Source organism: Toxotes jaculatrix, chromosome 16, assembly GCF_017976425.1.
Source record: "Toxotes jaculatrix isolate fToxJac2 chromosome 16, fToxJac2.pri, whole genome shotgun sequence".
Lineage (NCBI taxonomy): Eukaryota > Metazoa > Chordata > Actinopteri > Toxotidae > Toxotes > Toxotes jaculatrix.
In genome coordinates this window covers 23,065,373-23,195,574 of record NC_054409.1, presented here as the reverse complement: position 1 = coordinate 23,195,574, position 130,202 = coordinate 23,065,373, and the positions used below count along the sequence as shown (strand labels likewise).

General features: G+C 43.0%; 9 protein-coding genes and 1 non-coding gene across 14 annotated transcripts; 7 read left to right on the top strand and 3 right to left on the bottom strand.

Annotated features, from left to right (window-relative positions):
* The first annotated feature begins 14,458 nt into the window (after positions 1 to 14,458).
* On the top strand, positions 14,459 to 43,769 carry LOC121195644 (synaptic vesicle glycoprotein 2C-like). Its single transcript, XM_041059243.1, is given in 14 exon segments — positions 14,459 to 14,629; positions 21,124 to 22,042; positions 28,570 to 28,750; positions 30,777 to 30,789; positions 30,791 to 30,929; positions 34,221 to 34,354; positions 34,925 to 35,014; positions 35,101 to 35,211; positions 35,314 to 35,402; positions 36,789 to 36,953; positions 38,004 to 38,137; positions 39,279 to 39,482; positions 39,685 to 39,844; positions 40,169 to 43,769. Coding segments are annotated over 13 exon segments (2,211 nt in total). The 5' UTR covers positions 14,459 to 14,629; positions 21,124 to 21,435; the 3' UTR covers positions 40,353 to 43,769.
* Positions 43,770 to 44,132: 363 nt separating this feature from the next.
* Positions 44,133 to 46,397, bottom strand: LOC121195643 (proteinase-activated receptor 3). The gene is made up of 2 exons (XM_041059242.1): positions 46,224 to 46,397; positions 44,133 to 45,725 (listed from the first exon to the last, which is right to left on the bottom strand). Exons 1-2 carry the CDS (start codon positions 46,285 to 46,287, stop codon positions 44,653 to 44,655), a joined length of 1,137 nt encoding a protein of 378 aa, XP_040915176.1. The 5' UTR covers positions 46,288 to 46,397; the 3' UTR covers positions 44,133 to 44,652.
* Positions 46,398 to 51,125: 4,728 nt separating this feature from the next.
* LOC121195187 (proteinase-activated receptor 1-like) lies at positions 51,126 to 54,303 on the top strand. Of its 2 annotated transcripts, none has more exons than XM_041058481.1 (3): positions 51,126 to 51,414; positions 51,775 to 52,159; positions 52,722 to 54,303. In XM_041058481.1, exons 2-3 carry the CDS (start codon positions 52,084 to 52,086, stop codon positions 53,978 to 53,980), a joined length of 1,335 nt encoding a protein of 444 aa, XP_040914415.1. In that variant the 5' UTR covers positions 51,126 to 51,414; positions 51,775 to 52,083; the 3' UTR covers positions 53,981 to 54,303. The 2 variants fall into 2 exon arrangements, with proteins under 2 accessions (XP_040914415.1, XP_040914414.1); XM_041058480.1 differs by having other exon boundaries at positions 51,753 to 52,159.
* Positions 54,304 to 55,330: 1,027 nt separating this feature from the next.
* Positions 55,331 to 57,610, top strand: f2rl1.1 (coagulation factor II (thrombin) receptor-like 1, tandem duplicate 1). The gene is made up of 2 exons (XM_041058484.1): positions 55,331 to 55,679; positions 56,047 to 57,610. The coding sequence occupies exons 1-2, from the start codon at positions 55,607 to 55,609 to the stop codon at positions 57,105 to 57,107; spliced, it is 1,134 nt and encodes a 377-aa protein (XP_040914418.1). The 5' UTR covers positions 55,331 to 55,606; the 3' UTR covers positions 57,108 to 57,610.
* Positions 57,611 to 58,734: 1,124 nt separating this feature from the next.
* f2rl1.2 (coagulation factor II (thrombin) receptor-like 1, tandem duplicate 2) lies at positions 58,735 to 61,140 on the top strand. 2 transcript variants are annotated; one of them, XM_041058482.1, is made up of 2 exons: positions 58,735 to 58,890; positions 59,406 to 61,140. In XM_041058482.1, exons 1-2 carry the CDS (start codon positions 58,821 to 58,823, stop codon positions 60,494 to 60,496), a joined length of 1,161 nt encoding a protein of 386 aa, XP_040914416.1. In that variant the 5' UTR covers positions 58,735 to 58,820; the 3' UTR covers positions 60,497 to 61,140. The 2 variants fall into 2 exon arrangements, with proteins under 2 accessions (XP_040914416.1, XP_040914417.1); XM_041058483.1 differs by lacking the exon at positions 58,735 to 58,890 and adding an exon at positions 58,938 to 59,247.
* A 3,567-nt stretch (positions 61,141 to 64,707) lies between these two features.
* On the bottom strand, positions 64,708 to 65,607 carry ch25hl2 (cholesterol 25-hydroxylase like 2). Its single transcript, XM_041059329.1, has one exon. The coding sequence runs from the start codon at positions 65,605 to 65,607 to the stop codon at positions 64,708 to 64,710; it is 900 nt and encodes a 299-aa protein (XP_040915263.1).
* A 7,077-nt stretch (positions 65,608 to 72,684) lies between these two features.
* Positions 72,685 to 74,990, top strand: s100z (S100 calcium binding protein Z). Its single transcript, XM_041059054.1, has 3 exons — positions 72,685 to 72,786; positions 72,901 to 73,073; positions 74,835 to 74,990. The coding sequence occupies exons 2-3, from the start codon at positions 72,933 to 72,935 to the stop codon at positions 74,988 to 74,990; spliced, it is 297 nt and encodes a 98-aa protein (XP_040914988.1). The 5' UTR covers positions 72,685 to 72,786; positions 72,901 to 72,932.
* A 6,403-nt stretch (positions 74,991 to 81,393) lies between these two features.
* On the bottom strand, positions 81,394 to 84,392 carry LOC121195609 (corticotropin releasing hormone binding protein). Its single transcript, XM_041059184.1, has 7 exons — positions 84,301 to 84,392; positions 84,129 to 84,222; positions 83,550 to 83,707; positions 83,068 to 83,278; positions 82,376 to 82,521; positions 81,938 to 82,055; positions 81,394 to 81,829 (listed from the first exon to the last, which is right to left on the bottom strand). Exons 1-7 carry the CDS (start codon positions 84,388 to 84,390, stop codon positions 81,675 to 81,677), a joined length of 972 nt encoding a protein of 323 aa, XP_040915118.1. The 5' UTR covers positions 84,391 to 84,392; the 3' UTR covers positions 81,394 to 81,674.
* Positions 84,393 to 90,248: 5,856 nt separating this feature from the next.
* pde8b (phosphodiesterase 8B) lies at positions 90,249 to 128,717 on the top strand. Of its 3 annotated transcripts, none has more exons than XM_041059200.1 (22): positions 90,249 to 90,394; positions 102,650 to 102,706; positions 107,785 to 107,975; positions 109,880 to 109,939; positions 110,050 to 110,107; positions 110,413 to 110,501; positions 110,631 to 110,709; positions 111,132 to 111,272; positions 111,373 to 111,461; positions 111,554 to 111,608; positions 114,658 to 114,709; positions 115,308 to 115,385; positions 116,003 to 116,079; positions 117,722 to 117,886; positions 118,778 to 118,823; positions 119,565 to 119,694; positions 120,180 to 120,378; positions 121,892 to 122,109; positions 122,207 to 122,345; positions 123,448 to 123,615; positions 123,816 to 123,945; positions 126,123 to 128,717. In XM_041059200.1, exons 1-22 carry the CDS (start codon positions 90,341 to 90,343, stop codon positions 126,230 to 126,232), a joined length of 2,385 nt encoding a protein of 794 aa, XP_040915134.1. In that variant the 5' UTR covers positions 90,249 to 90,340; the 3' UTR covers positions 126,233 to 128,717. The 3 variants fall into 3 exon arrangements, with proteins under 3 accessions (XP_040915134.1, XP_040915133.1, XP_040915135.1); XM_041059199.1 differs by lacking the exon at positions 90,249 to 90,394 and adding an exon at positions 93,556 to 93,903; XM_041059201.1 differs by lacking the exon at positions 90,249 to 90,394 and adding an exon at positions 102,488 to 102,555.
* Positions 104,760 to 104,832, top strand: trnal-uaa. The gene has a single exon. It is a non-coding gene; the product is annotated as a tRNA-Leu (tRNA).
* Positions 128,718 to 130,202: the final 1,485 nt, after the last annotated feature.

Below are 130,202 nucleotides of genomic sequence, written 5' to 3'. Positions count from 1 at the left end.
TGTTAGCCCAATTTAGCTTTGAAACACTGACAGGAAATCCCTGAACTCGAAATGATTGTCATTAGAATTACTTTCTCAGTGAAACACACAGTTATTTATATTTTCAGATTAGTATTGATTTCTATTTTATTTCATGGCCAAAGTAACCATTCAGTGGGCCCAGGGGCTAAAATTAGCTGTGGGGCCCCCACTGATGCCCTTTTTCGTAATAGATTAACAAACATTACAGAAACATGTAAAAACTATTCATATTGAAAAAGTGCTAGACTGTAGTAATTCTAATTGCTTAGAATAAACACCAAGACTAAAAGGGCAGAGACAGAGATATTATTCAATCTGGGGCCAAATCCATTATTTCACAGATATTTAAGATTCCATGAACCAGAAATCACAATGAAAAGCCACATCATGGAGTTACAGTAGGTGACTTAACTGTAGGTTTAGTCAGGGGTTAAAATAATGAAGTATAATTTTAAGTTTCCATTATTTGGTGAAATAAACAACCGAATAAAGAACCATGGTAAAATAAATAAAATCAATGAAGGACATGGAAAAAAAACACATAAGGCATAACTCCAGTTTTACAATAAAACATTTTACCTCGTAATATGAAGTGACATAACACATTCATTCATGAAATATGTTCCCTGTCTCTGTCTCCTTCCTTGACATAATCCTGTACCAGGCGTGTACTTATGTTAACCATGAGTCATGTGATAATCCTTATGCGATTTAGCACATACACAAAGACACACACACACACACACACACCTAATCTTGCTAAACTCAAACAAACTCAGAGTGTGTCAGAGTGTTTCAGTGAGAACTACGGTAACAGGAGAGGAGAGCTTTCAGCCATGTCATGGGTTTTGTGAGACTGATGCAGTTCCATGAAATCATGAGACCTAGAGACGAAGAGACCACAAGACTTCTATTAGCTGCACAATCCAACTCTTCTCCTCCATTAAAAGGAAAAGTCTGAGTGGCAGGAAGCAGAGATTTCACTTATAGATCTTTTAACAAGTTTTTTTTTGAAAGCTGTAGCTGCCACAATGCAATGAACTCACTAATCCAAATGATGCTCAATAGAAAATGTACACAATAGTTTTATCAGTGGTTTCTTGAAACATTGTCAGCTTAATTGTTTCCCTCTTTCATAGCACTTACTTTCAGGCTTTCAGGTGTGACAGTTTAACGGTAATCTGCACACTGGTTTTGATAACCACACTGTACAGGATAAGAAAGTACAATGTAGTAAAAGCGGGTGAGAAAATAAGACAAGGCTCTTATCTCTCAGACTTTACCAGTGGGCCTCACAGCCAAGCCTTTCATTTCACACTAAGTCCCTGAAAACACTGACAGTCACTCAGCAATGTGGTATTAACGCCTGGAGAAGGTCTTGTAGATAACCTGTTGTCTGATTGGATGGGATTTCAGCAGGTGATTTAATCACAGTGCCATATAAATTGCCCTTGACTTAGTGGCGCTGTGATTCATTTAGGGGCGAGGAGTCAAGGACCATGACTCAGGCAGGGCTGATCAAGCAGTAACGTGATTAAATCACATCCTCTTCAGAGCTGCGGATTCCTCATGGGTCAGCAGCTCCAAGTAGGCAAAAGGGAAGGAAGCAGCTGGTTCACTAGGATGGTTAATTTTACTTTATTTTACTTAGTGTCACACACTTCCTTATGGGAGGAATATAACAGCACAATAGTGTAAGTATTACTTTTTCAATTTATGACATTTGCAGTTAAAAAAAAACTGGCAGCCACTCTTTGAAGATGGCAGCAGTTTTCTCAGATAACAGCAGTTAATTCAAGTCTCAGAATAGCAACTTTTTCAAAGATATTTCTTTAGCAACAGGCCATTTTACACCAGCTGCATGTGGACGTGACCGCCTCGCAGCAGAGTCAGGGAGGACCGCCTCAAGGAAAGTCTTGCGTAAGAGACCTCAGTCCAGGTTGGAGCAGAGAGTGGCCTGCTTCAGAAGCTTGCTGTGCCCTCTGCTGGTGGGTTCATTTTACTTCATTTCATTTTTAGTGTCATTATATTTATCTTCCTTGTGAATGTTTTTGTTGTGAATCTGGTTTTGAATTTTACTACAAAAATTAAGGAGCAACACATGAAAAACTTTGTCAGTCTAACCCTGAGTAATTTATTTCACAACAAAGATTGCAGAAGATTGAGGAAACAGCTCGCTCTGTTGGCTGATTCCAGTATTTACAGTTTAAACCTTTGTCCTGCGACAATAACAAACAAAATCCCAACATTTCAAATGTCACTCGTACATTCATGTACTTTATACAAGATACATCTTAAACCCCCCCAAAAGCTTGAGGTTTGGCACATTTAAACAGTCTGATGTTTGATGTCTGTGGAGCACAGACAGGTGAGAAAGGAGAAATAAACTGCTTCAGGAAATGGGGAGTTTGGCTGAGAAGCAACTGGTACATTAAAAAAATGTGTTTCCAGTCCCATAGATCAGTGAGGACTCATGCATTATGGATAATATCTAGATAATATCTTTTTTTGTCCTTTTTGCTCTCCTGTCTAGACAGATGAGACATATTTACCCAGTGTGGCTCCAGTTTTCCTCCTCAGCAACTGAAGCAACAGGAGCACTACTGAATATGATATCGGTTGTTGCAGCATATCTTGTTACTTCACACATACACACCTGCTCAGCAACTGCATCATGCATCATATTCTTTTATCACATATTTATAATCAATATTTAATGATCATTATATTCCATCAGTCTGTCAGTCATTGAATTATGATGTTCAAGCCTCAGGACAGATGTGCTGATCTTACACTGTGTGTTGCTGAACTACACTTTTTTTCAGAGCAATCTTTGAGACTGTCTTCCTGTCTTTTGTTCTTTTGACAGACTATTTTCACGTCATTGCAAGACTGTACGTGTCCTGTGTCTTGTATTGTCTCTATTATATATTTTGGGCCTGAGACCCAGGGTCATTTCCCCTCAGAGTATAATTTTAGTGTCATTGTTCAAGCTTTGCAAAGATAAACAGAACAGACGGGCCTCCAAGTGCATAATGTGTGTAAAGGGCAAATTGAAAAATAAAACCTTGGAGTCATTCAGTCATGTGAAATCTCACCTCCAGAGAGTCACAGTGAAAAAAACGGTCAACCTGCAAATTGTATTTTTATAAACTTCAGCAGAAATAGTGGTTGATTGAGTTCATTCTCCACCAGAACAAGACCAAATAACACAGGGAGGAAAACTATTGGACCCCTCTGTTTGTCCAGTAGGAGGCAGTGTGGTATTTTTGTTGAGTGGCTCAACAAGTAAATTAATTTTTTTCACTCTTAAAGAAGCAAGATTTAAACATTCCCATGCTTTTCACCAGTTTGATATGTTGAAGAAACCATAAGGAAAGCTTACTCGTTAGTAGTGGAAAGAGCAGTTAAGACTTGTTTTGAGTCGACTGCAGCCATCGATTTGATCCTGACGCTGTATTTTTTTAAATAAACATACAACAGACAGACTATCTCTGCCTTTGGGGTGAACAGAAAAAGAATCATACTCTATGTTTTAGATTAAATTTTTCTAAAGCCCCTGAAAATGTTATTTCAACTCTTTTCTGTATAACATTAACTATTCACGACCAAATAAACGATTGAGTTTAAAGTTTCGGGGGAAAACACCCTCAGGTATTATTTCATAAAGAGTTTCACACTTCATCAGGACTGCATGCGTGTGTTTTGATTAGATTTGACTGACAATGACCTGGAGATGTGAACAAACGGCCCACACACTGTCATCACAGTTTGATTCAGATGTTGTAATCGGTGCACAAAATAACCAAATAACCAAAACATGTTCATGTCAGACCCATCGCTCACACCAAGAGGGTAAATGAGAAAATAGGTTTTTGGAGCGTTTAATGTCAGATGGCATCAGATGCCTATTCATGTAGTTTAGTACCCGCAGCACTGTCAGAAGTAACTGTTATTAATGGGGCTGTTATTAATGGTGATGATTGCACCGCAGAGTGAGACACGCACAACACACACACACACACACACACACACACACACACACACACACACACACACACACACACACACACACACTCATTCACACCTGCAGTCCCCCATTAAAGCACTTTGTCATGCTACACTTGCTAAGCTATTTCCATAATTGATTTACAGAATCAAACTTGTCTCCTGAAGGAGGATACACTGAGCCGCTGAACTGTGCGAAGCTTCATTATGGACAAACCCTTTCATGGCTGCCATGATGAACCTCGCAGAGTCCCAGTCTAAAAACTGTCTCACCTGAGGAGCGTGACGACTCAACGCGAGACTGAGACTCTTTATTTACCTGCTGTCGTTTCCCACTGCCACACGCTGCCTGCTGTTTCAGAGTAATTCACAGTTCAGTGGAGCCAAAACTGAGAGAGTGTGTGAAAGTGCTAAACTCAAAGACTGAGTCTGTCCTCCTGTAAAAAAACAAAAAAACGACCCCATAGGTTGTCTGTGCAAGAAGCTTATTACAACCTACAGTCCTTAATTGTGTTTATTATTGTAACCATGACAACAAAGGTCCAGGCTGGCACACTCCCATGGGTCATATCAAAGGCTAGGGACACATGATCTACATGATCTTAGAACAGTGGCAATTTCTGCACATTACAATTTAACTTTCAAGGATATTTTTTGGGGGGTCTCTGCGTGCTGTATTCCCAGAATACAGTGTGCCTGCGTGAAACAGTGGGCACTGTGAGGGAGGAAAAAATAGAGTGGTGCATGTGTGCGTCCTCTCCTCCCTCCATCCCCCTTTTAAAGACAACAGAGCAGAACAGGCAGCGAGCGGCAGCCTGAAATACAGCTCATTTGTCAGTGACACGGGAATGCTTTGACCTTCCTGAGACAGGCAGGCTTTGCCAACTCAGCGGTTTCTCTTTCTAGTCGAATTACAGTCGTCATCCACATGAGTGGAAATGGCTCCCCTCATATATGCAGCTGAGAAGCACAGCGCATAGCATGCAGTTTAACAATGAAGAGCTGAGGCAAAGCAGGAGGTCTACTGACACACACGACGCCTACTTTATGTCTGAAGAGGAATCCCTGTTGCTCTTCCTGTGGTCTCCCCACCGCCACCACCACCCCACCCCCCATTAAAAGTTTTTTTTTAAAAATATGTGTGAGTGTGGATTTTTCCTTTTCTGAGTTGAGGATTTAAAAAAACACATATAGTTGCATAAGTGCAGGCAGAATTGGTGCAAACATGCAAAGTATAGACAGGTTGACTGAAAGCTAATAACAAATGACATGAACTTTCAGTCTCTATTTAAAAAAAATGTGTGATTATACAAGACTGAGGAAACAGCCAGCAGGCTACACTGGTGCACTGTCCTCAGATATGATGTTCCTCCCTTTACCTCTCTGTTTCTGTGGTGTGTTCATTCTTTACCCTGTATCACCAACAGCACTCAGGTGCTGTGGTTTCACCTGATGACTCTCTAATCACTACTGGTGATCTGGAAACACATTAGCAGTAAGTGGACAAAAATCATTTTTATTGCCATATTATTGCTATTATTCAGCCCCGGCTGCTTCTGCACTGCGTCACTATCAGCACCGATAAAACAAATGAACAAAAAAAACTATACAATGCAAAATACGCACAAACCAATAAGAAATTTACAACCAGACATTTACACTGATCAATTTTGACTCTTCTCATTAATACTTGTCTCGGGATGCTCTTGCCGTCGTCATTCACTGAATCAGTCACAGGAGTGTGTGCTGAAGATGCTTCTTAACCTTCAGACGATTGCTGACAGTTTCTAAGAGGAGAGGAGGACTTCTGATATGGAGCTGCTGAAAATAAAGTCTGCATTTACAGATCCACTGTTCATATGCAGTCGTTTAGGAAAAAAAAGCTGCTCTGACTGTGTGCTGTGTTCACTCAGTATAGTGAAGAGGTACTATAAGATGTGCTGTGAAGGCTCTTTTTCAGTCTGCAATCTTAATTAAATTACACGGAGGACCAAGACAAATACCTTGGGGACAGAAGCTGACACTTCTGTTTATCCCTCTCAGCGACCGTTTTGGATATAGTTCGATCAAGTGTTACTAAAAAAACAACAAACAAACAACTGATTAGCCAATGAAATTTGTGCAGCATTTCTGTCTTCCTATTTACAAAATACTTGTTCCCTCAAAAGTGGAGATAAAATGTTTATGTTGTGTGTGGGACTGAAATGTGAAACAGATAAGCGGATAATGACTTAAAAAACTGAGACATTTCTAGCACCTTCTGGATATAATTGAAAGGATCAAAAATACTAAGTACAGAGCTGCACAGGATGCCTCTATTAGTGTATTTTCTCCTGTACTCTGCAGTAAAGAGTTTGCTCAGCTGGGTGAGTGGGAAACTGGAGGTTTGGGTGATTATGCGGGGCCAGTAATGGCTGCAGTGGGCCCGGAAGCACGTATTATTACAGTAAGTACAGCAAAAGCAGCGCTGATGGATATGACAAAACAGTGTCCTCTCCTTCTCTTGCACATACTAATGGCTGCTTGTTATGGAAGTAATTAAGAGAGGGATTCACTTATGGCTTTAACCTGTCAAGTCAATCCAGATGAAAGTGCTGAGCCGAGGATATACTGTAGCAGCCAGATTCACCGCCCGAGGAATCCCCAGCTGTGAGTCATCTGACGGTTTATTGTTGTGTGAGACGTGTGGAAGTGGGAGGGAAAGCCGCCTTGCAGAAATCTCTGATTCCCTTCACTGCTCGTCTGCCTCATCTTTTGAAGGAGGGATCCTCAGCGTAAAGCAAATCAGCTCTGATCAGTGTCAGCAAAGAGATGATGCCACAAAACAAAGACAGTTCACAAAATGTTCCATCTCACACATCTTTCTACCAATTTCCAGCTCCTTTTTTTTTTTTAAAACCATGTGCCCTGATCTTGTTTCTTCCTGTGCCTCGGTTTGGAGAAACCTGGCTCCCTCTGCTATTCTCCACAGCACTTTGAAATCTCTGAAAGGTTCATGCTGACACTGGTGCTGAATAAGTGAACAGCCAGCATTTCCAAGTATTCTGTCCCACATTTATTAGACATCAGTGCAACACAACTGCACAACAGAATTCAGATTTTAATAAATGCCGTTGTAAATATGATGCATACAATACATTCAAGGCTGCATTTTCAAACCATTTTTCAGTAAACGATGGCCCCTCTTTGAAAACATGTGTTAGTTATAAAACAATATTTTCATTTCAAAGACAATTTCAAAAGGTTCAAAGCCTGCCAGCTGTAGAAGGACATTGTAAATACAGCCTTCTTGAGGTATTGTGCATTGACTACTGGACCATGTAGAAATGCACTTCTGGTCTGAATAGCCCAGCTGCTACTTGTGCACATAGATCACAGATCCATTCCGTTTCTGGCTTCAACACACCCTTCAGTACTTCAGCACACCCCCCAGCTCATCGCCTCTGGGGGAAGTTTTGGTAACTTCCCAGCGCACCTCGGTGACCTCGGTAAATGCACCTGGCTTTGTTTCAGTAAAAATGGCATTGTGAGTGAGGGCAGGAGGAAATACAGCAATGAACAGAGGGCAGTGAACAACGAGAGGTACGGCCAACTTTCTGCTGCCAAGACTGCCGCTGCCATATGGTCTGCAATAAAGCAGGCAGGTTTAGTTTCACTCTTCTCGTACAATATCTGGCATGTTGCCTTTAAATTATGACACCCTTGTTTTAAACGCCAGCTTCCTGGAAACATTAACAAGTCAGCCAGAGACAGCGTTTGAAACGAACTTAATAATTCACCTTTTAAACAGACAGGGCAGTATGAGGTGCACTGTAAACCCCAGCAGTGCTTCTGACTCATAAAGACTGAGGGCGCTGTAATTCAAAACTTTCATAAGGTTCATGCAGCTCATCACTATTCATGTCTCTGAACGAGTGATCTAGTTCTCATTCCGTATGCCTCTGTCCTTAGGCGCAAACGTCCCCGCGCACGGTTATACCTTCGGAGCGTACACCTGTTTCACGTACACTGACGTCATCTACGTCACAGCCCGAGTCGATTTGAAAAATCTCGTCCAACATGGCCGCCCTCGCTTTGGACACAAGACAGGAAACATGGAGCGACGTGCGGGCGCAGGAAAACAGCTTTCTAAGCCTGTATGTGTCCATCCACATCTCATCGACTCATCACAGAGCAGCTTCACTGGTAAGGAACGTTAGCACAGTTTCATACTGCTTATTTTATCTGTCCCCACAGGATCAGCACGGTGGGTTCAGGTGATGCAGTGGAAGTTTGCCCATTACCTGTAGTGCAGTGTTTACCTGTAATATGTGTGACCTCAGATTCTTGATCTTCAGATTATTTGGATGTAATCAGTTTCCACACACTGAACATGCTCGGGGGTTTACCGTGTGGACTGGGCTTTGATAAGGGTCAGTTTCACCTGTGATCCAGTAACTGTGCCATGAGTTGTGTCTCACTTCACCTTCACGATGCCCAGATTCTCCAGTGACAGTGAGGGTTAATGTTTGCTAAGGATCCTTGTGAACATACTGACTTTATCCCTCAACCTTCACTGTCTTCTTCAAAGATGACTCTGCTGTTTTTACATCTACCTCTTGCTGAGTCACAATGGCAGCGTAAGTGCTGTGTCTTTGACACTCAGCAGGAGACTGGTCAGTGACTCTCGGAAAATATGAGTGCAGATTGCCTGTCGCCTGTTGTTCCTCTAAGCTGGTGCCATATGACATCAGTAGACCGTGAGGTTGTTGGAACTGGGCTTAAATAGCATCGTAATAGGATTACGCCTGTCATATGCAGTTATTTCTGAAAGAGCTCTGCACTGTAACACTGGCCTCTGTGCATTGATTCAATTACATGTATGCATAAAAACTCACACACCACACAGGCACACACACACACACACACTTGCTTGCAACCAAACGTGTCCATTCATGATGTTCACAGACCACTGCTGTAACCTCTTTAAAAGGTAGTGGCTGACAGGAAAGTGGGAGTAATGGACTGAGATGTGCCCTCCTTCTCCACTGGTTTCTACCCCTGATGTTATATATCGTTCTGTTTTCTGCCCCCACTTTGTTTACTACTCTGCCACTGATCAATATTTGTAGTCTCTTCTTTAACCCTCACCCTGTTCTCTTGTATCACCTCTCGTCTCCCTCGGACAATAAATCAAACAGGGATCCCTGTGAGGAGCGGTCAATACTTCATAGTGCTGCTGTCACTCTGCGCTTCATATTTCACCCTGAGGTGTGCAGCCTTCTTGACAAAGCTTTCCTGAATAACATCGGGCCAAAGAATTGATTCTTTTCAGTTGTTAAACAGGCTTTTCAATTGGCACCGACGTTCAGTAATCATAATAACTGAAGCTCTTGTGTTTGTGCAGTGAGAAAAGATCAGTGTATATATGTTTTTAGAGAGACTCATGAATGAAACCCCATAAACTCCATCTGGTAACATCCAGTGATCAAAGAGGAGGCAAACCCCCAGCTTTTATTTTTAACAGACAGACAGAGCTGCTGAGAAGCTGCTGCAGTGCTCCGGAAAATTCAGAAACACATAACCCATAAAAGAAAACGAACAAATTCTAGCTGGTACTGATGCAAACAAACAAACAAACAAACAAAAAGAACAACTGGGTCACTGCAAAACAAAAGTGGCTCAGTGCTGGATTCATAGTTTCTTATAGTAATACAGAAACACTCATTAATGCTCTGTAAGTGGCTAAAAGCTTATTATTCATTATCATCCTTTTTCTGGTGATAGGTTTAGATATGTCAGTGTTGTGTTTATAGCTTTTACAGCTTCCCCCGAATTTCCACAAAAAAAAAATCAATTAATGCAGGTTTGAAAAATGAACTCAATGAGCTTTTGTAATAGCTGCGCTTCCTTGTTTACTCCAAGTTTATGCGAAAAACGTTTCAAGGTTCGTTCTTCACTTGTAACGCACTGTATTTTCCGAGTGAGGCGACACGTACCTTGGCTTTAATGTTACGCAGTTCGTATGACAGTGCGATCGGATGTTTCTGGAAACGGAACGAGATGTTCTCCAGAAATGCAGAGGAGTCGAGCACAGAATCAGTAATGAGACAATGTGATTAAAAACAAAGGAGCAACACAGATGTGGGATGGATTTAAGTGGCCGGACACAACTGAAAGGAATGAGTGGGAAAGAAGGAGAAGAGAAAAGCAGAGCGTATAACGGAGTGGTGTCACTTCTGTACCTGTGGTAAATGTTATGTACAGTGAGACTCTTTCTTTCTTTCATCCCTCCTGTCTCTTCGCCCACCTCTGGCTGACAATGAGGGGGGAAAGCAATTAACATCACTGTCACTATCCATTTATTATCTTCCATCCTAATGTAAGATGACAAATTACGGAGTGTGATATAGGACGCCGCGGCCCCCCTCCCAAACTGTCCTGTGTGTGTGTGTGTGTTAGGTGTGTGTTAGCAGGTACAGAGAGATGGAGTGAATGGGGCACAGAAGTTTCCATCGTTCCCCCTGAAAGTGTTTGTGTAACTCAGAAATTAATGCTGACTTAGTGTTTCTGAGGCGTCAGAGGGGAATCACGGGGATAGGGGGCGACGTGAGCTTTCACTTCAGTGGTCATGTGACATACAATGTCATCAGTGCGTCCTGTACAGTGACTTGCTTGACGGGGAATAAACGTCATAAATGACAGGTGGAGTGAGGTCTTAGTGAGAGGTGCAGCACATACATGCTGAACTGAACAACAGGCGCTGTTATATTTAAAACCATCTGAGCCATAAGCGCTTCGATTTTAAACTATAACCATTTAAATGAAATACAATTTAAAGGTTTCTCCAGTCACTTCCTGGAGACTGGATGCACTGAGTCTGTGTACATTTCCCTTCTGATAGAAAGTCTGCCTCTGCTTTACCTGGGGTTCTCTGTGCGGATCACAAATGTTGTTTCTCATCCACCTCCAGGCCCCCACCCCCTCTTCCCTCCTAGGTTTTCCCCTGACTGCTCGACTCTCTTCATCTCTTTTTCTACGCACGTATAGCACCTCCGGAGGATGTTACATGAGCAGTCCTCCCCTCAAGTCTTATGAATTACCATTTGCGTGTCCATTCAGCTTTTGTCTGTGCTCACAGAAGACTCCCACTAGTCCACAGGTCAACTCAGTAACCTGAGTGTGATTACATGTTGTGTTGACTGATGTACCCTGGCTATACTGCCGCCCACACGTGCCTCATTGCATTAAGTTTCACGTGACACTTACTCACGCACGCACTTGACAGCATCTATACACCCACATACACACAGATGTCATTTGCAGCGCTTGTAATTAGTACACAAGCAGTTTGTTGAGGGTAGAGACGGCAGAGATGGTATTTTTCTCTTCACTAATCTTCCGTTTGTTCAAGTGACGGGAAAGGAAAGTGAAAGAGGAGAGAAAGGTTACAGCCCCGCAGCATTTTCCAGCATCGTCAGGTTCATGTCATGCAGGGTTGTTTGGTTCTTTTAATGCTCAGAAAATAGGCTGTTTCTTTGTGTGATGCTGTATTTATACCTGAGCAGAGAGGAACAGCTGTAACAGAGGAGAGTGATAAGATGGTGGCGAGCGGTACAAATGTTTATCTGATTGCTTTGATTTGATCTTCACTTCCTCTGTGCAAAAAAAACCACAACATAAAGCGACTTAAACAGCAATGAGTCATAAACATGGTGATGTAGCTTAAAACCAAAACCAAAAGGTAGTGAACAGATGCAAAGAGCAACATGGCCGCGTTAGTTTATCCCAAATCATTCATGTTACGTAAGGAACAAACAATCCCTCTCATGCCTTTAAATAAGCTTCTGCGTCATTTTTTTTTTCTGCAAGGAGCAAAATGACTTGACACGTTGGCATTTACCGAAGGTTTGTGGACAAAAGTATCTGCTCTCTGTGGGATTTGGAGACGTGACACATGAAAGATCACAGGGCAAAGGCAAATCAGGCTGTTGTCATGGAACTTTCCAGGTTACAGAAAATGAATGGATACCAAAAATATCATTTCCACCGGCTCATTGACTGCATTCCTTTAATCCTCCGTTATGGTCGGTGCGGCTCAGGTGTGACCACCGTTCGAAGGCACTCATTATGGTATTGCTCTGTTTTATCCTCACAGAAATAAACGGTGTCATATTAAAGTGTAATAATGAGGAATGGCACTGAGTTTGATACTAGTGGGATCACTGTGACATGACTGAAGCCTCAAGCCGCACATTTCGAGTGGAGCCTCAGACGAGAATAAATCCTGGTCGCATCTAACAGCATCACAAATAATAGTTTTGCCTCTGAACTCCTCGTCTCTGCCGCCGCCTCTGAACCCATTCCCCTCCTCTCATCCTCCAGCAGCCTCCTCCTCCTCTGCAACCCTTCACCCCTGTGTGTTAAGAAATGTAATTAACCTTGCTTTAACCTGCCAGGCTATTCCAGAGGCCATTTGTCTTGTTACTTAACACAGTATCTCAACCCTCACCAGCTCTTTTATGTGGCTTTGTTAGAGGCCAGAGATGAGTCCACTGTCGTGCGTTTGGCTGAATGAGCAGCTCTGTTCAGTATCATCTAAGAGCTAAATTGAAGTTTGCTGTTTTGAGAATAAAATCTGAGTCATTGTTCACCTCGTCAAAGCAAAAAACAATTTTTAGTAAAGTTTAATAATGTTAATTTCTACCTGGAACAGAGTTTGTCCGTCACTTTGTATGAATCAGTCTTGTCCTTACTCACTACTCTCAAAATACATTTTTCAAAGCAGTGTCTCCTTGTGTGTGTGTGTGTGTGTGTGTGTGTGTGTGTGTGTGTGTGTGTGTGTAAAGTATGAGCAGTAAGATGAGTGGAGTGTGTAATTACAGGGAAAACAAAGCAGTGCATCCTGATGCATTCTAAAGCAGACCTTGCTAACAACCCCCTTTGTTTTTTATGCATGAAATTATAGGCCCACCAGGGCATATAATTAGAAATCAATTAAACTCCATATCACACATCCAACTAAACTGCTCAAAACAATTCTGCAGTGTATTATCTGAGTGTACTTCCCAAGGGCTGTAATATTGAGAGGTTTGGAAACGAGTGCAAAAGTGTCAAGTTTACTCATAAGTGCTGAACAGGATACGAGGACTGTTGTGTGCGAATGTTAGCGCTTATATAAACGAGAGTTTAAAGGTGTGGACTCGCCCCTTACTGTTTCTCTCAGTCTTATTCTCTGTGTCCACCCACTCACCTGCTTGCATCTCGTATGTATGAGCATATTTTTGATCAAAGACCGAGAGTGAAGGTTCACGAAAAGGAAAAGGAAGAACAGGAGAAGGTAACAGACAAAGACAGATCATAATTATGTCACGGTTTCTTAGTTTGCGTGCCCAGATCATAAATCGAGAACAGAGCTCATGTTATGTTCATGCAGGGACAGATTAGTGCCAGTTGAGCATGTTTGTGTTGTGCATATGTGTGTGTGCGTGCAGGCATGTGCTAATATGAGTGATGTGTGTGTGTGTTTGGTTTTTTTCTATTCATTTCAACCCTCAAATTAAACAACAGCTGCTGGATAGAAATGCAAATGTGTCTGCATTTTTATTGAAGGACTGAGAGGGACGTCCTTCCAGGCTTCCTTCCTCGCTCCTTGAGATCTCTCCCGTAATGGTTATTACTGAGAGCAGAGCAGAGGAGTGCTCATTCACCGGAGTTCATAATGGCTCTTCTCTAGCCATGCAGAGTAGGATGGCTTTTTGGGGACTGCTTGCACTCTCTGCCCAGACGTCCGCGCTGAACTCTTTTAGCCTCAGACGTGTTTTTTTGGGAGTCGTTTGGCGCCGACTGGCACCAGTCATCAAGTCCAAACCTCAACAGATACAAAGATTAATTGCTAATGAATATGATTGGTAATTGAACCCCTCTCAGTGCCTGCAGTAAAGTGCTTTGTAAGATGTATGTCAAACTTATTTTAAGCAGTAAAATCTTGATTATGATCCATTAATGTGATGGACTGAGATTATAAAGTGTAATGGATCCACTGATAAGAGCCTCGATGATTTGATTTGATTAAACTGAACTCTGGGTGTTGGCAGTGAGTTCGGACTCCAGTGGTTTTGAATCGGTGTTGCAGATCCAGCAACAGTCCGTCGCCCCTCAGTAAACTTCTTCCCCAGGAGCCACATCTCAGCCCTCACTCCTTCTCTGCTTTGTTCTCATCCCGCATTCAGACTCGTCCGTGTGTGATGCTGCCAACCATCCTGCATCACCGAGCCTTCGCCGGATCCTGTTGCACCATACGGAAATGCTCACTATTGTCCGTAGGATTCAGGCCTACTGTTTGATTTCAGTCTGCCCATTACTCCAGCTACCCCCCCACCCCTCCGCGTCCTCCTCCTCCCCCCAACACACTCACGCTTCCCACCTCCCCTCAGCCTCTCAGCCTCTCTCGCCTTCCTTGGACTGCAGCAGAGAAACCGCTGCATCGAAGAAGACAAGGAACAAGAAATCTCGGCGCGATGCCTTCCACCTCTGCTGCCGTGTAGAGAAGGAAACCGGAGGACGGACACCTCAGAGTCACCGAGCTCAGTATGACGGATCTGGTCCTTTCTGCTGGATTGTAAGTATTTCTTTTTTTTTTTTTCTTATTACATGTGCCAAACTGTAACTTCCATCTTCCTCCGCACTCTGCTTCAGTGTAACATAGATCTTATTGTTATCTGCCGGTTTGGATCATTGAATACGCAAAACTGAAGCAGGAGATGTCGGATGCACCTGCTGATCAAAGATGCTCTTTTTTTTCTTCTAGTGGCAATAAAATGGTGAATAAACCCTCTGTGCGCACGATTGACGGAAAAGTTGGGCAACTTTCTAAGTTGTCCAGCATGAGCATCACTGAGTGTGCACAGAATTTAAAATCCACAGCGCATAAACTGCATTTGATCAGAACATGTCCTCGTGCGTTTTAATCTGAGAATATTCTCACGCACCTGCATAATTCGCCTTTGTTCTTTTGGCAAAGTTTGCATGAAATGGAACCAAAAAAGGGACCGTGTGCGCAGTTTAACCTGCTGCGCTGTGACTTTTCGGGTCTTACGTGTGTGCGGTGGTAGTGGTGATGCTGGTGAGGCGGGGGTGTTACCGTCCTGACGTGATCGATGGTCGTGGAGAGATGAGTTGGTACACACTCGCGGCACCGCGGAGGCAACCCCGAGCTTTCCCCGTCCGCCGGGCGCGCACATGCAGTCACAGTGAATCTGCAGTGAGCTGCGCAGAGAGAAAGAGAGAGGGAGAGAGAGAGGGAACGGGATCCATCCATTACTCGGGAGTCAATCCTCGATGCAGCGTGAGGAGAGTCATCTCACTGTGCAGCGCGCCGTGCCGCCGCCGCCTCGCAGGGAGGATTGATTCCCAGGCAGCCGGACAGGACGAAATCTAATTATGGGACGCGACTTGCGTCAAAAGACTCCGCGTGATTGATGTTCCTTCCTGTACGTGGTCTGTGGGCTGTGCTCAGCCTGTGGAGCCGCTGTGCTGGCTGCAGTAGTAAACGGTGCAAGTGGAACAAAGAGGAAGGAAAGTGACAGATGAGTTGTGCATAAAGGTGTCCCAGGAGGCTGAACGGGGAGTTTGATTGGATCAAACACGTAGAAATTCTGACCAGACAGGTGTTTGCTCCGGGGCAGTCCTCTGACCGGATAAAGGTTCACTTTGAATAGATATTTGTCAGTAGATTAATGTTTGCCTTCTGCCTGTATACCTCTGTGTTTGCTTTAGCTCAGCCGATGACAATCCAGGCATCTATTCAGTCTATAGAACCATTTTCCGTTGCATGTTATCTCAGCTCCATCCAAACACAAAAGAGGGCTCGGCCTGAATGGGTCTGCACCACATGTCGTGATGAGGGTCAGGGCAGAAAGTCAGGATGCACTCTGACAACCAATCACAGGCCTGGAAAGAACAGAGAGTTTCACATTATCAGGCAGTTCAAAGCCGCTGAACCAGTGGAAGTGTGGGTTTTTGCATCTTTGGATAGTGCCAGGCTAACTGTTTCCCTTTGTTTCCAGTCTTTATGCTAAGCTAAGCTAACCACCAGTGACAAGAAAAGGATTAAATACATTTCCTCAAATGTAAAACTTTTCCTTTTATCCTGAAACAAAAACCAAACAAAGATGCAGGTGTAATTTTATCTGTAAAATAAATAAACACTTTTCTGCTGAACAACACACAAACTAGCAAACAAAAAAAGGGACTACTGACAAAATTTAAAAACACACAAGATGCCATTTTTACATTTAACATAGAACACAGACACACACACACTCACAGTTTCCATCAAATCACAATCTGGGCATCCACACACAGGGGGGGGGTTTCTGTGTGGATGCAGCAGCTGGCCGAGCTCCAGCAGTTAGTAAACCCTCACAGCCCTCGTTATATACAAGCAATCAGGCAGCCGTGTGTGTGTCTGCGTGTGTGTGTGTGCATGTGTGTGCACATCAGGGGGAGAACCCAAGTTAAGTGCTGTGTTGTGTGGTAGTTCCCTTTGCAGCAGTGAGTTTTTGTGTTTGCGCTCTTCACTTGCGTTCAGCGGATCTCGGAGCTGTGAGGCACGGTGCTGCTGTATAATGTAGTGTGTGTTCATTACTTTTAATCTAAGCCTGCTCTCCACTGCTCCCCCAGCAGTCGTGCAACTCCAACAGCCCCTTGAGGCTGCGTGTTTAAAGTGCTTGTTCATCAGCCTGCTTCTCCCTTTGGGAAACCAGGGCACATGTTTCCGCTACCTTTAAAAAGTTCATCTTTACGCATCTGAGAATCTGATCAAGCTTTTCATCAAAGAAATCAAATTCAGTTTTCTTTAGTTATTTGGAAAAACCCTTTACTCTGTGTGATTTGCCCCAGAATCCCCCTCTGTGACCTGTGGGCTTTGTACTGATTTGGTCTCATTGTGTCACCTGTGTCAGCTTCAGGGGAAAAATTCAAGCAGTGTTTTTTTTTTCACCTTTTTTCCAGCAGTGGTCTTATTTTTCTTCAGAGTCACGTTCCTCATCTCACAGATGTCTGCAGTTAGCATGGGATGAAAACTGCACCAGGGACATGCACCTCGCTGTGTTTGGATGGTGAACACGTTGTGATCTGATAAAAGTTTATCCAGGTTCAGTTTTGTTTTTTACAGACGACCAAGTGGCCTAATTTAAATGAACCTGACCTTACAGTTACAGTTGTACTGTAGTTGTGAGATTTTCTTATTGTCTTTTAAATGGGGATTTTCTCGTGCGGCATCTGCAGATCTTGGTGCGTAGTTTTATTCACACGATGTGCGTTAGCAAACGCTCACTGCAGCCATCTGTGGGCACTGCAGAAAGCCTGTAGGGCTCTGAACACACTACTTGCATTTACACACTGTCAACCAGTACGTCGCATGCGGATGCAGGATCTTATCTGTCTGACTTGCATGTTCTGCGTCGTTCATCTCGTTCCCAACTTCAAACTCACAGTTAGTTTCGGTTTTGTTCTTAGAAAGTTTGTTGGAATAGAACGATGTCCTGCAGAAAACATTTTCTCCATTTTCCCCCGGCACAGTATGAGAATATCTACCAAGGTCCCACAGTATGCACCTACAGAGTGTATGCATGTGTGCGTGCATGCATCTGCTGTATGCGCGTGTGTGTGTGTGTGTGTGTTTCCGTGAGTGATTAATGAACGTAGCTGGATGGCGTCAGCGGGCCATGACAGCACGGCTGCGAGGAAATCATTTCTCTCTCTCTCTCCGTGGACTGCTGATTCAGAGCTCGCAGGAATTTTGCTGATTGCTAGAATCACATCATAAGGGTGCTGTTATAATAACCCCAATCACAGCATCGCAGCAGAAGGCGAAGGGAGTCACCATCAAAAAGAAATAAAAGCGGCCATAAATGATATTAGCTTCCCTGTTTATGGGGGGGGGGAGGGGAGGCCAAGGTTGTGGGTTAAAATGTAGGGACTTCTTGTGTCACCGTATGTGGTTCCTCACATCAGCAGTATGCGGTGTGTGGAAACACCATGTAGGTTGCGTCAGAAATAGGCTGGACGTTTGGACTAGACTGTTAAAAATTATCTCTGCAGCTCAAACTGCATTGAAAGACTTTTAAATGTCAGTATTAATGACCGTTTGCATAGGGAGGAGAACGGTTAGCCTATCGTGAATAACGAAATGTCAACAGAGGAGGGATATCTTTCATATTTGGCGTCGCCATCAAGATGGTGTCTTTGAAATTCTTGCCGCACTCGGATGAGAGAGACGAGAGGATGGAGAACGAAGAATGACGGGAGGGAGAAGTGAAGAGAGATTGACAGGAAACCACAGATCAGCACGGGGGAGGTGAACTGAGACCAGGGATTATACACAGACCCGGCTGCCCGTTATGCATCATTATTCATTTTCCCTCCATTATCAAACGTTCTCCCAGCATTGCACTGCAGTCAGTTGATTGGTCTATTTTCTTCGTGGCCATTTGGTGCAGGAACTCTCAGAGCACATCATGAGGTCTATCACAGAGTTCGACCTTTAGTCTCAGACGTCAGGCACTCAGCTGGAGGAGCTGCGCTGCTGGAAATGAGTTTGGGGAAGTTTGCAAAGAGGAGCGAGCTCACATTCTGAGGAAACGTCTGTTCCTCTAAAATGATTTTTGAGATTATTTGCCTCAATACGAAAAGTGTCACTTTATGCTGGAAGCTGCAGCTTCAAGTCTTCATACCAAAATAAAAATGAGACCTATGATCTTCAGAAACAGCTGATGTGATTGTTAGTATATTAAGCAAATTAGCCTGACGATGCCGGGGTAGTAACGGTCTTCTCATAAGAAAGATGTGTCATTTTGCATACAGTCTCATATATCAAGTGTTTCAGTACAACTGTTACAGCTACAGCCGTTCAGGTTCAGCCCATCAGAACTCTCAAGCGGCATCCATTTTATTAATATACTGACTTTTATAACTGCTCACAAAGTCTTATTGTAGAACATGTCGTGGCCTAAACTCCAGCAGCTACAGGAATTTGAGTTGTTGCTCTGAAGCTCGTCAGCCCGGTGCTCAGACGCATCCATGGCCAGAGGGAGTTTGTGTCTCTTCATCTGGCCGTGCACAAAGTTAGTTAGAGCACATTTCCTGCTTCATTTCGTTGGTGCATTGCACCAAAATCTCTTGGGCTGCTTTATGTCGCTGTGGAGCCCCGGGCTCTTGTGCTCAAATGACAGATCTAAACTCATGTTTTATCTAATCCCGCAGAGCAAAGGTGAGCAGAAACACCATACATCAACCTGCCACGGCCTATTTGGGCACTAACCCAGTCTCAGCCCCTCAGCATACGCTCCACACTCCAGGGACTGCAGACACAAATAGAGCATGTTAACATGTTAAGACTAATGTAGAGATGATGGACTTTTTTATTTGCTGGTAGACAAACAGGACTGAAAGGTTCCATTTTATCACACTGACATCAAGACACTATAATATGGAGTGCTACTAGAGTACTTCTATTTCAAGGCCCGTTCATAGGCATTTTTCTGTGAAATCATGGAGAACTGTGCAAAGGATGTCAGTCTTCTGTATATGAATCATCTCACAGATGATATCGTTGCAGTTTCAGGTTGTCTGGCAGTGGTGTTAGTGTGTTTCATCAGCAGGAGCTGAGGTCAGCATCAAAGCTAACAAAATTTAAGCTAAATTTAATTAATGCCAGATTTTAAGCAAAGAAGATGCAGAGTATTCCAGTTTTCACATGTGGTTTGCATGTGTGGTATATTTGTGTTTGTGCAGTTTGTGCTCTGTAATTGCCCTGTCAACATCAGCGTTGCTAAAGGGCTTTGGAGTGGAATGTGTCGGCCCAGAGCTTGCTGCTGTTTCTCCTGCGGCGCTCTTTGGGTCTGGTGGCTGCCGGCCGCAGTGTGGCAGACAGGCGGCCCGGGCCTGATTTGTTGACGGGTCTTCTGAGAGGCCGTGCCATTGTCACGGCCGAGAGAGCCCCGAGGGAGTCAGTCACACAGGCTGACATGTAGTCTGTGCCTGGAAACATGAAGCAGAGATGAATAAGCTCTGACAGAAAACATGGCCGGCCAAATTTCCAAGAATGTCATTTTTCTGAATGCAAAAATACTAATGAATAAATGATGACGGTTATGTGATATAATATTTATTCAATTCAGCAGAGTTCAGTTCCATCTGACTTGACACAAATGTGCACTGAGTCTAAAACACAGTCTCTGTGTCTTCCTTAAAAACCTTAGCCCGTAGGGTGCAACCACCCATACGTCTTCAGTGAAGCCGCCGACACTCCTCTGTGGCCCGGTACAGAGATGACGACAAACACGTCTTTTATATAACCGACCCATGTCTACACACCATGCTCCAAGACGTTTCATTCTCAAGGGTCGGTTCATCACAGTCCATGATCAGACCTACTGTTGTTCTGTCGTCAGCAAATTAATGGGCGAGTGCAGCACATCAGTGGGCTGAGTACAAATCACTGGAGGATCCCAAACCACAGTTCTGAGTGCCACGGTCCTGGAAGTACTCCAGAAATACTTCAAGGACATCAGTTGTAATTAAATGGAGCTCTGTTAGTTTACAAGCTTGGCTGGCAGCTAACAGACTTATCACCATTACACTACACAGCTTTTTTTTTTTTTTTTTTTTGCAGTCAGTTACATTTGTTTGGACTTTTTCTTATTTTCGTTCCAGTTGGGTTGTTGATGGGCTCGTTAAAAGTTTTTTCTCAAAAACATTCAAAACAAGACGAGGCACAAGTAGTTCAGCCAAACCGCACGTTTTTGCCGTTGTGTCCACCAATGGTGTTTTGTTGTGTTGCTACAAAATAGAGATCGGGTGCAGATGCGTAGTAATTATAGGGTAGAGATGATTTTTTTTTTCATATTGCAATAAAAATATCAAAGACGGAAACCATCAGATAATTTTCAGTCAGAACATTTTAATGACATTGCACAATTTGTCCTCAGTTAATCATTTTCTCTTGTTATTGCCCTGTTAGTAATGCATTTCATGTCATACGTCAGTGGTATTTCTGACAGGCGTCTTTTAATCAAGCTAAATGTGCTTTTCTCTTTCTGTCCCCCACAGGCTGGTGGTCTCTTCTACTGAGCTCTGACTGTGGATCTCTCACCGATTTGAGATCAACTGTCTCCATTTCAACAACTGCCCGGCTACTCCCATCCAATGGAATCAGACATCATTACTTAATCATTAGTGTCCTGGCAGCTGAGTGGCTTCTCAGCACTAATAAACTGCCTTAAGCCTCACTCTGTGTGGGGAGAGAAGACCAGAAAGGAAGAAAGAAAGAAACAGGTAGCTTACACTTGTTGCACCTGGTGGAGTCAAAGCTCTATAGAGTTGAATTTAAAGACTTGTAGTGACAGCTATCCCTGTGCCAAGATGGATGAAACACATAACAACAGGAATTCCTTGGTCAAAGGTGCCAAGGACATTGCCAAAGGAGCCAAGAGGCAAGCTGCCAAAAATCTCAGCAAAGCTGTCGATCGTGTCTCAGATGAATACTCGACTCATCGTAGCTACAACCGTTTCCAGAACGAGGACGAAGATGAGAAAAACTACAATACCTACACTCAGCAGGACGGTCACTATGCCGACAACGCAGCCAACGACGAGGACGGTGCCTCCAGTGACGCCACGGAAGGCCACGATGATGAAGACGAGATCTACGAGGGGGAGTACCAGGGCGTGCCTGCCTACAATGATGGGAAGCCTCGGGATGGTCAGGTGGCTCTGGGCCAGCCGGTCTCTGACAGCCTGAAGAGCCGCAAGGAGCTGGAAAATGAAAGACAGGCAGATGAGGAGGAGCTGGCCCAGCAGTACGAGCTCATCATGCAGGAGTGCGGCCATGGGAGATTCCAGTGGCAGCTGTTCTTTGTACTCGGGCTGGCGCTCATGTCGGACGGAGTCGAGGTGTTCGTAGTGGGCTTCGTCCTGCCCAGCGCTGAGACGGACATGTGTGTCCCCAACTCTGGTGCCGGATGGCTAGGTAAGGATCTGAAGATACAGTGGGTTAAGTTGCTAAGTATCCACACTTTGCCGAGTTTGTGTTCTAACACAGACAAATTATAAACACTACTGTGTCTCACCTGTAGGGTTTTATATCCAGGGAATGACATATGAGGAGACAGGCTAAAATACAGAAGCGTAAAGAGCGAAGGAACACCCCTGAAAATCTTATATTTGCTGACCTCCAGTGTTTGGACTTCTTCTGAACTCTGACTTTGATTGGTGCTTATTTAGTCCAAAACATTTAATGTGAAAGAAAAATTCAGATGATTTGAAACCACGTTTTTAGGGACTTTAAAGCGAAGGTGTCTGTTTATGTCAGTTCCACGTCAGTTGGGTCTGAAGACGATGGGGAAAAAACATCTTTGCTTGAGGCTACATTAGCACTAGCATAGCACAGCCGTATTTCCAAATGAACTATTGGTAGTCGGGTTGCATTGTGGGTAATGTAAGCGCCAGGCTTCGACGTGGAAGGAAAACGAGTTGAATAAAAAGATGATATCTCTGGTTCTTCTGTCCGACAGTGGTATAGAAGTTCAGTGCTGCTGTATTCTTTCGAGAAAGCATCTGACCTGAAAGCCTCAAACTTACAGGAAAACACTCAGCTTAATTGGATTACAGGAAACTTAAAGTGGCAACCAAACAGAACATGATGGAAAACAGTGTTGCCTGTGTGCAGTGATGGAGAGAGGAAGCAGGTCTGAGCCTGTGTATTGATTTACTGAGTGGAAATTTCTCAGAGCACTTCACTTCATCAGACATGTTCTGCCTGTGGATGTGAACTATCTGAGTGTTAGATTCATTGCCAAGAATAGTGTGACTGTCACACACAGTCAAGATCCGGGCTGCCTAATGGAGGAGTGACAGCGAGAAATCCCGACTGTGGAGAGGTACAATGTGAAATTCATCTGGCACTGCTTTCACAGCCCATGAATTCTTTGTGGGCACAGCAGTGGATTCTGGCTCATGCACAAAAAAAAATGGAAGTAAAATATATGACATGTACAGACCGGTAGAGATATTTCTTGGCGATGGCGTTGATGAATAAGCGTCCCTGCTAACGATCTGCTAATGAGCTGTGTTGTTTCTAACATGCAGAGCTGTGCGTGGAGAGAGCAGCGGTGGGTGACACGTTTCAGCTGTAACCTCGTTGCTTTAGGAGCTGCGAGCAGGTTGTCATGGCACCAGGTATTTGGATACATCAGTAGGAGGTGTGTTAGAGATGGATCTCTCCCACACTCGGGAAAAGTTGTGTTGTTGTCTGCCGTTAATGCGTCTGTGTGCTTGAATGTGTGCGATTTGTCTTCACTATTTCTCTCTCCAACGTCAAAAAATAGCTGCACAGCCAACCGGCCATTTTGTCAATACACCGTGCTGATGTTCAGCGTTAAATGAAAACATTAGTCACCTCTCATTCCCGTGCAGAGATTACAGACAAGGGAAAGACGCTCACCTTTTCCTTTGTCGTGGTAGGATCGTGTGGTTGTATAACCAAAAAGTGAACGCTAACCTTATTTGGTTTTTTTTTTGGGGGGGGGGGGGGGGGGGCGGGGGGCAGGTTTATTATTCACACAGACTTCACCCGTATTCTGACTCATCTCTCTGTGGGAGACGGGAGGGAGAGAATAGAAAGAATGAGTCATTTTACCAACTCACTCACACACACTGCATAAATAAAAGATGTGTGTATATGCTCACTTGTGGATGTACTTAGAAGAATAAACCTCACGCAGCAGAAGTGATTGGTGTTTTACCACAGTTTCTCCACGAAGGTCGCTGACTCTTTAAGTGGTCAATCAGAGCCTCTCCGGTCGACATGTGTCTGGAAGGACAGTCCTTAGCTCGAAGTGCACTGCATGAAGCATTAAGGCTTTATTAGCATCATTTCAATAAGTGCATAATTCGTTCACATTACACCGTTCTTTATTGCACATAAATGTAGAACAGTATGTGTGCACCGGTTAAATTAAGTCACGTCATAAAGAAACACCATAACAGCCGTGCTGACAGAGTGGAGTGGAAGTGGAAGGATTTCAGGACCAGTACAGACGAAAGCCTCTCGCTGAATTTATGCTCCAAACAGACTCGTTCATAAGAAGTGTTTATAGCCAACCCTGCCTCCTGGAAGTTACACTCATATACTGCTAAACAGTTTCCCAATTACACTGTGGTGGCACTGTAATCACTGCCTGGATTATGTTCAGAAGCAACATTATTATTAGTAGTATTTCTCTTTTTTTTTTTTTATGGATGCAGCACTGTATTTATTAACAGCAGTGGAGGCGCCTAGGAAATGGATGGCAGGTGTACAAAGCACAAGACTGTTACACCAGAGACTGGAGTTTCCATCCGCAGTCCCATCTGTGGTTAGGCCAGGAATTAAACCAGACCACAAACTTTCCCTGAATTTAACCAAATCCCAGATCAAGGTTGGAACAAGTAAGATGAAGTGTTTTATTTTAACACAGGCAGTGATGAGGAGATGATCTCTAGTTGCGGTTGGGGCTGAGGGTTAGTAATCCGGGGATCCACAAAAAAGTGAGCTAGGTGGCTGGTTAATTACCTGCTGTTACCTGCACAACTGCACATACATGGCACAAAATAAAAGAGACCCAAATCTTCAGAGGGGCCTTACTGCAACTAAAATGCTGCAATATGCTACTTTTACATTTCCATTTTTACTGTTTATTAATCTTTTCCTCCAAAACAACTTATTCATGCATTCATTCAGTAACATTTCACTCTCTAAACTACTTAAATGTACAAGGTCTTTTACCCAGAATGGCTTTCCCTTTAATATAATAGAAAAGGTGAGATGCTGTAAAGATATGGGATGTTCCAGTTCTTTTTTCAGCCTGCTCTTGTCTGTCCTCTGTGTTACCCTCCTGCTGTAATCCCTCTCTTACACTCTCTCTGCGTCTCATAGCCATGCAGGCGATCTGAAGATATGGGCTGGAGTTAATCTCTGCAGCATTGTGCTTCACTGCAGTTTAGCCATGGTAGACTGGCTCACGTACCTCCCCAGAGAAAGAGAGGGAGAGGGAGAGCGCGGCTCTCACACACTTCCTATCGATGCCCTCCCCTCCCTTTTCTCTTCCACCACATATGGCTTTAATTTGTCTGCGGGTGTTTTCCTGCATTTTCCTGAGCATGTTCGGTAAAATGTGTTCTTGCTGCCTTGAAGCCCTGTCGCAGGACTCGAGGAGCACATCTGCATCCGGGTCAGTTTGGAGGCGCTCTGTGTAACTGATGCCACTCGTCTTTGCTTTGACTGGTGTGGTTACCTTGTGTGTGTGCATTCGCAAAGTAAATCAACACAATGCGGTGATAAATAGGCTCCGCTGCAGCCTGAGGCTAGTTAATTAAAAAATCCAGGGACGACAACATGAGCTACTATCTCTTCACTCCCTCTCTTTCCCACTTTCTTCTTCACAACAAAGCACCACCTCAGGATCTATTCGCCTATTCACTGTCCAGGCACAGGTCGCAATTCAATGTGGCTTTACCCTAAAACCTGAATGATTGAGCTGTTGTGCGTTTCTTATAGTGTGGAGCATCGATTTGAGCGGGCAGCATGAACAAAGAGCCAGATCCATGTGCATCAACATGTAGAATGAAACTCTCACACTAACCCATACTCACGAAATCTAATCCAATTTGTGTACATGGACACGATAATGTGCACAACTTTCAGATTCAAGACACTGTGAACTTTTTCTGTGTGACACCAGACCACGCCTAAATGTGAGCTCCTAAAGTTTGTGTGTTTCATTCATAGGTTGCAGATTGAAATACGTTGATTTGACAGTTGACACATTGACATCAATCATTTCTGCCTCTGTGAAAGTGGAAAGTTTTAATCTCTGTGACTGTGGTGTGACTGACGGTGTGTGTGGATCAGGTCACTGTTGTGTTAGTGCCGAGGACATGTTCCACAGATGAATGTAAATGAGACAGAAATGCTGAGTATTTTGAGTGAACTCCTCCACTGCAAAAACAAATCAGCAGGTGTTGATGTAATTAATATCTGAGCACTGTGCTTCGTTTCCGGGGGTCTCCTCCCCCCTCCCTCCCTCCCTCCTCCGTTCTCATTCCCTGCTGTAACCCACCTGTCAATCACGCGTGGTCCTCTGGGAATCCCCTCATCTGTTAAAATCCTGACGCTCTCACTTAATGTCCTGAATGTTCCCACTGAGGAAATTAGCGCTTGATTCTACTGACTGCTGCCCATCTGCCTGCGCTCTCCTCTCATCCATGCCAGGACGCTTCACGGTGGCGAGGAGAGGAAGAGAGAGAGAAAAAAAACAAAACAGAGCAGAAAAGTGTCAAGAGAGAATTCCACTTACACATAAGAGCTAATTACTTCTGGAGACAACTTCAGAGTTAGCTGAAATAATCCCTCTAGATGCAGAGGAAAGCTGCACAGTGTACCGTTAAAAGGCAGCATATGTCTGCGGGGAGCTTTTGCTAAAGGAAAAGATTAGCACAACAGTTCAGGTGGGCTCAGCACAACTTTACTGAGACTGACTGTGCTGTGGCATCGAGCCACGGTGTTTATGCTGGATGTGTTTAAAGGACTTATTCACCCAAATTAAATATCTATACTAAAAAAAAATAGGCGTAGCATTTTGGTTTTCACCTGATGTTACTCAGGCTATTTAAGGACTAATCATTTGGAGGTTCATAGCAGGTTTAAGAGCTTTTCCCTGCTGTTGGACTCTGGATGTTCAGTTGGTTCCCTTCATGAGGCCAAACCCTTAAACCCAGCCACTGTGTCCCTGTGCTCCACTGCTTTTAACTGACCCCTGCTAATTTACATAAAAGCCCTTCAATCCTCAGGCAAGTGGAGGTTACAACATCTGACCCGAGTTTGAACCCTGCAGAAAAGCGTAAATCCAGACTCCAGGTTCATCCTGCGCCTCAGATGCCCCATCACCACCACCCCCCGCCCCCTTTATTACAGATACAACCCCAGCGTGAGGGGAGCCGTAAAACAAATGAGCTGATGTTCCCAGATAGCATCTCCTTCAGTACATGCGTTCAGATGCATCGTTTGTGTGTAGCTACACCAATCAAAAGGCGTCACCAGTTTGTGCAGAATGCGGCGGTTCTGATATTCAGCTTGATATTCGTAAGCTAGCGGCAGTGAAGCTCTCTCTTTACGTCCTGCTGCCTATAGGAGAGCCTTCTCTGCAGCAGCGGTGCATAGATAGATCCAGTGGCTGTCACCTGTAATGAATCACTTGCTCTCAGCATTATGTCTGCGCAGCTTGATAAGAGCCTCTACTTTCAGTGTATCTGTCCCCATCACCTCAAACAGAGCGAGGGAGAGAAAAAAAAAGAGAGAAGGCTTCCTCTCCTCTGCCAGCGTTCTTTCTGGCCGCTGCCTCGTCAAACAATCGCATCGCCCCTTCCACACTCATTAGCATTTTTATTAGCACGTACAGAGTAAAGTGGATTATTTACTGGCCTGACAACCCCCCCCCCCCCAGACCTCTCCACCACCCCCTTCCTTTATGCCGCATGTTCCTGGGGACAGGAAGAGAGATGACCCTGACTTCCTGCGGACAAGCGGCAGCAAGAGACGAATGCCCGGGCTTTAAAAGCAGGGCTGCGTAGTCAGTTGCTGCCCTGCCCCCCCGCCCCCCAAGTAAAGTTAAAGACAACCACATCATCAGTTGCAAAATAAACCCTTCACTGCAGCACATTGTGCACACAAACCACTCCAACAGCAGCTGTTTTATCATGTAACATCACCCTGAAATGTTTATCAGACACCGATGCTGCCCAACACTAACGCCGACACACTGACTTTCATAATTTGAGATAGGAAGTGGAAAACTATACCTTCACTCCAGTCAAAACACGGTCCAGTTGGTCTACAGTGTTGCGGCCTCATGGACTTGTGCTGCGGCGCTCCGAGCCAAACTCAACTAATCGATCGAAAACTCTGCTATTTATAGAGACGTACGTTTTACGTGACCTCTCAGTGCTCTGTCGATAGCTGGGAAATAACAGAACCAATTTCAGACTGATGCACTTGGAAAGCACCACTTAATGCTTCAGCTGATGTTTAGCCGATGTGTGTGTGTGTGTGTGTGTTTTTGTGTGCAACTCTGTATGTGTACACAACATCCAGCCACAACATTAAAACCGGTAAGTGGTGGCGATGCAGTGGTTGAACGCTGCAGTGCGCAGTGTGTGTCAGAGTCTAACAGAGCAACAGAGAGTTCATGCTTAATATGGTGTGATGTCTTTTGTGAATGGACGTTCTGCTTTTCTGTATTGTCTCAGCCGTGCTGATACATGCAGCCCGGCTGTCTGCTCCTCTGACATTTGTTTGAAATTAAATGGGAAATGCAAACTGTCTCTTTCTTTCCAAAGTTTAATGTTTTTTTTTTATTCAGTCAGCAGTTTCACTAACACCCGTTTAACTCCAGCTGGTTGTGATCATTCACATCTTTTTCTACCCCTCTGTCTCTCCTCCCTGTCTCTCCCTGTCTCCAGGTAGCATTGTGTATCTGGGGATGATGTTTGGAGCCTTTTTTTGGGGCGGCCTGTCAGACAAGGTGGGCCGTAAACAGTGCCTGCTGATATCCATGTCTGTCAACGGCTTCTTCGCCTTCCTCTCCTCCTTTGTTCAAGGCTACAGCATGTTCCTCTTCTGCCGCATGGTGTCTGGCTTTGGGTGAGTCCAGTTAACTCTTCGCTTTTGTTCTCTTCTCTCGTCTGCCCTGGAATATTTTCCCACTTTGCATCCCGTCCTCCTCCGTGTGTTTGAGAGACTGTAGCCTCCCTGAGGACTTTCCCCCTCTTCAGCCTGATCTGTCCTCCCACCGGTTCCTCTGTCGTCTTTCCTCCTCCAAAGTCAACGCACATGACAAGAGGTTATTCTAACTGCCTGGCACCAACCCATCCTCATCCCCTGAGTTTGGGGGGGCAGGGGGGGGGGGACAAAGCAAAAAAGGAACGCTTGCAGAAATGAGCCCTAGCACAGTAAATGAACATCTGGTGGCGAACGCTGCTTGGCTGCCCGCGTGCTTGATAAATGACACGCCCTCCCATCTCAGTGATCTCACATCCCTGTTCCTGCAGTGTATGACTTACAAAGGTCACCTGTAGTTCAGAGGTCAGGGTACTGGGGTTAATATAAAGTCAATTATGTTTGTGCCACAGGTTTTTAATAAGACCGGTGGTGATTACTTAAGCTGATGCAGGTCTATAATGAGCCTCGGATTACAGTAATAAGATGGAAATGTGAAAACTGAACACAGGGGGAGCTGTTGTGGGCCTGAGGGCATTTGTTCAAAACCATTACCTCCACAGGAGAGAGCTGTCAAAACCACGAAGACGTAAGAAAATGTTATTTTCAGGCGGCTGTACTGGAGACACATAAAATTATTAGTGTGTGTAAAGTGTCCAGATCTCCACGTCATCCGTTACAGACCACCATCATCCGTATTCTGGCAGCAGAGTTGCCTGATTTGCACTTTGCAGCTTACTTGTGTTTAATTATAGTTGTACAAGCAACCAGTAAAACTCACATTTTACCTTACTTTAAAAACCCACCCCCACCTTAATGGCTTTGCTTTAATTTTTAATTAGCAGCTCTAGGTTTTATTTCATCACCTAATTCTCAATCTGTATGCAGATGCAGCTTTATGGTGGGGGCAGAGGAGATTTATGATTGTACAAATACCTTTGAGAACGTATAATATTTTGGTGGAAATGTTCCTGAACAAACAGATCTGTACTGTTTGGAGCTGTGATGGTGCCTGTGATAGTGTAACACACTGCTAAGTGAAAGCTGACTCTTCCATTTAAAAAATTTTTTTTTCCCAGCCTCAGTCTGGGAGAAATACGGTCCAGCATTGAACGTTGGTGCTTAGATTCTGCTTATTTCATTGGGATTTTTCTTACCTCATTAACTTTGCTACCATTAACTTTCTCAACAAATAGGAAAGGCACGAATTCAAAGTGCCACTCTGTCGAATCACACGTTCAGTTTCAGCAGCCTTTTTCACACCTAAAGATAAATATATGGAATAAATTGTAATTAAGTACAAGACATAATAAATCAATTTGTAGAATACATGTGTTTATCTATTTTACATATAATATATATAAATAACTAATTTGAAATACAGTCGAGTAGATTTACTAAGTAAAAAATCAAAAATTCAAATTCAAGGAAAATTCTGATTAATCTTTTATATTTTTGATAAGAAATAGGAAGAATGTGCTGGGTACAGTAGAAATCAAAAAGGCTATGTTTAGCTGCTCGTGGATATTTTATTTTGTGAGTGAACAACAAAATAAAACTAGACACGGCCTGCAGATATATGATTATTACAGTGTTATCTGTTGGAGCCATGGACTGTATGATGCTCAGTGCTCAAACTGAAAAGCTGGCATTAACCATAACCATAACAACAGGTTGTTGTGTGTCCCGGTGCAGCCACCAAATCATAACAACCAGACAACATCTAGTTTCCGCAAACAACTTTGAAGTCGCAGTGTTGCTGCTTTATGATGGAACAGGTTAGAAAACATTTCATTTAGGGATCTTTCTTGTGACATGGTTGAGATGCATCTCCAATCTCCTTTACTTTTTCCCAAATGATTTTTTTTTTGTTTTGCATATTTAAAATGAACCTTTGGTGACTGAAGTAGTAAATATGAACATAGTGAATTACAACAAACTGTATTTGCAGGATTGGTGGAGCGGGTACCAATCGTATTCTCGTACTTTGCGGAGGTGTTGGCTCGGGAGAAGAGAGGAGAGCATCTGAGCTGGCTCTGCATGTTCTGGATGATCGGAGGAATTTACGCCTCAGCCATGGCCTGGGCCATCATCCCACACTATGGTGAGTGTCAGCTCTGACCTGATGTACCAGTCATAGCGACGCTACACGGATGTGAGGGCCACATTATGGAGACAGGATCACAGACTAGGAGTCTGGCCGTGCAGGGTTTTAAAAAAACAGCAATAAAATCTTCAGATCAATCCAAAAAACAGGCAGCTGACCAGTGAAGGGCGGCAAAGACGGAAGTGATGCGCTCACTCCTCTTGGAGCACAAGTTCTAGATGAAGTTTACTTGTCACGGTGTGTTCTACCGAGTGAAAACAGATGTTCGGTGACTGTGGCTCTGGAGGAGGTTTTATCAAGTCTGAGAAAATGACCCTGATGATGAAGGGCTGTTATAAACTACACATTTATAATGCAAAGCCGTTAGAAAACCGGGGGCAAGGAGTCTGAAAGACGTGGGTGTTCACAGTGCAGGGGGGGGGGGGGGGGGGGCAATAACATGGACGACATTCTCTAGATAAGTGAATGACTGGAAAGACCTGATGCTGGTTGCGTGACTGTACTCCTGAATTCAACTGAGCATCAAATGGCAGCTCAGAGTTAAAGATTATAGTTTAATATTTTTGGACAAGGGACTTTAATATCTGATTCTCAGATTTTGACTGTAATACCAGACTTTATTGGGCAGTACACTACGTGTGTGTGACTGTATAAAGCTGAAATTGCATTTTGTAAAGTAAGGTCGAAGTGATTTAATGTCCAAGGTTCCAACCTGGAGGTTTCACACTGTCAGGAATCGTTCGCTTCACTAGTTTAAATGTTGCTATGAATAGAGATGTCGATAAAGTTTGACTTTGCGGTGTGGTTCTACTCTCGATGGTGTTCTGTGCAAGAAAATCCCAACAATCCTGGGGCTTAATTTAGAAATCAAGACCCTCCGGCGGAGCGCACAAACACAAAGCAGGTGGCAGTGTAGGTGGAGGCTCCGACAATAGCTGCAGCAAGAAAAAAAAAAAAGCAACAAAGCATATGTCGGCCTACACGGTGAATGTGCGCATGAAAGCCTTCTACCAGCAAACTGCTCTCAAAATCAGTAAAAGGAGGAACACGTTTGTGGTGTGTGGTGGCAGGGAAGCTGTCAGCTGACACGGCAGAGAAGGATGAGACGAAATTCAGCTCCAACTGTGCTGATTTTAATTTCCAGAAACTTTTCATCGTCACTAAAACCTCACGGGAGCAGTGTCCTGTAATGTGACAGTGTTTGAGGCAGTGAAGAGGTAAAAAGTGGGCTGATATAAAAAAATCTCATAAACTACACCGGGGGTGGGGGGGTTCAGGATAACAGAGAAGGGGGAGGGGGCGTGTGTGTCGGAGGGTAAGAACAAAATGAGCGAAATGAAATCAATCTGGTGTGGAGGGGTGTGGACGAGGAAAGAAGAGCAGAGAAAGAGATTAGGAGGACACGGGGGAAGGAGAGGTGGAGAGTGCACTTGATTTATGTGGCCTGTGTCAGAGATAATCGAAAGGTGAAGGGATACAGCAGAGGGCTGAAGGGAGGCGGAGACGGAGGACAAAGAGGAAGGGACAGAGTGAAACAGTATTAAAGGGAAAAAGAGCGAAGGGATGAGCAAAGAGAAATGTTTTTTTTTCTTGTTGTTGTTATTTTCGGGGCCATGTTGATCAGATATAATGAAGTTTGCTCTTGGACCCTGCGACTTGGACGGTGTCTGTGCCAGCAGCGATTCTCTGAGTGGTGTGACTCTATAATGCGAAGGCAACCAGGTTGATTAAGTACCTCGAGCAGGTGGTGTCGTTATCCAGAATAAAGTCACCAAGACCAATTCAGACTTCACTACAACATGTAAAGAAAACTCTCTGACGGGTCCGGCCATGAATAACAATGAAAGTAACAATGAAATCTACTACACAGAGAGGAAACTGCAGAATCGAGATACATCGAATGGTCATTAGCATCAGAAAAACCTGAAGGAGAAAACAAAACATACATGTATCATGAAAACATGTATTCTCATGTCATACTGATAAACCCGCTTGGCCCTTTAATCACCGTCCAATCATGTTCTCACTGACTTGAGTTATTGATCCTTTGCTGTTGTCTTTGGGACAGTACCAGTCCCCCACAGCAGTGTTTGTTCACGTTAAACACAACATGTTTTCCTTTCTCGGCGTTTGTGATGAGCAGCCACACTGATAGTTTTGGTTTCTGGATAATCCACAGACTGACAGTGTCACAGGCTGACACCGTTGACGGTTTCTCAGGGTCCGTCGCGAACACACGGAGACGTTTGTTCATATTTCTGTTGCACAAAAGATATAAGTTTCCGTCTTCGGGCTCTGTGTCCGTCCTCACAAACTTTATTTGTGCGACCGAGTGTGAGTGTCGACAGAGGCTCATAATTGAGGTCAATTGATTAGATGCCACCGTTTTAACACATTTTTTCTCCAAGATGCAGTGGTGTGTGGGTAATAGGTTCCGCCGCAGTGCTCTTTGCATTGACTGGTGGACAAAGGCCAGATAACTCTGTGTGTGTGTGTGTGTGTGTGTGTGTGTGTGTGTGTGTGTGTGTGTGTGTGTGTGTGTGTGTGTGTGTGTGTGTGTGTGTGTGTGTGTGTGTGTGTGTGTGTGTCATGTCTTTTTTTAGGGTGTTAAGAATGTGATAAAGTAAAAGAACTGGGAAACGCAGCCTTCTGTGCTGTAACTATACCCTATATGTTGTGTGTGTGTCTCAGTGTGAAGTGTTTGTCTCTTAACACTGTGTGTGTCCATGCACACATAGTGCTTTAAAATTTGTGTCACAGCATTGAACGATGGCCAAGGACAGTGTGTTTGTGTGTTTGTATATATATATGTGTGTGTGTGTGTGTGTGTGTCTCAGCCGTGCTCACTTACTGTAGAGTAGGGACATAAATCTTGCTGAGTATCTCAATCAGTCAGCCATCCCCTCCAGTCCATTATAGCTATAATCCCCCTAATGAGGTTTGTACTGGTACAGGATGGAGCAGCCCCACAGGCCACACACACACACACACACACACACACACAGACACACACAGACACACACACACACACATACACACACACACACACACAAACACACACACACACACATACATTCCTACCCTACCAACATTTGATTGTTGGTCTATGCCAACTAAGTGTCGACCGCTTTTCCTGGTTATTGTGAGAAAAGAAAAAAGAGATACAAAACTGCTTTTGTAATTTTCTGTCGAGGGGACATCTACATCCTGTGGTGCCCCCTATGGTTTACATGCCATAGTATTTCTGACTATATGTGTGTCCTTCTATGCGACTGCTTCTTTGTGCAGGCTGGAGTTTCAGCATGGGTTCAGCCTACCAGTTCCACAGCTGGAGAGTGTTTGTGGTGGTGTGTGCGCTGCCGTGTGTCTCTGCAGTGGTCGCTCTTACGTTTATGCCTGAGAGCCCCCGCTTCTACCTGGAGGTAAGAGACAGAGACACCATCGTTTCTCTTATCGACAGTTTTAATGATTCCTGCGGATGGCGGAGAGTATCGGAAACTTTGTGGTAGAGTTGATGCCTGTGGAGTTACTGTTGTGCCATTTGTTGTAAGACAATGTGTTTTCCTCATAATGTTTTTTGGGGTTTTCTTTAGAATCAAAGCCAGTGATGCATCCATAGGCACACTGCAGATTTCACATGTGTTTTAATGGTTCCAACAAGTTGTACAGCTAACGCATTCACTCACAGAGCCACCAAATTATGGGAGCAGATGGACGGGGGTGTTGTGTTTGGGGAGCGCCGCTGTTTCACTTTTGTCTGAGGGAGGAAAAACTCTCATGAGCTCACATGATTTGTGCAGTTACTATAAATATGCATCACAACTTGCTCAGAAAAATAGAAGCTTAACTTGTGTAATGATATAATGAGAGTAGAAACAGAATCCAAATCCAAGGGACTCCGGAAAAAAGCCAGATCACGTCCAGACCACTTGAGGATGAAAGGGGAGATGCTCATGTGTGTGCATATGTACACATACTTATCTGTCTCCTAGATGGGTAAACATGACGAGGCCTGGATGGTGCTCAAACACATCCATGACACCAACATGCGTGCCCGTGGTGAGCCGGAGAGAGTCTTCACCGTGAGTACACACTGGCCTCTACGCTTGCAAACGTCCCACTGCCGCAGTGCCATCAGCAGGTGACAGATCGGTGTCTCCCCCTGCAGGTGAACAGGATAAAAATCCCCAAACAGCTGGACGAGCTGGTGGAGATGCAGAATGAGTCAGCCAACCCTGTGTTCAAGGTCCTCTTCAAGATCAAGGCTGAGCTCAGAGGAGTATGATGCTGTTTTGTCTTTGCCCTAGTTTGTTTTATGCTTATTTTTTTTACTGGCTGTAAAAATTGAAATGATCTAAAAATCCTTTCCCTCCTGTCACAGATCTGGTTGACTTTTATGAAATGCTTCAACTACCCAGTGAAAGACAACACTATGAAACTGGCTGCAGTCTGGTTTACTCTGTCTTTTGGGTAAGAGATTTTCTGCCGAGTCACCTCCAGCTCCACTTCTGCTCTTCTCTGTGTTATTATTGTATGTCTCTGTCATGTTAAATGACACTATATATTGCTTTGGGTGATACTTAGCTGAGTCACCACTACTTACTGCTGCCTAATGACAGATTTTCAGTGAAGTTCTCAGCACTGAGGCAGATGTTCTCTCACTTCCTCTGGATCAGTGTTGACAGGTTATATTAGAAAGTGAGAACCTATTGAGAACACGCACACGTTGGACGTTTTCAGCTGGAAGGAAAATCTTTTAAAATTACAATGAGACAAAAGTAGGTCGAGTTATACAACTAAAAAATAACCCAGTCTGTTCTATGTGTGAATTTCCCCTAGGGCATGAATAATCTATTTCAGATTCAGATTCAGAGAACTTTATTGTCATTCCCTTTACGTTCAGGTATCTATCTATCTATCTATCTATCTATCTATCTATCTATCTATCTATCTATCTATCTATCTATCTATCTATCTATCTATCTATCTATCTATCTATCTATCTATCTGCCTGTCTATCTGTCTATCTATTCTGGTTTCATTTTCTGGTTAGCTATGTCCTTATGTCTGTCTTCCTGGCTCAAAAATACATTTAACAAGCAGCACCTCTGACACCACCTTTCCCCTTTTCTCCTCTGAAGAGCTACACCACAGCCAATTACACCATGAGCAGATGTGTCATTTCTCTCACCCATTTGTTCCCCTTTATACACACAGATATTTAAAGACACAAATTCACACGCACACATTTAACTGTGTCGTTATCAGAATTAAGATGAATCAAAATACAGCCACAAAGTCACAAAACCTTTTCAGACTCTGTGAATGATTGATTTCTGTTTTGTGAATATGTTGCACAAATCCACCTTCGGCACGTGAGATACTGCAGCTCTCGCACTTCATGAGAAGAGTCAAATCTGCAGGAATAAAAAAAGCAACAAACACCACAGACTTTTAGACTTTCTCAGACATTTTCCCACCACAAACTTTAAAATTCTTCAATTTTAAACTCCCCAGTTCTCAGTTTTCTCAAAGATCAGCTGTGTTGAAGACGTCTTCCTGTTGGTCACAAGCATGTTCAACAAAATTAGTGCAGATTTTCTTTGCCTCTAATCGCAGTGGTTCCTTTTTAATGAACTGAAATTACTTGAATGTGTTTCCTCATTAAATGCTGGGGCGAGCGGGCTTTAAACACCAAACGCCACGGGGGGCAATTCTGCTGATATTTGCATTTTACACCTGGGTCACCTCATGAATTGCCTGTCCTTGAGGAAAATATGATTGGCTGAACTAGAATGGCCTGTGTCAGTGACCACATGTAACACACTTTACCACAGAAGCCGTTGTTGTGTCCAGGTACTACGGACTGTCTGTGTGGTTCCCGGACGTCATCAAGCACCTTCAGGCCGATGAGTACGCCTCCAGAGTGAAGATTCACAACAACGAACACATTGAAGACTTCACCTTCAACTTCACCCTGGAAAACCAGATCCACAGGAACTCTGTTTTTCTAAATGACAGGTAAAAAGCTTTCTCAGACAAGGCTTCGTGATCACGATTAAGAAACTGCTGCAGTGAAACACCTTTCGGTCCAAACCTGTTAGCCTTCCTCGGCGCAGTGCTGTGGTTAAAGCTAGCCGCCTGTCCCGTTGGGGGATAGCAGCACTATTCGTCATTCCCACAAACAACACACCGCTGCTGGTAATATTAATCCTGCCTCCTTTATCTGCCTCACCACCAGGAAATTAAAAGGCTTATCTCTCCCTCTCCCTCTCTCTTTCCTTCTTTCTCACCCTCTCTCAGCCGTACACACACCTCTGTTCCCTCTCCTCCTGGTTATGATTCTCACTTACACAAAGGCCACGGAGGAGATGCATCAATATGCCGTTTTTGTTCTTTTCCATCGTCACTGGAGCCAGAATGCACGTTTATTAAGAGATTAAATCGAGACCAATATCGTGATACCGTGTACAGCAGCATGCAACAGATACACAGATCAATAACAGACTGGTAAGCTGAATCACATTAGACATGCTGAGGGAAGGACATGATGGTCTTTCCTTAAGCAGTGGTACTTTTACTTTGTTTGCATCTAAAATTTTACTAAAGTAAAAGTACAGCAAGTATTAGCAGCGATATTCCCGTTCTTCTCTCAGGTTTCATTGTTTATCTGTCCAGCTGTCAAATTGCTCTCACCCTCACCGGTCCCATAACGTCGTTTTCGGCCGCAGCAGGCAGCGAAACCCACTGTGAGCTGCCTGCTCAGCACCGAATGCACCAAAAGAAATCTGTTATTATAGGTCAAAGTCAAAACTTTATCGCCACAATTCAGCAGGATGTAGTAGAGTCTATGTTTAGCAGAGGAGATCTAAATTTATTTTGGATAGTGATCGTGTGGCTGTGCATGCAGCAAACTGCAGTGACTCTGCACAAACATTTTTTTCAAAGGAAGATAGTTCAGTATCAGCACCTTCGCTGTTAGAAACGTGTTTCCAGTCCTGCTTTACGGGTTGATACTCTTGATCTTTCTAACATTCATTTCCTCCCCTGTCTGCTTCCACCTCTCCCCAGGTTTATCAGAATGAAGTTCAAGGCGGTCACATTCATCGACTCATCTTTCCTCAACTGCTATTTCGAAGATGTGTCCTCAGTAGGCTCCGTCTTCAAAAACTGCACCTTTGTAGACTCCTTCTTCTACAACACGGGCGAGTATATACCAGCGAAATTCACTCGCAGGCAGAGCGTTCCTCTCCTGCACACAGCTCCCTGTTCTCAGGTGTTTTCCTTCCACCCCAGAAAATCCTATTATGCTGTAGATGCCTTTCACATAAGTCTCCATCAGTCTCTCTGTCTCTTTCAGACAGTTCATTTTAGGTCTAATGTCCAAGCTTCGGGCTTAGAGAAGAAAGAATGGGTTTGAGCATTTATGGCTTTGCTTTATGTCACTAAAATACTGCTTAACCTCTGTGCCCCTGCACAGATTGCCTCTCTGAACTCGGGTGACTGTAGTTAACAAAGAAACTGAGCCCGACTGAGCTGCAGAGCACTAAAGATGACAATTTCTAAAACCACAAAGTGATGCTTTTTTTGTTTCAGACGCTTGCATAAAATTCAGGATAGTAAGGAATTTTAACTTCCTAAAGGGAGCTTTCCCAGTGCACTTGCTGAATAATTCATCACAGCGTGTTTTGTTTTGAGAAAGACGTTGGAAGCAATGCATCTGCAGCAGCATCTGAAACATCAGGCCGTACCTTTTCTAAATCCAGGCTGTGATATAAAAGTGCAGCCCAATCATTTCGGGGCTGACAACAACACAAGCAGGAAGAGAAGGAAAGGCAGGAGAGGCATTTTAAATGTTCTGAGAGAACTGGAGCTGAATCAGACCTTGTGGGAGCACTGGGTGGAAAAACAGTTCCCTCCAGCGCTCGGGAAAGCGCTGAACATGGAAACAGTAAGGGCACGTCAGGTTGCTGGTAATGCCCCGTGGGAAATGAAGTCTCTTTGCCCCCAGCAATGTGTCTCTAGAGAGCAGAGGATAAAGAGAAACGAGGAGAGACGGAATGAGAGAGGGAGGGAGGGAGGGAGGAGTGTGTCATTAGAGCAGAGGTGAGAGCAGGCAATGTTTTCTCATTGCTGCAGCTGCTGAGGTTTATTAATACACCATTTCTATTTATGGAGAGAGCCCACACACTTTTGAACTACAAGGAGTATTAGTATACACACATATATATATATACATAAATGTATTTTGGGTCCCCTGGGAGTCGGGGGTGGCATTAGAATAAGATGATGATGATAAATTTCAGCACAGTGTGAAAACTGTACTCTTGTCTCTCACATTTACAGATATCAATGACGCCAAACTAACAAATTCCAGGGTGATCAACAGCTCCTTCCACCACAACAAGACAGGCTGTCAGATGACGTTTGAAGATGATTACAGTGCCTACTGGGTCTACTTCGTCAACTTCCTGGGAACGCTGGCGGTGCTGCCCGGAAACATCGTCTCTGCGCTTCTCATGGACAAAATAGGACGCCTTAGCATGTTGGGTACATAACATTCTCTCTGGTCTTTGAGGACCTGCTCTGACTTTTTGTTTGGGCTATAGATAGCAGCCTTTTCTCTTGCAAAATGTCTCGATGCCTTGCGATGTTGGCCTTTGCATCCTCAGTGACCTCTGGTGACGTGAATGAGGCTATTTTGTGTGTGGGGTGTAAAAGATGTTGTGTGTTGTGATGCTGTGTCCTGCAGGAGGCTCCATGGTGCTGTCAGGCATCAGCTGCTTCTTCCTCTGGTTCGGCACCAGTGAGTCGATGATGATCTTCATGCTCTGCCTCTACAACGGCCTCAGTATCTCGGCCTGGAACTCCCTGGATGTGGTCACCACTGAGCTGTACCCGACAGACAGGAGGTGAGAGCTGCACCCAGAAATCGGTTAGACCAAAACAGTATTAGGGAGAGGTTGGTTAACCCTTTTCTGATGCCATGAACTTCTTTGTTTGGAAGACAGGAAGTCCTCACTATTCTTCAGCCACTGCTTCAGAGCACATCTGGTTATTATTATCTGGTTATTTTCAGTTATAGAACAGTTCCACATTCATACATGAGAAATTTACTGTAGTTTTTCTGAAAAAAAAAAGCAGCATAGTAGCTACTTCAAATTAATGAAATGAAATGACACAAACATACATAACTGACACTCTCCTCTATATCTCCCTTGTCCCCTTGTTTTCAGGGGCACAGGCTTTGGCTTCTGTAATGCCATGTGTAAGCTGGCAGCGGTGCTGGGCAACCTGATCTTTGGCTCGCTGGTTGGCATCACCAAGGCTATCCCCATTCTGCTGGCATCGTCCGTGTTGGTTGGCGGCGGCCTGGTGGGGCTCCGACTGCCAGACACGCGTGCCAATGTCCTCATGTAAACCTCAACGTAGAACAGTATGTTGTTTACCAGGTATTTGCTCCGTTTACCGAATAATCCATTTATGGACTACAGTATGGTTTATTTGAATATCACTAAAACAAGCATTGCTGTAATCATCCCAGTATTTATTATTTGACAAACAATGTTATCATGTCCACAAACACTCAAATACAGGACAGTAATTGTTATTCTGTTATTTCTGAGTAAAATACCTGGTAAATTAGGACGAAATGCAGTTAAACCTAACAGAGAGCTGTAGATATAAAGAGTCTGAAGACAACAATCAAAAGCTGCAAATCTGCACGGTGTCAGTGGCTTTTTACCAAAGCCCTGGGCACTGTCACAGGAATTCGAGATGAAAAGGTTATTCTCATGAAACAAGCTGGAATTATTAGTGGTTTTAACACTCTGTATATCAGCAGCTCATTATCTACCATGAGCTGTTTCACACGTGCAACCCACAAACGCATGTGTCAAAGCTGCAAAAGGCTTGGGCTTCTAAAAGAAAACATCCCCGTTCCAAATCCTGATCATGTGTGCTCAGATTAAAGGACTAGTTTGACATTTTTGGAAAATAGGATGGTGAGAATCTACCAGCAGAAGTTGGTTAGCTTAGCATATAAAGACTGGATCTTTGGACAGAGCCAGGCTAGCTGTTTCCCTCTGCTTCCAGTTTTGTTGAACTATGCCTTTAAGCACAAATCATTTTGTAACAGCTGAGTATTTGTGATTGTTTCTGTTTGTTTAGTATCTTATGTGTGTTATTTATTACCCGTGATCAGTATTTCATTAATGTTTGACGATGTTCAAGCCTTTTGCTGCCATTTGCAAGAATGACAAGGCCATAGAAAAAAAAAACAACAACGATACAGTAGTTTAGTCGAAACTGGCAACTTCAGCAGCTACATTTCTAAAGTGACAAGAAGTTTACATTTTCTGCTTTTTACAGTCAGAGACTTTTGAGATTGGAAACCTTTTGTCTGAATGCTTCCTCTCTCCCTCTCTTGTGTCTGTGTTGTGTTCGTCTCGTGGCGCTGAGCTCACCATGAAGGGCTTTGCTCTCCGTCGTAATCTGATCTGTCAAGAAGAATTTATACCGTAGGAAACCTCTGCTGTTATAGAAATCTGCTCTCCTCCTTGTGTTCGTTTTTTTTTCTCTCTCTCTCTGTCATGGTTTCCTCATAGTGTCTCTCGACCTGTCTTGTCCTCTTGCTCTGTTTATCTCCTGCTGCCTTGCTGCTGATCCCTCCAGAACTCAGAGGCCTTTCTCAAATGTCGTGCCTCTCTCTCCATTGAGCTTGTCTCTCCTTCCAAACCTCCCTGGAAGCTTTGCTGCTCTGTCCTGCTTTTTTGGTCTCTCATCTCTTGATACTGCAGTGTGTATGTGTGTGTGTGTGTGTGTGTGTGTGTGTGTGTGTGTGTGTGAGTGTGTAGTGTGTGTGTGTCCAGACAAACACAGTGAGCATCTCATATGTTAAAAGCCAAGTTTTTGGTCATGTTTGTTTCTAATACCAAGAAACAGAGAATCTGATCCACATGATAAAGTGAAATTAAAAGCCATGCAAAAAAGGGTCACTTCACCCAAATTTAAAAAAAAAAACAAAACAAACATTTTTACTAGTCATGCAGAAAGCTTCAGAATTCCTAAGCGGAGATTTCAGCCATCAGTGTAATGGAGTTGAGTAAAAATGTGTTTGTACTGCTCTAAGGCTGCGTTCAGACCAGCTTCAGCCCCTAAAACACAGGCCTGTCTGTCATCTGAAGGGAACCAGCCCATCAGCGTAGCAGTGTTTTGAGATAAATGCTAACACCAGCATGCTAACACTCTCACAGTGTCTGTGCCAACATGCTGATGGGATGTCATTAGTTTTGCAGGTGTTTTGTCGTAAACCTATGAACTGGACATATTAAACGTTTGACCTGATGATGGTGTTATATGAAAACTTAAAGGATTACGGTTCATCTTTTGGAGACCAGGAATGTCATTTCAAAAATCTGATGGCAAACCGTCCAATAGTTGTTTAGATGTTTCAGCCGGGACTGAAGTGGTGGACTGACCGTCCATAGTGTGACTAAAAGTTCAACAGGGACGTTTCTTTTCTGGAAACTATGTGCTCGTTTACTCTGGATAAACAACAGAACACTGTCAACAGTTGTCATGGGGACTGTTTCCCTGGTAAAACATGGATCCAGTGGAAACCGTTTAGAGCTCTGTGGATTACCCAGACTGATTGGGACATTTGTCTCTGGAAAGACATGTTACTGCTGAGTTTTTCAAATTAGGCCACATTGTCCAGTGCTGTGAGCAACACACACAAAAGTCCTCTCATTCATCTCCACTTTACTGAGGTTCAGGCAGAAATCCTGGACGGGGATGCTGGAGCAGCATAAAACTAATACCGTCTGCATGTCCAGGTAGCACTACAGTAAATAAAAAATATGTTTTTTTTGTGATTTGGATGAACAGACCCTTTAAAACCTCTTCTGAATGGTACTCTTGCTGCTACAGTGTCAGTGCATTGATGTTAAAATGATTTAGGTAATTTGTAGAATAAAATCCTGTGGTATGTTCTGGGTTTGTTCAGTCGCACGAAAAGCTCAGTTAAGACAAAAGTAGAGCACACGTTTGATTCAGTTCTTTTCCGATCAGTTTGAAGATGATGATGATTAGTGTCAACACGCTGTGTGTGGTGGTGTTCTGTTGATAATATCATGTTTCTGAGTGCAGAGCACGACCTCCTACATTTAGCTTGCTTCTCATCAGGTTTACATTTTCTTCTGAGTGAAATGCAGCTCTGTGGAGCTACGAGTCTGATGCTGTGTCTGTCTGCTCGTCTGCACCGTCCCCTCCTCCAAACACCGCCACCTGCGCTGAACAAACTCACTTTACATCACTGTTTCCAAAAAAAGAAATCCTGCATGTTTGTTACTGAAGTCCCTCTGTTGTGTGTGTGATTTTTTTTTTCTGTTTTGGTGTCTTATGCTGTTCCTCTGCAGGAGGACGCAAACATGTGATCCCCGGGTCAAAGGTGAATGTATCATTCTCGTGTGTTGTCAGATTTGTTGTGGACAGGTGTTCATTATACTGAGTTGTCATTGTGAAAGATCAGGGCGGTGGTTCAACAGGATGTTATCTAGCAGGGCTGGTCAAATCTGCTTTAATAGAAGGTTTCCACTGAGATTAATCGTTATCCTAAAGTCACTGAAGCACGAATGGAAGTGCCAAAATTGTGACTTTCAGATTTGAAAACCTCTGCTGTCGAACGATATGTGGAGGCGTGTGTAAAAAAAAAAATAACAGTAATAATAACCTGTCCTTGATATGATTTATTTTGATAAGAAAAGGCTCAAGTGAATGCGGTGTAAAGGTGGATTCCTCCGGTGTCTACATGTTGAATAAAGAGTTTCATTTGAACAGCTGTGTTCAGCGTTTTGTTTAGTGCGTTCAGTGTCCGTCCACTGACACCAGCAGATGGCGCCATTTATTCACCCGGTCAGGCTGTGGGAGTTGTTCAGAGACTGTTGAGGAGCCTTGTTTTTATGACTCACTTCTTAATAACAGTGTTTTTGATTGTTTTGATGCAGATGATGCGATCACGTCGACACAGAGCAGAGTTTGTGTGTCTGTGTGCAAGTCTGTGGATGTGTGTGTGTGGTTTGTTGACATAAATCCTGTCACACACTCGTGTTGTCTATGAATTGACGATGAGATAAACCTCTACATTCAGAAGTGCTTATTACTAAAACCGCTCTATGTGGCGAAGCAATGAAGAAATAGTCCAATGTATGTTTTAATGAACAGACGTGTCAGCGTCATGTATGAGAACAGGAATAAACAATTTCTTATTGTTCATGTTCAACTAAACACAGATCAGTAAACACACATACATATATATGTGTGTGTTTATACACAAAAAAGTTTCATTTTGTGTTATTTTCCCTCTTATTTCTACAGTATGAAAACACTGAAAACAGGCTTTTGTTGTTAAACCGTAAACCACAACCATATAAACTGAATTATTTTAAAATTAATCATATATAAAAACATATATTAACATATTTACCATTTGTCCACACATTCCTTCTCCTATATCTGTCTCAGACTCACACACTCACACACACAAAAACACTGCGCTGCTGTATTAAAAGCAATAATTCTACCCATAGGAACAAAGCATGTTTACTACAGTATAAATGCAGAGGTCCTCTTTTTGGATTCCTGCCACAGAGAACATTTCCCTCCCCAACAAAATATAGATCAAAACCAGTTTTTTGGTAACGTGTCCGGTAGGACTCTCTTAGACAGATAAGCTCATGGTCTTGCCTTTAGAGGCCCTGAAGTATTTCGTGGCGCCCACAGACCTGGACATGAGGAGAAAGAGGAAAGGGTCCAGCGTGGCATGGAGGCAGCACAAACACACCGCCACGTTAAAATACGTGTACAGATCCTCTGTTCCGTTCACAAACAGTTGCACATAATGGACAAAGTGCAGGACTCCGGCTGGTGTGAAACACACCAGGAAGATGACAAACACCAGTGAGCTGGCCTGGATGTACATTTTCCAGTCGTGGTGTGATTGGTTGAGCTCACACATGACTCGGGTGTAGCACACAACAGTGATCACCAGTGGCACCAGGAGGCCCAGGATGGTCAGGATCAGGTTGTAGTAGAGCAGGAAGATGAAGGAGTCTTCTAACAGGGGCAGTACGTCGTGGCAGGTGATGCGTCCCAGCTGAGGGAGCCGATAGGTCTGCTGGATGAGGAGCTCGGGGACGATGGCGGCTCCAAACACCAGCCATATGGCCATGGTGACCCAGGCGGTGCACATCCTCTTGGGGAGAGCTTTGTACCTGAACGGGTGCACTACAGCCAGGTAGCGCTTGATGCTGATGCAGGCCAGCGCCTGGGCCGAGCAGTAGAGGTTGCCATAGAAACAGGCCGTGACCACTCGACAGGCTGCCTCTCCGAAAGCCCAGTCGTTTCCATGGAGATGGTAGTGAGCCTTGAAGAAGAGGGAGAGGAGGAGGAAGAGGTCGGAGACGGCCAGGCTGCAGTACAGGATGGCAGAGGACACCTTCCTAATTTTAGAGGCCAGCACGCACAAGATGGTAACGTTGGCTGGGATCCCAACAGTAACCACCAAAATATAAATAAGGGGGATGATCCGGGTGCTGAGAGGGCCGCCGAGGTACCCTGCTGTGCTGTTGCTTAGGAACAACAGTTCTGGAGGGTACCGAGATGAGATGGTTTTGTTTGTAGTTTGAGTCCCATTTAGATCAGAGGCGCTCTTTGGAAAGAGTTTTGCAACAAACGTTCTGGGGTTGGGAAAGGGAACATAGGAGCTGTTCGTCTTTTTACTGTTCCTTTTCCCTGCAACAAAAACAAGAAAACACGAAAGTTAATGGTAATTTTAATATTCATTTTACTTTAATGTATTTTGTCGAAATAAAATTCGACTGTGTCATCATCACTAAACATTACGACGTGATCCTGATCAGGTCTGAAACTAACTCTGCTTTTTACAGTAGATAAATCTGTTGTTTATTTTCTACATTTATCGATTCATCTTTTTGGAAAATGTAGTAGAAATGTCAGAAAGCAGGGGAAAAAAAATGATCGTTGCCAAATCCTGATAATGAACCACCTTGTGTTGTACTGCTGTTTGAGTTAGAGAGAAACCTACTCGACAAGTTGGAGCTTGCTTTTATTCAGATTCCACAGATTAGAAGTCAACTCAACCAGAGATTTGCTTTCACTAAAAAATAAACCTGATATGTGTAGGATTAAAAGGATATAGAAATGTTATAAAAGAAACTTAATCACATAAGAAGGTTATTCTTAAACTAAACTTTGATAAGAAAATCTTACCTTGTTTTTGAAGTGTATCACTTATACAGAGAACAAAAAGGAGAAAAAAGAGAACTTTTCCCATCTTTTCCTTTCGTTATCTAACAGCACTCGGCTCAAGTGTCTCACTGCAAGGCGTGCTTCTCTCTGGTAATGTATTCTCCACTTCACACTCTGCTGTTCAGTGGCCCCTCAGTCTGCCACTCTGTGGGTGTATTCAAGTCGGAAAAACCTCCCCCAGCCTGTCAAATAAGGACAGAAAGAAAATATCGTCACTGGCCGCCTTTAGGTTCTTCTTTGAAATGCAAAGGGGGAAGCTTTACCTTCATGCCAGATCTTTATCACGCTCTTGTACTCTTTTCTGATCAGAGTTGACAATAGTAAACCACAATCTTCTGTTTAAGTATCTACCACAACCTGTTGGCTTTATTCTTTGTTTTCCTTTCTACGTTTCTTCTTAAATTCTTCCTTAAAGGTGCACTGAGAATATTAATTTCTATCAAATGGAAATATTTACACTGTCATAAATGTCAGCCTCACATTCGGTGTACGGTGCATTTACAGACATCAGGCACTTTTTTGTCCCAGTGTTATGATCCGTCTGAGGACATGGAGTGAGGTAAAGAGGCCACTGAATAAACGAGGAAACGTCTGCGTGAACATGATAAAGCTTGTCCAAACACGAAGAGAAGTGTTCAGTTTTCACTTCCTGTCTTTTAAAAAAAAAAATCTTTTATACGTGGAGACATTTTACTAATGACTTGTCATGTTTTGGTTCATAAAAACCCGTTAGAAAGCTGCGTGCTGATGTTTATCTCTAACTTCAATTCAAGTTTTCTGCTTTTTTAAAAATCACTTTAACTGAGTTGTGTCACAGTCTTCAGGACACACACAGGTTAAAGCAATATTTGTGTATTTTTATTTGCGAATTCCAGTGGATGTTTTATTATTTGGGTCCTAACGTCCAGCTGATCACAGATGTGACTCGTGTCTTGTTTTTATTCTGATCTGTTTCTGAGAAATGTGTGAAGAGATTCAGTTCCAGAATCTGTTTGAACTCAGGTTAACCACATGCTGGCCCATGCAGATGTGTGACATCTATATCCTGCTCATGACGTTATCCCTGACATGCAACTAAAAAAAAACTAATGACTCAAAAGGAAAAGCAAAGAAGCGCATCAACTTCACGCTGCAGTTAAATTTAACATCGAACCGAAAAACAAACACCGAGTGTTTTTTGAACTTGTTTTAATATTTGACAAGGCGTAGAAAAAAGTCAGAGGATGTTACCAATCTAATTTTTCCAAGGCATTTTTATTTAAGTATTTTTAACAGATTCAATAATGTAAGGAGGCAAATGATGGATACAGAAGCTGAGCTCTAACAGTTTTACCTTCTGCGTACATTACAAACTAATCTAAAAAAGAAGTTCAGTTCACACTCAGACGCTCAGGCTTTCACCCATTAGTGAAGCTGAGAAGTGAAAGTGTCAGAGAGGAAATCAGCTTTTTCCCACAAGAGGGCGATGTGTATCTTTCATCACAGGATCATTTTATATTCCTTTGCTTTTTGCACATTTTCTGAATTTAGAAGCCGTTTAATGTCGTCATCCTTTTTCTTCTTGAAGTTGTTAAGTGCTGGCAAAAATACACCCCTGGTTTCTGTAGTACGTAGCCTTGTATGGAGGCAGAAACTATGATGGTATCTCTAAAATACCTCATTGCTGGAAGTCAGAGATAAGTGGTCATTTGGACAGTTTCCTGTGTTGTTCTTTTCTGTTCTTTTTTTCATGCTGTCTGCTGTGTAGTTACATAAACACCATTAAACCAGTCGGTGGCTCTGGGACAGAATTGAATGTCTTCTTATAATTCTTGCTTCTGTGCAAAGCCACTGTAACAGGTGCCATATAAATGGTCCAACCATAGTACTGTAGTACCATGTAAGTCTGACTCATTGTGTAATTGTACTGTCACTGTAGTGAGGAGGACCGGAAGAAACAGTGATCTCAGTTGCAGAGCATGTCCTGTCACTGTGGGTTTCTGGCTCTTTGAGGTTTGTGTGCCAACGTTATCCTTAACTGGTTTGGAGATACATGGAATTCCAACTAGCGTGTGTGAGGTGTGTAAAAAAAAAAAAACTTCCCTCTCCAACAAATGTTTTCATTGAAGGCAGCTCTCCTTGGTTTTCCTTAGACTTCAACAGATCTGGGTTACGGTTAAATTACCGTAACCCAGATGTATTGTGTAATGTATTAAATTATTACACAATACATTGCTTTAAAGCCGAACAAGTGACGCAACTTTACAGTGACTCTACAAAAAAAGAATGTTACTGTGTTTTCGCCAATGTCGCCCAACCAATTTACCTGAGGGAAATTTTAATGGTCCCTTACTAGAGGATTTCAGATTAATGCTAGTGACGTCTACATTTTTATTTTCGAGGGACATTTCGTGCTTTTGACCACATTCATGTCACAGTATCCTGACTTGGTTCAAGGTTTAGTGGTTCTTTACCTCGGACCACATACACGATTTCCCTTCTTTTGTCTAAGCTTCAAACGCTGCCAACCCAACAGCCCCCAGTGCACGATGAACTTGCCATTCGTGACCATCACTTTGCCACTTCCTGAAAAGGGAAGAGCCCCGGAGAACAAAGAAAGGACAACTCAAAACTGGGCCAAACACAGTGGAAGGAAGTGGTGCGGCAGTAGATACTAGATGTTTGCTATAGCCTGTTTTGACTGACCTACAGTTTATTTGGAAGGAATTTGTTCAGGGCACAAAGGATGTGGGCATGATGTTGTACCTTTTTGGTGTGAGACTTTTAGTTCCCTTTCTCTAAACTGACCAAAGAGCTAAAGTGAATGCCAATTTTGGGACTTCAGTATATACAAGATAAGAGAAGAGAAGGTAAATCCTCCAGCAAATCAGTCGTTTGCCTCTATTTAACGCATGCATTCATCTTCCAGATGCCACTTCCATAAGCAGCTGATATGACCGGCCAAAAAAAAAACCAAAAACCCTGATAATCCCGTCAGAATCCATCATATCTCACTCTTTCACTTTCTAACAGTCTTTTCAGGATACTTTAATCAAAAGACAAACAGCTTGAGTTCACTTCCTGGTGACAGATGTCGTTCCGCCTCACGAACATAATCACTTTATATACTGCGAGGTTTACACAGGTGATTTTGAAAGTTATTATTTTGAGCTCTTTAAAATCACAGGCCTTCTTCTGTCTGATGGACCAAAATACATCAGGTTCCTCTTTCAGTATTATTTTTTCTTTTGTCTGATACACAGTCTGATGCATCCTGTATCTAACTGCTGGATCTGGTTTTCAGACATGTACGTCTGAATCATACCAGATGGTCAAAATTGAGACCCTGTGTGTGGGTGGCAGGTTAGTCTACCTCTCTCTTTCTCTTCATCTTTTCGTGCCAAAGCTGGTGCATTCCTGCGACCCTTTTCCCAAGGCCTGTTCTGACAGGCTGAAGGCCAGAGACTGATAAATGTCTGTACAGAAACCAACAGGAATTAAACTTGTTAAACACTGGCCTGGAATCACTCTGGACTTATCCTCCCACAATCTGTATCCTGTCGCCTTTTTAGGTAGGAATGAGTTGGTGTTAGTTCAGGAACGCCCAATCACAGCAGGCAGCCAGAGCCACATGACCTCAACACAACCTCGCAAAATTTAAAGCAGTATTTAATAATAATAATAATAATAATAATAATAATAATAATAATAATAATAATAATAATAATAATAATAATATATTAGCACGACAGGATCCCATATCCCAAAGTTGGTGTTAATAATGAGAGACAGGTCACTGTGACAAACATTTTTGTGAGGAAGTGGGTTTGGTGCGGCTGTCTGTGAGCTCAGATACTGAGTCCCAGTGGACTTCAGCTCAGGATGAATGAGTCAGGCTGCTCTCACCCCATCCTGGCCCCAGGATCTGCCTCCCACAACGTCAGAAACTAGAAAAGTAACCAGCACATTTCTCTTTCTTTCTCATAAAAACACTTTCTCTCTGTCCTACCTAATTTTTGTTTTTCAGGTACTGTTCTCTGTCCTCATTTCTGAGCTCTTTGACTACAGACCTCCCAGAGACAGCAGACACATGAAGGCAAACACTCCCACGACATCAGCTTGTTTGATCTTGACCTCTGTCTCACTGTGAGCAAAACAGAAAATAAATATCATGTGATCTCCTGGAAACAGAGGCCATTAGAGTCTGAACAGAAAGTTTACCTAAACCAGTAAACAAAAACTTATAATTTGCTCTAAGATCATCTTACAGGCTTTGGTCCTTCCCACTCTGCATCTGATATGGTGAGTATACAAACAGGAAGCACATAAACATCTCTAGGGAAAATACTTCATGTCAAACAAGTAATGTGTTTATCTAAAAATCCTCGGAAAGTTCTCATCCCATCGTTCAAACAAATATCAGAAACATGTTCACACATTTCAGTTCAGTCTACCCAGTGTTTCCTGTTTTATTTTGAAATTACCTCCCTTGTCTGTCAGTTATGGTGTCACTTTGTGATTGTCAGTCCAGTTTGCTTCCTGTTCAGTTCAGTTCTTTCGAGTTTTCAAGTTTTCTTGGGGTATTTCCTGTTCTTGTTCCAGAGTTTTCCCCGTGTGTGTGTGTGTGTGTGTGTGTGTGTGTGTGTGTGTGTGTGTGTGTGTGTGTGTGTGTGTGTGTGTGTGTGTGTGTGTGTGTGTGTGTACAGATTTCCTGAGTTTTGTCCCTGCCTGCCTGGACTCCAGTTCCTCCACCCGTCAGCCTGTGTGAGCCAGTTTTCTTATGAAAACATCTTCACTGAATCAGAATCAGTTCCTAACCATGGTGGCAAAATGCTGCCCCCACCATACCAGAGCCATCAGATCCCCTCAGTGTAGGGGTCAAGCCTTCAGGCCTGTGCATGAACTCGCCCGCTCGTGGATGGAGGGTCACTGATCTGACAGTGTCTTTCACACAGATCTAAACGCAGAAGTCACTGTTCCTATTCAAACACAGTCCAGCTGATCAGTCTCTGATCAGACTGAAGCTTCCGCTGACTGTGCGCCAAAAATTCACCCTTCATTCAAAGTCACTCGCTTCCTCCTCATTCCATCTTGATAGAAAACCAGAACGAGCTGGTGCTGCTCAGCATTTTTTCCACAGAGCATGACCGGAGGTTAACTGTTTAACCGTACAGTAAGTTTGTTTGCTCTAGTTTGTGACTTAAATGTGATTTAATGTTTGTGTTTTGTTCTCACTTCACACTCTTGTATTGTTTTATACAGAAAGTTCTGGAACTGTCCACTTGAAATGTATTTCCTGTTCATTTTGATATTTTTTACCAAGTTGCTGGTGCATGATTATTTATTTCAGTAATTCATTAAATGTACGTCTATGTATTTTACAAGTTACATTTACTTTTCAGGCACTGTATTTAAACACCCTGTATTGCTCACTGCTTTCCGATTTAGGTTTGGTTTTGTGTTAATTTTGAAAATACATCATTTTATTTATTTATTTTATTTATTTTTCAGAACAGTGTCCCTTTGTCTTTAGAACCAGCCACGTCCAGCTTCACTCGGCGCTGACACACTAACGGTTTAATTGGATCAGGTCGTTGTTGGGTGACGGGAACTGTGACATCAGGCGGCAGGAATTTGAGGCTGCGTGCGGCGCTGACTGCTGTGATCCGGGGCCGTCTCGGACTTTGGGGCGGAACCCAAACATTAAGATTCACTGACTGATCAACAGCCTTAGAAAGAGTCTGGGAAAGGAACGAGAAACACGGACAGCTCGAACCCGGATTAACGATATTTGATACCGTTTTTTTTCCCCCTTCTGTTTTTATTTGTTTTCTCCAGCAAAATGTTTTCTGTGTTTTCAAAAACTTTGCTGATGGTTGTGGGATGTGCATGTGCTGCCACGGCTGCAGCCAACAACGGTAAGAAGACTGAAGTTTGTCTCTAATGAATTCAAACGAACATGGATCATATATGATAGAATTTTACTTTATTATTATTGATATAAGTTGAGAAGATTAGTTGATTTATCATTAATTAGCAACTGTATTGACAGTTTCAGTCATTTTTCAAGCAGAAATAGAAACAAAATGCTAAAATATTCTGTGTGTCCAGCTTCATAATGCGATGATTCATTGGTTTTCTTTGACTGTTTTTGGCTTTTTGGACTTTTAGATGAACAAAAAAAAAAAAAAACCCATTTGATGATGTCCCTTAGTTTTTATTAAAAGCTGATCTGCATGTTTCAGTTTCGATCAATTCCTTAGTCTGTAAAATGTCACAAAAAAAATGTCCTCCCAAGGTGGCAACAAAAAGAGACTTAATCAATGAATTGATTCAAAAATCGGAACAGTTGCCTATTACTTTACTGCTGATCAGTTGATTAAGTTTCAGCTCTATGATATGAATCATGATATGAATAAAATTATCAGTTAATACCTTAATTAAACATTCTTTCCCTTTTTGTTCTCTCTCTCTCTTCAGGAACCATGCGGGGGCGAACTTTTGTCTTTTTTGACAAGTCGGTCACAGACGAACCAATAGACCTGGATTATCTTTATCGAGATGATGAGGCTTCTGGATGGAATCGTTCTAAAAGTGGTCGGTTGCATAATCCAAACATCACCAAGAGGCTGGAAATCTCAGAGGAAGCGCGGCTGTTTCTCTCAGGCTCTGTGTCCACCATCCTCATACCGTCCTTCTACACACTGGTCTGCCTCATCAGCATGCCAATCAATATCTGTGCGGTGGTGGCCTTCACCCTGAGGATCCGACCCAAGAAGCCAGCAGCGATCTATATGCTGAATCTGGCCTGCGCCGATCTGATCTTCGCCATGCTGCTGCCCTTCAAGATCTCTTACCACTTCAGTGGCAACAACTGGATATTCGGCCCGCTCATGTGCCGCGTGGTCACTGCAGCCTTTTACTGGAACATGTATTGCTCTGTCCTGCTCATAGCTTGCATCAGTGTGGACCGCCTTCTTGCTGTAGTCTATCCCATTGACTCCCTGTCTTGGAGAAGGCCACGGAACTCAGTCGTGGCCTGCGTGTCCATGTGGATATTATCCTTCGTCGGCTCCGTGCCCCTTGTCCTCTCTGAACAGACTGTTCACCTTAGTCAGTTGAACATCACCACTTGCCACGATGTCCAGTCTGCAGATAAAGTCATTTGGAACTACAGGATCTACCTTATCACCCTGTGCTGTGCCCTCTTCTTCTTGCCCATGCTTGTCACAGTGGCGTCCTACACTCGGGTGATCTGGTCGCTGAGCAGGGTCTCAGGCGCGGTTCTGGGACATTCGCGAAGAAGAACAAGAGCGGTGGTGATGGCTTTAACGGTGCTGGTGATGTTTGTCCTGTGCTTCATGCCCACAAACTGTCTGCTGCTGGCACACTACCTGCAGTTTAACGAGGGCGTTAAGAAGAGTGAAGAAACCCCTGATGGCTCCTACGCTGCCTATCTGGTCTTCATGTGTTTGGGAAGTCTGAACTGCGTCCTGGACCCCCTGGTCTACTACTTTGGATCATCCCAGTGCCAGAGACAACTGTCCAGCGCGCTCAGGTGTCAGAAGACTTCGGGGGGTGGCAGGTTCAGTCATTCATCATCTGATTCATACAGATCCAGCTCCAGAACAATTCTGAAATCCAGATGCACAGAAAGCTCCAAAATAAACGCTTCAGTCACCAAAACGGACTCTTTCCAAGCGGATCTCAGCAGCCAGTACAAGAAGCTACTGGTCTGATCGACTGTCCCACCGAGCAGATGTGACTGCAGGACCTGACTGACCCTTACCTGTGATTTCAAAGGTTATGAAACAGGAGACATTTTGGATTGTGAAGGCCAAGTAAAAGAAACAGAGCACAGAGCTAATCTGCGAGGTTTATCCCACACTCCAGCTGAACCCCTGATCATCCCAACAGAAAACAGTTCAAAATATTTTCATAACAGCAGCTGTGCCATGACAGATGTGCAGTTTGAGTGATGAAGTAATAACAAAAAAAAAACTATGTAAGGAAGGAAGTAGAGACGAGATAAGAATGTGCTTTCTAACAGAGTCCAGCTAAACATTTGATGCTATGAAATGCTTTTATTTTTACACTGTACGTGTCAGAGCTTATGAGTTTATAATCTAAGTCTATTACAATTTAATGGAAATGCTATTTTATACTTGCTGTTTTTTTATGGATAAATTTGCTGAAAAGTTTATTTTCAAGCACTTATGTTTCATGTTTTACTTTTTTTTTTATTTTTTTTAAATGTACCACACGTTTTGTGTCCAAATAAACATGTTTGTTTATCAATGTGCTTTAAAAACAGGAAACAGGTGTTACACTCCGAGTGAAACACCCACCTCGGTATAGGTAGTTTCATGCTGCCTCCTGCTGGTGAGAAAAGTGCAGTGTGTCCTTTCAAAGCTTCATTATTTTACTCTCATGCCAGAGTTTTCTCCTCCAGCAGGCAGCGCCACATTACTGCTAAAACAAAAACAAAAGATCACCCCTCTCATATACTGTGCCGGTGTTGTGTGTAGGAGAGTGTTAGTGAAGGTGTAAAGGACATGAAATACTGAAGATGGAGTTCACAAATTTTATTCCTCCAACAGATGTTTTATGGTGTAAATGCTGGAGAGGAGCCCGGTTCCCACTCCTGTGCATTATGGATTATTCAGCTACTCAGTTTATTTTCTCTCTTAATCGTTGGATTCATGAGATGTCAAAATAAAAAAAGGAGAAAAGACACATCTGCTGTATTTGAGGAAGCAGGCATTAACCAAGCTAAATTTTCTCACAGATCATCACACACAATTTATCACACACCACATCCACAAAACTGCGTATATTTTCACATGTGTAGGATTTCAGCCGCTTCTGCATTCTTCAGACGATCACATGAACAGGTCTAAATTTCTCAGACCACCGTGACTGATGCTGGGCTCTGTCTGCTGAATGAAATGCTGAGTGTTCACGGTTTACTGGAGGCTGGAGGAGATCGTTTGAGAATGTGGTTTTCGTCTACATTGAGAAAATGATCGAGGCATTAATCACCAAACTGACACAAGTAGATGACGCGAGCTAAAAACAAACAAACAAACAAACAAAACAGCCGCAGATATCAGATATGAGACATTATCAGCTGTTATCTGTTTGTAGATATCACTCATAACCATGAAAAACACAATCGTCTGTTCCGGACTACCGACAGTCTCCTGAGGTGTGCGCTGGCGCGAGCTATGCGCGGTCACCTGACTGAGTGACATCACGCAGGTGTCAAAACCGTCTGTTTTGACACCGCGTTGAACCAGCGACAAAGAGAAGCAGGACTTGGACCGCACCCGCATTCATATTATCTCTACCGTCTGTCTTCGGTCATGACTGTTAGGACACGATGGCTTCAGCCGTTTCTGGTTGTGTGCTGGCTGCAGACCTGCCTGTCGCAGAAAGGTAAGATGCTCCTGTTCGTTTCCAACACTGTTGTTGTAGAGGACGGATGTCCAGCTCAGACGGATCGCTATCGTAAAGGACGCTTCACTAAACCATATCCGTCGAATACGGACTCTGTTTGTCTGATGTTTTTTTTGGTCCTGAGTACGTTGAAAGGCTGGGTTGGAAAAATAAAAGAAAATTTTAAAGAAATATTAAAGCAGATCTTTGTAAACCAGATGGCCGAAGCTTAGAGGCCTAATTACAGGCAGGAAGTGAAGCCCGGCTCAACCAAACGAGTTTCAGGTTTAGACAAATTTTAGTGTGTTCCTGCACATAAACCTGTTGTACTTCTGCTTTTCATGTTTTCATATTGTGCCTTTCGCAGAGGACAGAGGCTTCACTGGCACCGAGACCACAGATGGGGTGTGGGTCACCCCTCAAGCCACAAAGGTCCTGACCAGTGGTCTCACAACCGTCTTCATCCCCATCATCTACATCATTGTGTTTGCTGTGGGGCTGCCCACCAACGCGATGGCCATCTGGGTATTCCTCTTCAGGACCAAGAAGAAGCACCCGTCATCGATCTACATGGCCAACCTGGCTCTGGCTGACCTGCTCTTTGTCATCTGGGTCCCCTTGAAAATAGCGTACCACTTCAACGGCAACGACTGGATCTACGGAGAGGGGCTGTGCAAAGTGCTGGTGGCGTTTTTCTACGGCAACATGTACTGCTCCATCTGCTTCATCGCCTGTATAAGTGTTCAGCGTTACTGGGCTGTGGTCCACCCGCTGTCCCGGCAGCAGAGGAGCAACTGTGTGGCTGTGTCCGTCTCCGTCACAGTCTGGGTGGTGGTCTGGCTCATCACCGTCCCTCTCTACCTGTACGATCAAACGGTCCGTATAACCAACCTCAACATCGTCACCTGCCATGACGTCACCAGGCCCAGTCAGAGGAAGACAGCAGCAGGCTACTTCCTGACAATGGGAACCCTGGGATTTGTTGCTCCCACCGTCGTGTGCATCATATCCTACATCCTCATGCTGAAGGCGCTCAGGAACAGCATGTCGGATGCCACCATTGCACTGAAGCGACGGAAGGCGGTGGTCCTGATCATCACCGTGTTGGTCATGTTCTTAGTCTGCTTCACCCCCAGTAACATCATGTTGCTGGTGCACTACATCCTCCTGCTGGGTGAAGCTCCCAACAACCTGTACGGATTCTACATCATCACCCTGTGCTTGGCGAGTCTCAACAGCTGTTTCGACCCTTTTGTTTACTACTTCATCTCGGAGGATTTCAGGGAGCACGTGAAGAACACGTTCCTCTGCAGGAGCGAGAGGACAGTGGAGAGGATGAGGGTCTCGTTCAGCGCTCTGAAATTCTCAAAGAAGAGCAACATGTACACGTCTGAGTCAGGGAACACGCAGAGCACCGGGTGCTCGTGAATCAGGTTTTTAAGCTTGTTTCTGATCATTTAACTAAAATAAAATGGATTTTTTTTTTTATTCCACTATGACTCCCTCCATCTGTGAGGAAACTTAGACTCATCTGTGGTAATTACCTCCCAGGAGGTTTGAGCTGTCACAGATACTGTTTTTTTTTTTTTTTCAAAATTTGTAAATAAATATTATTTTTATATCTTTAATAATACAACTTCTTTTTTTTTTTTTAATTTAATGCACTTTTCTTGATGCAGTTTTATTTGATGTCATTGGGACATGATTGATCGCCTTTAATCATTCTTCATGTGTCTAATCTTTGCTGTGAAGCTCGGATTTCTGACGTGGACGGAGGCTTTGAGACCCAGACCTCATGTGGGCAACATTTAACATGTTGTATGATACAAGTACTTTACAATATGTATATATCTTGTATGTGTTTTTAAAGTAATATTTTTCTCTTTTATATCTACATTTTACCGTTTGCCAATAAAACTCACTGTCCTTACTGTTACTCTGACTGTGCCGTGATATTGTGAGCCAGGCAGGCTGTTGGAAAGGTCACGCTGGGTGTTCCTTATTTTCTAAACACTAACACTAATATTTAACCTTTGCTGTCAGTTCAGGTTTGTGTATCTCTTATGTTCAAAGCCACAGGAAGACACAGAAAATACGTCCAGAATTGCTGTCATTACTTTTGTTAAACAAACTGTTAAAGTCAAAATTCACTTCTCTGCTTGAAATAACATTCGGACAGGTTAAATTTTGATCCTCTTTACAGGAGAAAAAAATATTTCATCAGGCCGTTAGGACCATATCACAATGTACAAATTCACAGCTGTACAAATTAGTTTCCCTGAGGTAAAACATATCTTACAAAATCCCTTTTATGTGTTTTGCACTCATTTAAAAATCTTTCTCTCTAGATTGCGCAACAGTTCGGACGTGGTCACGTCGTGGTTACAGTCACATATTTAAATTGATGACTAGATTCCAAGTAATGTTCTTTTTGGATTTTAGATAATCTAACTTGATAAGGGCAGACAGGGGGAGAGCACGTGATCTTAGAACAGACAAACAGGGTGTGTTTTTCACAGATACTATTGCCAAAGAGGAATCAACTGTCATTAAAAAACAAAGGATAAGTATCTGGCAAAGTTAGTACGGACCAGAGTCATAGCAAACTGAACTGCTCAGACAGAGCAACGTCTGAATACGTCACTAGTTTCACTATTTTCTAATGTGAAAGAAAGCAACAAACAGTTGGATATAGATCATTAAAAAAATGAGCAGCTGTGGTTTATAGGAAATCTTTAGTTCCAACCCAAAACAACATCAAATTCAAAGTGAACAATATAGTGAAGATGAAAATGGTTTTACAGAAATAAACAGCATAACCTTTGTTGTTGTTGTTGTTGTTGTTGTTAATTATTTTATAAATTCAAAAATATTGATTTAAAATATATTATTCAAGTTGTTTAAACCGTCAGCCTCAAGACCAGTTTGTCTTCATCCGGGCTGTTGGTGTTTCTGAGTCCTCTGGGCTCCCTGGAAACCGCCACAGACCAGTACAGGTAAGTAGGTAGTTCCTCAGCGATGACGTAACCGTCCACACGGGTAGTCTCGGGGTGTGTCCTTCACGGTTGGAAGTGTTACCGGACATTTAAGAGGTCGCTGGTGGGAGAGCGTGTGAAGACAGACCGTCCGAAGAGCAGAGACATGGATTTTACTCGCTTATTTTCGCTTCTGTTCATTTTCTGCTGCTGTTTTTCTGCCTCAAACGGCACAGGTGAGGCCGGATCTTCTTCCGTGTTTCCTGTGTCTGAGGGCCAGGTCCCCATACCGAGCGAATCAGGGTTAATCTCATCTCTAAAAGTTATTCACATTTAAGTGTTTCTGTTTTAAAAACTGTTAAAAACAGACCTGGGGCGAAGTTTAGTGGTATTGTTTTTAACTTTGAGCTTTGAAATGAAGGCGTATCTAACATTTTTAAATTTATAATAAGAAAATAATATGCGTAGGGATTAACTTATACAGATATTGTGTTAGGGCTTCGTCTGTTCTGTTAATAATTTAATCTTTTAGCCTGAAAGGTGCATAAAATACCGAGAGATGTCCGTCCCAGAGCCCAGGGCGGCGTCTCCAGGTAACTACTTCTCTCTGACCGATGTAGTTTGTTAATGATAAAACGCAGAGAAAAGCAGGAAATGCCCACTCTGGAGAAGCTGATGTTTTTGTTTTTTGCAAATGACTTAAATCATGAGTTGATTATTAATGTTTTGATGTTGTTGTTGTTGTTTTCAGGTAAACAGCGGGGGTTCTTCGGGGTTGTGGACCCTGAAAATTCAGGACAAGTTATTGTGGACCACACGACAGTAGACACGCTGAAGAGTGGCCTCACCACAGTCTTTCTCCCAATCATTTACATCATCGTTTTCGTGGTGGGACTTCCTGCCAATGGCATGGCCATCTGGGTCTTTCTCTTCAGGACCAAGAAGAAGCACCCCTCATCGATCTACATGGCCAACCTGGCTCTGGCTGATCTGCTCTTTGTCATTTGGACGCCCCTAAAAATTGCGTACCACTTAAACGGCAACAACTGGATCTACGGAGAACCGCTGTGCAAGGTCCTCGTGAGCTTCTTCTATGGGAACATGTACTGCTCCGTCCTGTTCATCACCTGCCTCAGCGTGCAGAGGTACTGGGTCGTGGCTCACCCTCTGTCCCAGCAGAGAAAGAACAACAGAGTGGCTGTTGGCGTCTGTGTGGCCATCTGGGCTTTCATCTGGCTCACCACCACTCCTCTGTACCTGTATGACCACACCGCCAAGCTCAAAGACCCCAACATAACCACCTGCCACGATGTCAACATCATACATGACACCCTAAATCCATTCCCCTCTGTCCAGCTCCCATACTACTACTTCATCTTCATGGGTATGGTTGTGTTCCTCGTCCCTTGCATAGTGATCGTCGTGGCCTATATTCTGTTGCTCAGGGCTCTGGGGAACAGCATGGAGGAAAGCACGGCAGCGAAGAACCGACAGAAAGCTGTGGTGTTGATCGTGACCGTCTTGGTGACGTTCCTAGTGTGTTTCATCCCCAGTAACATCATGCTGGTGGTGCACTACTCTCTGCTGAAGGACGGGGTGGTAAATAACGGTTACGGCTTCTACATCACCACATTGTGCCTGGCCAGCCTCAACAGCTGCCTGGACCCGTTCATCTACTACTTTGTGTCCGAGGAGTTTCGCAACCACGTGAAGAACACTTTGCTGTGCAGGAGCAGCAGGACTGTGGAGAGGATGAGGGTTTCATTCAGTTCCATGAAATACTCCAGGAAGAGCAAGTCATACGTGTCAGACACTGGGAACACACAGAGCAGTACCTGTTAGCCAGGTCGAAGGTCAGATATCCAGCTTCCTGCCTGGGCTAGCACTCCAGTGTACTGATGGCAGGGCATGGTGCAGGCTGTGTGGTGCTGGGACACAGTAGTTAGGCCTGTAGTAATGGACATAAGGCCCATCAGCTGCAAACCAGGTGACCTCAACGCATCAAATAACCAAAGATGAACTTTAAATGTGAAGATGACTGTGAAACATTTATATATATGTTCAATTTTTTTTTCTTATGTCTGTATATACATGTGGAGAGAAGGCCTGTTAGGGGCTGATGCTTTTTTTGTCCTCCTGGCTGCACAGACAAATGTGGTTTGACCCCTTTGCTGCGCTGTTGGCCATTTAAAGCCACATTAACCTGATCTGCACAGAGGACTGGAGCAAGAGTCTGTAAATTCTTATGGCTTATGTTACGTGTAATGTCAATGCAGCTGTAGTCAAATAAGCAAAAGAGAAGTTGTTCATTTTCATATTCATTCCTGTGGCTTCTGTCTTGCTTATTTGGCACATTCATGCTGCAAGTTTTAATTTGTCTTTTTAAACCACTTGAGCTGAAGTGTTGATTTACTTTTTAGTTTTAAAATGATGAAGAAAGTGGCGGCATTGTTACAGAGTTTCTGAAATAAACGATAAAACAACAACCTGCAGTTTCTGTACTGTTGCGCAACCGATTGAAGTCTGTGCTGAATGAGTCACTGGGTTAATTTTCGTCTTGCAGCTGAAGCGGCACGGTGACGAGACTCATTGTTATGGATCACTTTGTGTCTCGTGGAAACGTTAGGAATTCGTGGAATGTGTTGTGGAGGATTTCAGTGTCAGAAACTGTCCGGACCAGTTTTTTTTTTTGTTAATGTTCACTTAGTTGAACTAAATGTTTGTGCTTTCTGAAGAAAAAGTCAGACAGAAAAGAGGGTGAGAGCGGAGGGTCATAAAGAATGTAAAAGAGCGTGATGAGACACGTTAAAACAAAACTGGTTTTCCGCCCACTGGTTTCAGTGTCAGACCCACATCTCACCTAAATGTGAATCATACGTGTGAAACAGCTCACTGCTTATTTTTAATCACTGATGCACCTCAGTCAGTGACCTCCTCACACATCACTTTCCCTCCTCACAGTTGATTCTGGCGTCAAATGCAGCATTTTTTTCTTTTTAAGTTAAAGTTAAACATGTAACTCATCTAATCTGTGTCTTCAGTTGAAATCTCCTGCTTAATAACACACTTTCTTCTAAAAGACAACATAGCGTCAACAAAGGGGGCATTGTGAAGTGAGCTGAATGGTCCCTGGTCTTTTATCTCCAGATAAGGAGTAAGTGGGCTGATGTGTTTCGAGCTATAGCCCCACCCAAACAGTCATCGGCCTCCCCTGGGTACACACACACACACACACTCATGGACTGTGAATGGTGATGGCTTCCTGTTTAATGACTGGTTGAGGCAGAGCTCAGGGCTGTTTAAAGAGGTAAATGATTGTTGTGGAGTGTCATCTTACCTTTTGTCAGCATTCTAAGTAGAATACCTTCTTTTCACATGCTGGGCAGGCGGCCACTCCCTGGCCATGTTACATTCACACGGCTCCTCTCAAACGTTCGTGAGTTACACCGTGTGACTATGGGCAAACAGAAATGCTCATAAATCACGTCAAATCACTCCTAAGAAAATAGCTTGGTATAATACCCCCAGGAGGAGGGGCTGTACAGGCCTGATAATGGACTGAAGAATTGACAATTTTACTTAAAAACAAAAAGAGAATTTTAAACACACTGAATTATTTCCATACAAGTCGACGCCGAGACCGTGGTAGTAGTTGGGAAATCATTTGCTTAAGGTTTAGGGTCCAACGTGACTTACGCAGGGAGTGACATTTTCCGTAGCACCGTTTATGACCGTGAATGATTGTGTAGGAATGGAAGCCAGAGAACTTTGTACATGATGCAAGTGTGAGCACATTTTGCTGCACAGCACAATCAACATTTTTCTGCACAGTTTTGCTGTGACAGCCCTGAGAGGCATCGCTGGTATGACAGGAATGGACAGCTTTCCATTACTGTGGGCTGTGATGAGTTCACATGCTCATTCGATTTCTTGATTTAAATGAGAAGACGGATACCACGCTCGTATCTGTACGTTAAACGTGAAGCTACCACCAGAAGCCAGTTAGCTTAGCTTAGCACAAAGGCAGGAAACAAGGTGTCTGTTCCTCATTCACTTCCTGTCTTTGTCTGGTTCCCCGCCTTGTTGATTGTCTGCCCTGTCCTAATGTGAATCACCTGTGGCTGAGTACCCTCTGTGTGTATAAGCCTTGTTGTGCCTTTGTCTCTTGTCAGTCTGTGTCCCTGCCCAGGTCTGTCCCTGCTGTGTTTGTACCTGCAGTTGTGATCCCTGTGTTTGTCCCTGTGGTTATGTGTGCTCCTGAGCTCCTGAGCTCCTGTCTGCACCTTTGATCCTCCCTGTGTTTGGCTCCTGGTTTTGTCTCCTGTGTTGATCCCTTTGGACTTATCTCTGGTCCTGGTTTGTGTTTCTGGTGTTTTTTCTCCCTCGTGGATGATTTTAAGTTGCCTGAGTTGTTTTTGGTTTCCTGGCCACAGACTCTATGCCACAGTTTACTGACCCAGTAAAGCTGCTCCTGCAGACATGCACGTACATGTGGTGGTTTGCGCTGCACATTTCTGTGATGCGATAAGTATGGTATGTCCTAAAAGATTGCAACAATGCTGTAACCACAAGTCTGACATGTGTTCAGCTACAATCCCATACACTCATGATGAGAATGCAGACACATTGTGGATCCATGTCATCACCAGATGTGGAAATAAAGTTTATTTAATTCACACTTTAGAGACATAGAACCAACTGTGCTTGAGCCAAGTGAGGTGAGTGTCTCCAAAATAAATGTGTGTTGGGCTCTGGTACGCACAGAGAGAAGAGCCACAGAGGGCACTGACCCACTGCCCCACTGTAGCACCGTGACTCACTGCTTTTCCTGTCTAATATAAATATTGTACAATGTCATAACAATAGTCATCTTTTTTCCTAGAGTTAAATCTGTCAAAACAATTACTGTCAAACCAGTTTTTTGGGTTTCATTTTTTTTGTCTTGATGTGCAGTGTTTGTAGGTTTGCCTCTCTGGTTTATTTTTGGAGGAAAAGTGACCTCTGCTGGTTTATCTGTTGAAGTTTAACCATTTATGAATAAAAACTCATGTTTCTGTAAATGTAAAGTGGCCAGATGAAAGTTTGACTCCATACAGCCGCGCAATTTTATGTTCTAATTTTTCTCAGCAAAATGAAAAAAAATCAGTGAGGAAAAATCTGTTGATGCACACATTAATCTCTGTCGTTCCGACATAGTTAAAAGTATTTCAGAGAGCAACACCTGCTGCTGTGAAGACACTAACACCGTTAAAGCATTTAAAGTTTATTTTCACAGCTGAAGACTTTGCCTCACAAAGATATTCTCCTTCTGGGAGTTTAACGAAGAACTCTTCCAGTAAGAGCATTTTTGTCTCAAAGAGAGGATGATAGATTAGTATTGCGCCCACGCATCATACTGGGATGCAGCTAAAAGACTGCTATTCATGCGTGTGAGTGAGAGGGTCGGTGCTGAGGAGGGAGAGAGGGAGAATGTACGTGCTAACGTCTGTGTAATCACTCTGACAGATCACACCATCCACCGTCAGCAAATTCTCAATAAGAGCTACTCGGTGAAGTGTAACAGAGCAAATCTCAAATGACTGGTTTTGTTTTTTACTTTTATTTTTCAAGGTAGTTCGAAAGACGTTACACATGCATGGAAACGGACCTGAGAATAACATGGAGACAAAAAAAAAACCCCCACAATACATTAACATAAAAGGAAAAATCTCTATGAATAAGAGATAAATGTACATAGTACAACAGTACAGGATAATCTATACTATCATTGTACACAAAACAACTTACCAGAAAGGTCAAGAAATGTTAGAGTGATACTCAGCTCCTAAACTGTGGAGAATATCCATGTTCTGTTAGAGAGCAGTGGAGGATGTCAAGATAGGGTGAGTCAATTTAATAATCTCAAAGGAAAAGAGAGACAGGGAGACAGGAAAGAGAGAATTCTGCCTTGAGGAGAGTAGAGCGAGGAAAAGTGTGTAGGAATGAGAGCAGGTACAAAAGAGGCAGATTGAGTAAGAGAGAGACAGAGTCAGTGAGAGATTAATTCAGGCTCCTTAGTCTTTTCTCCCTTTCATCTCGTCTGGCTCTGCTGTGGCAGCGTGGCTGGAGGGAGTTGGCACAGTGTGGGTGCCCCCCAACCAGTCCCAGTGAGAAAAGAATGGGGCGAAGTTAGTGCTGGGCCGCTGGTGGTGAGCATCATGCTTGGGTGTGCCACCCCAGAGGCCAAAGGGCACCAGGTTGTGCATGGACCAGGGGAAGTCGTAGCCGCAGTGGTCCTCTGTGGAAACATAGACGTTGAAGACCATGAAGCCCCATGCTGTGAGGCAATGGCACTGGAGCATGATGGGATCTACTGTAGCCCAAAATCCCACGCTGAACAACTCCCAGCCAGACAGGTACTGGGTGACCAGGCTGAAGGGCTGGTTGTACTGGTGGTGCACGGCGTGGAAGGTGCGGTACAACCAGGGAACCCGGTGGTGCAGCAGGTGCCACAGGTAATACTGGAAGTCAAAGACCACCATGCAGCCCAGGATGCCCAGGAAGAAGCTCCAGAGAGTGGGTGCTTCACGAGGCAGCGGTGTGGGCGGCCTCCACAGCCACTGGGCAACTGCAGCAGGGAAAATATAAAGTAGGTGGTTGTAGATGGTGAGACCCAGGGTAGTCCAGATGTTAGGCCAGGTGACTGGTCTGTCAGGATGGAGCCTGCAGCGGTTGATGCAGGGCCAGGTGGGAGCCAGCAGATCCAACACAGTGTAAAGACCAACCAGGAAGAAGTAGGTGGTGACAGAGAGGACCACGGGGAAGAGAGGGCTCCTCAGGAGGTCGTGGTGGTTCTGGCGGAGGTAGTCCCACACAGGCTGCAGGACCAAGTCCTGGGACTGGCCCCCAGTCACATTGTCCACATCCGACATCCAGGATAAAGCCTCAGTTCTGAGTAACCTGCCTGTGCTCATCACTAACGCAGCGTTTCTCTTCCAAAAGAGGGCCGATCCAAGAGGATTATTTTCTAACAAGCGTCAGGAGAGGATAAAGAGAGTCTAAATGAATGGAGAGATCCAATCAGCTTCCTCGTATAGGTTAAGCAACAGCAAATTGTCTGGTGATGTTGTGCCAAATTGGACTGGCAGACTGTCTTAGCCTCTTATGTATATTCAAGCCCCACCTCCACCCCTCCACCCCCCCTGAATTTTAAAAGAAGGCGCTCTGTAAAGGCTCTTTTTCATGGGCACAAGGACTGGAGCCAGGACTCAGGAGCCGGGCCACAGCAGCTCTCATTTTTGACCCAAATCATGGAGAGAGAGCTTCCGTCTACTTGTGAATTTGACTGTCGCAGAATGCACGGGCCGGCGCCTTGTAGTTTTTAAAATGAACAGAATAAACCTTAAGTATACCACAGCAAGTTATACATTCCCTCCCTACATGTTTTGTTTTACATCTTCATCATCAGCCTGTTAGTGTTTCGCCTCAGGCTCATGCAAAAACACACACACACACATACACATTCACACAAACACAAAATGAGCCCAAAGAGTAATTAATCATACGCAAACTGTCAAATGAGACATGAATTCAAAAGCACTTCCTCTCTGATGCTGGATTGTTGTCGCCTTATTGCTCAGTTTGAACCGGAGCAGCAGCCACAGCTCTCGTTTCCATGGTGTGACAAAATAATTCTGCAGAGACAGCCGAGGTTTTAATAATATCATGTGACACCATGCGCTCCATATTAACATACTGACCAATGTTTTCCTGCTCTTAACACTGATTTTCCATTAATTTCCGTCATATTTTGAGTTGAATTATTTTCACTCATTACATATTGAATTAATGCATCTGACATGACAAAAGATGTGTTGGCAAACAGGGTTTGATTGAAGAGTTGGCTGAAGAAATCCACACACGTAGTTATGTGGAAAGCTGTTATAAGCTATTAAAATGATAACTTGACATTTATTCACTTTCTGACTGATTAACAAAAGTCGCTGTGAACATTAGTGACAATGTATGGCTGGACTTTGAAATAGAAATAGGATGAGAGAAGAACTGTGGGCTCAGTGCAGGCAACAGAAGTGCTGAACATTAGTAACAGGCAGAGGTGGGACCAAGTCATTGTTTTGCAAGTCCCAAGTAAGTCTCAAGTCTTGGCCCTCAAGTCCCGAGTCAAGTCCCAAGTCAAGACAGGCAAGTCCCGAGTCAAGTCCAAAGTCAAGATTGACAAGTCTCAAGTCAAGTCCAAAGTCCTACACTTTGAGTTTCAAGTCCTTTCGAGTCCTTTTAACCACACAGCAATAATATATTATGTAAGAGGTAAGCATATTAAACAGATGTCAGAACATCCCTTATAGCCACACATGAACTGTATTGAAACTACTCTTAATTACTCATATTATTAATATCAATCTTAACATTGTGTGATAATATATTTTGTATCTTAGTGTGTTACGTTGCAGCACGTAGACCAGCAACTCACGTGTGCAAGCTAACTTGTTTTTTCGTCAATGGACTGCTAGAGAGTAAGAGCAACGAGCAGTATAACTTTGTTTTCCTATCGGAAAAATCCGTCTGACAGCAAGCTAAAACGGTACACATATTCTTAATATAGCGCACATTTAAAGTGACCTTGATTTTATTAGGTTTGCCTCTTTGTAGGTGGCTAAAATATGCGTTGCTGCTAACCGCCGTCTACTGTGTGATACCTTGACTAATGTTATGTATAAGTACCTCAACCATAGCCCTGTTAAAAAAATACTTAACAAAGGTATGAATAAGGGAGTGAACTCGCAGTAGACGCAACAAATTACCGTGTTTGCAATGATTTAGCTACACAGCAAAGAAAAATTAGCTACTTAGCCAATAAATGTAAGCTTTCATTCAGAACTTACCTTTCTTTGTGCAACTTCAGATGTCGAACGAAGTTCGAAGTTGTTGCGTCTCCATCTGTAATCTTCGAGCCACATGTTTTGCATACTGCAATTCGTTTTTTATTGACCACCTCGTAGTTTTTATACCCGAACGAAACTATCTTTGGTATCATTTTTTCCAGCTAGCGCGCTGTTTGACAGTCCGTCTTCATTGGTTGTCCTGCAATTTGATTGGATGGATGCTGTCGGATCAAAACAACGTTGATCTAATTTGATTGGATGTTGTGCCGACAGCACACACACAGACGCACACATACAAAGAAAGATACAGAGCGTTCCTTAATAACATCCTTTTTAATCTTTGGGTTTTTGAGGAAAGTAGCAAGTCTTGTCGAGTCAAAAGGCTCAAGTCCAAGTGAAGTCACAAGTCATTGATGTTAAAGTCCAAGTCGAGTTGCAAGTCTCTTTACATTTTGTCAAGTCGAGTCTAAAGTCATCAAATTAATGACTCGAGTCTGACTCGAGTCCAAGTCATGTGACTCGAGTCCACACCTCTGGTAACAGGACAGCTTAAAGTGCACAGGATGCTCACTGATCAGTGATCAACACATTTTCTGATACCTCTGATCGGCCAACAGAGGGCAATAAAAGTCAAGTCTTCAGCAAAGATACAAAAGAATTCCTGATGCATTTCAGTAATAAGTTGGCACATACATTACAAACAAATCATTTTACATGTGATTACACATTTTTCCACAAATGAAAAAAGTCTCTGAAGGAAAGTTTTGATACCTGAATGTTGCTGGCTTTGAATTAGAACTGCAGTGTCAATGAGTGTGTGTATACTATATGTCGAGCAGGAGAGTTTTGTTCAATACCCATAAAACAGTCAGCTGTTATATCTGAGCAACAGAAAGGTGAGTTAAAAAAAAAAAACACTGTCACTGTCAGCGAAGGAACAGAAGTTGTTCCTTCAGTTTGTCTCAGCAGTGGAAAAACAAGAGGTTGAATTAAAGCTGACGAAGGAATGACACTTTCAATGAATGATTATCAGAAGCACTCAGTCACTGCCCCCACTCTGATATTCAGGCTGTTTCTAAACAGACTTTGAGCTGTGGGCTGCTTCAGTTTCTTTGTGTATTCCTCTCTCTGTGTAAAGGCTGCTTTAGGGTTTGTGAGAGCATGTGTTGACAGTACTGAGGGTATGAAAAGAGAATACACCTGCAGGAGCAGAATCATGTCAGGACTCATCAACAGGTGATGGTCTCACAGCCAGAGGTGAGACATATCAGCAGCTTTGATGCCGGCGGCTCCGTGAGGCTGTTCTTTCTGAGCTAACTGTTAAAAACGTCATGCTGACATGCTCACAACGACAACTCCAGCACACTCACGTGTTAGCAGAGATGAGAGAGTTTTTGAACTCTCTTTTGGACTCTTGTGAAGTTTAAGTTTTGCTCATAGTTCCTGTTTTATTTTGAAATCATGGCCCTTGTGTATCTTGTCTTGTTCTACTTCCTGTCTTTGTCATGTTTCCCGCCTTTGTGATTGTCTGCCCCGCCCTGATTGGTTTCACCTGTGGCCCATTGCCTTGTGTATTTAAGTCTCCTCTTTGGCCAGTGTTCCTGTTTGTTCGTCTGTTTCCGTGTCTGTGTCCATGCTCGAGTCTTCACCACGTCAAGTCCCTGTGTTTGTTCATGTTCCTGTGTGTTGCGTTTTCCCCCTCATGGACTTACCTCGGCTTCTTTTGTTTCAAGTAAGGACCTTTGTATTTTTGTTTAAATTTGTTCCTTAGTGTTTTTCTACCATGTGGGTGATTTTTGGTTGTTTGAGATTTGTTCCCTTGCCCTGTACTCTTCCAGTGATTTTGGCTTATTAAAAGACTTTTAGTTCACTCATTCTGCCTGTCTTTGGGGTTTTTACGTTTGGGTCCAAGCAAGGGGGGAGTTGTAGGTTTCAGCAGCGAGGATCACTTCCGCATTCAAAAAGCTGCAGGTCCCCGGTTGCCGCTGGGGGCTGGCTCCAGAAATTAGCAATTCTCCATTGACCCCCATATTAAAATAGCCAACTTTACAGCCTAAAAAACATATTTACAGCCTGGTACATTTTTTGTTTGGTCTCTATTGATAGTTTCCACCTCCGTGAACAGGCCCATGAGTGATAGGCCCATAGACAGGCACTGGTAGTTAGCTCTTTGCTAAAGCATCGGCTGGGCTAGGCGGCTACATCCAGAGGCCTCCGGCTACCTCCAGCGGTTGCAGTGTCCGTGTTTGTTTGCCAATGTTCGGACAGGTTTTTGTGACAGTATGGCTTGTTGTAGTGTAGACTGTACTAACCGACCGCCGAAGGAGTCTGTGTTGCAGGTTTTTCGGTGAGTAAATTTCTCACTATTTTACCTGGATGTTTGCGCTAATTAGCATGTATTAGCATATTTTGCCGCTAGCTTATGACTTCATTGCCGGTTTATGGTCGCTGCTGATACAGATAGAGGACCGGAGCAGCTAATGTTAGGAACGCTGTTGCGGTGTGTTCCGTACTCTCAGAGTCCGTTTATTGTGGGAATACTAGGCTACAATTTTATTTCGTCTCATTTTTCTGTTTAAAAAGTCCGACATAGCATGGACAGAGCAGCTCCGTCAGTAAGCGGCTGCTGTTGTTTGTGTGCTGCTGTAACTGTAAGTGGGTAGTGGATGGAGTCAGCGTTGAAAGCCGGTAAATATTAAACATTTTAAAATATTACTATCATTATTTTTATCATTAATAGTAATGACAATAATAACAATACTGTTTTTTTTAACGGTTTAATATAATAATGGTTGTTTCACAGTCAAGTAATAGGCTAGAAATAAATTTCCCCCCACAACTCCACCAAACCCTGCAGCTCCACCTAAAACCTCTCTATCTGAAACAGTCATGTTTAAAACACAGCAGCAACATTATGATCTCTGTTGTATGCTATGTGTCGCGGTCGTACGGGGTCGAGCCAGTCGGGTCGGACTCGGGGACTGTCCTGTGGTGGATGTAGCTGCCGCTTTGCTTGTTAGCCTAGCTGATTAGCCTCAGGCTAGCTCGGTTGTTCCGAGCTAAGTGGCCGGGTTCTCGGCCGGCTGACCCGTAGAGTAACCGCCACTTCGCCAAATATGGAAAGTGCACTCCCAGTAAAATCCAAGATGGCGCAGCTCAGATGCCCATGGTTTGGTCACAAAACCGACTCCCATGAAACCAATGGGTGACGTCACGGGTGCTACGTCCATGTTTTTTACAGTCTATGGGTCCAAGTCCTTGACCCCCCCCCCCCCTCCCCCTCCCTCCCCGTGTCACAGTAGTCATTATTTCTGACTACAGATGGAATTACTACAAACGTCTTAATGTTTACTGACTCACCTTCTCGATGTTGCAGCAGGACGTTTAAACGCTGAGAGACAAACAGAACGAAATACATCATCTCCCATTGTCTTTGCAGTGACCTTGAAGATACTGCAGAGGACCCGAGGGCACACGAGTGGATATAAAATGATGCATCATCTGTCAGGTAGGGAGGAGGCAACGTTTTCATCACCTTAAAGACCACAAGCAGGGCTTTAAAATCTCCTGTAAAAGACACATGAAGCCACTGTAACTCATGTTTTGTGTTTCTGTCACAGGCTAATTAAATTATTCTTTAAGGCATGTGGTGAGGAGCCTGGTGGTTATTATAATATTACTCCATGAAAATGACTGTTGAGCTCTATTTAGCTCCAGATGGTAGAAATGTATCATTGAGATAAATAAAACATTTTTTTTTTAATAATAATTGAAAGAATAACAAAATTGTGACAGTATAAATCAGAACACAATACTTTTTGTTATAATAAATCTTTGGTATGATAAATAATATACTTTATTCTATATGACAGGATGTAAGATGTAAAAATCTGGCGTCAGATCCACAGCTGTTTTTTGGATTCTGTAGTGTCAAAATAATTTTACAGCATTTCAGTGTTTGATGTGGTGTCAGTTTGTGCCAGGGGTTTCATCGGTCACCTTCCTGCACAACATTCGCCATTAGCAGCTGTGAGGGGAAACTGTTTCATCACCTTAATAAATGGAAAGTTCTTTTCTCCGTGGCAAGAAAAGTTGCAGGCACACGTGACAACTAACATCCCTCAGGTGTTGTCTTTGGGGGCTACGGGCTGAATAGAGTGTTATTCTCCACTGTCAGTTCTGACACAGTGACAGAGGAGGGACGATCACAATATGAGAGGGACCAGAAGACACAAAATGGCAAAGGATGAACGTGGCTGCCGCTAAAAATACACCCACCAATGATGGACATGATGATTCTGAATCACAAGGTGAAAGCAAACAGCAAAGCAAGTCGCCACAGGCTTGACTTTAAAACCGAAATGAAGTGAAACCGGTGGTTAAATGACGTAAATGGGATAATACGCTTATGATGAGATTTAACTAATTACTTTTATATACTACTTATTTTCAACAGCACATTTTATAAAATTAACTTCAACAAATATTTGTTTGTACATCACCTCTTAACAACAAGGTCATTAGGATTTAAAACGGATAAAAAATTAAAAACCACTGCATTTGTTGAACTGTTTTTCTCTGTTTGGGACGTGACACTAAAATATACTTAGTTTATTAAGATAATGTCTTTCAAATCAATTATTTTGACTCAAGGCACTTGTCAGTGAAGCTCTCTGGTCTGCAACAACTCTGTAGTTATCATTGCAGTTTTTTGTACATCAGATTTTCATGTATTTTACAGTACATGTACTTAGACATACCAAGATACTTGCACTCAGATGGCTTCATGGCTTCAAACATTAAAAAGAGGAAAAATGTGTGAAATGTGCCTTCATCATAATTAGAAACACATTAAACAATGAGCTCATGCACGTTGTCCTTTAAGATGAATACAAGTGAGATTTCTCTGACAGGTCTTAACCCATCCTCCCCCTGATGAAGTATTGCAGAGAGCTGGAGTCACTTTGGGGATGTATTAAGCGATGCAGACACATGTGTGAAGGTCCGTGCTTGGCTCGGGTTTTGATGAATACCCGCGGGGCCTCCGGGGTTACACTGGTACATGTTTTGTTTTTCACTTAACAGCATTGATTAAAACCTGGAAAGGAAGACAGTTACCATGGGCGTCTCACCTGTGGAATTAATTATCGTCACAAAGATAGAGCAAGGCCCACTTAGCCTCTCCTCACTTCCTAATAAACAAGCTGAGCCGCAGCGTCTCTCATCACATTCGTACAGGACTCTAACCAGGTAAGAACACCTCTCCCACTGATCAGTGATTGGTATTTTTCTTACTCTTACATGAAAAATGTTCATTTGATGCAATTAAATGTGTAACACATAAAAATGTCCCCCCCTCCTCAGGAAGCTGCGAGAGTTTTCATCCTTCCAGCAGAATGCCGAGCCAGCTCGAGGGTGCGATGGATGCGCTGATAGCTGTTTTCTACAACTACTCTGGAAATGATGGAGACAAACACAAGCTCAACAAGGGCGAGCTGAAGCAACTTCTGAACAGTGAGCTCACGGACTTCCTCACGGTAAGGCAGACGTTTCAGTATTATGATTATGTTGCTGCTCGTTTTGTTTATGGTCTGTTGATGTGACGTAGCAGAGTATAGAGAGGACAGGGGACATATGACTTTACATTTTAATTAATGGAAATGTGTTAGTGCACCTTTACATCTTTGTATGTGTAGTCAGTGGTGGTATTCATGGTGATTCAGTCATTAAGGACCATCACCAGTGTTTGAATGATGCTTAGCTGATGCCTCAGTGGCTCCAAAGGTAAATGAAATAACCCTGTTTTCAAAAATGATTGTGTTGGAGGAAAATAGTTTTCTCATCGATTGCTCTCCTGCCGTCAAAGTGTAACTGCTGGTGGCTCTCACATCATAGCACTGTGGGAAATAAAGGACGCGGAGAAGGAGATAGATAAGGGCATTTACACTGAGCCCCCAGCCCCCGAGTGTGTGTGTGTGTGTGTGTGTGTGTGTGTGTGATAGCAGCGTGTGCGAACCTGCGATTTCAAATGATCGAGACCAACGCGTCAACAAAACAGCCGAGGCCTAAAACCCCTGATGCTTTCAGATGCCTTTTCTTCTTTTCACTTCTTGTCCTCCCTCATGTGGACGGGAAGCCTCAGGTGCTCACACATCGTCATCATCATCAGTGGCCCATATCGCCTCCAAATATAGACACCCCCATGATGTCGTCACATCCCCGGGGGCTGCAGTCACCTCTGAGAACAGACGCAGGCCCGGCGAGACCAACATTCACCCTCAGTTTCCTTTCACTCACAACTTTGTCACTGGGAAACCGAGGCTTGAAGGGTTACTGTAAATATATGCACAGTTTATTTTAGGAAAAAGATTCTCCCCAGACTGAAACTGAAATTTAAATTATTTAAATTTGTCATTAGGTTAAATGGGCTCTCAGCTTAGAATTGGCAGGTTTGATTCAGACTGATTTTTAGTTTATTCTAGTACAACTTATTTATTTATTTTATTTTAGCTAGAAATAGGTAACCTGAAACAATTTGACAGATGTTATTCAAGATGAAAAAGCACATATGTCCAAATTTGGTAATTTCTGTAGCTTTTATAGAAAAATACAATAAACAAAATGTGAGACAGTAGAAATGTTATTGATAGTTTTGCTGTTTTTATTTGTATTTTATTTTATTCTGGACAAAATATCCAATTCTAGTCATTTTTATTTCATTTTTTACTTTATAATTTCATTTTTATTTCACTATTTATGCTGCCAGTCCGATGACAAATAAATAAAAAGCTTCATTCTGCTCAAATGAAGCTTTTGAGTCTTTTTGACCATTAAATTTCAAAACTATGCAGAAAATACAACAGAACTCAGTGAAATGTTCCCATTGAAATAAATCCCGTCTGGTTTTGATGTGTGGACTGGAATTAAAATTCCAGCTCTGACTTTAATAAGAGCGACAGCATAAAGATCCCTTTGCCTCGGAGGTTCGAGGCGGGAAAAGGGAAGCCGTGTCTTGTTTCTCATTCCAGGAGGAAATGACCAAAGTAATAACTGTCGTGTGTGATCAGCTGCAGCTCATGGGTCATTTCACAGAAACATCACTCTGCTCTCTGTCAGACATGAATCGCAGCTTTTGCCTTGAGTCAATTCTAAACTCCAATAACAATCATAGTGTTGTGAGTGTTACTCGTCCTACGTGGACAGACTGATGACTGATGTATAACATGTTGAAAATCTTTTTAATTGCTAAAATTGCTGCTTGTTTGTTGGATTAACGTTCTTTCCTGTTTTGTTTCCAGTCTCAGAAGGATCCAATGCTGGTGGAGAAAATCATGAACGACCTGGACTCTAACAAAGACAACGAGGTGGATTTCAATGAGTTTGTGGTGCTGGTTGCCGCCCTGACCGTTGCCTGCAACGACTTCTTCCAAGAGCAGAAAAACAAAAACAAGTAGACGTCTGCAAAAGACCAACTGTAAACCAACTGTAAATCTCCATCATCAGTTTAAAACTGTCGTCACAATAAAAACAAAGCAGGAAACATCCATCAGTTGAATAAGTTGTTTTAGTATTTCCCACAGTGCGAGATAATATGATTGTAGACTCTTAGACACACAGATCCAAAAAAACTGGGGAAACAAAAAATTTTACAAATTTTCAGCCTGGAGCTGTTAAACAATGACTTTGTGGACACACGCCAAGTTCCTTTAATCCAAGTTAATGTCGTTTTTATCGTAGAGTGATCTAAATCTTCCACGGTGTTGTTATTGTCAGCTGTGTTTAAAACTGTAAAAACTCCTCTCATCTAGTTTTGCCTGTGAAAGGCAGCATAGAACAGTCAGAACTGCCACTTCATTCAGTGGCATTCACCTTTAAAAAGACACATTTGTCATCAAGAAATGTGTCTTTTTAAAATCCTCTGTCATCAGTTCCTCGTAGTTTTTGTCCCCGCTGAGACCCTCCCTCTTCTTCCATCATAAATGTCAAATGTTAAATGTGAATAGTAGGAAAGATTTTTGTCCCTTGTCAGTTTTCTTGTCAGTCTCTGTCTCTGTCAGTCTCTCCCAAGAAGAAATGTTTGTTTCCTTCGTGTTGGTGCAAAGTTAGAATCATGGAAAAAGGCTCACGATTATAAACCAACTGTTCGTGTTCTGTTTCAGCGATAAAGGTTTTAATGAACATTGTAAAATTTAATGATTTTTAAATGACTCACATGAGAAAATCTTTTTCCATTTTTCTTCTTTCCTGACATATTTCAAACATTCATCTGTTTTTGAATTAAATGTCTTTTAATGTGAGAACTTATGTGACAAACTGAATCACAACTACTATAGACTCTGGGTGGCACCGTGTAAAAACTAAATGAGTGCAGTAAATAAAAGGCTTTGCATCCTCTGGAAACTGGAAAACGTGACACAGTTTATATTGCATAGTATGTTTGGACATGTGCACTGATAAAATAAGCATTAAGATAATTTTATTTAAGTACTGATCATGTAAAAATACTCAAATACAAGGAAGAGTCTTGCATTCAAAATACTGCTTGTGAAAAAGTACAGAAAAAAAGAATTCGAGTCGCAAAAGTAAGTTTTTCCTGCAGAAAAATGGCCCCACTGACTGATGTATTATTACATATCTGACATTATTAGACTGATAATATGTTCATCATGGAGCATCAGTGGAGTAAAAGTACTTGGCAGCTTTAAAAAAAGTTCCTCAAAATAGTTCTTAAGTACAGTACTTGAGTAAATTTACTTTCCAAAGTCGTGTGTGTGTGTGTGTGTGTGTGTGTGTGTGTGAGCAACTCTCATTCAGCTTTCTCTCACTGGACATCACCACAGGCGAGAGAGGCTGTGCTTTTGGGAACTGACTGTGTACCATGTCTCGATGACGCATGACGATCCCAGAACGCGCCGGCCACCTGCGTCCAGCGGCATCAGCCCATCACACCGGCGCGTCTTCCCCTCCACCTCGGGGGAGGATGAAAGTGCAGACTGAAGCTGTATTTTCTAAGGGTTTTCCTCTGTAATGTCCCTTGTCCCAAAATACCAAACCAGACGGTTAATTTGCAGTGACATTCTCAGCTGTGACGTGGAGGAAAATTACTGAAACAAAATACAGTGGCAAGTGAGATGAAGTGAGATGCTTTTATGCGCGCAGATGGCGCTTGCACAAGCCCTCACCGTTACAATGCAATTTGTGTGTGATTGGCTGTAATCGAGCAGGATAATCACCCTATCTCCCGTGGGAAGATGCCATGCAGTAATTATGTTTTTTTTTTTTTTGTTCAATTTTTAAAAAGGTTGCAATCAATCATAAGTGTCATTTGATCATTTTGAAATGTGGATATTTATACTCTCACTCTCGTGATTGCCTTCCTCTTCCACACAAACTCCTCAAAATGATCATGCAGTTGTCTTTTTACGTCCTGTGAGAGTCATGTTCAGGAACAGAGAATACTTTTCCTATAGATCTTAAAGTTTGAGGCATCAGTCGTGACCATCTCTGATGGTTTCCTGTTTCAGGATAATCAGAGTCCTGTTAGTGTGGGAGAAAATTACTGGAAATTAAGAAACACTTAGCAAAACTAGGTTCACTCTGTGTTTGATATAAATATAGTTTAAGGAGATTTTTAATGTCTGTGTTTGAAATAAAATGAAGTAACTTTCTGTTTTTCTCTACAAATGTTACAGACCGAGGTCTTCGTCGTGACTCAGGAATCACAAGGAGACCAGAAACACTGAGAGTGTTTCATGAATCTTTGACACCACAGAGAGGAGGAGGATGGGATGTCAAGACGTGTGATGGAAATAAAACCTGGAGAAAGGCAGCGGAGGAAAAGGAGAGAAAGGTCCGGGCATGCCTGGAGGAACACGTAGCTGCTGAAAACATCATGAAGCAAACTACAGAGAAAAGAAAATACAGGTAAAAAAGAGGGAAGAAATGAGGGGTGAGATCCAGACAGCTGCACCTGGAGATTTTCTATATTAACAAATATGTGAGCTGCACATAAATGCAGATTTTTATGAATTTGTTTGGGGTTTAAAGGTTTCCAGGACACTTTCTCCTCTCTTCAAGTGTCATTTCTCTGAATGTTGCTGCTACCTGCAAAGAATGTCTTTAAAATACGCCCCGAGACCTTATCTCCCACATGCTGTCTTCTCCCTCGTTTCGTCACTTTGTGCGTCACTGTTTGTGTCATAACTCCTCATTAGGAGTGACCTGTGTCTGTGTGCGATGGTCTGAGCGTTTTCTTACCTTATATACAGCCTCAGATGATGATAAAGAAAGAGAAAATTGAGTGGAAATTGAATGAGATATGGACCTTGCTCCACCAGTGAATAATATGAAAGAAGGGAAATAATAAAGACAGACAAGAAATATAAGACATAGCATGAAATATATACCATGCATGGAACTAAGAAACAAACAATGTAAACGTGTTGGGTATCATGAAAAGAGACGTTACTGCTCAGTATCCTTTTGAGAGGAAGAGTCCATCGTCTTTTGGAAGGAAGGACGGTGACCTTTCTAAAATAGCCATGACTTTTATTATGAAGCACAGCACGTGAGGAAGGCAGATTTTCCACAGCAGCTTGCTTTACCCTGGAAAACTGTGTGGTCATCCCTCGGGGGGATGACGACAAGACACAAGTGAAGACTCACTGCCCCTGTTGTGCAATGTACAGCCTGATGTGCGTCTCGCACTGGAAATAAAAATCAGGTGGGCTTTGTGTGATGTTCACAGTGTGCGTGCATTTTGCATGTTGAAAATCTTTATTAATTAAAATAAACATGCTCCCATTTGGGCACAAACAGTATAATAGTAAATGTTTGCACAAATAATAATGTTTTACATTCTTTCACTCGACCTTGTTATACGACTACATCAGACCTAACCTGTGGAAACCATGTGATGTTTTTCAGGCTTAATATTTATTATATCCACCATCTTTAGCTTAGCATTTTAGCATGCTAATGTTTGCTAACTAGCACTGAACACAGAGTACAGCTGAGGCTGATGGGAATGTCATGGCCAGGATCTGTCCACTAGATGCCCTTTGATTTTCCTGCCTATCCAGTCACCTGACTCACACACACCTGCCCTGCAGTAACCCTTAACCCCCCCGCCTACTTACACACCTGTTCCCGTTTCCCTATTAGCCCTGTCAGTATTTATATATATATATCGGCTCATTTGCAGCTCCTCTGCTTGGTTGTCCATGCTGCTTATGTATCAAGCTTGTTGGGGAAGCTCTTGTAATCTCTTCCTGTTTCCTGTTTGAGTCACCTGTACCTGTGTTTGACCTACTGCCCTCTTGTTGACCTGCCTACCAGCCTATGCAGCTAGCATGACTAAAAGTTGGGGGAAAAAATCCTAAACACCACTCAGTGTAGATGTTCAAAATAATCAAAAATATATTTGCAGAGGAAAAGAAAATAGTGAAATGGAAATAATACAGGCATTAAAATGTCTTTTATTCTGTTGGTCAGTACAGTATTTTATCAAAGCAACAAATGTTACTGCTCAAAGTGATGGTTCGGGAGGAACTGCACTCAAAATATTGAGTGTCTGTATCCTGTCTAAGCCCCCCACTGAGCGACTGACAAATTATTGATAATTTTCCCTCGCAGAAAGGCCACACTCAAATGTCATGCTTGATTTTCTCAATCTGTAGAGTAATAGAGGAGTTCAATAGAACCATCATCATTACGATCCACTTGTCAGTCCACAACACGCATCTACAAGCGTCAACTGTTTGACAGGATAAAAGAACGTAATGTGACTGCAGCACAGCTTGGGACCAGGACTCGGCTGACAGTATATAGAAAACATATATGACAGTCCCCATAGAAAATAACCTATAAACCATGTTTTCTTAGTTTACTAATTTCATGGATTGAATGCGTCATCAGGCTTGTTCATTAATCTCATCACTGGGCACACAGGGGACACACAGGAAGCTGCCTGAGACAGTGACAGGTTTTCAAACATATGAGCAGGTGATAGAAATATAATGTAAATTCAGAAAATCAAACATACTAAAGGGAAAATGTGAGTCTTATACTGTTCAATATGGTGCACTGGGAAAATGAGAGAACTGTCCCTTTAGACGGCGGCTCAGCTGCTTTGTGTCCACATTTTCTTCTCCTGTACTGTTCAGATTTAAATTAGTGAAAGACCACTGTGCGTTCACGCGCGGATACGTGCACACACGCTGACCTCTGCTGCACAGCCCGGCGTCATCGTCACGCGCTCGTTCATCACCAGCTGTGGCTGCAGGTGTCTGTCAATGATAATACACCTGCAGGCCTTTAATCACTGGTCGCCCCATTGGTTTGTGCCATTCAAGCCATCATTCACAGAGATATCGCCTGCTGTTCTCTCTGTAGTGACAGTGAGGGGTGTTTTATACTGGAGACGGTCGTCAAAGAGAGACATCGTTCCATATCTGAGGGGATGAGGAAGCGGCATGCGCTTCTCTAACACCCTGAATGGCATCATGGCTGTTTACAGGAGCCTGTGAGTTCTGAATTCACCTGGTTCAAATGGATGTTTATTAATTTACTGTATTACAGCAGATACCTGCAATAATACCTGCGGTGATGAGCGAGAGTCTGCTCTGTCTTTTAGAAATGCAGGTTCTGTGTTATTTTGAAGCCCCATGCCTTGTGTATCTGTTCTTAGTCAACTTCCTGTCCCGCCTTGTTGATTGTCTTCCCCGCCCTAATGTGTATCACCTGTGTCCACTTACCCTCTGCGTATATGTCTCGTTGTTCCCCTGTCTCTTTGTCAGTTTGTCTCCTGTCTTGCTGAGTTTGTTTGTCCCCAGAATTTGTTGGACATGTATCTAGAGCAGACACTGAGATGTTTCACTGGACTTTGTTGTTGAGATGTTTCAGGCTGAAACAGAGTGTTGGTCTAAGTGATGGTCAGACTGTCTGAAAGACCAATGCTGAGATTCCCTGAGTGCAAAACATGGTTTTTATATGATCCAGTCACAGAATTTGCCTCTAAAGTTCTTTAACAACAGTAAGAATTGGCCCCGTTTCAATACACCATTAAACAAACAGAAACGATGCTGTCTGGGAAGGTGGAGCAGTAAAATGCCTCCCATATGTGATCCTCCACTGAAGCTAATGAATTGAAAGTAATTTAATGGGGCAGTGCACAGAACAGGCAGGAACAGAAGCAGGAATTTCCTGAGCAAGAACAGTGGTGAATATCTGTTATGTGGAAATGTACATGTATGGAAAATGTGCAGAAACATGTACATGACAGTATTCTACATAGAGCAGATCACAAAAGTAAATCAGACAGTAACATAAACGTAGGATTATTTTCGTTTTTGCCATTGGAGACATTTAAATGTTGAATGTTTTTTTTTATTTTTATAACTTTTGTATCTGCACATTGTGTTTAAAACATATTCTCCCATAGTCTTTGAATACACTCTGGTGTGTTTATGAGTGGAGAGCTTTAGTGCACAGCTTTGTTTCTCACAAATTAACACAGGTAGTGCATTTTGTCACAGCTGAAATAAGAACAAAACCACGGCTGAGTGCTTTGTCATGCAGTATAATTTTATTACAAAAAGGTTTTATACAAATTCAACTGCATAATGGCAATGAACACTTGTATTTATCATACTGAACACTTCACCTATTACCTCCTATGTCATCTGTGGCAGGAAATGACTCACCGCGTCGAGTATCATTCAGCAAAATAATCGGAAGGTAACATTCATTTTTAGCACCATTCCTTTTCAAGAATGTTGACCATGAACCCATACATAACGTAATAACAGTATCATCTTAATAAATACACATATTGTACACAAAGCAAAGATAAAAACAACAGCAGTTCCACCAAACACAAAAAGAAAATTTCATTAAGTTTGATTTAGCAACAAGAAAGAGGATGAAAAAAAAGTGAATTTTGGAAGTTTGAATTTCATAACATCGCTGTGGCTGTATATATCTTATTATTCATATTCTTTTATGTCAGTGCCTTTGGATTTAAGACATGTTGTCTAATCAGAGGGATGGAGCGGATGGATCTGTTGCTTGTGATAAAATAATTTAAAAAAATGTTTGCAGTCAAATGACACGTTTGTCACGTTGTGATCCTGCAGGGATCAGTTGTTGAAACAAAAATCCTCCACGTTGTTGAGTTTGATCGTCTGAAGTTCCTGGTTGTCCAGTAGCCGGTAGCTGAAAGACACTCGGTTGACAAACTTCCCGCTGGACACCATCCTCACCACTGTGTTTTCACAACCGATCTTCATGTGAGCTGCAGGACAACGGCGAGGAAACAGTACGTCTTAGTTCAGCCAGCAGTTTTGCATAATGAGGAAGGAAGGAAGGAAGGAAGGAAGGAAGGAGATTAGTGTGTACTCACTGGGACCAGTGAAGGAAATGCAGAGGTCTGTGATGGGCAGCAGCTTTGACGTGTCAATGCCGTTTCCTCCCAGCAGCTGCACAAAATCTCCAGTTTCTGCACATCCAGGCATGGACCTCTGTGGAGACCAACACGTGTCTTTTTAACGCGGCAAATAATGTAACTCAAAAGGAGCCAGTGGACTGATGTTCAGTTTGTCACAATGAATTAAGAGGGTAGAATTTAACTGTGTCGGGATCTGGGAGAAAAATGCAGGGGAACATGATAAAATTATATCTCGATCTGCAGACATATTACTGTTTTGTTTTAAACCTAAATTCTCCTCCATTGTTTTGGAGTGGTGGAGAAAAAAAACATGGTGAGGAGAAGAACAAAGAGCTCTGAAGGGATGTTAAAGCAGAAACTGCGCAGAAATCAGTGTTCAGTGATTTTCTTCACCTTAGGGAAGTTGTTGTAGCGTCCCAGGCTGAACTCCGAGATGTCGATCGCCACTGGATATATGATGGAGAAGCTGCAGTTTCTGTGCTGCTGCGGGATCACCATTGTGTAACTGCCCTCTGGTGACTGGGAGATGACATTACAGGCTGCAAGGAGACAGATTGATGGATTGATGGATTCTCATGTAGAAGCAAGGGAAGATACTCACAGCCTCAAGGAAGGACACACCACTAGCAAAGGATCAGGAAGCCAAACTTAGAAAGCAGCTCCTCACGTTATTCATATTCATGTTGTTCTAGTTGTATGTCTAATGTTTAGAGGTGATTTGTGAAAACCAAATAAGTGAAAGCTTCAGAGATATAAAACAAAAACTAATCGTTTCATGGTTTTAAAGAAAAAAAAAGTGATGTTAATTTTGTAAAATCATCACACAGGCTCTTTGATTTGTCTCTTCCTTACATGTTGGTCTAGGAAAGCACTCGCAGTGTGACTCTGGTCCAGATCCAGAGACACAGCGATGGCAAACCGTCCCCTGTTGGTGCACTTGATGACTAAAGCTCCCTGCTGGGTTTGTATCATCACCACAGACTCACACATGAATCGCTGCACAAATGGACTGACATCTGAAAGGGCTGCACTGGTGCACATGTCTGCATTTTAAAGTTCATTTATAATAATGACAATCTGCTTACGGAAGGGGTTGATGTGTTTCCTGACTGTCAGCGTGAAGCTGCTGCCGGCGTTGTGAACACGGAAGAAGACCATGGCCACGTTCTGAGAGGACTGCACGCTTCTCCTCAGTGAGCCCGAGTCGCAGTAATCCACGTAGCGCTCGTACAGAGGCAGGGGGTGATCCTGGGAGCTGGGGAACTTCTCTCCTTTCATCACCCAGCCGTCAAACACCTGCATGGGACACATTAACACGGAGGAGATTCAGATTCAGTCAAAGATTAGTTTAAAGAGAGGACAAGATCTTAACAGAAAAGGAAAGCATCAGCGTGAAACCATGGAGGAAAAACAAAAACAAACTTTAATTTCATCACCAGCCTTAAGTAAGTAAGTAAATAAATTGACATGTCAGGTTCTTTAGGAACTAAATGTTATTTAACACCTGATGGATTTTTATGTCTAAGGAGGAAAAGGAGGCGTTTGGTGGCAGAAGTTGTTGGTTTACCGTGATGAAGTCTCCTCCCCTGCAGTCGATGTCCACGCTGTCAAAATCCACACTGATCACTTCAGAGGGCTCTGCCATGAAGAAAGCAGCGCAGCTGAGCTGAGGATGCTCCGCCGTGAAGGTGAACTGACCCTCCACTGCGACCATGTCCAGACAACCTGGGAGACAGACAGAGATTCACGTGTGAACGTATCTGTACAATCAAAGTAAGCAAAACCACCAGAAAACAGCATTTATACTTCAATAATATTAATAGATTGTATTTTAGTTTGTTTCCCTTATTGTCCCTTTTTACTTTATCCTCTTTTTCCTTCTCTAATTTCTCAAAATTAATACATTTCATGTTATTTCAGTAAAGTTAACTGAAATTGGAAACAACTGAAATGTAGTGAAATTGACTTTATATGTCAATATATGTCTTATCTTTATATTTTATTTTATTTTATGATATAATTTGGATTTAAAACAGTGTATCTAAGATGGATACCTTTCTCTTTTTATTCTCTCATACAAACATAAAAAGTGTCCATCAATCATCTCTTATTGCAAAATGTTGTCGATATATTTCATATGACTTACGTAAAGGTCGGCGATACATGATCTCCTCAGGTATTTCTCTCTTGAGCTCCGAGTTGAAAATCGAATATAATTCATCTTTTGAGATCTCGTTGTTCTGCAGGGGAAAAAAAATGTGAGAGAAGTTTAACGGGAACTCGTTTCAAAGTACGTTAAAGTATGTCCTGACACTTACCTCAATATATCTGGAGTCTCCCTTGAGGACAGACAGACACAGCACCAGAAAGAAGAGCTGCTCTCGGAAAGTGCGCTCCATAACGCGCATCTCTGTCTGGAAGGCGCACCTGAGCGGAGAAAGTCTGAGCTGCTCTGCGCCCAGCGCCGCTTTTTATAGGACCAAATCCTGTAACGACCAACTGTCAGGGTCGCTGTCACCCACCGTGGACTGCTCCCCCCTCCCTTACCCGACCAATTGCGTGGTTCTGACGAGAGCAGGGATGGACAAGTTGAGCGATAAAGACTGGGGGAGGGGGAGGAAGGGGGAGGGAGGGGAGAGAGAGAGAGATGGGCAGCTGATACCAAAAGACGCTCACACAGCACGTAAATCAGAGGTCATCTGCCCTCGGTCTGCCTCAGGTGGCTGCAGCAGTCCTTCCACAGAGCTGATCATTAAACAACTGATCCATGATGGAAACTTATTTGAATGTCACTACACATTATTTAGATTTTTACCTGCCACTTTTTTTTGTTTTGGTCCTGTTTTGTTTGACAGATCATCGACTGAACATCGTTTCACTGCTCATGTTTGACATTAGTAAGGCGTCTAACCCTTTTTTCACCGGATGGGTTAAAGGTCAAGGTGGAATTTATCGTCATTCCTCTCCATCTACACTCACATGCTCAGCACCAGTGGAATGGAGGCGCACTTTCCTCAGGAAAAAAGGAGGAAAAAGGAGGACTGTCTGATGGTTTCCATTCACTCAACAGCAACATCCAGCTCACATCCAGCAACCTGCTGGGATTTACACGGCGTTCACACACGCCTTTTTTTCACGCTCGCCTTGTGTGATGTGGCCCTAACAAACCCCGGAGCCTTCAACGCTGTGGTCTGGCTCTTTTTTTTTTTTCTTTTTTTTCAGCAAAACCCCAAACAAACACTACGCTGTCTCTGAAAAATGGTGTCTTGCATTGTCTCCAGCAGAGGTTAACATGAAATGTGAACGATAAACTGTTTGCAAAATCCAAATTACGCCAAAATGCTCAACTAGTTCCATGACAAACATAATCATCTGTTGATTATGAACCAGACACAATAAAGAGTAATTTCCTTCATCATGCAAAGCATGATACTGTAATTGTGTTTCTGTCACACATCTGGTTCTTCTTTTAAAACTACACCATGTGTGAAGCATAATTTGCTCGTTTCTGTGCATGAAAAACCAATTAACGTTCAAATTAAATGAGCGAAGTACTTGATCGCTGAAAAGTTTAAAGTTGCATCCACAGACTTTTGCGAGAGTCGAGGACGCACAGTGCTCGTCTTCCACCTGTCTGAGCTCCGTCCCTGAGGTCTGCAGGTGCCTCGGGCTGCTGGAAAGGTCAATCCATTCAAATGCAGAAATTGGGCCTTGGTGTAATCCACACTCTTGGTGGTGAGTGGCACAAAAAAACATGTTTGCGACTCAGAGATAAGCCATGTGTCCCAGTGTGTGTGTGTGTGTGTGTGTGTGTGTGTGTGTGTATAGAAACCTGAAAAATCCATTAAAATATTTGTATATACCTAGAAGGCAAATTGCAAATCTGAAAGAAGGCTTAAAAAAGTTTTTAATTTGGTATGAAAGAGTGTGAACTGCTCATGACTCCTTCAGTTGCTTGCAGCTCCTTTTGGAAAGATTACATCAAATGTGAAAACCCAAGTGTCACTGTTAAATACGAACCCTAATTTAAATGTTTTTTCCTCAAACTGATGCTTAATATTATATATATATAACCTTCTTTTGGTCTTTCACTGGCCACAAAAAAAGAAACATGGTGAGATATTTTTTATAATTTAATTTAGAATTTGGAAAATGTTTCAGCCAGAAAATAATAGAAAAAAAAAGGTCATACTGTAGCTCTATGCCGTGGTTCCTTGACATGTTGTTGTGACCTTTGTTTAATCTCAGGTGTTTCTGACACGTAAAGTGAAAACACATGAAAACGCAAAGGTAAACCCATGAATTGCTGTATTTGAGAAACCTGGTTGCAGCACTTTTATGGTAAGATTCCTACACCACAGTCAAACATCCGTAACATTCAGTGTGTTTTAAATCACAACACACTTTTCTTTATATTCCCTGGTTCAAGCTGAGCTATTTTGAAATTTGCATACAGACCTTTCAGTCGAACAGTCATTAAAACTATTTCCGGCCTCCTTGATGTAATGTGCGTAGGGAGTTTTTATTTGGTTTCTGAGTGAATTTGCAAAGATGCCGGCCACTTGAGATCCTGTAGCTTTTCATTTAGCCCTGAACGGTCTGGCTGAATAGCAGAAGCCATTAAGTTCCCGTGATGAAGCTTCATTAGGCTCCATCAAATCAGATGCTTCCCATTGTGTCCTCTCTGGGAGCTATGTACATTATCTCTTAGCGGAGCGGACTCTGTCATAATTAATGTCCACTTTAGCAAATGAGATTTTTCGAATCTGTTTTTTTTTTTTTTGCCGTTGCTGGAGGAAGGATTCACATCTGCATGAGTTACACTTACTCACGTTTGGCTGCAGTCGATCAGGCACCTTCAGATTACAGAATAGATCTTTTCCTTCTTGCATTTTCTCCAGCTCTTTGTAATGATGTGACCCAGAGCGTTGTCAAACAGGACCACCACATGTAAAATTAAGGGAAAGACACTTAGTCATTAGAATTCACCCTCTGGGGACCATGAATGTCTCTGCTACGTTTCAGGGCACTGACCAACAGACCAACACTGCCTCAGTTAATATTGATTCATCAGTTACACTGAGTGGAAATCTCAAATCCATCCCCTCCCCTGCCTGCACCCCCCCCCCCCCTCCACCACCACCACCACCACCCATCTGCCCACCCCCTCCACCTGTTCACATGACATCTGACCTCTGATTGTGAAAATGTTAATGTAAAAGCCTGGAGCTTTGTGTTACTGACATGTTTTCTGTTCGACGTGACTAAAACCCATCAAAACGACGAAAAATAACACAAACCACAAACCAAAATTCTTTATTGTCAAAAATGTATTTTGAAATTGAAACTAATAAACGCAGACAACAGATAACAGCATCTCACCATCAGGCCCATGGAAATTCTGAACATGCTGCCCTGCAGGGTCCTGAGCCAAACGCTGTGGCTGCGATGCTGTGATCTGACTGTGAGATTGCCTCGTATCCCCCTGACACTGATAAACAACCCCCACATTTTGCTGAAATTACATGTTAATGAAAACTTAAATCTTCAGTCTTCCAGCTGTTTCCATATTTTCATTAATAAGAAAATTGCATTTCTTATCACACGATGAACTGTCACACCTTATTGAGAGGCTCCTGTCAATACATTTTGATGCTCACGCTGATAGAAGAGTGTGGGAGAGGTAAGACGACAGCGGGCGGGTCCTGGTTTGATCGTATCTCAGTGAGCTCACCGGTGAGTCGCAGTGCCATCGCCTTCCATCGCTGACAGGCCAAACGTGCAGAGGCCTGCAGGAACAATCTTTGCCTACCTGTTGGATGAGAATGGGTTTTTGGTTCTTTGCTCAGGAAGTGAAAAAAAAAAATCATCTTAAACTGAAGCTTCCATTTCACACATCGAATGTCACATAGGTGCAGTGAAGCAAGAGAAACCGAAACCAAAATCAAGAATATGTTACAGAACAAAATGAGCAATTAATGGACTGAATTGTTTTATTATCAATTAATCATCTTGGATCAGTTTATAATGGACTAGATTCCATTTATATTAATTAATGGGCGATGAGTTACAATAAATTATCTAACACAATTCTTAATTATCATAATCAACATTATAGGTATCAGCAGTATAATGGTATTGCTGCTATCTGTTGACATGTATCCATCAGGTGCAGTGCACACAGTACTAACCCGCCCTGAGGGTTCGCCATGTGTTTATCAGTCTGTGGCAACTGCATCAAACGTAAATGGATCTTTAATCTGTTTAACTCTCATCAGGACAAATTGCATGTTTGTGATTTCTCTGCGAAAACAAATGTCTTTTCTTCTTTTTTCTTTTTCTGTGTGGTAATTTCATCCCTCTCCTCCCAGGTGCGCTGAGTACTTTCTGTAAGAAAAGGGACGACTGCTTTTTGATGGACAAGTGAAAGGTCTGTGGCCTCATGTATGTATGCACACGTGCATATATGGACGAACACATGCACACACAAACAAGTGTGAAAGCTTCCTTCGAGCATCAAAGTGTAACATAAGCAGTCTGTACCGTGTGTGTGTGTGTGTGTGCATGTACGTGTGTGTGAGTGTGACTAAGACGGATTCAGTTCAGCCATGCATAATTCAGATTTAGGGAAACAAAGGCCTGCTTATGTCATAACAGAGTAAGCTACGCAATCTTGCAAGTTGAGCAGAAGAGAATGAAATCCAGCTTCCTGGTAAACAGGATGAGGGTGCATCCAGCATCTTTAGCTTCTCTGCATCTTCCAGGAAAGTCTCTTTTACCACATTTATACAGCATATCTGATAAAGAGACAACAACTGATATGAAGGAGTCACACCATCACTTCACCGAAAAGTATGTCTGTAACTCAGAGAAGACTTTTACTTGATTTACAGCCCAGCTGTCTGATGTTATTCACAGCTGACATTATTGTCTCCTATATGAAAATTTGTCATCCCACTGTTCTAAGATCACTGACTGATACGAATCATTTGTTTTCTTTTTTTTCCACATATCATGTTTGTTATTCCTCTGTTTCTTCACACGGTGTTTAACAGTTTCTGATACAACACAGACGAAGAAAAAACACTGACAAGTTGTAAAAACAAACAAAAAACCAAAAAAAAAAAAAAAAAAAACCAAAAAAATAAAAACCACCCATCCTCAGGCTGCCTGGAGCTGAACGGCTGATCTCACCTGCTGAACCTCTCCTGCCCTCTGCTGGACATGTGAGGAGCCTGCACTGGAGCCACATTTCTTCTTTTTCAAACTGAGCACTTGAGCGTTTTGTTGATGATCAGACCCAGAACACATACATCAAATTCAAATGAAAATTAAACAAAGCAAAAGTAAGTAAATATGTTATATCCCCTGAGCTCTCTGCACAGCACTGCAGCAAAGTCACGATGCCTTGTTGTTGTTTTTATAGTAATTTTGCATATTTCACAGTAAACTGTGACGTTAAATAAAAAAAATATGATGATGAAAGAGCTGTTCCTCTCGTGAACACAAAGCAGCTCCGCCCGCGCGGTGACATGCTTCATCTATGAATAGTAATTTGATGGAATTTGACCTTGAGTGGAGCTTTGTCATCTGTTCTTTCTCAGGTCGAGAATGAGTCAAACTTTTCAAAATACACCTTTAGATGTACTGATGTTTTCCAACAGCGTGTAACACACAGAGAATCTGCTGCTGCTGAGTCACAAAATGAACCACACGCTGTGGAGATGGTCAGCAACGTGACCTCTGACCTCCACGGAATGGTGTGAAAATGAAAATGAATTTCCACATTTAAAAAGAGAAGGTCAGACCTGAAAAACCTGAAAGAAAGGGAGCATTAGAATACGGCAACAAAGACTGTTCATACTAAAGACTAAAGCTGTAAATGCCTTAAAAGTACAACACTGAAATCCTGAAAGTGCCTCCGGACTGTACTGTAAGTTTGTAGATCCTTCAGTAAATGTTATTCTGCATATTTCAGATTTTAAACTCAAGACTTTTACTTGTATTTGAGTCTTTTTTTTTTTTTTTTAAAAAACCGTGTTGTTATTTGAGCTCATGTTAAAATAATCGCACTTTTCATCTCCGGTTGCAGCTGCACTGTGAGGACACTAGGGCCGCACGGACACCGAGCCCGCCGCTGCAGCCTGAACCAGGGAGGTTATGAAGTTCAGGGGCCGACATCTAACTTATTCACCGCCACTCGGTACCTGTGGGTCCCCACGCTACTCGGCAGCTATTAACACGGTTACAGGCTATTGTATTACATATGTATTTGTATTGTACACACTGCAGGCTGACGCTGAAGTCCCTTATTATTTTGATTTCACACTGAAGGACAAAACATCGTGGCTTAAAGACATGAGTGGACTATCAGCAGAGGAACGTGCTTTATTTCCCAATGGACCACGAAAGGTAGGAACTAAAGGAACTTACTGCACTAAAGTTTTGTCTCTTCAAAAATAATAAAATAAATCAAATGAGTTCTTGTTAGTAATTAGTTTAAGGCACACAGAACTGAACCACTGCTGCACAGAATGTCTGTAACTCATCACATTATTAATGAGCCAAATCAAAAGGAAACAAATAAATAAAAATAAAACTGTGATGGGCTTTTCAAGTAAACAGACGAGGCAGAGTGTTGTTCTGTCATGGAAAATTATTAATTATGGACAAAGTTGTCCTCCAGCAGATCTATTTTGTCCTGTGTCTTACCTGCTGGAAACAGATCTGCTTTTCTCCTTCAGCTCTTTAACTGAGAAAAACCTCAACAGAAGTAAAAACACAGAAGAGCTAAACCTTTAACTAAAAGCATGTGTTTTCTTCATCTAAATGAAGAGGTCTATTCACTCGTATGATGTTTAAACAGTGTCGAAAAAGGTTGGTTAATATAGCTTATTGCGTGATTACAGCTGCTGACAGGTATTCATTTGTGGTTTGCCGGGCTGCCAGCTGAAAACGGGCGCTGTGGCCTCAAATATTTAGAAAGACGTGGAAATGACTGCACAGCTGTGATAGTGAACTTTGACTCAGATGAGGGTGTTTTAGCCTGAATGTGCTGGTTTGACTCGGGTGTAGAGTGAGTGAGGCCTGCCACCAGGGGGCGGTCTGCAGTCTCAACAGCAGATCATTTACTGGAGCTGAGCACGCTGAGTGAGACACTGTTGTACACACAGTTCTCAGACACAAATAACTACACAGGCAATGTCAAACTCCTGCACTGACAAAGCAGAAGTAAACATTCTGCGAACGAATGGAAAATCTTAGTGTTTAAAGAAGTAATCAATAACTGTGGCTGTCAAATCAATGTAGAGGAGTGAAGGTACTTTAATCTCTAAAACATTTAGTGGAGTACAAGTGTAAAATAGCAAACAATGTAAATGCCAGTCAGGGTCAGAGTAGATGTACTTAGTTTCTTTCCACCTTCTTAAAGAAGAGCAGGGATTGTTTTTCCTTTAACAGTGTGGCCTCTAATGTTGCTTTTCCTCTTTAAAATGTACATCAGACTTGTAGAAAGTATTAGAGCTTCTTTTCCAGCTCTTACTTCTAAGGTGTCTGTCCTAAGGGATGTCCAGGGAAGAGTCCATAAACTCTAACAGAGCTGTATGGTTGTGTGGTTAAACTGGATGAAGTGATGCTGATAGTCCTGGGCTGCTCGTTCACATCACGTTAAACTTGTTTCAGGGTGGAAAACAAAGTGCGAGTGTTCGAGGACGTACTTTAATTTCCTGACAGATGAACTGCGTTTATGTTGAGAGTCAAATCTTGTGTTCCATTGTTACTGTGAAAATATTTTTTTATAGCCACGTTAAAGGGTCAAGATAAAGCTGGAGTGATGGCGGCAGGTGGTTACCATGGCCACCACAGACTGAGGCCTCGCCACGTCATTGGCCACCACACGTAGCAACGTTAAGTCCATCTAATGAAGGTTTAACAAAAGGAATAGCCCATGAATTACTAATGTGTGGGCTACTTGGTCCTCAGCAGTCACTGTTGCCTGAGTGAGTTAATGAAATCCTCATGGCCTGACATAACGGCTGTGTGGTCTGTACGGCTGCGCGCCTCACAGCAAAGAGCTGAGCGAGACACCGATTTCTGTGCCACACCAAAGGAAATGCTAGTCTCAGTCTGGCTCTGTCCTGGAGGTGGATACACACCGGCCAAGGGAATTTTCACAACCTGGCAACCCAAACATTGTTAATCCTCCAATTTCAAAGAAGAGATATTTATGTTCCAGGACTGTATGTTGTAGATTTGACGATGAAAGAAACAGAATGCTAAAGGATTAATCCAAGTAGGCTTGGCACAAACAGCTATTTTTTATGATCTAATAAACTGCTGAGCATTTTCTTTGATTAATTGATTCATAGTTTTATCCATAAAATGTCAAAAATAGTGCAAAAATAATCAAATCTACAATTTCTCACAGCTCAAAGCGACAGACGGCCTCACATTTCTTCTTCTTCTGTTTGACAAAATGTCTGACAGTTAATTAAATAATCAACTAATTGCCTCATTTCTAAATTTAATAAATCTAATGTGTTGCTGATTCATTGAGAACATAATCGTTGGATTAATCAATGTATCAATCGGTAAATTATCAATATTAAAAATCATGGGTTGCAACACTCCTCATCTTTATTAATTTGCAACCATGGTGATGAGTTCTCTCTTTTGTAACAGCTCGGTCAAAGGTCAGATGTCAAAGGTCAGCCTGAATAATTTTGTGGCCCCTCACATCAAAACACACTGACAGCTGCACAGTTTTGGCAAATTCAAGACACATCAGATTATATCAAGAAACATAAATGATATATAAGAGAGGAGAGAAGGTGGGAAGTGGTTTATGCACTAAGTGGTTTTTCATCGAGCCTCCATTACTTTGATAGCATCATGTCTAATTCAGCGCAGTGAGGACCTTAACAGACCCCTGGAGTCCGGGTTTGGCCTCCGGGGAGATTAGAGGGTCATGATGGAGAGACAGAGGTGATTTAATGTCAGTGTGATGTAAAGAGAGAGAGAGGGGGAGAGGGAGAGAGGGAGAGGGAGGGAGAGAGGAGAGAGAGAGAGGAGAGAGAGAGGAGATGGACCGTGGCCAATGATCTGCAAGCAGAATAACTAAAGTAGAGACACAGGAGAGATTTCATAAAGCCAGTTGCTCTCCACGGGCCTAAAATGCGAGCATGTCCCAGAGGATGAGCGGAGACACAAAGCCGGATATGAAGCAAGAGGTGATGAGGAGCAGCCAGGTGGTTTAGTCCATTTATTCATTTTATTCATTAGCCCGGGTCATTTCATAGATGCGCTAGCGGGTGGTGCAGGCCATCAGCGGGCTCTCGGTTATAGCCTGAAACACCTTTTGTCCTGAACATGATGTCAGATTCCGAGATCCTACAATAGCGGAGGCTGAGGAGGAACCGGATTCACGGGACGCATGAATTAAACAGTCATCTGCACCTCACGTTTCCCTCCCTTAATGTGCTCGAACGGAGGTGTGTGGAGGAGAGAGCGATTCGAGCCCGCAGCCGATGCCCGGAGAAAACAGCAGCCTGTGTGCAGGCAGCTGTGGACGACAGGAAGGTGGTACCCAAGTGTCGGTGTTTATTATCAGGGATCTGACTCCGGAGGCGCGTCGCTGAGGTATGGGCTGCGCTCCCAGTATCCACGTCTCTCAGAGCGGGGTGATCTACTGCCGAGACTCAGACGAATCCAACTCCCCCCACCAGACCACCACCATCTCTCAGGGCACCGCGGCCACGCTGCACGGGCTCTTCATCAAGACCGATGCGGCCGAGACCATCCCCTCCGTCATCACCTACCAGAGCCGGCACTCGCGCAACAACTCGTACCGGGATCGCAAGGAGAACAGCGGAGGACACATCCGCATCGAGGCCGAGACGCAGACCAGCCACACCAGCGTCAAGGTACGGTACAGCAGGGCGAGTTTAAACGAAGCAAACGCGGTGTACTGGCACAGGCTCCGCATCATCACCGGGTCGTGAGTGAAAACCACACGTGAGGAGGCCTTTTAGTTTGTTTGTGTTTGTGTGTGTGTGTGTGTTTGTTTGTTTGTTGTCTGATGAGGCCCAAGCCTGCCGGTCAAATGAAATTCTGTAGTGACCACACAGCACAGTCCATTCAGCCTCCTCTGATTCACTGTCTTTATCAGACCCTCTCTGCAGCCAGCCATCGGTCCGTGATAAGTCAGCGTGTTGTGTGTCATGACGGTGGTTGTGTTAGTAGAAAATCTGACACGTGCATGGTGCTGCACTGCTTTAATATTTCTCCGTGATAAATAACAGGTGAGCTCTCAGACTCAGAATCTGACTCTTCGGACCTGTATTTAGCACCTATGTGAATAGTTATAGCACTTTATAACACTATGTGTGTCAACAATCATATCTTCTCCTGTAAAGACATCTTTTATTAGAGTTTTTCTTTGTTGTGTTGTTATTGATTAACAGTTTACACCACAGAGCCCACAGGTGGAGTTATAGTTATAGTTATAGTTATAGTGGAGTTGACAAATACATTGATAAATGCTTGAATCTACATTGAAGTGTGTTATAAACCATTTATTAAATGTTACTTGTTATATACTGTGTGTAAAGGCTAAATAAGCCGCCAAAACTTTGACAAGTGTTGCTGGAGTTTTTACCACACCAGGCTACTTCCCTTCACTTCCCTCCTCCATTCACCTCAGAGACAGATGCAGTTGTCCCTGAAATCCCTTTTTTTGCATTTGTCTCACTGTTCTCTGTTCTCCCCAGAGGCAGTATAGTCTATGGTGTATAATCTGTACCGTATCACAAAAGTTTGTTTACGGACTATTGTTTATTATCTCTAAGTACGGCCCTGCGGCCCCAGGCAAAGGTTCCCGAACAGAACACGCTGTCAAATGAGCAAAAAAGTGCATCCAGTCAGTTAGTTGTTAATCAACAAAGCACAGAGAGTTTGCCTTCAAAGTGCCAGAAGTCAAAGGATCATCAGGGGTTTTTACAACTTGGGTTCATCCCTTAAATGACCTTAATCACACGGGACAACTCTGCTGTTAAAATAAAGAATAATTCTTATGCTTTAACGTGGTGTCACCAAAGTTTGCTTCACAGCTAAAACTGAGAGCTATTGTAAAGTTCAGTGTAGCCTAGCCTAATCATTACATCCATCATGGGAGATGAATTATAAGTCATCTCAATAAGCTATGAAGAAAAAAAATCAACTTGTTTGAAGAAAAGAATCTTGCTTTTTCTGAGCTTTCAGCCACATTAAGGTCTTTCTCCGCGGACTTGTGGAGTTTGTGATGACACATGAGATTTCTCCATGACAATGAAAACTTCAGCAGAAAGCTAATACGTGGACCCTGAAGTTAAGATCTTCTTTTGTCAAGAAAAGGTCAAGAATGAACTTTGACACACAAGAATCAGCTCTGTTGTTATGTAATAGTTTTAAGAAGTTAGACATTAAGTTAAGACATAAAATCAGAGTTAAAACTGTGAGTGGTACAGTCCAGCTTAGCAGTCCTCGCTCAGTGTTTGGGAAGTCTCTAAACTTGTGGAGTTGTGTACACATCTTGTCACATTAATTGTGTGCTTTTTACTTGTGGATGGATCCCTCTCATGAGGGAGCATGTGAACAGATACTTCCTTATATTTATGATCGAACCCCAGAGGATATAGCTGTGTTTTGTTAAGAAGTAGTGTAGCAGATGATTGTATCATCAGACCCTCAGAACAGATTAACCCATTCAGGCCAAGATGAGATCTGAACTACTTTACAAAATAAAACAGACACATCTTACAATTACAACCTTTTTTTTAGAACCATTTTATTTTGGGAAACTGTACATTTGGACCTTTGGTTTAAAAGCTGGTGTAATTTGATGTGTGTGGATAGTGTGATTAATATAATTCTGGTCTGAGCTTTTAGCCTTTATAGAGGCTTACAGAGTCTCACGCTCCTTAATCCTCACTTTTCATTAATGTGTTACACATACTTGTCTTGTCTGGTCCTAGTATGGAGGGAAATTGGCATGGTGTGAGTCACTGGACTGAATGAAAATATTTAGTCATCCTCACAGGATGCTTCTCATCAGCAGCTGAAATCATAGAACACGTTGCAGCAGCTTAATAATATTTAGGTCCAGCGTTTTCCTACCTTTTATAGATTTGTGTCATGAGTTCAGGGTGGCACAGATAGTGTGCGTGTTGGTTTGTCAGCTGTTCCTTTGCTCTCCCTCAGTTCCCCTCTGTCTCTGAGGACTGAGAGAGGATCAATGATACCATTTATTATTAAAACCATCTGCCTTTCCCTGCAGGATCTTGATAATCTGCCATGGTGTTGATCACGCTCCCATGTGTGTTCGTGTGTGTGTGTGTGTGTGTGTGCATGCATATGTGTGTGTGCGTGTGTGCATGCATATGTGTGTGTGCATGTTTATATACACAAGTCATTTGTTTACCCCTCTGGTCAGTACGGCAGGGGTTTGAGCAGTCACATGTGAAGGAGCTGATGCTGGTGGCCTGTACAGACATCCCCCCAGGGCCTCTTAAACAGTCACTGACTTATAAGAATATACAGAGGAGAGCATGAATTAGCAGTTTCTCAGCATTGTTGCCACCACCTCGCGTTTAGATGTACAAAAGTTCAGTGAACAACAGCAATGCAGGTCCCGAAATAATCTAATGAACACAGTCCCTCAAACCTGAAAAATATCTTTAAGGTCTTTTCTTTATTTGTTTATCTTTGCAAACAAAATTACAAAATTAGAGTATAAGTATGCAGGAGAGGTGACAGGAGAAAACAGGTCGGCAACAAATAGCAGCACGAAAAGACCAATGTCACAATAAGAAGAAACATTAGTTTAAAAAAAGTCTGGTTGGAGATTTTGTCTAAGAAACTCCTGAAGAAAAAAAATGTAGATTCTTGAAAAATACATTTAGAAAAAAAAGCAGGTGCTTTGAGTGGACACAAAGCCTGTGTAATAAGGTGTAATGTAAGGAAGGCAGCTTTCTGTTGCCTCTTCTGTGTGAGCATTATTTTAAATGCCACTGTTTGAAAGACCCTGAAGCCCACCCCAGTCAGAGGTGGGCGGGGCTTCACCTCAACCTAACCAGGCACACCTGATCTGATAAAAGGCCTAGCTCAGGCCCTGCTCTGGCTTTTGTTGGTTGCGGCCTGCTGTAGAATCTGTCTGTGATTAAAAGCAGATCGTCTCTTCTTGCTGACTGTAAATCGATGGAGTTTGCATGTAAGTTTTTCTTTGTGACCTCATCAAATTGCTTGTTTTTGCAGATGGAACTGAGTACCTTTGTATCAGCTACTGTTTTTACCTACCTAGCTTCACCTAGCTACACAGCTATTGTCCCCATTGATCTCTGTTTGAGTTGTTGGAAAACACAATGACCATAAAACAGCAGTTTGATCATTAGCACAAGCTCAGAAACACCAGTTAAACCAGTGAGCACTGAACATCTGAGCTACTGTCCAGTCAACATTGTGTTGCTTATTAAGATCTGTGTGTGATCAGTGGCTATGGAGGACACAGTGGAGTTTTTAAATGGGACATGAGACCGCTGTGTGGACACAGATCTTGACCTGTAGGGATGCACGTCGTTTTTTTTAAATGGTGTCTTGAGATTTAGTCGACTTAACGTAGCTGCAGTCGGAGCTCGGGTGGAAGAAGGAGTGTGTGAGAGCAGGAATGTCTTCCAGGCCGTGAAGTGGAAAATAGTTTGGCTGGTTGGACTGGGACAGCTGTTTACACGCAGAGTTCCCGTAGGTGTGTGTGTTTACATGCGTGTTATCTCAGTGGAGCACAGTCAGAGTTTTTATTATGCACAGTCACGTCTCCATGCGCTTTTTTTTTTTTGGTAGTTTTTAAATGAAGCACATAATAATGAGTGTAGTGTCCAGGACGGTGGAGCTTGATGGGTTTGAGGACAAGAGACTTTTGCATTTCAAACTGTGGATTTGATTTTGAAATTTTGATTTTGAACTGCATGTACTGTTCTGTCCTGACTGAGATTTCAGCCTACGTGAGACTAATTCAGATGCTGCAGAATTCTGGGGGGGGGATTCCAAACCAGATTCATGCAAGGCAACTGGGGAATAGCAACCACTAACAAACTGGATAAATAAATATTGGAGTAATCAGGCAGAATCTTTACCAGGATTCGCCTGGATACTCATTCAAACAGGATTCATGGGTGAGCGAGTGAAAGCATGTCTCTTAACAGTACTGTTTTGTTTTCCATGCCAGTGTATCCCAGCTTACTCTGGACGAGATTTTTGAACCTAATACCTGTACTGTTGTTTATATCGAGTTCAGAGAGGGCCATTTGCTTTTGATGGGTCACCAGGCTAAGTACAGTAATGTCCAGTAAAGCAGAGCGAACAGTGTTAGAATAGGAGCTCAACTGCACAAGAAACTTTTATTTTCAATAGTGAACGTTTAAAAAAAAGGAGGATTTAATCAGCGGTTGCCGTAACGTTAGCTATGTACAGCAACGTCCTCTGCAGCGTGCTATTATTGGTAGCCTGATCATCAAATCTGAAGGTTGCAGTCAAGAAGCCTGCTCACGTGACAAAGTGAACCCACGTCAAAATATCAGTTGATCAGTGAGAGCTTATCATGTCTAAAGGATAGGAAAGATGATAACTGCAGCAGTGTGCAGACTGGGTCTGACCTCAAGTCCATCTCGGCTCTACAGAAGGCCACCTGCACTGCAGATAAGCCGAGGCCTTGTTGCAAGGACTGTGATTCACGTAAACACCAAGGCCTGCGGTTAACAATGATGAGTAATATAACACGATGAAAGGAGACTGCTTGGTATTTATCTGGCAGTATCCAAAATAAATCAAATAACACTCCGCCGTCGGTTCAGATACTGATGAAAGTGACATGATGCGTAGGATCAGAAGAAGATTCATCTCTGCTCTGAAGGCCACGGGAACGTCAGGCTGTATCACTTCTGATTCCTAAACAGTCTGCTGAGTTTCAAAGTAAGAGCCACACACAAGGTCAGGTCTTGATGAGAAATACACCCCTCTTTGTCACTTACTCAAAATGATTAGACATTGGCCTGTAAGTGTAAACAACTCTTTCTGTTCCTCCGGCTGTAATGTAAACAGGCTTGTAATCTTTATAATCTACAGTCGTTGTAAACAGTGAAAACACCTTCAAAAGAGTGCATTAAACGCACCGTAACTTTGTTAGGTTTATTGCATTCTAAAGAATAAACTGCACCGTTATATGTGCAATGAAATGGTAGAGCAGGCCTCCACAATGAAAGCAATGTTTAATCTGTGTCCTAACAGCGTGTATACAGTGTACGCAATGATATGATGTACCTGGGCCCCAGTAAGAAAGTAAGTAAGGGTTTATTTATACAGTACCTTTCAAAGCTAACATTACAAAGTGCTTTGAAAGGTACAACAATAGAATTAGCTGAAATGACTCCAAGAGGAAGGCGGCTCCACTGCAAGAGAGGCTTTAGAGAGTTAGCAATTAGTTGAGGGTCTGAAGTCGGAGGTTTTCAAACAGTGAGCCGTGCCTCGCTCGGAGGGGGGGAGGATAGTTCAAGATCTGGTTGTGGAGGGAGAAGTGTGTGGCATAGATGCTGCTTGAGTTGAAAGTGGCAGGTGGTGGTCTGAAAAACAAAAAGTTAGTTGTTGTGGTTTGTCTCACCGGCACAGACTTTTTTTTTTAGATTTTGGATGACTTACACTTCTCACAGAAAAGAAGGCGCTCCAGAGAAGAACTCAGAATGTGCCCGAGGATGATCATGTTTTTAAGTTTTCTTCAATACCTGAGTAATCCTGTGATTGTTTCCTGTGTCTGTGGGTAAATAAAACAGACTAACAGCTGATTCTGTGTGTTTTTAATAGTGCCAAAATATACTTCAGTTTCTAGTTGATTAGCTTATTATTTATGTTCCTTTTTTGTATTATGTTTACGTTCTCCTTCTTTTCCACATCCGTCCATCCTGCTTCTTCCACCTCTCAGAGGTTCCTGTGTGTGTACTGTGTCCTAAATATGCCTTCACTTTCTTCCCCCTCCTGTCTTTCCATAAGGGTTTTATCCTATGACAACTTCCCCCAACACTTCCTCCATCATCTTCGAACTCCACTGACTGATCTCTCTCCAAACTGTTCTCTCAGTACCGAGCTGTCCCCGTTTCTACCGCCTTCCTTCCTGTTCTGTTTCACGTCTGGATGCGTTGTTCTCAAGTAAAACAGAATTACTCATTTTCTCATGAAGCCAACCCTCAAACCGCGCCGATATATTTGGAGACTGTGCTTGTTAATTGCCACTGACCCACCCAAAAGTGATCATCCCCTCAGTCTCATGCCTTCAGCACTGATCCACCAGATACTCCTGACTGATCAGATGAATCTCTGTCAGTCTTCTCGTCCTTGATTGACCTCATTTCTTTACCCTGTTTGACCCTACCACCATCACCGATGACGTGGAAGTGAGTGCTGCCGAGCTCTCCAAAAATCTCTTTGTTCCTAAAAACAAACAACTGTGATGTGAGGTCCACATGACTTTGACAACACAATCCCTCAAGTGTGCTGACGTCAACAGAAAACCTTTAGATAGATTCACTTTATGATTTGGCTTCTTCAGCGTTTGTGAAAGCGTTTCTTGATCTGACGTCAGACAATCAGTAGGACCACGTCTTTTGTCAGTTCCCCGCATCTTTGTTTCAAAAATAAAATCCTCTTCTGATCTTACACTTCTATGGTTAAGGTTAGGCGAGGTTTACAAAAACAACTTTGTTTGGGTTAAAATACTTGGTTAAGGTCAGGGAATGATCTCCTGTGTCAAAGTCTGACATTTTGCTGACCCATCCGACCACCCTGACGGCCTCCCTCTGCAGGATTTTTGGCTCTAGAACAATGTCACACCACTGTAGGTCCACAACACACACAGCCATTAAGAGGGTTTTGTCCTCTGAACAGATTCGTTTTTAGGTATTTGGTGAAATAACAGCTGTCCTTTTGCTTGTGAGGACAGTCTCCACATGAAGATCTAGCTCAGCTTCAGGTCTTTGATACAAATCTAGTAGAAGACATAACCATGCGCTTCATTTGAGGATTTTTAATGTGTAGCAGCCCTGGGAAGTGTTTTATTTGCATTAACAGCATCTCAAACATGACACACACACACACACACACACACACCTGCTTCCTGTTACACTCACATGCTGCGGCAGAGAGACGTGAGCACATGATGTGTTTTGTTTATGGCAGACCTGTCTTTGATTTGGATTTGCAGACAAAAAAAAAAAAAAAACATCACTGCACAGGAGATAAAAAATACATTATTACTGGGAATGTTATTCTCAGAGGTCTTTCTATGTTAAGCACCAACTTTATTTATAGCACGTTTTGTCTTTGAGCACAGATGCTGATGAAGCACACATGAAGCAACACGCGTAGTGGGCTTTTGTGGTTTCTCGTGCTGCACCCAAAGGCCCTTGATGACGTTGGCGGTTAGTTAGCGGTTGGTAGTTGAGACTAGATGTGGGTTGAGGTATGTCCACCTTTAAGCCTAATTACCACTGACAAGTACTACTGTAATGATGAGTGGCTGAGTCACCAGCTCCTGTGCACCTCACTGCTGAGGTCATGCAGCTTCTGTGCGACTGTGAGAGGAGTTTGTGCGTTGCATGCGTTATTACGCAGCTGGTGTCCCTGGTAGCATTAACTGAAATCCCCCTCCGAGTCTTTCTTCATCTCTCTCTTCTCTTTTTTCTGGACATCTCAGATATTTTTCTTCAGACCTTAATCCAGAGGATTGTCCTGCGGGTTATGAGTGTGTGTGTGTTTATAAATATGTTACCAGCAGAAACTGCAGACATATTCTAACAATGAGAAAAAGTGACTCACCAACACAGAATTTGCTCAAAAATAACTGTGTAATTGATGGTTAATTCCCGGTGCATGATACAGCGCCGATGTGGCGTCCGCTGTGATTCAGTATGTTATGGTACACAGCTGATTCATTGTGTTTCAAGTGTGGTGAAAGCATGTGTGTGCATGCATATGCTCAAAGGAAGCACATGTAGCTGAGTTGCTTATTCACCCCAGAATGACGCATGTGGTTAAGGAGCCTGTTGAATCTGCCTGGACAAGCTGTAAAAAAAAAAACACACACACATATATACAGCACAGTGTGCAGCGCTCCTGCAGCAGGATTATGCAAGTAAACCTGTGGGTTCAATCTGTGGCTGGCTGCTAATACCTTCTAAAGAGGGTTTGCAGCGGACAGCTCCATTCTGGGCGCTAATACTGCATGTAAATATCCACGTCCACAGAGTAGGAGAGGTGAGCGTGGAATCTGTAGTAAAGAATCCACATGTACGGATACTTGTTTTAGGAGGCTGTTGCTGTTTTACCCCAGACATCTGCCTTTAGAAGAGGAAGTACTTGTCTTATTTCCCTATGAAGTCTGAACTGAAAGTAGGTGAGGTGAGAAGGAAGATTTAAGTGTGTGAAGTGCAACAGGGACAGACAGATCGTGCAAGGAAAAGCAATATGCCAGTATGCTCCTGGACATCAATGGTAAAATGGTAAGAAGAGTTCAGCTTTTTGTTGTTGTTGTGTGTTTTGTGTTTGTTTTACATTTGTCATGGTTATTTACACATTCTCATCTGTTGCCTGCAGGTTTCAGCTACAGAAGAATGTGTGGGACCTATGAGACTGACTCAAGAGCCAATTCAGGTAAGAGTAACACAGACTGTAGAACATCTGGAATCATTTTACTCCCAGTGTTTGAAGGATGATGTTTGATGATAACAGATTTAATTTTGAACAGGAGACAGTCCATCAATCTGATGTAAATGATTTAATTTTGCTTTTACAAAACAATTGAAAACTAAAATAGAAAATGTGGGTTAGAAAATAGGATTTCTCAGTTGAAATGATTATTTATTATTATTCAGTATTGTCAGTTATTGCTGTTCTAATTGTTTTTGTGTTGTTTTCCGAGCTGAAGTCAATAATACTCTCAACCCACTGTCACTAACTTGTTGTAAGAAACACTACATACAACCTAATGAACGCACTTACAACCCAGTCTCCAGTCATGCCATTTAAACCAGGGAGCTGTCACTAATAGACGTTTATTCTTGTGCTATGTTCGGGTCATGCTGGGATTTTGCTGTTACATCAAGTTACATCAACTTATTAGTGGTAAACACAGTCGGCTGTCTGAGGTTGTTTTTGCTCAGTGAAGTAAATAAGTGAATATCTTTTAACTCCCGTCTTCTATCACAGGAGGATTTTACATAATTTACCAATATAATCTTAAAGGACATTTTTTCAAATGTGTCTTAAAACAGTAGTCTGGTGCTCACATGTACAGTGAAGCAGGATGTGTTTGCTGTAATCGTTCCTCCTGTTCACACTGGCCATTAGGGATCCATCCTTATGTGATGTCAGTATAAGTGATGGGGGGATAAAACCCACAGCCCTCGTTCTCTGTAAAAATGCTTTAAAAAGTTGATCTGAAACGGGTTAGTAACTCTGATTTGAGTTAGTCAAATCAGAGTTGTTGTTGTTTTTGGGTTTTTTTTAGTACAAAAGTTCCTCTTTACATTTCTGGATGGATCTGGATTTTGCTCCGGAATCAGTCCTGAAAACCATATTGCACTTTATGACCTATTTGCTGAGCTTACTGTCATTAACTGTACGGTACATTCATGGCTCAGAGAGGATGCTGAGTTTGTGTGAAGGTTAAGTGTTCGCCTCAAACGGCCTGCAGACACCTCGTCAGTCCTCCTCCGGTGTCGATCCTGCTGGAATCTCATCTTGACCGTCGAGAACTGTGAAATATTGCAAGGTTAGGTTGAGTTGAGTCAGGGATTGTCTGTGCTCATCCTCCTCTGGTTAGGGGATTAGAACGGGTGCTAGTCAGATTTGCCCTTATGTAACAAAGAAAGTAAGATCTCCTGGAGGTTATCAGCTAGTTGAGATGCAGGTACCATGAAGCGTTCCTGTGTTCTGGCCGTTCCTACGTCAGGAATCAGCCACTTTATTAGGTGCTTGTTTATTGCTTTGATTTAATTTGCTTCGGTTTGAGCTCTGCTGGTTTGACCGATCTCCAGCGGTTTCTGAGTTCAGCTCGGTTCCCACTCCACTGCAGTGATGTGAGAGGCCTGGCATGCCACTCATGTTCATGCTGAGCTACAGTATCCTGCTCTATCCCTTCAGCCCCCTCCTCCTCCTCCTTGTTCACCATGCCAAATAACATCGCACCAGGAATCTCTGGCAGCGCGCGGGCAGGTGGAGGGACCAGGGGCTTTATTAAAAAGCCTTGTAAGACCTCGTCTCATGCCCCATAAAACCCTTAAACTGCTCTCCCGAAGCAGCACACTAAAGTTGTACCTCCAGCCTTCTTCTGGATCCATGACCTAACCTGACCCTCTCCCGCCTCACTCCTTCCACAGGAACGGAGAGATGAAAAGAGAGAGATAAAATGCTCTGCAGGAGAGAGCTATATGTTGTTAGTTTTCCACAACATTTACTGTTGACTGGCTCACGGCCCTGGAGAGCTTCAGCCTCTCCAGATACCCCCTCCTGCAGCTTATCTAATGATTCATGTGTTTCACTCGCTACACGATAAGTGACGGTAAAGCAGCACGTTTCCCATCCACGTTCCTGTGGCATGTGCATCTAGTTGAAAAATCAATTTTTTTCTTCCTGCTACTTTTTTTAGTTCCCACTCCAACATGAATGAGATCATCATTTAAAAGAAAGCCTTCAGCAGAAGGCTGCCTGGTTAGCTCAGTTGGTAGAGCATGAGACTTAACCTTTCAGGGTCGTGGGTTTGAATCCCACTCCGGGTGGCACCACCTTCCATGGGCTCACCACCTGTGGAGGTGCCATAGGCCTTCGGTGCATTGTGAAATGGGCGGGCTGCCCCCGCGACCTGGGCCTGGACCCAAATAAGCGGCAGATGATGACATGACATGACCTTCAACAGAATGACAGAAAATTAATTGGCAAAAGTTTTGATGATTGTTTTCATAGTAGTTTTTATGAACCCCGTGCCGGTGACAGCTGTGTCTGGAGGCACTGTGTCTTTAGGTTCTGTCCGTCTGTCCGTCCCATTCTCCTAAACACGATATCTCAGGAACGCTGTGAAGGAATTCGTTCAGATTTGGCACAAATGTTCACTGGGATTCAAGGATGAACTGATTAGAATTTGGTGGTCAAAGGTCACTGTGACTACACAGGAGAATGAGCTCATATTTTATGTTTTATTAATATTTTTTATAGACATAAAAACTTAAATACAAAAAAAAAAGAATGGAAAAAAAAACACAGGACCTCAGTGGGCCTCTTTTATCTTCATATATTATCTCTGATATGCTCAGCCTGTGTTACACTCCCACACAGATAAAGTGCTAGTTAGCCCAGTGACACCTCTCTGTGTTTGGGAGACTCCCAGCGTTAGAAGGCATCTGGCCTGGGTGTGCAAACATGGCGGATTAACCTCTGAACTCTGAAAATGTGAGTCAGCTCGCAGCAGAAGTCAGGGATAAGCCTCCGTGACAACCGAGCACAAACTGTACCGTGTTTTCATACAAACCATGAAGCCGATAAGTGACTGTGTCGTTTGTGTCGCCAAATATGTTCGAATTAAAAATATATATTTACTTTAATGATGCTGTAACCAGGTAATTGTGGAAACATAAGTTCATTTGTGTACAATTAATAGTGAGTTACATGCGAGGAAGTGTGTGTGTGTGTGTCCGAGACAGGCGTGATGGAGTGCAGCCATGTGTTTAAACGTGTTAGACTTGGTGTACATCAGATGGGGGTATTAAGACCAACGGCGCCTCCTACCAGGCTCGTCGCTGGTGACATATTTGGGTGGCAGGTCAGAGATGAGTGCGGTCGGCGTTGTCCCAGGGTTGACTGGGTACTCTGTGTGTGGAATTTCACATGCTAGCACCATGGTTACACAAAGCAGTGCCATGGTTACACAAGCCAGCACAGGATCAAAGACTGTGGACCTTTCACAGGCACTCACCAATACTAGCTCATTTTCCCCCTCTGTCCTCCTCCTCCTCTTCTTTTACATCTTCTTCTCCCTGCCATTCTCACCTGTTCCACTTTCAGTCTGCCCCGTCTCCAGGTGTGAAGGGCTAGATATCCTACTACTCTTCCTGATTTTAAAAATTGTACAGGAAGTGCGGGGAGTCATGACTTTAGCTCTCTTCTCCTTTTTTCATCCGCTCTCCCTTTCTCTTCTCCAACCCTCTCTGCTGCACCTCCATGCTCTCCCTCTGTCACTCTATCCTTTGTTGTCCTTAGAGGGAGTCAGGAGGTGATGCTGCTGCGAGGCAGAGCTGAGTGCTGTTGGTTCTGGCTGCAGACCAGCTGCCTTTGTGTGCGTGAGAGCATGTGTGTCTCTACTGTATGTGTCTCTTACGGTGCGTGCTGTGTTTCCTCACCACTGTACCAAAGGTGGCTGGTGTGCTCGTGGTCAAAACGCAGTGTGCGATCAAAAACACGAGTCCGTGCTCTGCAGGCTTCGGGGTCTGTTGGTGTTGGTGAAATACAGAATTCATTTGTGATTATGTGCTTCTCGGTTAAACGCTGAAGGACAAATTCAGCTGGTGGAAGACATGAGCATGACGTTTACATGATGTCTGTTTAGCCGTGCCATCCATCCGTGGTAAACGCGCCTGTTCAGGATCATGGAGGAGGCTGGAGTCTATCCCAGCATGCAGTGAATGAAAGGCACAGCCTGTGCCTCGCACAGGTTGCCTACTTATCACAGGGTAAACAAGCAAACAGATGAACACAGTTATGGACAGTTCATGCTGAAGTCTTCAATCCTCCTGAGATGTGCGTGTCTTGGGACTGAGGCAGGAAACCCGCATATAGTTGGAGAGAACATGAAACTTCACACAGAGAGAGCAGCAGGGCTGAGACAGAAAACCAAAACTTTAGCCATCACTTGTTTTTTTCTGTTTTTGACTTTCTAGACGTCACTACACTTTGTAACTGAAGTGAATGAGGTGAAAATAATAACTACACAAAATTGTGTTTGTTTTTGTTTGTTTGTTTTGATTCGGTTAAACTTACCACTCTCTGGAACTCTGAAAGTCTATTTTCTCACTGTGCTTATTTTCAAGGAAAAAAAATTATATATGTATATGTAAATGTGTATATATATATGTGTGTGTGTGTGTGTGTGTGTGTGTGTGTTAACTATAATGGATATAAAGCCCATCCCTTAGCTATACCCGCTTATCCTTGAGGGTTGTGGAGGGAGCTGATCTGAGCTGACATAAGTCTCATATTTAAAAAAAAACCTCAGACTCCACAGGATTTGTCTCCCGACATTCAAAGCAGGCTGGCGGGTCACCAATGTAATAAATCCTTGAAAACTTTACATCCAAAATTACTGAAAAGGTTCTAACAATCCAAAATAGTCCACCCTCAAAAGAAAGGTGGTTGTTAAAGGGTTAAATAACTCAGAGCTGCTGTCACTTTGGAAGGTTTTGGCAATGAGCTCATTCTAATCACAAATTTAGATTTTCTAGGTCTTAAAGGAGCTTTAGCAGTTGCACCAGTTACTTTTCAGCCTCATAAATGTCAGTAACCTTGGTCGTGCTTTAACCTTGGTGTCAGTACTCTTTGTTACAGCTGAGGTCTGCAGCTCTGGAGAATGTCCTGTATAAGTAGTAAATTCAGTGTGGACCGACTAACATGGATATTCTATAATTATCACAGTAGTAGCATCCCCATCTCACCCAGGCGTCCATTCCCCTCTGTCTCCTCAGGTCCTGCTGGTGTTCGCCAAGGAGGACAGCCAAAGCGATGCCTTCTGGTGGGCCTGTGACCGCGCTGGGTTCAGGTGTAACATCGCACGGACGCCCGAGTCTGCCGTTGAGTGTTTCCTGGACAAGCACCATGAGATTATAGTCATTGATGGACGCCACTCACGCTACTTTGAGCCTGAAGCTGTCTGCCGGTGAGCCTCCGTAGAACCACAACTTGATGTTTGTCCATGGTTTTTGTGCAGATCAACAAAAGGGTCTGTGAACTGCAGAGGTGTTAAGTGGACGATTGAACAGAGCCACGGTGGCTGTCAAAACCAAAATGTCAAACTGTAGCTTTAAGCATCTTCAAGCTCTTGAACTGGCACAGTAATCTGGCTTCTTTTCTGTTTGTGATTTCCAACAGAACCAACATGCATGGCTGACATTAGACAAAGAGTTTGAAAGGGCTTCATCAGCCAAAACGGTTCAAAACTTCTGTAACAAAAACCATGTAATTTTTCACTTCACTCAAAAATAATCAATAGCTAAATTATGAGGTTTTTTTTTTAGTTATATACAAGAATGTCCAGAGGTTGTGTCTAAAAGCAGTTTCACGGTGTAGTGTACTACAGGGGAGGGCTTGTTGGCGCCATCTGGTGTTCACTTTAAAGCACCGCAGCCATCTGCTACCTGCAGCTTCACACTCTTAACATGGTCTGATCGCCGGAGCTCTAATAGTTGCTCAGTTCAGCGTTTTGCTCTGAGAAGAAGCAGCAGTGGATTGTGCAGGTCACAGTTCGTAAGAGGCTACTGAAACAGATTGGCACTTGAGAGGGCTTGAACTCCAGATTGTGAGTTTGTTGACATGAAAGCTGGATAGTGGCCCAGGGGGAACCAAGAGTAGTTCAGTTGTAGAAGCTTGAAAAAGATTTTTGTTTTCTTTCTTTCTTGTCCATTTTTTCCACAGCGAAAGCCACTGGCCACTTTTCAGAAACCTCTTTGATTGTTGAATAACCTCATTCACTCCTTCGTTCTTGCCAGCTGTTAGTTAAGTTCATACTGGTAAAACTGGTCTGTGCTAAGTCCCCTGTTACCCTCTGGCGTGCATGAGCATCTGAAGATTTATTCAGGAATTATTTTGATTCCCATATTTTTCCACAAATGTCTGCACCTTAGACTTGAGAATATGTTGAACATGTTGGTTTTCATGTCAGATTCCTTCTTTGGGAAATTTAAAGCTTTGATTGAATAACAAATACCGAAGAAATACTCTTCTACTTTCTGACATCTAGTAAGGACTTGAGTTCAGGGCCTTTTGAAAGGGGATTCCCATGGCTCAAAGTGTTTTAATGTGTGTCCCATGGTTGTCTTAATGCCTGTGTGAATACCTCCTAGGCATCATTACTTGGATATTTGTGAAGACTTCCTCTCTTTTCACAGCCTTGATATTAAGCTGGTGAAACGGTCGTATTTCTCATTATTTTTAGCTAAGAGTCCTTCTATGTTTAATTCTGTCATGATTTCTGCAGACCTTTGGGCTGTAGTTATTGTTAGATACAGTACTAACCCATCCAAAGTCCTTGGTTACACTAAAAGCCACCACCGTATATTTTGTAGGGTGATTTATTGTAAGTGCTTCATTATTTCCCCAAGTAAAGGAACAGATCCATTCGTCTTTCCCGTCTCCTGATTACCGCAGTTTGGCAGCTGCTCCCTGTTTGTCTGTTGCTCCTTCACTCTTTTCCCCCCATCCTTTCCCCCCATCCTTACACCCCGTGAGGATTTCTGCCATCATGTGTTCCCTGTGTTCCTCCTTTCATCCTCCATCACTGCCGTCTTATCCCTCCTCCACCTCCGGGGGCCACTTTCCCGTACGTCCTGCCAGCGGTGTGGCTTTGTGGTTGAACCTCTGAAGCAGATGTTGTGTTTGGTGTTTCTGTGTTAAGCACAGAAATGTTCTGCCCATCTTCTTGTGGCAATGACATCACCCCCGATCTGCCCACATGTTTATTCTGTACCTGTGTCCAAGCCACTTCTCCCGAGCTCAAAGTGTGAATGAAATGAACTCCTGTTGACACTCCTGCTGACTTTTAATCCGCATTTGTTTTATTTCCAGGTTGATCCGTGCCACGAAGCCCTCGGAAAACACCGTTATTCTTGCCGTTGTGCCACAAAAGTGAGTTTGATTTTGAAACCATAGTCTCTTTAGTGTGGACCAGCACAAGCATGTTTGTGAAAAATGATTGTGGTTGCAAATGGTAATAATTCTTCTCTGTCATTGTATAGACCGCCTGACCAGGACGAGCCATCTGTTCTTCCTCTCCTCTGTGCTGGATTTAGCAGAGTACGTCCAACAATTTGCCTGAGCTTGTGAATGTGTGTTTATAACAGACGAGCGTAGGACTCAGTGCGTTATCCTTGTTTCTTGTAGTTGCGTTTTATTGGGGCCTCTGAGAGACCTCAGACACTAAAATAGCAACGTGTTGCCAGTTTTGAAAGAGCCACTTATTGTCAGCCGTGTTTGATGGTGTGAAAATGACGTAGGAGGCTACAAAACAAGTCGCTACTGAGTGAATCCTGACTCATTCAATTTTCCGCTCGTCTCTCTCCCTCTCCTTCAAACACCACTTAACATGGTTTGGCCTCCAGAGGTTTGTGGAGAACAGCAGTGTGTCGGCCTGCTATAATGAGCTCATACAGATTGAACACGGAGAGGTGCGCTGCCAGTTCAAACTCAGGTACAGCGGAGAAAGAAAAAAAAAAACACGTTCATCACGCAGTCATATATACATGCACAGATATGTGCAAGGTAGTGTTGGTAGTAAAGCTGCTAATCCAGTGTTTGCTGCGTCTTCATTCATCCACAGGGCTTGTAACTCTGTCTTCACTGCTTTGGAGCATTGTCAGGAGGCTGTGGAGATCACCAGCGAGGACCATATAATACAGGTGTGGATAACGCTTACCCACATACATGCACAAGAGTCCAAAGGAGCAAAACCTCAAACATTTCCTTTATGAGATAAAGCTGGTGATAGTCTATTTTTTTTATTATAAAAAAATAAATAAATTGTGAAATAAACAAAACAGTGTTGGTTGGTCTCAGTACTTTATAATTTCCCTGCCCTGTCTGTGAGAATCAGCCTCAGGCCATTTGGACAGTAATCTTTAAAAAAAAAAAAAAAAAAGGGTCACAAATGTGTAATTGAGTTTGGAAATGAAAGCTAAATGTTTTCCTAAAGCAGCTGGCACTGTAGCTATCAAACATTATGCAAACTGGCAATGGCAGTGCCCATGTTTTTTTACCAATGAAGAAACATGTCAACAATAAAAGAACTCTGAACTTTAACCCCTTCCTGGATTTGTCTCAGTATGTGAACCCAGCATTTGAGCGGATGATGGGCTACCACAAGGGAGAGCTGATTGGGAAAGAGCTGACCGAACTCCCCAAGAGCGACAAGAACAGAGCTGACCTGCTGGACACCATCAACACCTGTATCAAAAAAGGAAAGGTCAGTAACACATCCATCCATCCATCCACCCATCCATCCATCCATTTGTGAAATTAGAGGTCTTAGTTTCATTGACCTGACTGTTATGTGGTCTCTGAAGGAATGGCAGGGCATTTACTATGCCAGGAAGAAGTCAGGTGACAGCATACAGCAGCATGTGAAGATAACTCCTGTCATCGGCCAAGGAGGGTAAGATAAACTTAAACAAACCAAAGTGATTACATGCTGTAGATTCCTGGGAGGTAAGACATCACTGACAGGTTTGTCTGTGCTCTCTACAGAAAGATTCGACATTTCGTAGCCATCAAGAGACCTCACATTGACAACAACAATCAGGTGAGTCAAATGGTGCACAGATAACTCCCCTGTTTCCCTTCCTGTCTTGGTTTTGGTAATGAAATGTTCAGCTCAATGATGATTTCAGTCATCACTTGCTGTTTAGCTTCACTCAACAAATCTGGAGGCTTCCAGAGATCTGTAGAGGTTCTTACGAGAAGTCAAACAAGAGCTCTGAACACAGCATAGGAAAAAAAACCCTCAGATATAGGCTCACTCAGGTTTACCTGGGGCTAGAATTCTGTGCCAGCGCTAAATTATTAGCACCTGCACATTAGCAGCACTTTGAAACTGCTGATTTGCAGGCTCAGATGATGAATCCCTAGCTTACAGGGGCTACTCGCAGCCGTTTGGCTTTTACAAAAGCCTTTGACTTAAATAAGCCCACTTCTGAGGATCACGGTGAGCTGGTTTTGCTGTTGTGTAGCTTAAAAACAAATGTCAGTCCATCAGCAGTCCTAATGCTTCAGTACAGCTTGGCCCAATCAAGCCTGGTAGAGAAATGAACGACTGAGTCCAAACTGGACTCGGGCATTGATTAAAAAACCTGCTGGCAGTAAGTTTAACATAAATACTTCAAATGAACTGTAGGCTAAAGTGTCAGAGTTAAATGCTTCAACGGGGCATGTAGCCTCACGGGCTGCCAGCTCTGCTGAGGAGTGTGCACGGTTACTCTGAAGCAGGTGTGTCGCTCCTCTCAGCTGGGTTCCAGGCCAATAACGTCATACTATGCTAAGTTACGGCTAAGCACCAGGATCCCCGGCTCAGGCCTGGGAGGGCTAGCAGCCAGGCGCCAGGGCTATTTATACCTCAGGCAAAGCCGCACAGGGACTAGCTTTAGCTCATTGCTCTCTTTCATCATGTGTACATAAGGTGAGTCAGCCGTTGGCATCTGCCTGCCAAAGCCAAATAGCATTCATTCCTGCTTGTTGGGATTGGGAATCCTTGGACATGCCAGCAACTGATCCCATTCTCGAAGTCGTCCCCCACAACCTGAATTGTGCTCTGTCAAACGGAATGGTATTATCAGGGTGTCCTTTCCTTTTTCTTTTTTTTTTTTCTTTTTAAACTTTATTTCCAACCACACATTATAGAAGCAAACAGATGCAAAGTAGAAACAAAAGTTTAGTATTCAATGACATTTTAAACTAAATCATGTCGTGAGGCAAGTACTGCATCTTCACTGAGACGCCATTATCCGTTTGACAACCCAAGGCCACAGAGGTCCTTTCAGGATACCACTGATCTGATACTGTATTCTTGCTTGGGACATTTTCCTCGGAGCACTTAAAACCCCACATTATTCCTCATCGTTTCCCACCCAGACGTTTGGCTGTAGACCACGGTTTCCATTTCATTGTGTTGTTTAGTTAGCAGTATTTGTCTAAGCACTCAAGACTTACAGCAGGTTTAGGGTCAGTTTTGTTTGTCTTTCCCTCTCAATTAAGGGCCATCATAATCTCAACTATTTCCCAGCTTTAGTGAAGTTAATTCAAAAGATGTTTTGTTTTTTTTAGATGTCTGTTTGTGCTTTGCAGCCCAAGAAGCCCATTAAAATGCAGCCAGCTAAATCTGGCAACCTTGTATGTCATTAGAAGTGTTTATACTGTCTTAATCCTATTTACTCAGTATGGGACGCTCTGGAGACCTGAGAGACAGCAATGCCGAAATTTAGAAAGGAGGGCTGTAGAAAAAAAAAAAAAAAAAAGAACAATGGTGTGGCAGTGATATGGATCCTAAAAATGAAATTTAATATTCAAACATTTCAGGACACCCCTTTCATCATATCAAAATTACATTTATTTTTCCTGATTTTGTATATTTAAAATGAATTAATACGGGTGTACGTGTTGGATTTAACACATTCATCATTACATAAATGTGCATGATGCACTGTCAGCAATATGTGAAGGTGCCGTGAGTCACTGTGAGAGGAAAATCTTCTGTAACCGGATTAGAGGCTCTACATATCCCTATCTACACAACCTGAGTGTGACTAACAGGATGTACTGTACAAATTGTCACCTGCATGAAAACATATTGTTATGAACATGGGAAACTGTGCTGTGAGGTTCATAGTTATGGTAAATGTAGCTCAGAATCAACACATTCCTTTATTAAGAATCATTCTGTGAATTGTGACTCAGAAGCTGCCATTTAATACAGTTGAGTAATTTTTTTAATTAGATGATAGTAAATATTTTGGCAAAAATATATAAGAATTAGAAAGGTCATCTATCAGATTGGTCTCCACGTTTAACGTTCTGTTTTTGGCTCCTCACACAATCACCTGACCTACTCATGACTGAACAGAACACTTTGTCTAATTTTCTTTATCTAAGAAGGTGCAGGGCAGCAACTACGGGGGGGTGGGGTTAAACTTTTCAAGCTGACCAGCAAAAAGAATAACAGAATGATTGCAATACCCTTTGTATGCATTTTTAAGGTTGATGAATGTTTGTTGTTGTTGTTGTTGTTGTTGATGATTTATTTATTGATTGATTGATTGATTTATTTTGCACATCATGACCAGGTAAAGTGTAGCTTCAGTGAAGGCAGACCAAATATGTAGGTGCTATTGGCTTTGCAGGGCTGTCATCTTTTAGAATATCATTTAATTCTTTCTCTTTATTCGTCACCATCTTTACAGTCACAGGTTGCAGTTTTAGCAAATATTTAAAGAAATCACACACAGCTGGAGTCGCACAGTTTCGCTGCTTTGTTTACAGGGAGAATCAGGTGTTGGAGTATCAGACCTTTCAAACGGCTCCATGCACGTACAGACATCATCAAACCCATTAACAGACTGAGTTGTATTTGTAAAATGCAATAGGCTGTTGAGGTGAGATGAAAAGATATTTTCAAATTATAAAGAACATCAAATCGCTGGCTCACAGTAAGTCTGTAATCAACAGAATTAATCCTGCCAGCGTGCTGCTTTCAGGGAGCAGGAAATTAGACTGATTATATTCCTCACAACGGAGGCAAAGTAACAGCGACTCTTGTTCGTAATCCAGACTTTGATCTGTTCCTGTTCTTTTTCTGTCAGGTCCACAAGTTCAACAAGGAAGAGAGATGCAGTGGGGAACATTCTCAGTCAGGTAACTTACCTCCTCACATTCTTTAATGCAGCTCGAGCCTCTTATTTCTTATGTGAAGATGTTTGTCATAGACTTTAAAGATGATTATAAGCATGGTTTGAATTAAACTCTGTCATTACATCTGAGGCACAGATCTGAGTCCTGAAACTGACAAAGTGTAGATAAACTCATTTTGTCTTGACAAACATTTCCCCACACAACATGTGTGTGTGGATAGTTAGCTTTACTGTAGTTAAACACACTTAGGGATAACACACTCACAGTGACACACTGTACGTCATGTCCATCTACCTGCAAACCAAAGTCACAGTTAGTTTTTTTCCTCCAGTTAGACGAAGGACAGTAAGAAGTGTTATGAATTATGTAATAAATTACGTGTTACGAAAAAATTTTCTTCTGGGTTTTTCAAAAATGGCGCGGTACATTAGAGGCTGAAGCGAGATTTAAAAGCACTTTTCAAGCAAAACATAATATGTTTGAAGTGAAACAGAGCACTGAGACTGACTTATATCAGTATAAATCTGTCTCTCCGTGTACATGTCTCTCTAAACATGTACTGTACATTTAACGTCCATTACTTCCCTCTGCCTCTCTGCAGAGTGCCATTCTCTACGTCACCGGGACAGAAGGAAAGATTCAATTGATGCCAGATCAGTCAGCTCCCGTGGCAGTGACGGTAAGGCCGTTCAAAATGCGTTATCTGTCTGAATGAATGGAGCTCCAGTTTGAGCCGTTCTGCGGAGTAGATAAGCAGGAGAGGCAGAAAATGACAGGGAAAGATGACGAGGAGAATGAGATAAGTATGCAGTGGGAATAAAAGTCAAATAACAAAGGCAGGAACAGAAGGGAGGAGTGGGGCGAGCAAAGGGATGAAGAATGGGGAGATGATTGGAGATCAGAGAATGAGTCAGGCTGTGTTGTGGTAGGTACTTGAACTAAAGAGATCCTAAAGAGAGATGTTGAGGGCTGATGACATTACGTACCTCCCTCCTCAACTCACTTTGACGCAGCTGCTGCTATTTTCAGGTATCTCAGCGGAGTGCGGCTTCTCCTCTGCTTCGTCTGCGTCTTTCTTCTCTAATCAAACCATTTTCTCTCTTTCTGTCTCACCACATAACTGTCCTCATCCCAACGTCCTCATAATGTTTGCCTTTTGATTAAAGCTAACATTTGCAGGCCCTGTGACTTTTTTTCAGTTAAAATATTAATAATGTTCATTATTATTAGCTGACAGGCTAGTTATCATGAGGCTGGTTATCATGAGACATAAATTCCCTGTTTTCTGAATTGCAGCTCCCAGTTTACAGAATCGAAGATATTCATCGGTCGCCAGGATTCACTCCATGACTATCGAGGCTCCCATCACCAAGGTACGCTGCTGTCAGCATTTGGTCCTTTTACACACCTAAAGGAGATTGTTTTTTTTTTTTTTCAACTGACCAGTGTTTTTTTATTTCTATTTACATTGATAAGTGCACTTTTCAACTTTCTGCATTTTTTTTCTCTATTTAACTGAAACAAAAGACGTTTTAATTTTGTGGACAGGAGAAATGAGTAAAACTATAATCCGTATAAAATTAAACCATACTTGCTCATCTTTCGGTCCGGTGGCAGTTGGCACTTGAGATCACGGATCCTCTTTTGTTGAAGAAAGTTGCACCACCCCCAGTGATAAGAGTGAGATTTGTCCGTGTCTGCATCTGTTTTGGTTCTTTGTTTAATCATTCTTAGCTGCATCACCCTGGATTTACCAAATTAAATACAAGAGCTCCGTCAGGTTAAGACAAAATGTTCTCCACCAAACAGATGAGAAAACCACTGAAGGGTTAAATGAGGACCATCACCTGCAGGGCCCTTCATCCAACAAACAGTCTGATACTGAATCCTTTATGCAAGTTAATGCCTTCAGCACAAACACAAATGTTTCTTGCAGTGAAGAGAAATCACTCAGAGCTCATTCAGCAGTCATCAGGTTTCACATGTTGGATTTCCATTACCAGCCTGTTATGCACACAGTTTCACTGCAGGACATGAGATCTGTCTGTTCAAAGCCTCAAATCATTTTTTAAGTGTATTTTACTTTATTATCCCGACACCACAAATCCATCCAGTGTCCATTACAACTGTTTTCACTGCCTTAATGTTGTTTGACTGTGCCAGTAATGGAGCAAATTCGCAGACATAACAACTAACATGATATCCTATTAGTGAGAAGATGTGTCACCGATGAACATCTTTTCATACTTGAAAATATTTGAAAAAGTCCTGCTAATAGGAAGCTGCAGAAGACACATTAACAAAAGCATAACCTCCACTCAACCCCACTCTCTGGGATGTCGGCGCGACTCCGTTGACACGGTTAGTTTCAGTACATTGTGCAGGATTGTGCGGACACTTGAAATTGGGTGAAACTAAATATTCAGCTTCCTTAATTTGCAGTAAAAGAAGCATCTCATTGTTTCTGTGCACTCTAGGAAGCTACATTTCTTAGAATTGTTTACAGCATGGATGATACCGTTGTTGCGTGTCTTTGGAGTCATTGTTCCGCGGCATTATTCACAGTTCATGTCGTCAGCATCAGGGGACTCGTTGCCGCGTGTATTTTTGAAACGTCACATTTTAATGGAAACATTCAGACGTGTTTTCACGACCCTGCTGTTGTGATGCACAGGGCTACGGGAGGAGACGCTGTGAGCAACAATAAACCCAGGTCTGGCTGTAGGCTGGGTCATAATTTGATAATATACAGTATACAGTATGTCACATCATCTCACTCTGCCTCCTGCTGCCGGTCCTGTGATGTTCTTGTGTGTTCGAGAAGCAACTTTATTTAGATGTTTTGCCCCAGTCAAGATTTCTCCAGCGTCACATGCACATCTCCATGACACATGCACAAAGAAAGGAGCACTCTGTTATGGCATGTCTCGCAGAGGGCTCTTTGTGCATTTGCTTGTATGTAGTGTCTGTTTTGAAACAGAATGGGGACTTTTCTTTTTCCCCTTCCTTCCCCAGGTAATAAACATCATCAATGCGGCCCAGGAGAGCAGTCCGGTAACAGTAGCTGAGGCTCTGGATCGTGTGTTGGAGATCCTGAGAACCACCGAGCTCTACTCCCCTCAGCTCGCATCCAAAGAAGATGACCCCCACACCAACGACCTGGTTGGGGGGCTCATGAGTGTAAGAGGCAGTGTTGATATTTACTGTGTGCTCTTTAAGTCCATAAGCATAGAAGCCTGAACCACTTTATAAGGAAAGGTTAGAGAAACGGTCTGTTTTAATCTCTTATCTTTGCATGTGACATTTAACGTGCATTCTTGTCAAACAAAGACATTTTTGGCTCCCAAACTCAAATCAAATCTATATTTTCAGAGTGCCAACAGAGTCCTTGTTTATTTTATTTTTTTAACATTTGCTGAATAAACCCAACCATGAGGTGAGTCACTGGACACAGATGTTTGTCTGTTCTGAAAGTAGGTTTTGCCACAAAGCTCCATTGTTGTCAAAGAACTATCAAAAACACATCAGTGACTCACACTGTTGTACTGGGTGACATGCTCCTTCTTTACCATGAACACACACAGCGTAGTTTATTTAACATACACGGTCCTTCTGCCGGAAATACTCACTGGAGCACCAAATGTGTGTTAATCCGCAGCTGAAAATAGTCCCCACAAATCTGCTATTTACACCAGTTGCGTAACATTTCTTAGAAACTACAGTGCCCAGCTATTTTCAGAAATTACTGAGCCTTTCAAAAAAACATACAATTACACATTTGTGAGGTTTTTTTTTTTTTTAATTTGTCCTCAGAAGAAACAAATGGGCTTGTGGCTAAGAGTCACAGACAGGCTGGGGAAGTGGAAAAGTAGTAAGAGATGGACTGTTACCGTTGGGTTTGGTGTCTTTGTGGGACAATTTAACATAAGGGGGAAAAAAAACAATCCTTGTTTTCCCATTCCTGCTGATAGTAAATATCTGTCATTTGCAGGAATGTTTTATTGCATACATTAAAAAACTACTGTAATTTTATATTTGTAATTAACTGAACTGTTTCTTTCGTATCTCCAGGATGGGCTGAGAAGACTCTCTGGGAATGAATACGTGTTCTGCAAAAGTAAGTTTTAAAGAACCAGTGAATTATCACATTATGCCACAGGCTAACAGGAAAGTGCGGAAGGCCAGATACATTACATGGGCAGCACTCTGACAATGACAGGTTCACACTCTACAAGATGACTCAGACAAGCCAAACAGCATTCGGTTAATGTTAGAGATAAGAGCAGGTAGGTGTACAGACATTTTAGCCTTTGGCCCTCACCATCACAGAGATTATGGAACACGAGGTCTGCTGCCTGAAGTGAAATCTCATGAATAAACATTAAGGCGGTTATTGTCACGATGAAAGCTTCACAATGTTCTTTTAGCTTTCTGAAGAGTGGATTCTTCCATCTGAGTTTGTTATGTAACCCCATTATGATGATTAAAGTCACAAGAGCTCCTGACTGAGAGAAGATCTAAATCGAGGGTCTGTTATCGAAGAAACTGTCTTCTTTTTCATCAAGACATCAACAGTATCCTCAAGTCAGAGCTGCAGCTCCGTCAGCTCTCATTCAATTATTTATACAATCTTATCACACACCATCTTTCTACCACAGCCTCAAAGCACCAAATGTACAAAGTGAGACACTCGGCCAGTGTGTTTGCACATGTGTATAGATATTAGAGAGCCGAGATTGGTACAGTCGTTCAGTATTTATCTGTCAAACCCCGCACAGAGCTGCCTCTTGGTTTGCCCCCTTTTATGGTCAAATCACCTCTAACTGTGAATGTGTGTGCGTGTGTTTCTATCTGACAGATATGAGCCAAAGCCAGCTGGCCATCCCAGTCACTCTGAATGACGTGCCCCCATCCATCGCCGAGATGCTGAATGATGAGGAGCGCTGGGAGTTCAACATCCTGGAGCTGGAGGCAGCTACACACAAGAGGTAACGAGGAGGAAGAAACTGAAAGAAGGAAGCAAAGTGAGGGGAAAGACCCGGTAAAGGCAGTATACTACGTGGAGTAAAACCTTTCATTTAGTTATCGCTCAGGCAATTATTTGATTGTTACATAATTTTTTAAATTGGCAGTTGAGATCTTCCTACCTTCAAAAAATTGGATAAATCTCATATGTTCTCAGATTTTTGTCGCAACCATTAAAGTAAAAAGTTTGAGATTATGGAAAATGTGCTAAATAAAAGATTACGGCAACTCTGATGTCAGTTAATGATCCAGCTGATTTGGGGTAAAGGGGTAAAGATCTACATCTCATACATCATGAGTAAAAATGAGACTTTAAAGTAGATGAGGATGCAAGAAGAAGGGATAAAGATACTACGGAAGTCCTGGGTAAAGTTGAGGAAAACGCTGATTTGCTGCTTAAACGTGTGCTGTCCTTTCACCCAGTCCTGTGTGTGACCTCCCCCCGCAGACCGCTGACTTACCTCGGGCTGAAGATCTTCACGAGCTTCGGAGTGTGCGAGTTCCTGAACTGCTCGGAGGCCACGCTGCGCTCCTGGCTGCAGCTCATCGAGGCCAGCTACCACTCCTCCAACTCTTACCACAACTCCACACACGCCGCAGACGTGCTGCACGCTACTGCCTACTTCCTGCGCAAAGAGAGAGTCAAGGTTAGAGGAGAATAGAATAGAATAGAATAGAATAGAATACATTTGTCACTGCACAAAGAAACAGCGAAATTAAAAGTGCTGTCTATTTAAGTGCTTAATACCGGTACATCATTCCAGTCAAACCCTTCAAGACATAATAAAATAATTTCGCACACGTTTGAAATTGTAGAACTCCTGCACCTTCACACATTTTGATTCACCCATTGTGAATCTACATGAACATGAAAGTTATGTATAACGAGTCAGACTAGTGCGGACTAGATAGACCGAGAGAGAGAGAGAACTATGACCTGGATGAATGAAAACATTCACAGACATGTATAACAAGGACCTGAAGACATGTAACTGCAGATAAAGAGGTAAAACTTTTGTCTCGATTATATAAAAGAGGGATACCTCCCCTGTTCCTTCTGATTTTGTGCTGCATAAATGAAACTGACCTGATTTGCCCTACACGGCTTTTATCTAATAAAACACATGCAGAACATTGCTTACATAACACAAGATTCTGGATCATGCACACTAACAAGACACTAAACACAAAAATAAACAAAAATAACCCTGGCTTCTGCAAATTCCACTTTCGGTTGCTGGACATGTGCTTGTTTGGAAAACAATAAAATTGATTTGCAAGAGATTCAGAAGGCATTTGTAAACAACACTGAAATAGTGGACGGATTAAAGTCAGAGAAAACATTTGTTAGCCACTGCATCTGAACTATCACAGCAAGGTGTGTTCTATACCAGCGGTCCCCAACTTCTTTTGCGCCACGGACCGGCCTTTAAGGTGTGGCGGACAAATACAACACAATAAAATGATACGATCGGCACAAAAACTGGTATTTTGTAAATATAATGATAAAAGAATGCTTTGTCTCCAAGTGGCGAAGCAGTTTTTAAGGCTTCATTGCCTCATTAGAGAGCCGGTCGCCGCACTTTATGCAGAGCGGGGTTGGTGCGTGGGAACAACCTGTCGCAATAAATCCATATTTCGTGTGATGTAGGTAAGACATGTGACCGAGGCAAGCATCAAGAGTGAGTCAAAAATAAAACATCGTTCAGAATCAGATAATAAATAAAACGGGAATAGTGTAAGTTATGCATTCGTTCTGTGCGGCCCGGTACCAATTGACCCACGGACCGGTGCCGGTCCCCTGCCCGGGGGTTGGGGACCACTGTTCTATATGACAAGATGGCTGAGATACAATAAAGGAGTCTCATTCATTCTAAAGTCCTAAATAATAGCTGATAAAAACACATGCTGTAGTTTATTTAAATGAGCTGTAGCAAAATGTCAAAGAGTTAATACCCACTGCAAAGATTATGTGCCAGCTGGTGTAAGTTGAACCTACTTTATTGGCACTGTCATCTCAAAACAAGCCCAACAGTCAACAGTACGTGTTTATGATAATCCACCAAACCATTTGTTAACAATATATCCACTAAACCAACAAGCTGTGGTGCAGTGCAGTCCAGGACTGACATCACCCTCTGTCACTCCTGTCTGTTTCAGAGCAGCCTAGACCAGCTGGACGAGGTGGCGGCGTTGATAGCGGCCACGGTGCACGATGTGGACCACCCGGGCAGGACCAACTCCTTCCTGTGCAACGCTGGTAGTGAATTGGCGATCCTCTACAACGACACTGCCGTGCTGGAGAGCCACCACGCCGCCCTCGCCTTCCAGCTCACTGTCCGGGACAGCAAGAGCAACATCTTTAAGAACATCGACAGGTCTGTGAGCAGGAGTCAGTGGCGCTTCGTTTTCCCTGTTGCTCAGCTGCAGCCGTCCATTGGTGTACTGATCCAAAGCCGTCTCTGTCCTCTTCAGGAATCAGTTCCGGACACTGCGACAGGCCATCATTGACATGGTGCTGGCCACAGAGATGACCAGACACTTTGAGCACGTCAGCAAGTTTGTCAACAGCATCAACAAGCCAATGGCTGCCATAGAAGAGACCAGCACAAGTGTAAGTGTCGGTGGGCCTTCTCCCAGAAAGAGCAGAAAAGATGGTGACACTTTCATTTGCGCATTTTTTTTTTTAAATTTACGAACAATTTCTTGAAAGGTTGGTGGAAAGAAGGAACATCTACCTGTAGATGTACCTGTACCAGTCCTTTAGTGTAGTGTAATAGTGGAGCGCGCGTTGCGATGCCGGGGCGCGCGCGCGTGTGAGCCCGGCATCGCACCTCTGAGACGGAGATAATGAGATAAACGAAAGTCATCTGAAAGCTAAGAGAAGGAAATATTACGAAGCGTATATAGCGCTTGGCTTCACTGTGACTACGGTGGGAGTAAAGAGTAAAGACCGGTGTGTTTATTATCTTATCGCGGCGGCGGCGGGGGGGGGGGGGGGGGGGCAGAAATGTTTTCTTCTTTCTGGGGGGTGTAACAGAAAATAATTGAGAAGCGCTGCTGTAGGGGAAGCTCCAGGATTATCAGTTTTTAGTTGTGTTGATTTCCAGGGTAAACTGTAAACTAACCTGTAGACAAAGTTCACATTTGTCAGGCCGGCCTGCTGTGCGCTGACTGAAGGACTGTATGGTACAGGAGCTTATAGCAATGAATTAACTGTCTCTAGTTTACCTAGTTAGTACCAAATTATACATTTCTTTCTAAGAAACTTTCAATGAAAGTATTAGAAATGTACAAACATGTAAAGGTTAAGTGTAACTGAGAGGACAGACTGTGGGACGCACGGATCCACATTTTTCACTTCCAATCCCAACCCCGTACCGATACTATTCCAATACCAGAGCTCTGTTTGCTATATATATATGCTATATATAATAATACTATTATTATAATTATTGTTGATTTTATATGATGCTGTAATAAATCTTCTCTACAGGCAAAGAATGTCAGAAATCCTGTTAACGGTCAATATTTATTAAATTCCAGAGATACCCATAAAGGGTAACCTTGTTGTAGACTACCCCTCTCCGGATGGTCGGAGGTCGCGACTGAGCTTCCGCCCCCCAAACTATATGCAAACAGACCAGCAGCACGTACTGAAACTGTGCGTGTATTATTGTTCTGTACGCTCAGATGCTTTATGTCTTTTCCAACAGAGCATAAACAGTGACTGCGAGGGTCAGGCTAACTTCAGGAACTCTCCAGAGAACCGCCTGCTGATAAAGAGGATGCTGATCAAGTGTGCAGATGTGGCAAACCCCTGCAGGCCGCTGGAGCTCTGCATCGAGTGGGCTGGGCGGATCTCAGAGGAGTACTTCGCACAGGTGAGTGGACAGCACTAATACAGCGGCAGTTTGATGGAACCGTGCAGCTACAGGCTGCGAACCCCCGGACAGTCCTGTTCATCTGTTCATCATTTTCATCGTCTCACTCCTCAGAATTCAGCTCATTTCCAAGCTGCAGATTTAACTTAAACGTGCGTTTATCTTCACTTCAGCGCGATCTGTGTGTGTTTGACCTGCAGACAGACGAGGAGAAGAGACAGGGGCTGCCCGTGGTGATGCCAGTGTTCGACAGGAACACCTGCAGCGTGCCCAAATCTCAGATCTCCTTTATAGACTACTTCATCACGGATATGTTTGACGCCTGGGATGGTAAGAACAATGCTTCCTGCTGTGCACTCTGCAGTGTGTTTGCATGCCTCTCCTTTGCTTTTCTGCATTTGAAGAGTGTTTAAGTTATTTCCTCGTTGATGTTAATTCCAAGTTCCTGAAATAAAGCCACACACGTATTTACCATGAGGTCTGATTATATTAGTAAAAGGTCAGGGTCACATTCATAGTTTCTGTTAAACAGGTGCTGCAGCTGCACTGCTTTACAAGCTGAAATGTTTACTTGAAGACACTAAGTCCCTGTTGATCCAGAGGAAGTGATCTGCTTCTGCTCCGGTCGTTGCCCTGATCAGCTGCCAAATTTAGGCTGGAGCCACTCGCTAATCACCTTCCTCACAGGCCCCTCCCTGGACACACCTAGTGGCATTTGTGTTTCTGGTTGACTAACCTCTGAACTTATATAGACTGACTGAAACAAAATGGCAGTTTTATTTCTTCATTCTTCCTCAGACAGATTTGTACGATAGGAAATTCCAGGAACGCGGTGAGGAGGAGGAGTGAAGGGAAGCAGGAAGGGATAGCGTGGTTCTCGTAGCTCCTCATTCCCACTGAATTTCCCCTTTAGTTTAATCTTCCCAAGAGGGAACTTGTTTACTGTCAACACGGCTCTGATGTCACGGAAAGATTCCAAATTCCGGTGGGACGGAGAGAAACTGTGAGGGCGTCAGGGGAGGGGAAGTTGGGAAAAGAGTAGAGGGGGTGGGGGTGTACGATCGCTCGGTTTTTGGGGGGAGGGAACGTCTCTTACACATAAACACAAAAACACACATGCAGCCGATTTCAGTTCACCGGGGTCACCGTCGGGTCAGCGCGGGGGTCACTGTCGGTTCCAGAGACGCAGAGTGGGTCGCCAGCAGGCCGGAAACGAGGATGTAAATAACAAGGGCTGAATGGGTCATCACACACTCTGAGAACACACACTCTGCAGTGTGTGTGTGTGTGTGTGTGTGTGTGTGTGTGTGTGTGTGTGTGTGTGTGTGTGTGTGCGTGTGTGTGTGGCAGCGAGGCAGAGAGACCTTTCAGCCCCCGCAGTCCTTTTATATGGGAGCTACATTACAAAGTGTACATAACATTAGCCACTGTACATGAACTAACCACACACACACCTCCCTGCCTCATCGTCTGTGTGGAATGATAACAGGGAGAGAGCGGTGGCAGGTGTGTCTGCTCCGTTGACATTTCGCTGGAGGTGTTTTGGTTTGTTTCCTGAAGGATTTTCATTCGGCCTTGAAGGATACGGTCACCTCAAAAATAATAGCATCATACAGCATGTCCCTTTGTGCACTGATAGTGACCAAAGCTGCATTCCCACCGTCTGCACTGTACATCAAGAGTTCCCTTCATAAAGTTATTTCAGTGGAGTTGAAGAGGAGAGAGCTCCAAGAATGTTCTTTTTAGAGTGGTTCAAAGTTTGTAGGTGTCCCGATTAAAGAACATGCCAGACATCCAGTTCAATTAGTCCATTTATTTCTGTGCATCCTTCAATGTGTGTGAATGAGCGTGAACGTGAGTGAACGAGTGAGTGGTCTGAAACAATACATAATGAACCGTAAGTATAACGTGCAATACAGTTCAATATTTAAATTGATGTAAATACAAAAACATGTGCAAGCACTGTAAACATAAACGAAACGTCAGCGTTACGAACAACAATAACAACATATAGCCTCTTACGGCTCATAGGCTAACTTAGCCGTTAGCAACAGGCTACTAAGCAATGAGAATGACTCCTGATGCGGACATTACACGCACCTTTAAGCAGGTACGCACTAAAACACTAGAGGGACAGACATTGGAGGTTGACAGGCAACGCCGCTAACTTAAAACAGCCGCACAGGCAAAGGAAGAAAAATCTAGCGTCGGTATTTCGCTGTACGCCCGCGATCGAGGTGCATTCACGGTCAATCGGTAAATTACAACTTCAGATGCATTCAATGAAAAAGGGAAAGTTAAATGAACTAAGAGTACAAATAGAACAACTGCATGTAAATGGGATTTCTAACAGGAGTAGTTCAGTTAAATAAAACCTGCAGTCTGTGTTTAGTTCAGGTGAAGTTAATGATGTTACGGTCTATCGTCGATCGTTTGATGATTATCCGTGTCCATTTTTTTCTTTCTTTCTTTAACCCGTCTCAATTTTCCTCTGTGTCTCCTCGCAGCCTTTGCCAGCCTGCCCGGTCTCATGGAGCATCTGTCGGAGAACTACAAGTACTGGAAGAGCTTGGACGAGATGAAGTGTAAGAGCCTGCGGCCTCCCCCTCCTTCCTGACCGGTTCCTAGTCGCCTCGTCTCATCCATCGCTCCGAGCAGGGTAGGACAGTGAACGCAGCCCTGCGGTGGAACAGTTAGTCTCATCAGCTGTGACTCTGTGCCCTCCCAGGTGCCCACCCCCACCACACCACCTGAACCGGGCCCGAACGCGGGCAGCCGGGGACTCTGAGAGCAGACATCACTGACTGCTGAACACGGAGACGCCGTTTCCACCTCAAATCACAGCCTCTTTTCTTGTGTGGCTCTAGCTGGAGGTGGCGTTCTGCCAGTGGAGAACAGGTTGTCATTTGAGGCCCCCCGTCGACGCTCAGTCGCCACTTTACGGCCCGGTAAATTATTCCTAATAGCACCTCTATGAAACTGTGTGGAACCCATGGCTTCACCTGACAATCTGTACCATACAGTGTAACACACCACAAACCTGCACTTTAGCTGATCAGGACATTTTCATTTTGCTTTATTTGCTTTTACGGTTAATTTTCTTTAACCGAATCTTGCTGTTCGCCGTCTGTCCGTCTGCTTTGCTGTAAAAGAAACGTGGTGAATGAGACGGTGACCAAAGCTGCAGGTACTGACTGAAAATAAGGACCTAAAGAGATTCTGTTCATGCTTGCTGATGAACGTGTGTGCACTCAAAGGTTCATTTTAAAATTGCCAACTTGTGAAGGTGCTCAGCTGGAATTATTAACACACGCTTTGACTTGTGTCTGGGACCAAATTCTTACCAGTCAGAGGTCCCAGTCCCCGCTGATCCAGTTTCCTACAGCTTATTGGAAGTATTTCAGAGATTCAGAGACAGCTAGCGCACCAGCCAGCGCACAGGCTTTCTAAATGCCCAGCCCCATACACAGAGGCGGCATCAGAGAAGGGCTGATTCTGTGACCGCTGCAGGATTTAAAGATCATGTAGCTACATAACGGGAGGTGCGATATTTCACCCAGAAATCTGCTGTTATGGTCGTTCCTTCTGCGCCGTGGTCTTTCTGTGCACTGTGAAATCAGCCAGTGGAGATCTTTGTCAAGCCTGTGCGTCAGAACAAATGGAGGAACAGAGTTGCACATTGCACACTGCTCTGTGACACTAACTGTAGATATATGCACGGTGCACACATCTTTGAAGTCTTTGTACGTACTTGTGTCTGAGGCAGAAACGCACCTCACGGCAGCCTGACAGCTGTGTGAAGGAGCAGCAGATCCATGTTTGGATACAGCCGCTGCAGAGCCAGCGTCTGCCTGCTGCCCCCTAACACTAATCAGCTCCGGCTCTCCCACATGGTTTTTGTTAAACAGATTTTATTTCAAACCTTGCAGCCATTTGGCTCTTAGGGAGAAATTTTGTTGCACACGATTTTCAAATTATTTGCATTCAAAGCATCAGACATGGCCATCGGATCGTGAGACTTCTGTGATGTGTCTGCCCTCTGGTGGGTAGATGGGGTCGTTGCAGACGCCTCCAGCTTATCAGTATCAACCTTATTGAACCACAATTTCAGGGACAGCTATACAGCAGTAAGAACAGATAAGCATATTGTTAGAATGGATGTGCCGTGGCCTTTTCCCTTATGAAGTATATTAACCAGACTGACGTGATGAATAACTAAAATAGTCCAATAAAATAAATCAAAAGGAGACAGAGTGAAATGAAATATAAAGAGTACTAGTAGTGATTCCCCTTTTCGTCTCCAGGCTTGTTTACCTTCCGCCCCCCCCCCTTCACTGAGTCTAATGATCCGTATGTTTTCTCTACGGTTCCTGCTCTCAGTGTCGTTAGCTCGCTCTGTTAGCACCATGGCTTTCTTTTCGAGTTCTGTGACTTTGTTTTCCAGAGAGCTGGTACGATCCTCACCGTCGAGGGTGGACCGTAAACTCGGCAAACTTGAGCTCCGTGAGAGCGCCGATCTTTTCAGTAACAGTGTCAGCCACGATGCTAGCCATGCCGAGTGGGTGACCTCCCCCCCCCCCCCCCCCCCCCCCCCCCAGACGTTTAATTAATTCCTGTATTTATCAGAGCACTTTTATTTTAAATGTTTACCATATGAAGGTGTAACAGCATTGAAAAGCACGACTGCCACATCTGAAATCGGTATATAAATGAAGAGTATTGGATTTGCAGATATCCGTAAACTACCCGAGCTGCTTTGGTAAAATCGTGTAATTCCATTACTGTCCATCAGCGGTCGTTGTCTCAAGGCTCCATTTAAATGATGGTCATGATGTGAGACAGGACATGTTGCTGTGTGTGTACAGTGTGTGTGTGAGAGTTAATCCAGGAAACGCACATCGCAGTATTAACCAAAGGCACAGAGAGCTCTTTACAGGTGCCTTATTCTTTGGTCATCTTTACAGAAACAAGTATTTTTTGGTTGAAATAGTTCCTCCTCCTCAAAAAAAAAAAAAAACAAAAAAAAAAAAAAAAAAAAACACAAGAGGAAAGCCATACATGTTTAAGATATATATATATATATATATATATATATATGTATATGTATATGACAATGGGTTTGTTGCATTATGGTCTGTGCTACAGTTTTGAGTTGACTTGGTGAGTCAGTGTTAACAGTTCTGTCACGATGGTCCTGACGTTTTATCATTTCTTTTGTACAACTGAGGTTTAAAGACGTAAGACTCGATCAATCAGGTGCAGTTGGCTCAAATGTGAATTTCCCTAATTGTTTCGTCAGCTATGGTTTCAGTTCACTTTAAAAAGACAGAGCTGGTCACGTCCACGTTCAGTGTATTCACCATGATGTAGTATTTTATTGATGATCAAGGTCTTAATCAACGCCTTAATCTTGTCTCACTGTTTAGGTCTGCTATTGTTGCAATACACTGTAAACTACCTAACTGCTGTTCTTGTAAATACTCAGCCAATGCATCGGTCAGCCCACAACGTTAAAAGCAGTTACAGGTTGTAATGTTGTGGCTGATCGGTGTATTTCATTTTTGCTTTGCATTTTACGAAATTTGCATATGTAACTTTTGTTTTTGCTGTTATATATTGCAGGGGTGATTTCCAAAAATCTCTAAAACAAGGTTTTAATTTCTACTATATTTTTTTTTTACAGTGACTTGAATTGTGGCTCCACCTCTGACTGTTTCATGACTGCTATCACTGATCATGAGAAGATATTTTTGCTAGATTTCTACTCACAGAGACAATTTAAATATTTCAGACTTACACGTCATACGAACATGCCTTTTCTGTGAGCAGCAATGACTGGAATGTAATGATATAAATTAGATCAGATGACAGCCAGTCGCTTAACGCCTCGCTTTGAGTGTGCTGAGGCAGAACCAGATTGTATATCTGCTTGTTATGTAATGATAAGCCTTCATCACTTACAGTGATTCCTATTTCCTGTCCTTCATCTCTGACACCGATGGCCGTGGCTGTGACAACATGCCAATTCTGTGTTTTGTATAATTCATGAACGGAACAATAATTAGAAAGTGGTAATGTTATATACGGTACAAATTATTTTTGAAGGAAGAAAAATCATCATGATTGGCCAATGATAACTGTAAAGTGTGTTTTGAAAGATGTTACTGCCTCATGCATAGTAGTAACTTAAGCTTTCAATCAGTCACTTAAAATCTACCATGTTTGAAAAATGTAATGCATTTTGCTTTCTCTGGATTATGATGTCTTATTTTGATGTTCCCTGTCAAACACAAAAATGTATTGTGAGAGACAATTAAAGCATTCTTTAAATATGAGCTTGGTATGTGAATGGCAGCAGGAAGTTTAGAGGAATATTTTGACATTTTGGGAAATTACTAAAATATGACTTTTTTAGCCAATTTTGATGCCTTACTATACTATGACATTTTTTATGACATTTTGAGGTGAAAATTTTTTTTGACTTTTTTTGGCCGATTTTGACACCTTACTATACTATGACATTTTTTATGACTTTTTGAGGTCAAAAAAAAAATTGACTTTTTTTGCCCGATTTTGACGCCTTACTA

Coding starts and splice junctions, on each gene's coding strand:
- LOC121195187 (XM_041058481.1), top strand. CDS start 52,084: ATGTTTTCTGTGTTTTCAAAAACTTTGCTGATGGTTGTGGGATGTGCA. Junction 52,160..52,721: donor CACGGCTGCAGCCAACAACG/GTAAGAAGACTG, acceptor CTCTCTCTTCAG/GAACCATGCGGGGGCGAACT.
- s100z (XM_041059054.1), top strand. CDS start 72,933: ATGCCGAGCCAGCTCGAGGGTGCGATGGATGCGCTGATAGCTGTTTTC. Junction 73,074..74,834: donor AGCTCACGGACTTCCTCACG/GTAAGGCAGACG, acceptor TTTTGTTTCCAG/TCTCAGAAGGATCCAATGCT.
- ch25hl2 (XM_041059329.1), bottom strand. CDS start 65,607: ATGAGCACAGGCAGGTTACTCAGAACTGAGGCTTTATCCTGGATGTCG.
- LOC121195609 (XM_041059184.1), bottom strand. CDS start 84,390: ATGCGCGTTATGGAGCGCACTTTCCGAGAGCAGCTCTTCTTTCTGGTG. Junction 83,279..83,549: donor GGGGAGGAGACTTCATCACG/GTAAACCAACAA, acceptor TGTCCCATGCAG/GTGTTTGACGGCTGGGTGAT. Junction 82,056..82,375: donor GCTACAACAACTTCCCTAAG/GTGAAGAAAATC, acceptor TGGTCTCCACAG/AGGTCCATGCCTGGATGTGC.
- pde8b (XM_041059199.1), top strand. CDS start 93,622: ATGGGCTGCGCTCCCAGTATCCACGTCTCTCAGAGCGGGGTGATCTAC. Junction 110,710..111,131: donor GCGAGGACCATATAATACAG/GTGTGGATAACG, acceptor GATTTGTCTCAG/TATGTGAACCCAGCATTTGA. Junction 111,462..111,553: donor CCTGTCATCGGCCAAGGAGG/GTAAGATAAACT, acceptor TGCTCTCTACAG/AAAGATTCGACATTTCGTAG.
- f2rl1.1 (XM_041058484.1), top strand. CDS start 55,607: ATGACTGTTAGGACACGATGGCTTCAGCCGTTTCTGGTTGTGTGCTGG. Junction 55,680..56,046: donor GACCTGCCTGTCGCAGAAAG/GTAAGATGCTCC, acceptor TGCCTTTCGCAG/AGGACAGAGGCTTCACTGGC.
- f2rl1.2 (XM_041058482.1), top strand. CDS start 58,821: ATGGATTTTACTCGCTTATTTTCGCTTCTGTTCATTTTCTGCTGCTGT. Junction 58,891..59,405: donor TTCTGCCTCAAACGGCACAG/GTGAGGCCGGAT, acceptor TGTTGTTTTCAG/GTAAACAGCGGGGGTTCTTC.
- LOC121195643 (XM_041059242.1), bottom strand. CDS start 46,287: ATGGGAAAAGTTCTCTTTTTTCTCCTTTTTGTTCTCTGTATAAGTGAT. Junction 45,726..46,223: donor TGATACACTTCAAAAACAAG/GTAAGATTTTCT, acceptor TTTTTGTTGCAG/GGAAAAGGAACAGTAAAAAG.